Below are 144,179 nucleotides of genomic sequence, written 5' to 3' on the forward strand. Positions count from 1 at the left end.
TTCCTGAAAGTTTTTTTTCCAGCTCTCTCACCTGCCGGAAAGCCATCTCTTAAAATAGCCCCTCCTCTCACACAGCTTTCCTTTATCGCTCCACTTTTCCTGTCGTTTTGTTCCCCTAACTTGAGTCACTCTTTTTTCCATGTCTTTCTTGTTTTTCTTCTTCATGCCCCTGGCACTTCAGATCCTCTCCTGTTCTCTCAAAACTCCCATCGGTGTTTCCAAGTGAGATCTTTTTTTTTTTTTTGACATGAGGTTGCACTCTTAACCGTCTCCAAATAAAATCTTTTCAGTTAGTCAGGAACTTTCAGGAATTTTGAAGCGTTATTTGAATTGAGCTATATAAAGGAGATGACTGTTCATTCACAAGCCTTTCCCCTATTCTCATCCTCTTTTCTTGACAACCTAGTTCCTCCCCCCTATGCTTGTTCTCTGTTTCCCTATAGACTCTATTGTGCACTTTTCCTGCTTTGGACATCTGGAGTTGTTTTCCCAGTCGGAGTAGCTGCTGGGATACCTCATGTTTTTTTAAACCAAGTGCCACATGCAAATATTTATGTTTATGTCATATACAAACATGTATCATATAGAGATTACTTGTTAGATAAAGGACAGAAAGCCGTAATTCACCTGACTCAGTTTACATACTTACTTTTCCTGCTGTTTTCTTGTATATGCAACAGGTTGTGGAATTTGAATTAAAAACCAACTAAAATAAGTTGAAGTTGAGGAAAGTTACTTTTAAAAGTAATGTGTTACTCCCTAAAAAAGTAACTAACTGCACTACTTGGTTACTTTTAATGAAAAGTAATATGTTATGTTATTTTGCGTAACTTTTTTCCAGCTGGGCTGAGCTCGCTTGCTTGTTTTTTAATAACTGTACACTTTGCTTTGAAACAATATGTATTGTATAAAGTGCTATAAAAATAAAGGTGACTTGACTTAACTTGACATAACAAAAAAAAGTTTTTTTTTTTTTTTTTTTAAAGTAAAGGCCCTTTCACACCAAAAGTAAAATGAATAAGCCTAATGCGGAAGGAAATGTAAATTCACGCTTGTACAGTAGAGAGTGCAGCTCAAACAAACCTTTCGGCGGTTCTGCCCATTCTGGATCGCAGAAGAATAAAACGCAGGCAATGAAAGTTCAACACTCTTACTTCAGCAATGAAAACAAAAAAACATGAAACGCAAAAGTGATGTTTATCTAAAGTCATATTTTGCTTCTTTGTATAGCTGAACTGGATCATCGAAGGTCAGCAGCAAAGACATTGGTTAATAAAGTGAGATTAAATACATAAAGTATATTTGTGTTATTTAACATTATGGTTTGTATAATATTCTGAGTTAGCATTCGCTGTTTTCATTCATTATGAGGAACACTCAGCGAACACATTGCCTCTGCACTCACTCCTGATTTCTCTCAACATGAGGACAGCAGAGCTGTCAGTCAATAAATGGGAAAACAAAGTAACTTTTGTTACTTATTTGAAAAAGTAACTTTTTTTTAAACGTAAAAGTTATGTTATTTTACTAGTTACTTGAAAAAGCAATCTGATTATGTAACTCATGTTACTTGTAATATGTTACCCCACCCCACCCCAACCCAACACTGCTAATTACAAAAAAAGAGAAAGCTACAAATAATTACAAAAAACTAATACAAATGACAAAAGCACATAAAAATTACTAAAACTTAAACTAAAATTAAAAGTAAAACTGAAAATATAAAACTAAATTATAATTCAAAATATTGATAAATACTATAATACTTTAGTATATAGGCTATAAATAATACAAAAATAACACTGGCATCCAATGAGACACAAATGTCCTTCCAAATATGTTTTTTTCCCCTCAAATTTCAGTTCATGAATATTTAAATGATACCTACTCTTCTCTATACAAATTTAGGCCTGATAGAAGAAAAATATGTTTCGGTAAATCATACTTTGCATTTCATTTGACACTTGACTGGTCTAACTGCTGTCTATACATGTTGCCAAAAAAAATGTAAAAATCTGATATTTTGATGTTAACTGTCGATCATTTTTTTTCATTATCTGCCTGTGTCAGTTGTAGTCAGGCCAGACATTAACCAACAACCAGGCATAATTATAGCTGTGATTCCTATGAGACTTATTAAAAAATAAGCAGAATTTACTACTCAAAGGCTCATGGAGATTTTTGTGCGAACAATTCTATGACACAGACATCTTAAACATCACTTAGGAAGCTTACAATCATATTTATTATTTGTAAGTAACATAAGATTATAAATCACTGACTTTAGAATTAATCTCATAAAAATCAAATGAGAAAAACATAAGATGCTTGATATTTTATTTTATAATATTTGAAGTAGGTCACGGTAACAATTAACAGATGTTTGTGACTTTTAATCAGATTCACCTTTATTCATCTTGACTCTCTCTCCAAGACACAATCGCTTTTTGCTAGGAAAGAGCTTGTCAACAGGATGTAAATGGCAGGTGTGGATGCAGGATTTGTGTAACACTTGATTAAGAGTAGAAGAGGAGCTGTTGTTCGAGCGCTTACTGTGATTTATGTCTGTGTACATCAGTTTGTGCAGATAGGGAAAGGTGAAGGGGGTTTATTCTTATATGAATTGCAGTGTATATCATTTCAAACGTTCTCCTATCTTTAACAGGCACATCCTGTTGTTGATTGCCAATCAGTGGCACAAGGTGCAGTGAGTGTGTGTACTGTATGTATGAGTGTTTGTGTGTCATTTTTTTGTCCTGGCCACTAGGCACTGATGTATATCCTGTCAGGAAACACATTGACTAAGTTACATGACAGATTCACACACACTTCACTTACTAAAATGCCCATTCACACACAGACACACACTTACAAACACACACACACACACACACACACACACGTCATAATCCATTTCCATATGGACCGTATGGGCTAAATGTAATACATGCCTGTAGTATGTAGCATACCACATAGACAAAATGTACTTTGATAACCCATTATCATATTGAAATTCAGAATTGCAAAAACAGTTTGGCCTTCTAATCTAGAGGAAGAAAGACAGTAGATGATTCATTATGTTGTATTATGTACTGAAACACGTACTTTATCAAGATAAAGTTGGCATTCATCAAAATTAAATTTAAACTATGGCATGAGAAAAGCTAAATCTATGGTTAAATGTTTTTAAGGGACAAACTTCAATAAATAAATAAAAATAAAAATAAAAAACAGCCCCTCTTACATATTAAATGTTCATTTATTTGTTTTTTATATGATTAAAAAATGATAGAAAATAGCTTTGAACATTGAGAAAAAATATATGTTCTTGACTACCATACATCACTCCCTTAGGTCTGAACATATCTTTTCATCCCTATTGTGACGAATATCCAAGTGAAACGGCTTCTTGAACAAGAAAAAAATGTAAGACAGGACTTAAAATTGTTCATCAGGAATTGGTTGGATTGTTGTGGTTTCCTATTGGTCGATCTCATGTGAGTGACAGGTTGTCCCGCCCTGACGCCAGTAAACACATCATCAGAGAAGAGAAGAGATGTCACTGCAAGAGAGAGAAGTTATTTTGATTAAATATTAAGAGGGAATTTAAAGAAATAATGATGTACACGGACAATAATTTATAATATATACTGCAATATAAAAAAATTTAAGAATTGTCCATTTTGATTTCATGGTCACTTTAAATTAAACATTAACAAAGCAGCTTTGTCTGTTTACAATATATTATCTTACGTTTATTAATCTTTTGAAGTTTAAAGGTAGGGTAGGCAATTGCGGACAGGCTAGCAATAGCAAGTTAGCTTTGAAAGCATGAGCTCCCACCCTCCCTTCAAAGCCACGCCTCCTCCAAAACACATGACTCACCTGACACAGCAGATTCTGCAAAGTGTCACGAGAGACAATGTTAAATTACCCCATGTCTTAAACCACATAACATTACGACAATAGTCTTACATGAGTACACAAGTAAACAACTTACATGACATAACGCATAAATCCGTGTCTGAGGACATGAAGAGCTCTGGGTAGAACGGGTTGCCATCTCGTAATTACGGTTACGACATGGCGTGAATGCAGCATAAGCTCGTTGTTTAGTTCGTTTTGGCAGGCGGCTGCCGTTTGTTTTTGGCTGTCTGTGTACATCTCTGCATAGCCTCATGGTGTACACACCAAAAGCAAATTTAATTATTTCCGCAAGAAGAATACATACAAAGTCAATGCAAATATACGAATAGATGCAAATTTGTGACGTAAATGACGTGAACTGGGAAACGCAATTGCCGCGGGTTAGCACTGCCCTTCCACAACAGGTACAGAGCAGCAATAGTAGTTATCTCCAAAATGGTTGATGATGGAAAAAAATGGCAGAAAGAAATGTTTTTGTTGTTGTTTTTGTTGTTGATGTGCGTGAAAACACTCCTCATCGCGCGATCCAAGTAATCCCGCGCGTAATCTAGAGCGAGTAGTATTCGCTTTGCTTTTGGGTGTGCCCTCACCATTAAGGAAAGCACTGATGACGTGTGATGTCAGGAGGTTTGGAAATAAATGCATGTTGACAGGCAAGTAGGACATTGTTAGCCTGGTCCTACCAGACTCTCGTACATTTCATTTGTACAGAGAGTCTGGCCACTCTTCATTGACAAGCGTTAACTTCCTTGAAGGTGGGTACTCTGTTGAAGTTTAAAACTATTGGATCTGCCCAGAGCCACTCTGGATCTGCCATAACCAATCGCTAACGTTTGGTCGTGACGTATGTCTACAACTCAAACTAGTGCACTACATCAGCGTCATCGTTCTCAGCCACTCCCTCTGTTCACTGATTGGACCACCATAAAATTGGCCTGAGAAAACCCAGGAATATATCGCAAACCCAGGCGAAGTACTGAAGGAAAATGAAAATTGAGCGGAAGTAAGTAGGAGGGCGGAGCCAGGCTAGGACATCGTATCATTGCATTCGGACCTGAGACTTCCACAGTAGATACTAAGTACATGCTTTAATATTTAGACCAATTCTAGTATTGATTGCTATCAGGATGTGAAGAGAGTTTCAACCAGTATAAAAAAAGTGTTTATAAAACAAATTGCCTACTCTACCTGTTCCAAGGCACACATTTAACATCTACATACAGTATATCATTAAAGGCAGCCTTCCTTTAAAGGACAAGTTCGGTATTTTACACTTAAAGCCCTGTTTACAGATCGTATCTGATGAAATAGAACGGTTAAGATTAAAATTTGGACACATGCTCCTGTCCCGAGAATTTTAGGTTTATTTCGCTTTTGTGGACCTATTTTGCCAAACGCGTCACACCCGTGATTCTTCCGTTGAGAGCTTGAATAATAGACACTCCAGCCCAGTTGGTGGCGATAATGCACCTTTGCCAATTGCAAGCAAACCACGGGCATTTCATTGAATACACAGAAGAAGCAGAAGAAGAAGCGGCGGAGTAATACCGTAAAGGTGCTGCGGTCTCACAGCACGTCCTATTAAGTCAATGGAGTTGGACAAAAACTTAGATAAAACCTGTTGGAATGCATCTTTTTCAGCGATTTTTGAGTGCACATATCAGTGAACACCCCTGACCACTCTGTGAGTTTCACGTCTTTGTAAACGAAAGTTTAATGTGTTTTTAGAACGGAATCTTCCAGTGCATATAGACAACCATTGTGGGGGTGGGGGGGGGGGGGGGGGAAGCGAAATAAACCAAAAATTCTCGGGACAGCAGCATGTGTCCAAATTTTAATCTTAACCGTTCTATTTCATCAGATACGATCTGTAAACAGGGCTTTAAGTGTAAAATACCGAACTTGTCCTTTAAGACATATAGATGTTAAATTTGTGCCGTGGAACAGTTGCTGGTCGTCATGTCACTGTCATCAACTGAACTGCCACCTTGTGGTTACTGTATGCCACTGCACCATTGACTGGCTCTTCTGTGAGGTTATTTATAGGGCGAGTGAATCGAGATGAAGTGGAAAGACATTAAAGGATTAGAGCATAACTAATGCAATGCAGGATTACAGAGAAAAGGGGGCAGGGAAAAAGGCAGAGGAAACAGAGAGTGAAAAAGACTGAGAGAGAAGTGGATAAAAGGCCTGGAGCTAAAGAGAACGACTTGTAGTTTAATAGCAAGTGATTCAAATCCAATAGAAATTTAAGATTCAGCACATTGGATCCTTCATGGCGTACTCAGGTGAATACACACTCACAGGTGAGAGGATGAAGAAGACACTTGTTTTAGCTGAAGTGGATAGAAATCTGAAATTGACTTATATGCAGGATTATATTTATGTTTTGGTATGAAAATATCATATTAATGCCTTTTTAGATATTTGAACAGTAGCATTTGTTTCAGTAAGTACAGTTGGCCAAATGTTTAAGTACGAAACTCGTGGAAATGCTTCTACAGTATTTTTTTTCTTCTCATTTTATATTGTATTTAGTATTGTATTATTACGAGTTATATTATCATTGTAACAATTTGAATCAAAAGTTGAATTGAAAACGTTATATGTTTTAGCTTCTGGTTTGTCCCCCTCCGTGCAATAACAGATTGATTAGGCTACATTTATTAATTATGATTATTGAACTAGCAAATATTTCAGTAACACTTTATTTTACAGTCTCTGTTACACATCTTACATGTAAGCAGCTAACTCTAAACCAAACCCTATCCTATATAGTACGTATGTACTTATTACTTATTACTGTACTCAGTACTTATTTGTATAAATACACCGTAACAAGGGCAACTTAAAATAAAAGGTTACATTTTATTTGGTTACACTTCATTTTACAGTATTTTTGTTACACATGTTACATGTACTTAATAACAGTAAATTATGCATAATTACATGCAACTATCCCTAAACCTAATCCTGCCCTACCTTATATTATACCCTATATATCCTATATTAAAAATGTATAATTACACTGTAACAATGACACCTTAAAATAAAGGGTAACACTTTATTTTACAGTGTCCTTGTTACATATGCTACAGTACATGTACTTACCATAGTAATAATAGTAAATTATGCATAATTACATGCAACTAACCCTCAACCAAATCCTAATCCTACCCTAACCCTATAGTAAGTACATGTAGTTGCTTAATATTACTCAGTACTTAAATGTATAATTACACTGTAACAATGACACCTTAAAATAAAGTGTAACCAAATAAAGTGTAACCCTTTATTTTAAGGTGTCTGTGTTACAGTGTAATTATACATTTAAGTATTGAGTAATAGTAATTTACTTCATGTACTATAGGGTCAGGGTTAGGAATAGGGTTTGGTTTAGGGTTAGTTGCATATAATTATGCATAATTTATAGTTATTACTTCAGTAACTACATGTAATGTGGAATAAGGACACTGTAAAATAAAGTGTTACCAAATAACCAATATTTCTTATTCATTTTACATTTTACTTTCAATATTTCTTTGTTTTAGATTTTTCAACCCCCTAAAATTGTGTTTATTTTCATGTTTAAATCACATATTCTTCATGTGGTCTCAGATTTCTGTACCTCGCCTTTTTTGGAGAATGTTTTAATGTTTGTGCATGTGTGTGCATTTGTGTTTATCTTGCAGCGATGAATGTGGAGAGGATTATTGAGTTTATCAGAGAGGGCGATCAGAAAGGACTCAAGGCAGAACTACAGCAATTTAATCGAGAGGTACTAACAATGAACAGTGATTATGTTCAGTCCAGTAGCTCCAAAACCACTGTATTAATAACATTTGCACCGACAATACATGTCATTATAAAACAATCTACTTTCCACAAGTTATGCACTCAAAGCTCACAATTTATGTAATTGCTCTTTTCTAATTGCTCTCTCTCTCTCTCTCTCTCTCTCTCTCTCTCTCTCTCTCGCTCCTAGTATGCACAGTGCTTTTTCTATGATTTGGAGCAGCGGGACAGAAGAAAAGTAAGGGATATTTGAGTCCAATTACACATACACACTCACAGGAAAGAACAATGAGGTCTCTTTATATATTTAAATAAGAAAAAGAAGCCAGTAGCTCCCAAGCAATGTCTTAAAAGGTACACTATGTTAACAACATTTAAACAATGAGTCAATACATCATCAGTCCTTCTTCCTAAACATGTTTTTGTCTAACCCTGATCCACTATGTTAAGCCTATTATAAGTGATGGTTTTTGTTGCGTAGATGGGCATGAGGTTAGTTGTCACAACGAGTGAGAAAGGTTGACATGAGCCGCGTTTCCACCGGAATTACCTGGAACAATTTGTCCCAGGAACTTTTTTTCCCCAGACCTGTTGCTGTCTGCGTTTCGGTCTAAAGTACCGTGAAGATTAGGCAAATAGTCCGGTGATGTAGGACTGCACGCTACTTTACAGTTCCCACTGGATTTCATCCTCTGAATTTAAGCTTAATAAAGCCTGAACCTCATCGTCGGTCCATCGTCGTATTTTTTAAACTCCATTGTTGATTCGAATAGCAAACAACTGTTAATGCAGACACCACGACAGATGATGGTTGCAATAAAATGCTGTGTGGAATCAACCAATCAAAATGCGGCATTAACTCAACCAATCAGCATGTTAAGCGCCCAAGTCCCACCCCTGAAAGCTCCTGAACTTTGAAAAAGTACTACCTCGCAAGCAGGGACTTTCGGAGGGGGAAATATTTACTCGGAACATCATGCGGTCCTGCGGTGGAAACACACCGAGTACCACCCCAAAGTCCCTAGTTCCTGGGAAAAGTTCCTGTGGTGGAAACGCGGATATGGTTGACCGGCTAAATCTTGAACCTCCCGGATCACCCATTTTAAAAACTCACCAAATAGAGGAGAGTCTGCTGGCAAAAAGAGAAAGCAACAGAGCTTGTATTAAAACGAGAATCAACATTGGCTTGGCTTTGTGGATGTGGTGAGAACTGAAGGATTGAAATGTTGTAAAAGCGACATTAAGGTGACATTTTTATTCCTCAACAGGTGAATATGGTATTTTATTTTAAAGACAAATTGCCATATGTAGCTCTCTAAGAGACAGAGACATCAATGTAAAGCATTATCTTTTGTGCAGGGTCATATTCATCCACACAGTCAAGCAGAGCCGAAGCACAACCAAAACTGTGTTCTTCCAAAAAATGCATGCAGTTTTGTTTTTAAACACTAGAGGGATGTTAAGTTACATAGTGTACCTTTAAAATGTTCTCAAATTCAGGGATTTCTATGTATGAATTCCAGACCAAATGTTCTTCCCCAAGCAAATGGTCTATATGTTATGATATCCACATTTATTTTATACCTGATGTATTTTATACTTTGATTTCACCAAATAATTGATTTGAGAAACATCTGAGATAAAGTTTATATTCAATTTACTAAGATATAAGAACTATAAGCTATATGAAATTGTAAACTTTGAGTCATACAAATTTCCTCTGGGCAGGAAATCTTTCCCGCATGTCCTCAGTTGTTTGCTGATACTGCAGTAGTTGACTTGATCCCAGGCCGTCAGCTCATTAATATTTAGACCATAAGCTCCCTACTAATTCCATTCCAGGTAGCAAGTCAGTGTTGATGTGTCTACGTTAATTGCATTGAATTAACATTACAATATGATGTTGGTTCAACATCATTTTTACATCCTCAGTGATTGATGATACAATGTTGAAATTTCACAAAAGAAAATATATTGAAGAATATTGGTACAAACGTTAAATTACGAATGTTACAAATGTTCTATTACTGGAAATACTAAAACATTGTAAAAAAAACAAATAAATAAGTAAATAAATAAATGAATAAAATCAGGGATGTTCCGGAAAAACTTCCAGTCACTGATTGGATGTGGTTTGCTATTGGTCAGTCTCATGTGAGTGACAGGTTGTCCCGCCCTCGCGCCAGTAAACACTTCATCAGAGAAGAGATGTCGCTGCATGAGGGAAGGGAAATTATTTTGATTAAAGATTATGAGGGCAAATATAATAAACACCGCACTATTCCATAAAAAATAGGAATTGCCAAATTTGATTTCAGGAAAACTTTTGTATGAAAACTCAACATTGTATCAGTATCACCTTGCTATCTGGGATATATTTCTCCTTTCCTGGTCCTTCAGCTTCGTTACTGCTTGTTAAAACATGCAAACACAAAACGCACACTTAGGATAGAAAAACATCTTGTCTTATCTTTTGGGTTGGTTTAATGATTTTCATATTGTTCTGTCGTCTGGCTGCTTGTTTAATCTGAAAAGAGGCAGGAGCTGGAAGAGGTATTATTTTCTAAATTATTTAATTCCCTAAGGCTACCGGCATCCTGATTTGACCATTATTAACCCTCTGGTGGTCATTTTAGACTAAAAACATTTACTTTTTTATTTTTTTACTTTATCAAAATGGGGGGAAAAAACTAGGTGAATTTTGTGGTACTTCCTATGAACACACACACACACACATATAAATTGTGGCGTTGATTTGAAGGCAAAATAGTCACACTTGTGATCTTCACAGTCCAAACTGACCACATAGGAAATTAATGGGGCATATGAAAAACAGAGCTTTTTACAGAGCAATGATTAGGTGTGACCCTGGACCACAAAACCAGTCACGAGTCGCACGGGTATATTTGTGGCAATAGCCAACAATACATTGTATGGGTCAAAATTATAGATTTTTCTTTTATGCCAAAAATCATTAGGATATTAAGTAAAGATCATGTTCCATGAAGATATTTTGTAAATTTCCTACCGTAAATATATAACACATTTATTTTTGTGAGTGAATAAGCGCGAACATAAATGGACAACTTTAAAGATTATTTTCTCAATGTTTAGATTTTTTTGCACCCTCAGATTCCAGATTTTCAAATGGTTGTATCTCGGCCAAATATTGTCCTATCTTAACAGACCATACATCAATGAAAATCTTATTTATTCAGCTTTCAGAGTCTACATCTCAATTTCATAAAATTTACCCATATGACTGGTTTTGTGGTCCAGGGTCACAAATAGTTTTTGATAATGCCTAAATATACTGTATATCCAAATGCAAAACCTAATCAAATTTTGTCTGTAATTATGCCTGAAAATACTGATAAGGAACTAAGTAATACACAGCCCCATATGAGTGAACGTGATTTCACATGTTCCTGGATCAATATCTGATTTGTGGGGCAAGTTTAAAGTTTATTAAGTTTAGGCTTACAACCAGGGTTATTTGCTTCTACATTCCCCTCTGATTTTAGGGATAAGTTATGGGAAGGGTTAGGTTTAGGGATAGGGTTTCGGACAGGAATGTTGTTCCATGATCAACAAAATATGTTGATCAAGAAACATGTCTTACTTGGCAAAATCATGGTGGTTATACAGTTGCTATAAATAGAGCTAAACAGGTTACACTATGGTATTACATATATATATATTTTTTTTTTTCACCAAATGCAATCATGCCTTACATTTGGATTTGATATACCTTTACTGTATTTTTTACTTAAACACTCACTGTATTAAAAATCTGAAATTTTTTCTAATATTTATTATTTATTTATTATTATTACCATGAAATACAAAATATTAAAGAATACATTTTATTGAAACAAAATACTGAACATTCATTAAATTAGAAAAAAAAATTACACTTATTGTCTTCAGTCTGTTTTGACCACCAAGGGTCACAAGTGTGACCCCTTAATAAGGAATAGAGTGCTGCAGGGATTGACATATTTTTGTAGGCCAAACCTGGAAATGAGTTAGCATTTTAGCATTTCCAGTTCTATCGTCCTGACATCAATTAATTTTTGGTAAATGTTTGAAATAAGGTCCGTGGTGAACACAAGCTCAAGATATTTTCACATTTTGTTCTACGATATAAAATACATTTATAATATCCTCTTGCCATGTAAAATGAGGTTGCTAACAAGTGGCTAAATGGCACTACAGAGGTTGTCGGACATTAAACGTTATCACATCGACAGGTAAAATCATCTACTCACTAGTTGCTTTCAAGTCTCGTTGTGTTAATAATCGCACTCATATTCTTGCTAACTATTCTAACTCAAACGTTCAGGGAAATACTTTTTAAACAAAGTCCGAATGAGTTGTCGGATATGGAAGCTTTCTTCCGCTACTGAAAAAAAAGAAAATAATTTAATTGTGACTTTTTATCTCAGAATTTTGACTTTTTCTTGCAACTGCGAGTTTACATCCCGCAATTCGGACTTTTTTTCTCAGAACTTTGTGATATAAAGTCGCAATTGTGAGTTATAAATTGTAATTGTGAGAAAAAAAGTCAAAATTCAGAAAAGTTGTTCATTTGTGTAGATTATCAAGATGAACAAAATGTGTAAAAATCTTAAGCTTTTGTTAGTCACAGACCTTATATTCTTCAATAATTCAAAAGCCAATCCTATTGGATATTTGTCGAGGGAACCAGGGTGATGCTAACTTCCAAGTTGGCCTACAAAATACGTTATCCCTGCAGCACTCTATACCAGAGGGTTAAAGTTGCCATGTACAACTAGCACCACCATTAGCAACACTAATCACTGTTTTATCTTAATCTCTATTGGCCTGTCATGTTAAAAAAAAATTTTTTGAAAAACTCCCACAAATGGAATGCATGATTCACAGTATACTCAAAATGGTTAATAATTAACATTTTTTTGGGTCCCCGCAGTTCAGAAAGAATAAAGTGCGGGAGTATTTGTCAGACTCGGATTCAGACTACGATGAGTCCAGTGACCCAGACGTCATGTTGAGACAGGTAACCTGTAATAAATAAATACACACATTCTTAAAAATAACTTACGCCTTAGTTCGTTTGCATTTGTTTCTCTCTCTTGCCCTCAGGCTCTGGCTACAGTTATGATCCGGTTCCTCCAGACTGAACCGCAAGGGCGTTTGCTGAAAGAATGTCTGAGATCCTTACGAATCCTCTCGAGGGACAAAAAGGTTTTGGGACCTCTTATCACTGACAGAGCACTGCTCACTCTAGCCCACCTGGGCGGCATCAAAAATGCACCTATTCCAAAAGAAGACACTGACAATGATGTTGACTCCTATGATGACGTCATTTTGGCCATTTCTGAGAGCAAATTTGACCGAGCAGATGAGGATGATAACGGAGGTGAGGAAGACGATGGTTCTGGGGCTGTAACCAGTGATGCGGTCTGGGGACCGAGCAATTGGTGTGGTGATCGCAAGCCTAGCACGTTTTCAAACATCAGCCTCGTACCTTCTCGCAGGAGGAGCAGCGTTTATAAAGCTCTCACACCTGGTAAAAGAGACAGCAGAGGAAGCGTTGGAGGAGCGGAGGAAGAGGAAGAAAAAGATGATGATGAAGAAGCTACCAGGAAGGAAGTCATGAAAATATTATGTAATATTGTTTACAATAGTACTTGGGCACAAGAGAGAGCCAGTGAACTCAGGTATGAGCCATTTCAACATACGATGCAAACTCTTTTTTTCAAACTCAAACTCATTTTAACACATGAATTGGCACCTTAAATTCATCGAAAGTCTTTGGGATGCACTGGAGTAGACTGTACAGAGATAAATGTTATTTCCATGAAGAGGTGCATACATTTTTGGTCAAGATCTTCTATTGACAAGGCAAGAGTCCAGCACTCTGTAAAGTCTCCTCCAGCACATCCCAAAGACTTTCAGTGAGTTTAAGATCTGGACTTCATGCTCCCTCCTAACCATTCTTTCACAATTTGAGACTGATGAATCTTGACATTGTCATCTTGGAAAATAGCCATGACGTGTCTTCCTACATGGTTGTTTAAGAAACGAAAAGCGACACACTCCATCAAATAGGGTTAGAAGAATGAACTTCATAAACTTCATCTCCAGAGCTGCTCTGAGACTCACTTCACCAGCATTTCACAATTTCATTTTAGAAAAACTATCATCAGATACACAGTACCTCAAATGGCCCTACTTGTGCTAACCAGAGAAAGCTTGACCCCTGAGTTACAAGTCATTGCAAATATGGCTAAGTGAAGTTAGTTTTGGGGGGGGATTCGATTGCAATGAAATTGATACATTTCTGTTTCTAAAGTGTTTTGGGGGCACTGTATTCACTGAAATTAAATATATTTGCATGTCATATGCTTTTTTCTTTTCTCTCCCACTACTTGCTGTACTTCAGTCTCCTCCGTGGTCTGACAGAAAAGCTAAATAAGGAGTTTCAGTCTGCATCTTCACCTTGTGGCCAATTTTACACACTCCGGTTCATGTTTTTACTGACAGCGCTGAGACCTGAACTCAGAACACAGCTGAAACAAGTATCTACTTTTCTCCTTCTATTATTTGAATTTTGAGGATTTTTTTTGGGGGGGGGGGGTTTAAAGAAGTAATACAAATAATATTTTCTGTTATCATATTATGTATGCTAACATTCAAAAGTTTGGGGTCAGTGAGATTTTTATTTAATTTTTTAAGCATTATATTGATCAAAAATTGTGTTGCAGAAACTGTCTATTTCAAATAAATGCTGTTCTTTTGAACTTTCTATTCATCAAAGAATCCTGAAAAAAATCATGGTTTCCACAAAAATATGAAGCAGAATGAATCTCTAGATGGCGCCTTAACTCAAACGCTTGCAATAATATAATTCTCTATAGGGCACAGGGCACAGCTGACTCCTGCTTTATTAGGAGCCAATCAGCTCGCTGCTCAACTTTCAAATACTTGGTTAGCATTTGCCTTAACAGTGCTGCACGCTTTCATAAAACCCTCCAGCTTCCCCAGCTCCACCTGTATAGATCTGTTACGGGTAATTCATATACGACATATTGTGCAGCAGCATGTCTTACTCCAAGACCAAATATATCAACATTGTCATACCCATTACTATGCTCTCTCAAGTTGTCATGACAGAACTGTTTTCAACATTGATAATAATAAGAAATGGACATGGTGAATAAAAAAATAAAAAAATGAAATGGAGGAAAAATATTTGTCAATGCTTTTGCGTTCTCTTGCAGATGTTTTGCGTTCTGCCAAGAAATTGCATTTACTTGCAAAGAGCTCAAAACGTTTTGCAAGAGCATGCAAAAAAGCATTGACTTATTATTTTTAGGGGCTCCATAGAAACGTTTCTTGGGCAGCAAATCAGCAAATTAAAATGATTTCTGAAAGATCAAGTGACACTGAAGACTGGAATAATGATGCTGAAAATCCAGCTTTGATAATATTAAGAGAAAACAGTTATTTTAAATCATAATAATATTTCACAATATTACTGTTTTTAATTAATTTTTGATCAAATAAATGTTCCCTAGTTGAGCACAAGAGATGTCTTTCAAAAAAATAAAAAAATCACACTGAGCTCAAACTTTTGAATGGTAGTGTAAATTGTTGTATATCGACCAACGGCCACATTGCTATCTACATACTGTATTGGCGTCTTTGGTCATTTTTAGGAGGGAGGAGTGTCGCTGTTGACCACAGTGCTGGAGATGTGTTTAGCAGTACAGTGGAAGGAACAGTATGAGGTCATGCTGGATCCTGCAGCGCCTCCTGTAAGTGTGGAGGACTCACAGCAGGCTCAGGAGGCTCTGAAGATCCTTTTTAATATCACACACAGCACACACACTCAAGAACCTGAAGAGGTGGGTGTATGCAGACATAATCACACATGCTCACTCACCTCCCTTACAAACAATGGTACTATGTGATGTATCAGATGGTAGTACTGTAGTAATACTGTAGTAAACCCACATTGCACTGAATAAATTGATATAAATTGTTAACATCAAGGTTCACATTGTCTCTACCACCAGGAAGCTGCATCTCTCTATCGCCACCTGGCTGCAGTTTTGCGTTACTGTCTGATGGTGTCCGGTGAGGAGGAAGAAGCCACAGATGAATTAAAGGGGTTAGTGTTGATCAATATTTGTATTGCTCTATAATAACTATTATGGGTTGAAAATTTCAGTAATTATGACTCGTTCCTCAAGCACAAAAGTGTGCACTAGTGACTGACACTAGAGGCTGCGGTTCAAATCCCGCTCGGAGCAGTGTGAGTTATATTGGTGCCGTGACCCGTATGGGAGTGAGATTTGGGGGGTGAGTGTAACAGAGGCAAGCTAGTAAGAGCTGGGCAAATAAACCTCACTCCCCCGGCCTCAAGAGGCGCACTGGCGACTGACGCCTGGAGGCTGCAGACTTTAACGTCCTTGTTAGCGCACCCGCCTCCCATGGGTCATGCCGGAGACAGGGGTTCGAATCCCGCTCGGAGCGATGCGAGTAGAACCAGGTCCAGAGAAAGTACAGTAATGTACTTACAGTGGAAGTCAAATATTATTTACATGGATTTACAAGATCAAGACAAGCACACAAATAATTAAAGATAATAGAAGTTAGTATTAAAATAAAAGTAAAGAATAAAATAAAATAGTATACACTGTTGTGTTAGGTAATAAATAGACAAGTAAATATAAGAATCAAATGCACATATTAAGAGTCTAGTGCACATATAAAATGTATATACTGTATGTATATGTATATGTATTTATTTATATATATATATATATATTGGTAGGATTGCAATAAATAACAAAATATTTATTTTAAATTGTAAATTGTAAAGGTAAATTGACCTTTTGAACGGTAGTGTATGTTACTAATAATTTTATTAAATTTTATTTATTGTAATATTTTTTTGTATTTCTAATAATATTTAATTGTTCTAAATATTTTTTGTGTTTTTATTTAGTAAAACTTGGAGCATTTAATTCTAAGGGTCATGATATAAAAAAAAAGGCATTAAGCCTACACACGGTGTGCAGGCAATAATTATAATAATAATAATGTAGAGCACATATTAATCTGACTGACAGAGATGCGTGACTGCCTTCCTTCAGTAACACCTGCATCTGATCTGTTCGTGAAAGCTTTAGAAAATGTGGGGGTTTTTTCAAAGTATTTCTCTCTCATATCTCTAAATTGACCACAGTTCATTCATTCATTCATGTTCATCCGTGTCTGCTTTTCTCCTCATCTTCACTCATATGAATTATATAATGCATAACCTTCTCCACCTCAAAAGGACAATTTTTTTTCTGTATTTTAAATATCCAACATTTATAGCCAAATTTATGTAAAATACAAGTTGTACAATTCTGCTTTTTACAGACTGATGTTCTGTTTTAATCAACAGTGTTCAACATTTGATTAAAACAGAAGAGATTTTAGCACACGCATGACCTCAGATCTCTCTGTTTCTCTCAGGCATGCGGCAAACATGCTGTCTGCTCTCCCGTTGAGTTGTCTAGACGTTCTGGTGTCTGTGCCTCTGGCTCCAGACTCACACCAGATGAATGGAGTCAACATGGACTGTGTGCAAAACCTACTCATATACATGGAGAGAAAACTGGAACAGGTAAAAAGAGGGTGAAAGAAAGAAATAAGGGAAGGGAGAAACAAAAAGATGGAGACAGAGAAACGGATAGATTATCATATCTTGAATCATATTTTGAGATTTAGGGCCAGATTTACTAACAGCGTGCGCCAGCGCAAACCCTCATTTGTCATTAAAGAACTACTGTCAGGATTTACTAAAGACACGCAGTGAAATATTAGCACTGACAAGGCATGAACAGGGTTATTTTTACGGCTGACCTTATTGCATGTGATTTGTAGGAGTTTCCCTTTCGGACACAAAATTTATAGGAGGAGTATTTATTGAATCATGCGAGGTGATTTACTAAGGTTTGCGTTCGTCAGTTTACTGGTATTTTGCGCCATTAAATACCACCCAAAAAAGGGCATTGGTCATTATGGAAATGATGTTGTGTTGTGGTAAATGTTGTGAAAGGCAGCAGTTAGGTAGAAATAAGTCTATTTCATGCCTTTAAGAGCCTTCCAAAAATCAGTCAATACTAATATTTACTATAGCCTAGGCTACTATTATAAAATATTAGCAACGTTTTTTAAAAGAAGTCTCTTCTGCTCACCAAGGCTGCATTTATTTGATCAAAAAAATGGTGAAATATTATTACGATTTAAAATATTAAAATAGTTTTTATTTGAATAGTTAATAAAATTTAATTTATTCCTGTGATGCAAGGCTGAATTTTCAGCATCATTACTCCAGTCTTCAGTGTCACATGATCCTTCAGAAATCATTCTAATGTGATGATTTGCTTCTCAATAAATATTTTTACTTATTATTAATGTTGAAAAGAGTTGTGCTGCTTTATATTTTTGTGAAAACCATGCAAAAAAATTTTTGGGATTATTCTATGAATAATAAGTTTAAAAGAACAGTGTTTATTTGAAATAGCAAATGACCTCACTGTCACTTTTGATCTATTCTATGTATCCTTGCTGAATAAAATGTGACAGATTTTTGGTAGGCTCTGAAAGGTGTGAAATACATTTACATTTTCCCTGTCCTCTGCCTTTCATGACACAATCTGAGCATTTTTATTTATTGTGTAAAATTTTGAAAAATTTGGCGTGTGTTTGAAGAGGGTGGAAGAAGGGAGAGGGAATAAATTATCTTTAATAGTGGACCTCAGGGGGAAAAGAAAAACAAAATATATGATATGACTCGCATATATGTTTGCATGACATTGCTTGTCATGTGCAACAGTGGCTTTTCTAACGCAGTGGTGTTTTACATGCAGGGTGAAAAGGTCAAAGAGAGACTGACCCCTGTGCTGAACCTGCTGACCGAGTGCTCCAGAGGTCACAGAGAGACGAGACGCTACCTTAGACAACAGGCACGACTGCTATTTTAGATTATCATGAGGCAACATTGTCTAATAAAACACTTGCATTGTTTTGTATCTAATTGCATATGTTTTCTCACCGAGTACAGATTCTGCCTCCATTAAGAGATGCTAGCACTAAACCTGAAAAGGGCAACACCTTGAGGAATCGTCTGGTTAGACTGATGACCAACCTGGATACTGAGCTCAAACACTGCGCTGCCGACCTGCTCTTCGTGCTGTGCAAAGAGAACGGTACGGCATAGAAACACACAAGCATAGAGTATGAAAACTGCACGGCAAATTACCACAAAAACAGATTTAAAAAATACAATGCAACACAGTTTCAAAACCGAAAATAACAAAACAACCAATAAACGACAAACACTATAAAATGGCTCTTCCTGTTTTCTATCAAGTATAATGACAGAATAAACATATCAATTACTATTATGATTTTTTTTTAAACTATAAACATTGAGAAAATTATTGTACTTAACTTGACATGTCCTCCTACAGTATTAGTCTGAGACGATGAGGGCTTCTGATGAAATCTCATCATAATCAAGTGTCTGTTAGTTCGCATTAAAAGGAATCTCCCAGATTCATTACTTGGTTTCTTGCAGCAGTACAGTTGGGATATCCAATTTAGGATTTTTAAAGAGGACCTATTATTCCCTTTTACAAAGACTTAATTCTGTTTTTGGGGTCTAATAGAATAGGCTTGAATGCTTGAATGTTCAAAACCACTTTATTTTCCCCATATTCTCCATTGTTGCAGCTAATCTCTTCCCAGTCTGTCAGTAACGCTCTGATTAGTTTCTGTCTCTATGAAGCCCCTCCTTCTGAAATCCGCAATGTGCTCTGATTGGTCGGCCGGATCAGTGTGCTGTGATTGGTCAACCGCTTCAAGCGTGTTTGGGAATGTCATACCATAACTGCGAGTATAAACATACTAGTAACTAACTCAACCAGGCCCCACCCCTTTAATTAATGGTTACCTTGGGTTGGTATTATTTAAATGAGGAATATTGTGACATGTTCGTTCCCAGAGGAAAACTCAAGACTACAATGGAGGCGTTTCAGGGAGTTCAGAAATAGTGACACTGATATAGAGAATAACTCCCGCTGGAGAGACCTTGTGAAACTTTGCAGACCTTTTTCATGCTCAAACTGCAACATTACACACTAAAGAGAGACGAATATGTAAAATAGCATTATAGGACCCCTTTAAAGTATCAGCTGATTTATATTTGCTTTGCCATTTTCAACTTCAACTCCACAAAAGCATGAATCTACTATTACGTCCTTAAGTCCTAAAGATAATGTAGTGGGCGGGACTAACAGAAACTGGCGAATCTTATTTGACTTTTCATTTTGACAAGCGTAATGTATGCCCTAAAAGGAGAGGGAACACTAGGAAACTGTCTGCAACTGACCATGGAAACTCGCATTTAATTATTCCTTAACTAAATGTATACATTTATAGTGTGATAAGACGTTTATTATTTTTTTTATTTTGTTTTTTTATTATTACACTTTTCCATTCATCTATTTGGAAAAGAACCAACTTTTGATTGGGTGGGCCACATTTCAACCACTGTATTAAACACCCATGAGTTTTACCCCCAAAACCTAATATGCAGTTTTTTTCTTGGATATTCCAGTGAGACGTTTCGTCAAGTACACTGGATATGGGAATGCTGCTGGGCTCCTGGCCACTAGAGGCTTGCTAGGAGGTCAAAGGTCACAGGCCACCTCATCAGACACACGCTACTCTAGCGACTCCGACTCTGACACCGAGGAGTACCGGCAGATTAAAGACCGCGTGAACCCAGTGACGGGACAGGTGGAAGAGGAGCAGCCTGATCCCATGGAGGGAATGACAGAGGACGAGAAAGAAGAGGAAGCTCACCGGCTCGTCAGTCTTTTTAACAAACTCTCAAAGTAAGGAACTTAAACCACTTATCAAAACACCAGTAAAGCTTTGTACACACTGCTCTCACACTCTCGCACCTTTTCCTAAACAGGGAGGATGTGATTCAGCCAATGGGATTGAACCAAGCGGGTCAGCTGGTGCCACTGTCAGAGCTCAGGGACTTCTCAATGGAGGAGAGGGAATCGGAGGAAGAACACGATGACCTGGAGAATGTGGAGTAGAATCGGCATAGATGTGGTGACCAAAACTATATACTTATAACTTAAAATAACTAGTCTTAACATTTTAACAGCTTAAACATAAAAACATTCCCTTATATTACCTGAATATATCTAATTAAGACACATTAATTAATTCATACTCTACGGTTCAGAAGTTTGGGATCAATAAGATACTTCACCAATAGACCATATAAAATATAAGATTTAAAAAAATATATATCACTAATTAAAATGCTTCAACACGCACGTTTAAACAACAATAAAATCAGAAATGGATTTTCACTGTCAGCGCATCACTCGTGTGATGCCCACTGTTCGTTTTTCAAGACTAGGCTACTTTATTTTTTTTCATTCAACAGTGCGCTTGATGAATGGATTACACTGAAGTTCTGGCGAAGAGAAACGCACAGACTGCAAAAACATTACCAACTAAATAAAAGCGCATTCTATTCTTGAGTGTTGTCGCGAGTCGTGCTCTTGCTGATATGGCATATATACTACCTGATGATCAGTAGTGGTTCACCGTAGTTTTTCCTCTTTGTCGCCATCTCTGTTCGAAATTTGCAATTGCAGTTATTCGCGGAATTATACAATTATGTGGGTTGTGCCTCGGCATGGCCAATGAATCCAATGTTTTGAGGAGAATGTGCGGCTGTCAGTCACTGCGCCGGTGTGGAGACTGGCATTCGGAATCACAGATTCCACTCTTTGGAAGTATGTCCAACATAAGAATTTTCACTGGAAAATGTCGTCTGAACAAGTAACATCCACTTTTGTTCTGACCAACTAAGGGGAAAAAAGCATTGCAGTAAATCGCGCTGATTAAATCTAACGATTGCTTATCATATCACGCCAAACCGTGCAAATTATACTTTGTTCTCAAATTGTTCATGTTAACAACATCAGCATTGCGTGACTACATTTAATGCCCTTCAGATATTTATCCTTGTTTTCGCATGGGCCGGTTGCAGTCTCTTTTTTTCTGTAGCCACTCCGAAGTCCGAAGTCTTTTGCGTTTTACACAGGGTGAATCTCCAGTTGTCTCTGGTCATTGTCGTTTGAACCTTTCTGGAACCGCCATCAAATTGATAAGTTTAATTATATCAAGTGCTGTGAGAAAAGGCTATAAATCTTCACCTCCAACATCCTCACACTCATAGTCTACTATCCGAGACTCTTCTTTATGTGTACAGATGTGACGTAATGACGCAAAGACATGCTAGAATTTCCAGCTGAAATCCACCAGTACCAGTGGAATTAAAAACATTATTATAAGCTTACCGTTTTGAATCGAGCTAAGGCAAGCAGAGAGTTTTGATCACTGACTGGTTATGTACTTGCTCAAAAATTAATTTTGGATAATTTTTAACCCAAAAAAGTTACGGACTACAGCTTTAACTCAAAAATAACTATTAAATAATAAAATAACTAGAGAACTTGTTGAGTAAAATCAACTTGAAAATGCTGTCTCATGAAACAAAGGCGAATCCGTAAGTTCTTAACAATTTAAAGGTACACTGTGTTATTTCATCAATCAATCGTGAAAGTGGTGGTTGAAAGCTTCTGGCAACATTAAATCCAGGAAAAAAAGACAATTCAAGAGAAAGAGCAAGTAGAGATTCACGAGTGCAGACATGCAAAGTTTGAACAGACAAGACAAGAAAGTCTTGAAAGCTGCAATCTTTTTTTTTTTTTTTATGAATAAAAAAATATATTTCAAAACATCACCCCTCTGCTTTTTTCACAAATCACACCCTGTGTGTGACGCTGAAGAAGACCGGAGTAATGATGCTAAAAACTCAGCTTTGCATCACAGGAATACATTTTAAAATATATTCACATAGAAAATATTTATGTTAATTTGTAATAATATTTCACAATAATACTGTTTTACTGTATTTTTGATTCAAAATGCAGCCTTGGTGAGCAGAAGAGACTTCTTTCAAAAATCTTAAAGATCCCAAACTTTTATAATGCATTGGACATCTAAATAATAAAATATAAATCTTAATTTTTCAATTAGTCAATGCATTTAAAATGTGTTGTGATGTGAAGGACACTATATTCTTTAAATGTTGCTTTGGATGCTCGTTAAATGTTTTATTTTCTGAGATTGTAGAATCAGTGGTACAAACAGTGTGTCGGTTTAATGTAAGTTAGATGAATCCCTCTAGGACATGTTGTGGTCTTCCCTCCCACATGGCTGAATATTAAATGTTAAACCTATGTGTGAACCGGTTTCATCAGTTCATTGAATACTACTGATTCAAATGATTCACTCACAAATCTGATACCATGGCTTATCGATCAAATATTTTAGAACAGAGTATAACTAGAAAAATGTATATTCATTATAGAAATGTATTGTAATCATGATCACAACTTGTAATAATTGCTTTAATGAAATCATTGTTACATGATATTAGCTAACTGCACTATTTATATTATCTTAGAAATGTACATTTTTGACATATGGACATTACTTTAATACAGTCAACACTAGTAAAGATCACTCTAAATTGAAATGTAGAAGCATGCATCTTTCTGTAAAGCTACTTTGAAACTATATGTATTGTGAAAAGTGCTACAAATAAATGTGAATTGAATTTAAATTAAATGTTTTAAACTTTTCCATGACTTTTTGAGATTTTTTTAATTTGCATGCTTTTTCCATGCCTGGAAAACACGTAAAATTCCCTGATATTTCCAGGTTTTACATGACTGGAAAGTGAAACCATGAGACTGAGTGCAAACTAGTTCATATTAGTTGAAAAAGCAAAAGAAACAGGGCACATCAGTGGAACAATGAAGTACTGGAGCCCACAAAATGAACACAGTTCAGATTCAGTTCAGATTCAGTTCAGTCAGAGATATAACAAAAATCTAAATCAGACCATAAAAAGATTTGAGGACACAATGTGAAAAGACATGATTATTCAATCTGACACTATTGTATTATGAGAAATGTAGTCGGGTAAAACCAGACTGAAAGGCACATTAGACTTTTAATGATAGTACAAAACTTGTTATTTGAAATCCCTCCATTTAAAATATGACTCCCTTTGTAAACTTCTTTATGTATTTTTATCTACTGAATCAATGATTATTGTCTTGTACCATTACTGAAAATTTGTTCGGCAAAATTAGTCCACACACCTTTAATAAATACAATTAACCATGGAGTCGCCACTAAGTAAACAGTTTAAAGTGCCCTATTATGCTTTTTCTAATATAAGCTTTCATGCAGTGTGTAATATAGCTGTTTGTGAATGTAAAATTTCTGCAACGTTTCAAAGATCAAAGTGCACCACAAATAAAGTTATTGGGCCCTATCTTGCACCCAGCGCAAGTGACTTTGTACACCGACGCATGTATCATTCCTATTTTGCACCCGCGCACAGCGGGCTTTTCCCTCCACAGAAGCACGTCTGTAAGTTAGGAAATACACTTGCGCTCCCGGGGGCGGTTCAGCGCAAAGAGGAGGCGTGTTTCCGGCGCAAACGTTCCTTCATGCTATTTTGCAGGTTTAGAAAACAATTGCGCCACTAACCAGGAAAAAATAGTTTAAAGTCAGTGGCGCGTTGCGCATGTTATTCATATGCTATTTTAAGGGCGCATGCTTGGCCATAATCAATGTAGCGTGTGCACAACGCGCACTTTGATTCTCTCATCTACACAGAAGCAGCAGTTTTCATTTTTGCAAATCATACATTATTACGATAGATAGATAGATAGATAGATAGATAGATAGATAGATAGATAGATAGATAGATAGATAGATAGATAGATAGATAGATAGATAGATAGATAGATAGACAATTTATTATAAAAGCATACATCTAGCTTACACATTTACCCAAATTATCATACGCCTGTTTAACCGAAGTTAACTTGGGTGGTTTCTCTCTTTTACGGCCGTGACGAGAGCGTTGCTCTCCTCGGCTGTGAACCGCTCCTGGCGTGCGTCTGGCAAATCCGCCGTTACAATAGCAATCCGCTATGGAAAAAGCGCGTCTGCTCTTAAAGGGAATGTGAGATGACGCTCTGATTGGTTTATTTCACGTTACGCCCAAACCACACCTATGAATAATGAAGCTACTTCAGACCAACCCATTTTAGATTTGCGCCTGGCGCAAGAGTCATTTATCCCGCCGGTATAATAGCAACAGCGCCCGAGACCCGCCCACAAAGTTACTTGCGCATTGCGCTTGACACTTGCGTTTCAGATCGTTAAAATAGGGCCCATTGTCTCCTAAAAGAAAGAACTGCAGAAATGTGTTTCAGTCTCACTTCCTGTTACAAACCTTTGTAACAATGAGAATCTATGGTCTTCATTGGCTGAACAAGTTGTACTTTGCCCCGCCCTCAAACACTGTAGTTGTAGGTGAGACTGGAAGAGTTTGGTTCATGTTGTCGACATGTCGAGAAGACGCTGAGAATCCACGTTGCATGCATTTCAAAAGGACGAAGACTCGCGCTGGAATTGACCCGGAAAAAAACAACGCCAACAACTGGGACGTCTGACCAATCAGAGCAGAGTAGGCTCTCGGAAAGGAGGGGTTTAGAGAGACTGAATCTTCGAACTAACCGTTTCAGACTCTCTGAGAAATGAGGTGATGTGAAAAGTATATTATTAGAAAACGAAAGTGTTTTTTGACCTTGGATTGTACCTTTGACCTTATAATTTGACTTTATTGTAGGAGACTCCAAAACCACATTAGAAGCCTTTAAAATAGCATAATGGGGCACTTTAAGAAGTCATTTCAATTCATGCCAAATAAGTATAGAGTCAAGCCTTTTCACTTGGTCAGAGGCGATCTTTCTAACACAACTCCATCATTTGTTCCAGAGAGAGTTGTAGCTCCACTGACTGCAGTGAAGACGCCCCATGTGCAACAGCCAACGTCTTCAAATCCTCCAGTGAAGTCAGAATAACCTAACCAAACCAGAGAATGGGAAAGAATCTGGGAAATTAGTCATGATACAAATTTTTTTTAATGTTTTTTTTTTATATACTCTGACAAAAATCACTACTGGTGCCTCTAAGAAATTGTGAATACAAATGAAGCAGTAAGCCACAAGAGGCATTACATTACAGTCAGTGACTCAACAGGTATAGAAGCAGAATGCTTCACTGCAACATATGGCTTTGAGTGGATAGTCACATGTGACTGTGGCCATAACTGCAATATGATGAAAGATACCAATGTTCAATAAACAGTTGAATTTCTCAACCCTGTAAAGCCTGACTTATGGAATAATAGTTTATTATAGTTATTACAAGCCGTTTATTGAACCTTTAGACAATTTTTTTTTTTTAAAGCATACATGTTTTTTGTTGAGTATCATATTTGATATATCAAGGCTTTTGTTTCTCATTTAGTATGATAGTATGAAAAGAACTGATATGAATGTAAATGTGTGCCTTGAAATGTAAGTCACTTTGGATAAAAGCATCTGCCAAATGCATTAATGTAAATGTAAAAATGTAAATGATATAGTGAGAATATGGAGCTCAGACTATATCAGATGTCACTCTGTATCTCTCAATAATATGTTTTAGTTAGATGATTTTTAAATGCTTAGGTTTTATGATCTAATCTAGGTTTTAATTGTGGAAGAAACATAATGTTAATGTAATATAATATGTTAATAATGTAACAATTACATAATGATACAATGAGGATTGACGGATGTACAAATAAACGTTCCTCAAAAGCCTGATGCATCATATTTGATACATTTTAACATGATTTTTCAACAACAAAAAAAGAAAAGATGTATGGATAATCAAGTAAACCTAAGTTACTTCAGTCCAGTAAGTGTCCATCTTGAAATATTACTAACAATATAAAAGTTATTCTTACATTTATGTGATAAAAATCATAAATAGACACAATAGTAAAAAGACACATGAACCACGACCTGAAGGTGAAAATTTTTTAAATGATACTAAAAGGACTTTTACTTGCTAAAAAAAAATATATAAACTAAAAAAACAAGTATAAACTATCAATCAGACGGCAGAAGGCATGTGTGCAACAGATTTTTTTTTTTTTTTTATCATGTTGATAGTTTGCGTACCAAATATGGTACAGTATGTTTTATAGGGTTAATATTAAAAATTGAAATATTACAAATATTTTATATATATATATATAATTTGCCCAATCCTGACCTCTATCATGATGAGTTTCTTCTCCCACGGTCTCATTTTGGGGTCCGGCCACTTCTCTCCCAGAAAGAAGTAAAGAGTATAAGAGGGAGATTCACCGCTTTTCCCCATAAACTCCATCAAACCTAATGAAATGGCATTAACAGACATCCAGCACATTATCCAAGGGATATAGAAGAATCACCAAAATATCTGCAACCACCAAAGATCAACCATACCTGAACAAATACATAAAATAAACATTAATATAATTCACCTGAAATATAATTTCTGAAGAGGAAGATGCCTTGAGGACTGTTTTTGGAGAGCTCTCTGGCTGTTGGGCTTTTTTCATGTTTGCACAAACCCCAGTAGATCCTGCTGTTTCCCCAGCGGTGGCCATAAACCACAGCATCCGATCTCCTGATCTCCAGACCGCCCAGATTCTCCAGAATATCATTCGTAAGCTTGGCCTGGTTCTGATCCAGGATATCATCTGGAGGAGGAAGCCTCACCACTGGTAGATCAGCACTGGACTCATCCCTATGGGAGGAAAGGGTGGACTGTTAAGTATTCATCTATTATATTCAAACATTCAGTGGTGCTAAAACTGAAAGTTGATCAGTAAATTAAGTACAAAAAAACCAACATGTTTCCCTGATACATCAGTCTGAATCCAGCATCATTCTCCACCAGCTGTTCTAACACCATCTTCCCTTTGTAATACACCTTAATCCGAAAAAATGTCTCTGTGAAGGAAATTAATGAATGGAAGAAAAGCTGTGTGAGTAATTAAACACCAGTAATTGATGTGAAGAATATGTCATGGTCTTAGGTTCTACCTACCCAGTTTTGGTTCAGGAATGGCACCCTGATCCCCTTCAGCATGTGGTGGACACGCCGCCGGCTGCTGATATTCTGGAGAATGAGGATTCACAGCCGTTGGTGAAATCTGCCCCAAACCACCAACAGCACCCCCAGCTGAAGAGAAGGCTCCAGGAGTGTCCACTGTTTGATGATGGGCCATCCCAGTAAACTGGGTTTCTGAACAATGATTCACTTGGAAGAGTTGTTGTTCCCTGTATGACTGATCTGGATTCCAAATTTCATGGACTGAAACAAAAACGATAAGTGAAATTCACAATGCACTGTCCTTTACATCATTATTTAACTAAAAGCAATAATCCATGTACATTGTAAATCAAGTGGCCAAAAGTGGTGTCCGGAGGGGATTAAACCATCTAAATATGAAGAAAATATTCTATTTTATTATTATTATTATTATTTTTAAATATGAGTGAAGAACCACACACTAATAATGGTTAGGGTCTTTATCTGACAAAATTATTTGGCATAAAAGCCAAACTACAGCTACAGGTTTTATTTCACTATGCAAATATGAAAATGCATAGAACACAGAAAGTGCGCAGGAAAAAGCAGACACTGTCTACTCGACAACACAATCAGTTATTAATATTTTGTTGGTTCTCTCTTGTTTTTACATGTTTCTTTGTATGACAGCCAGGCCAAAAATTATGCCTGGATAATTTGACGTGTCATTGCGTTATCACGATAAAACAACATGCTTACAAATTCTTCAATTAATTTTTGGTAGCACTTTATTTTACAGTCCTGTTCCCCATGTACATACTATGTACTTATTATAGTTATTACAATAGCTGGGTAATAACTAGGTACTAACCCTGAACCTATCAGTAAACCTAACCTTAGTTACCTCATATTACACAGTATTTTATACACGTAAGTGGACATACTGTAAAATAAAGAAGTGCAACTGAATTTGTAATAATATTTGAATAAAGCATGTCAATTTCTCTTGAAATTGGACATCACTTTTGGCCACTACTGTGTGTGTGTGTGTGTGTGTGTGTGTGTGTGTGTGTGTGTGTGTGTGTGTGTGTGTGTGTGTGTGTGTGTGTGTGTGTGTGTGTGTGTGTGTGTGTGTGTGTGTGTAATAAAACACTTTTTTTTATATCATAATATAACAATAGCATACATTATGCATATAAAGATTCAAATAATGGTAAAATCATAGAGTTAATCCATATCATATTTTGCTTTGTACTACAGCCTCCTATAATACACTTTTCAATCTACCTTGGGGGGGACTTTCTTGAAGGTTTAGTCCAGTTAAACGTCTGTCTAAACCTTGGTTTGCTAAGAAAGAAAAGATCAGAGTAGACAAAGGAGATAAAAGTAAAACATAATGTCATCACGATTAAAGGCCTACCTCAGCATTATATAACAAATGCATGACTGGGTATAATAAAAAAAAACTGCTTACTAGAGAACACGTTTTCCTCCTCCAAATATAGTTCTGGAGAAAACTAAAAAACAGAAAACAAATTTTCCAAGTCAGTGTGTGTACTGTATGTCTTATCCGATGCCACAGGGTTGTCTATTTGAATGTGCTTTTTCTAAAACCCAACCTGACAAGCACAGAATAACTGATTAAACAGAAACTCACATCAGTCTCTTGAGACCCTTCCGATCCTGAAGGCGGGAAGGATAGAAAACAGAAAAGGTTCATAACAATTCAGTGAACAATCTTCTTAATGACATCAACCACACATGTATTGTTTCTTACCTGCAGAAAGACTATCAGATGGAAACTGATACACTTTATGCGGATCAGCAGTGTCATTCTTGTTGTCCAGTACCATCTTGAAGCCTTTGGCACGAAGAGCGCTTCGGAAGTTTCTCTTCCAAACGGAGGGATCTCCATTCATCCTGCCGTCTCCAGAAGCGCTGGTCTGAGCCCATGCCTGACGGGACCAAAATACAGATATTAGAGGAAAAGTACTCCTACATTATTATAGTGTCCTCTTGTGAAAAAGAAATGTGCTTAACTGTATTAAATGTGCACTTGTAGTGTACTTCAAATCTAAGTGTGCTTAAAGAGAGTATGCATTAGAGCTGCACGATTCTGGATAAATTGACAATCACGATTTCTTTTAAATAAGGATCAAGATTCGCCCATGATTCTGAATAGATAATTAAACAAAATAACATCAAATTTACTAGAGGCTCTGCAGCAGACTATATTTAAAAAATTCATTTTGAATTATTTTATTTTTTTATCGGTTTGAATGAAGGATTCATTGACTCACTCATGAAGACTTTACTTGTTTCGTTACTGGATGAATCAGTGATTTTGAACAAATCTCTTGAATGAATAATTCAGTGACAAATACATTTTTTAACAGTCACTGCAAGTTGGTTTCAAAAGGTGATTTGCTCTATTTTGATCGCTACCGTAGACATCAGTGTTTATATCCGAACTATAAATGTTTATCCCAGTACTTCTGGGATCACATGAATTATTGTAACACAGAAATAATGATACTGTCTGGTTAAAAAGTTTGTTAAGCTGTTTCATATAGCATGAGAACTGCTCTCTACATGACATAAATAGATGTTTCAGTGGATATGACATTAAAGTATATTTTAGTTTACCATAAATGCTTGTCAGTACAATGAACGTTAGACATATTTCAAAGACAACATAAGTAATTATGAAATTAGCCTACATATAAAGATCTACTTAGATCTAATGCACTATATATACACTAATATATCAATAATATACCAAAAGTGCCATTGCATTGCTATGGTATTATCAAATTAAATTATTTTAAAAGGATGGTTCACCCAAAAATGAAAAGTTTGTCATCATTTAAAACCAGTTGATGGGGGTGGGAAATACTCTGGAAGTGGAAGTCAATGGGGCCCATCAACTGTTTGGTTACTTCTGTGTTTAACAGAAGAAAGAAACTCATACAGGTTTGGAACAACTTGAAGGTGAGTAAATGATGACAGAATTTTCCTTTTAAGTACCTTGGAGTATCATGTTAAAAACATGGCACATTAATATGGTAATCAAAAACTAGTATGAATGATAATGGATCTTTAATAATGACAAATAATGCTTATTTTCACCTTGAATATGAGGACATCATCACTGTTTTTGTCCTGTCTCAAAGCATGCTTCCATGGGATGCTAAACTGCTGAAGTTCTTGATTGGTCCAACACACTCCAGGATAACTTCCACTCTGGATTTTTTTGTACAACCAGGGAACGAAGAGTGGTTTTGTTTGGGTCATGATGATGCAATCAGACTAAACTATACACCACACCAAACCAAACCATCAATGTACCTGCACAAACAGAAGAACATGCTGAAATATCCTTACATTCGTTTACAGACTCTCACAACTCCAGGTCACACTGTTTTATTTCAAAATATATCATAATATGATAAAGCAATACACCCCTAAAATACAGTAAAACCTAAAACACCTTTCTTCTAATGTCAATGTTTGACTGAACTTTACAGTGTAAACATTTTCTTACATATCGGATACCGCCGAGGACATTTTAATTTTAAACATGACATATCTTGGGAAGACATTGTGTATAAGGAAAAATGTGATCTCGGGAGTCAAATAACAAACCATAAGTATAATAACAAAAACACCATGGCTTTTAATCGTCACTTACCGTGTAAGGTTACATCGACAGTGTGTTCTGTGGCCTGTTGTGTTTGTCAGCGAACTATGAGACAGGCTCGCTTGTCAGTTCTGCATTAATACCGGGCTTTATTCAACAGATTGTCCCTTGAGGTCAGGTGTTAAACATTACTCGGGAAATCCATGTCAGTTTCGATTTATCATTTTGACGTCATTGTACACGTCACCCCCTGAGTGTTTTACCCTAGATGGCCACTAGATGGGGAACATTTTATCATTTATTTTGGAGTTGTCCTCATTCAGTTTGTTTTTAGTCAGATTTCTGTTCCTTTATTAAGGCTCATATCATGCCCAGCTTTCAACTGTGCTCTTTTTCTCTTATGAAAAGTCTTATCATAAGGAATACCACTTAATCGGCTAGCTAAATTTAGTATTCATAAATGTAAATTTGGAGGAAACAAGCCTTTGTTTTAAATTTTAAGAGCAGAAATTCAACAATACCTAAACAATATTGGGTTTGAAAAATAAGAAAGCTGCAAAGTGCGTTTCAATCTGTAAACATTTTCACATTTTTGTTTATCTTTTAAGTTTGTCACTGTTTTTGTATAGGCCTATGTCTTTTATGTTTGTTTATTTGGTTTACTCATTGTACCCCACTGACTGTAGTTGTAATTCTTAAAAATCAATAAAAAAATAAAAATAAAAATAAAAATGACCACTAGATGGCGTAGACGACCAATATCTGCAATTTGGTCAGCACAATAGGTTTGAACAACGTGAAAATCAACGACATTTTCAAATATAGTCTATCCTCATGAGACCCATAGACTTTTGTCCTCTGTAGAAAAAATTATTTCAGGAAAAAACCTCTCAGGAAAAATCTGAATATGACTTTCTGTCGATTTCATACATGTCCTCTGTAGATGTAACCAGGACTTTTGGGGAGACACAAGTGAATAGGGAAAGAAAATAATGTTCTTCCTACGAAATATGATATTCTTATGAAACTGTTGCCAAGTTATTACTCCCATTATTACACTTCTTTTTGCATTACATGTTGCCCCAAGAACACATTAATATGCCAATTAGATGCAATGTATAAATCCATTGTATAGAATGGGGATACCCATTTATTGCCATGTTTACATGCATATTGTAAAATAGTATATCAAATCATTGTAATATCTTTCATAACATAGTTGAGAATCATCTTTATACAAAGTTTGCTTTAAAAAATTTTAATTGATTGGTGAACTTTTTTTCTAGTTCTCTTGATGATATTATTCTATTGACTTTAAAAATGTCTGATTAGTACACCTATCAGACATATTTATATTTATTTTACAGGGCATTTTGTTCAGAGCAGCGCTTTCATTCTGTAATCAGCGAGTAATCCTGCCATCTGTCTGATCAAATGCACAAAGATTTGGACACACCCACTCCTATTCCTCATTATTATTAAGAATTATCATCAGAATTGTGAGCAAAAACGTCAACCAATCAAAACTTTTAAATCTGTGATAAAACACCAGCTTTTAATTTATAATTGTATACAAAATCAAGAATGCAAGCACGTCTTTAGATTTTTAGGGTCACGAGAAATATAAATTCAGTGCCAATGTACTTTTCGACTGCATATTTCCCAAGTAATTGTATAAATTGTAGGTCACAACCGTACTTTCTGGTCATACTTTGAAAATATTCCAAAACAATTTGGACCGTTTTTCATAAAAAGCTAGACATTTGAACTTTTCTAGAAAGTTCCAGGCTGGAAATACCCTGCTGTTTTGCGGCCTAAACCGAAGATGAATAGATCATAAAATATAAAGCAACAGAAATAATACACAATAACAGCAAAAAGGGGAAGTGTAATGAAGTCATGGTCAAAAGTTCAAGGAAAAGAACAAACCTTTGCATAAAGTCATTTAGGGAAGAAAGTTCTGTTGAAGCCAAAGAGAGAGAGAGACAAAGATCTGACTTGATTAATTCTCCCGTCACAAAGTGAAATCTGACTTTGAGCAAAGTGCAAACCCAGAGGAAAAAAGCATATCTTATTTGAGACAAAGTAGTTGTTGACGGTTTTATTTGTTTGTCAAATACAGGGATAGTCCATGTACAGAAGAACCGGAGGATTTTTGTCAAGAGCTGTACAATATTTACACAAAGGCTTTACTTTTGAAAGAAGCACAGTATTAGATTGTTCCAAAATAATACTCAGAATACAGACAAAAGACAAACAAATAAAAACAAATTTCCATTTTAAATAGTACTAATACATAATCCCTCCCTAATGGGAATCAGATGCTTCACTCTCACTTTCAACGCCATTTGATTTTTTTTCTGTAGAATGCACTGCAATAATACCGTTTGCGTAGCTTGAAATAGTTTGTTCTTTCTTTTCTCTTCCGTAACAGATAAAAACGGTAAGACATTTTCCATTGTATCTACCCACCTTCGATGAGCAAAAAGGAAGACAGCTCAGAATGTGGCAATAAGATCCATTTATAACATCTGAACAAACATTATTTGAACCGTTATGAAGCATTACTTGTTTGTATAGTATGTGCGAAGTCCTGTTAAAAATGTCTTTATAAATAATAAAAATGCATTACTTTAGCTCACTTGTTTCACGCGTGTAGACTAAAGCGTTGAATGTCATCACATGTCGTTGCACGCATCTTCCCATGTCCGCTTTCCAATCTGCACTCGTTTATAAAACAGAACCTTCACTCTCTCTCGCTCTCGTTTCAGAAAAAAAAGCCAGAATAAAACTGCTATAGTCTTAAAAAATTATCTGTGTAAAATTCAGTAACAGACTTGCTCCTAGTGTCGACACGAAGCGAACTCCTCCTGTCAGTTATTTCCCACGGTGAATCAGTCAATTCAAAAAGTATAAAGACTCCACACAGTATATTCCTTGGTTCTGTGTACCATTTCCTTGGGATTCAGTGAATTCAGTAAGGTCAGCCCATTTCAGGTGCTCTCAGTTCGTCTGAGCTCTCAGGAGGGTATCCTGCACCGGGTCTGCGGCCTCGGTGACGTTTGTGAAGAGTTAATCGAGTTATTGGTTATTGTCGTCGCCCGGTCCTCTTCTGTCGCCGCTGCGTAAGAGCCGTTTAAAAGAGAATTTCTGTAAATCCGAAGAGGAGGGAAGGGGAGCTAGGCAACAGTAAATCCAGCTTCTTTGTACATTGAGGCCTCCTCGATTTGCCCCTCCCTCTCAAGCTTTGGTGCTGAGGGCCATCAGCTCTAAGAAGGAGTTGAAGAGCGTCTCCAGCCAGCTCTGATTGGCCATGCACTGCTGAACAACCTCCTCTTGTCCAGGATCTTCTGAAGCCTGCTCTATAGTGTTCGTCTACAAGAAAAGACGAGAGAGTTTTAATAGTGCGTTCATGTATGCGTTTGTTTACTCCAGCTGCTTTTGGGAAATGTAGTTCTTACCTCTTTCTTGCAGTGTAAGAAGGTATGATATTTATAATGATGCAGTGAATGGTAGAGACTGTAGATTCGACATGTGTCTGTTGACAACTTGAGGTCCTGGAAGAGACAGGGATGGTGACATGTTAGAATCTGAATTCTATTACAGTTTCTACATTGTTCCTATTGGTTATGAAGGCTGCCAATTAGTGCTGCACGATTAATCATATCGCAATCGCGATGTCAAGTCAAGTCAAGTTTATTTATATAGCGCTTTTCACAATGCAGATTGTATCAAAGCAGCTTCACAGTATTTAAATTAAAATAATACATCAATGTTTGTTTCTAGTGGAAAACGTCCATGTTTGGTAATGCTGATCAATAGTATTGTTGATTGATTAATTAAATGAAATATCCCCAAATATCCCCAACTGAGCAAGCCAAAGGCAACAGTGGCAAGGAACCGAAAAACTCCATCAGGTGTCCTAATGGAGAAAAAAAAAAAACCTGTGATGTCAAGCCTATGCAATTATATGAAATAAATAAATGCATGTGTGGACATGACAACCCATTCTCTCTGAGAGTTGTTTGCCCATTTTCTACACCGCTAATAAAAAGACCAGTCAGTTTCAGTTTAGGCAGTGGCGCGTATGGTCACGTCGTGAGTCTTCCCAGTGTGCAGCGCAGAGAACAGGTGGAGATGGACGCTGAGCAGACGGACACTGAACTGGAGACCAGAAAACTATAATATAAACATAAATATTTTGGCTATAATATAACCAACACTGAGCAGAGAGACTCACGCGATTGACACTTTTCACACGCTCTCACGCCACACATCCATTTTCTCAAAGAGCAGCAAAGAGGACACTGACACCGGAAGACTAGACATGCAGGTTACTTTTGATATGAAACTAATTCTCAGCTCTCAGATTCTGTCAATTTTATTACGAAATTCAAACAATAGCGTGTTGGCGCTTGTAAATGTGACGTGACAGATCGTGGTCGTGAACCGAACATCTCTTAGCCTACTCTTTACTACTAGTTAATAGTAAATAAGCACGAATGAACAATAGGTGTGTTGAAAGATACAGTACAACTTGCCAAAATGTTTATGCCTCGTTCATAATATCAATAAATCAGGGTTTTTTTCAACCGCGGAAAGAGGTCAATAAAACAGCTGGAGAACGTTAACGTTACATTTACCTCAGGAAAGCCATTTGATGATAGCACGTTAGTTGGCTAGACAAATTATATAAAGAGAGGAGTATTTTGCTAAATATGTGCACTATATTAAATAATTATTATATTTTTACTTATTAAAATATTGTAACATTGTTATTATAGCGTAGTAAAAACCACAATATATTTAAACATTAAAAATGCAAATGCAAAAATGAACAGGCTACCTAATATTTATCCAAATGAATCAATATTGAATCAAGATCGGAATCAAATCGAAATCATGAAATTTGTGTCAAGCAATAATAAAAACAGTAGCCAACAAGTCATTGTACCATGTAAACATTGTAACATGTTGTCACTAAACTTGACAAAGTTCTGTTTAGTTACCAAATGCTTTGACAATCACAATACACTTACACCAAAAATGATCCACAGACTGAGTTTAGACATATGCATATGTTACATCATTCTTAAATGTCCCTGCTTGTCTGGATAGAATGTTCAAAATATCTTATTTTCTTGAGCATACAAATGTTCTTATTTATTGTTCTATTTATTTTATACCATTGTACTATTGAGACAATAACAAGTTTGCAGTAATGCAGAGATGTCATTATTTAATTTTGAAAAAATATAATTTTAATTTGAAAACACTGTTTTTTTAGTTGTTGTTGCAAGTTTGAGTTGAGAAATACACATTTCAGCATTATCGCTACTCTGTGTTTGCATTTTCCTTGAGAACCAAGCAAGTTGACTCATGAAACCATTTGTTTATTATATTGCAATCGCATATCGCAATCGCAATCGCAATATTGACCTCAATAATCGCAATGTGACATTTTCCCCAAATCGTGCAGCCCTACTGCCAATGGATTTAAAGTGTTAAAGAGGCCATATAACACCCTTTTACAAAGTCTTGATTTTGTTTTTGGGTTCTACTAGAATAGGCTTTCATGCTTGAATGTTCAAAAACACAATTTTTCCTCATATTCTCCATTGTTGCTGCTCCTCTCTTCCCAGTCTGTCAGTAACGCTCTGTTTAGTTCTCTATAAAGCCCCTTCTTCCGAAAAGCACACTGTGCTCTAATTAGTCGAATGGATCAGTGTGTTGTGATTGGTCAAGCGCTTCGAGTGTGTTTGGGAATGTCACGCCCCCTTTACCATAGCCGCAAGTTTAAACACACTACTAACTAACTCAACCAGGCCCCGCACCTTTGTTTTGGAGAATAAAGACATCTCCTTGGGAATTATGTAAATGAAGAATATTGTGACATGTTCGTTTCTAGAAGAAAACTCAAGACTACAATGGAGGCGTTTCAGGGAGTTCAGAAGATTCCCTTTGGAATGGAATATTGTGAAATATTATTACTGTTAAAATAACTTGTTTTCTTTTTCAATATGTTTAAAATTTTAATTTATTCCTGTGATGCAAAGCTGAATTTTCAGCATCATTATCTTCAGTGTCACATGATCCTTCAGAAATCATTCTAATATGCTGATTTGATGCTCAAGAGACATTTCTTATTATAATTAGTGTTGAAAACAGTTGTGCTGCTTCATATTTTTGTTGAAACTGATGCATTTTTTTCAGGATTCTTTGTTAAAAAGATCTAAGATTAAAAAATGACAACTGTACAATAAAAACTTAATCCCTCCTTGCTAAAAAAAGAAGCATTAATTAGTTAATTTCAAAAAATCTTTAACCCCAAATTTTGAATGGTATATTATTCTATCTATCTATCTATCTATCTATCTATCTATCTATCTATCTATCTATCTATCTACACACACACACACAAATTGACAGCTCTATTAATTCAATTTAAAAGGGGGGAGTGTTCACAGTGAAAGAATCACCTGTGGTTTGGAAACACTCTTTTTGATTCGGTTCAGAGTTTTGCGGTTGTAGCATTCCCCACTCAGTCTGACCCTCACCGCCCCCGAGTCCAGGGGCTCCGCCATAATCTGAGGGAACGTGTGAAGAGCTTCCTGTGGAGCAGGAACAGAGGGACATTCAGAGAAGAACGGGTTTTACAGGGTTCACACAAGATACTTAAAGTGCTTGAATTTAGCTTTCAGAAATGTCAGTTCTGGAATACCTGGAAAATGGGCTTGTTTTGTAGAAGAGTGCTTACTGTAAGAGAGCTTGAAGTTTCAAAAGAATGTGTAGGTGTTTTAAACGCACAAGAAACAAATATATGTTTTGGAAAAAGTATTTAAAGTCTCATATTCCCCTGCACCTGGTGTTTAAGCGGGTTAACCTCAAAGAACTCAGAATTACAGTAACACAACGTGGATGATTGAAATCCAATCACAGTACGTCACAGATTGCCCAACGTAAAATAGTATTTTATGCTGTAGATGCTTCAGGGCTCAAGCTCTGTTCACAGTCAGGTGAGTTTAATGCTTTACAGTGCAGTTTTTGCACATTTAAGATTTTATTTAAAAAATTCATATATGCGAGTCTCTTTCCGCTTTCAAAATACAGCAGCAACGTGCTATACATAATGCAAACAGTGACTAAAACAAAGGAATAAAGTCTCTAAACAGTCATTTCTGAAAGGCAAGTTATTCAGCATAATGAATTAGCAGTAGAATCCTATTATTTTAGGAGTTTTCCAGTTTCTCATCATGTCATTACAAGACTGCCACCTACAGGCTGTATTTGTTTCATTTGTATTATAGGAATTAATATACAAGCACATTAAACTTTTAACTTTTATATTTATTTTCTACCCTAACCTTTTCCATTTCTAACATTTATATTCTACCCTTAGTCCGAATTATTTTTGTATATTATATCCTGTTTATATTCTATAAAGGATGAAAAGAATGTGAGAAATAAAAAGTCATTTAAGAAAAACCTATTGTATGAAGTCCTTGAAGAAAATTGGTGTTGGAAGCATTGTGTGAAAGTCCTTGATGATGCCTGTTTCTAAGGGACATGAAAGACTACTGAAGCGATCAAATAAAAGAATCAAGCAAGCACAAATACAAAGGTGAATTACCTGGTGCTGGGAGTTCATATTGACTCTTTTCAAAAGCTTCCTCTTCTGCTCACTGAGAAGGCTGTCGATCTTGCGCATTGGAGGAAGATACAGCTCATCTGAAACGGCCAATAACATAAGGAGAAGGGTAAATTTCATCTCACGTTTTGAAAACGACAGCGCAGCAGTTTTTCAGGGAGGTAATCATATTAGTTTACCTTCTGTGTCCTCTAGAGCCTGAATCATGTCCGGGTCGAGTGCCGTACTGACCAGCATCTCCACGTAGCTCCGGTACATCTCACGCATTCCACGCGTGTTCAGGCCAGCTTTTACTGACACTGCTGGACAGAGACATGTCAGCATATATTCACTATCATAACTGTACATTGCCTCCTAATTTATGTCACATGTCCTCATTTGTTACGTCTAAAAATGGTTATTTTGCATTTGAATAATGTCACAATGCAAAAAAAATCGTAATGTTACAAAATATAATTTCCTATTTTTTTCCCTTTTGATTTTAGAATTAAACATGATGTATGATATAGCTTTAATAATAGGGGTGTAATGATACATTGTTATACCGCTATATGAAAACGTAACGATGTGTATCATTGATGTAGACAATTGTATTTATATTTTTGATTTTATCATTTTTATTCCAAATTTTGTGTGCAAATAAATAAAATCTTGATAACATTTTTTTTTTAAAGATTAAAGAAAATGATTGTGATTGTTAATGTGTCACATTAGAAAAATACGCTGCACATTTCTGCTAATGCAGGCCATACACATGTTAAAAGTATACTCACTTTCATCCTCGCTTGCTGAGGAGTCTGATTCTGATGATGAGGGCACTTCCTTCAGCCACTTCCTGCGCTTCTTGGGCGGAGGCTTTGCTGGCTGCGGCTTAGCAGAGCGTTCAGTCTTCCTCTCCTGTCCAGCGCTCCTCTTCTCCTCCTTCACCTTCCCTCGTTCTGTCAACGCTGCCCGTTTCTCAGGTTTCGAAGGCGGCGGAGGTGAAGCTTTTTTCTCTTTTTCCCTCTCTTTCTTTTCTTCCCTGGTTTTAAGCAATTTTTCTCTGTCCCGCAGTTCTTTTGGCCGAATGTTGTTTTTCTCTCTGCTTTCACGTGGTTCCTTTATCTTCTCTCTGTCTTTCTCAACCCTCTCTAAGGGAGTCTGGTTATTGGGGGGCGGGGCTAACTTCGGGACTGGTTGAGACTGCCTCCTAAATAGCAAAAAACAAACAGGATGGTTGCAAAAACATGTCACACTGAAATGACCTGCTGTGATCTAGAATATATCATTATGACACCATTATTAAGCAGGTCAACAGTGCACCACAAAACATGTAAAATACCCTACCCTAGTACATAATGTAACTGTTAAGGGCTGTTAACTATTACAACTATATTAGCATCCATACCAACATACAATAATGTTTTGTTTATTAAGCATCCACTGCAGTGATGGCGACTGTAGCTTTAAATGCTCAAGTCGGGTGGATTTTGATTGGCAAGCAATGATTTTATCGTTCATCAGCTAGATTAAAAATCCTTCTAAAGGTGATGCCAATGATATTGTACCACTGTGTCACTGTTATAGTAGTGTGGACTTTCCTCTTCTCATAGAATTAAAACTTTATAGTTATTGTCCTTTTGTAAACAGCCCTTTACACTGCGACTTTTATAATGACATATAGGACGTGTCCGAAACCTGAAAAATGCAACAAGGCACATGCAAATGTAATGTTTGCGTAATATCCTGTCAACTAACATGCCTTCATCTTATGAGATATATGTGTCTAGTATGCGTCTATGATATCTCACAATCCTGTCGGTGCAGTTAAAGAACTGGTGGAAAAAATGTAAATACTAGTGTTGAAGGATTAGCTGAAAGGAGTTAAGTCACTCAATATGAATAAAGCTTATTTGAATCTCTTCTAGATCACTAAACATGACGCTATTGTGCCTAGGTTCTCTGTCTGAAACAAGTTTCCTTAGGAGATGCCTTCACACTTGTCTGTGAAGTCACTGACTTGACTGGGCAGCAAGACAGATAAAGGGGTCAAAATACCTCAGGTTGACAGAAGGTCTGTGCCAGGGCTTACAGGAACAGACTCTCACGTAGTCTTTTTTGTTTATGTTTTCCAGAAACTTCACATACAGCCGCTGGTAGCGCTTTTTAGCATCCCCAAAGAAACCAAGATACTAGGAGAAAGTAGAGAAATTAGGGAGAAGGGGACAAAAAAAACAGACAAAATTTAGAAACATAGTGACACAACTTAAAATGCAGCTTATACAAATGTCAAAAACAAAACAGAATCACCCATAACTTAATGTGCTGATAAATATTGTACTATTCAATATGCAATTATGCATACTTTCCCTTAAATTGATTTTTACAGTTTCTGATGAAAATCTTGAGTGATGCTTACAGCCACAATTCAAAGTTGTTCTGAATGGTTGCCATGATGGTGCTTTGCAGTTACTAAATTAGTTTGAGTAGTAGTTTAATAGGATGTTATGCAGGTGAATGGGATTATTTAGCCTGTTTTATCAGATAAAAACAGAAAGTGATATTTCTAAAAACCCTGGTTTAATACAGGTAATAATAACAGTGCCATGGTAAACAGCACTAATATATAAGAATCATAATCAGATGTAGTAAACAAAGTAGAAATGGCTGAAAATTGGTGTGCTGCTTTCTACAAATGATGTGATGGGTCATGACTCACATTACTAGTGGCACAAAACTGTCTCTGTCCATCCTTAATCTCAGGGGAAAACTTCTGCAGCAAAGCTTTCTGTACACGCCAAATTGGAGGGGGCTCTCGTCCGGTCTGCAGGGCCAACTAGTGAGAGATGAGATTATCACAAAATTAAACCTACCTATTTGTCACATTATATTTCTGCACATTTGCATTATATATAATAAAAAATACAGAAACAGATTGCCGTACCTTCAGACACTTGATGTCCTCAATCCGCACCACAAACTCATCCCTCTCTCTGAAAATGCCTTCGCCTCCACTCTCACTCTCATCCTCATCAGTCTCTCCAACAATGGCAGCACCGCTCTGTTTCTGTGCCAAGTGCAACGGTAGAATCTGAGGCACAGCTGGCTCTTCAGGGGAGTCGGGCTCTGCAATGGACTCCTGTACTGGAGGAGGACTGGGAGAAGGTGGGCTAGATGATAGAGTGGGCTCTACAGGAGGAGGAGGAGGAGGAGAGAGGACAGGAACAGTGGAAGCCAGAGGACTGGGTGGAGGTGAGGACTCTTGTGGTGGAGATTTCTGAGAGGCGGAAGGATTGTCCTCCTGTGGAGGAGGGGGAGATGGGAGGGGGAGGGGAGGAAGAGGTGATGGCGAGGAGGCGGAGGAGGGAGCAGGGGATGATGGGGATACTGGTGGGAGAGAAGGGGGAGCTTGGGCTTCAATGGCTTCTTGAGGCGAGTCTGCAAGAGAGAAAGGTACTCTTACATTTTCAACCACCTATAGTTTCAACAATACAACAGCAAACAAGTGTTCAACTGTGTCTTAATAATGCCCTATTTTAACTAAGCAAAGGTGTGTGGAGGTGTTTTCTAAGCTGCTTAATTCATACCACTTTCCAAAAAATGACCCTCTCACCTCCAAATTTTGGGACACTTGGCAGCTCCATGTCTGGGACTTTCTCTTTCTCTTCCAGGTCTTGCTCCAATACCTCATCTACATCCTTCTCTTTTTCTTCCATTTCTTCCTCCTGCTCTTCTTTTTGCAATCTTGCAGGCTCAATAGAGTGGGTATGGGCGTGTGAGGGAAGGTGTGTATGCATTGGTGGTTGAGGGCTGAGGGCTGGTGGCTGCTGTGTTGGTGTCAGTTGTTCAGGAGGAGGTGGAGGAGGGGGTGGAGGAAGTGAAGAAGGCTGCATTGAGGTGATTTGAGGAGTGTCATACAAAGCAGAGATTGCGGAGGAGATGCTCTTTTGCAGGTCCTGGTTCTTTCCAACAGAGTCCTCCTCATCGGATGAGAAGGAGGGCAAAGTCTCAAGGTTCCTTTTCAGCTCTTCATCCAAGCGCTTGCATGGGCTAGGACAGCCACCCAAAGACAGTCCCCCATCACTTTCCCCATCTCCATATCCAGATACAGCCGCAGCGGCTGGCGGGGGTGGAGGTTGAGGGGATAATGGGCGAATGCCTCCACTTTTCCCAGGAGATGAATCTTCATTTCCACCGCTGTCAGCTGAGCCCGTTGACATTCCAGATGGCCTTTTTCCAGACTTGAGAAAATCTAAAAATGAGGCAACAAAGCCAGTCTTCTGCGACTCTTTATCTTCCAACTAAACATGAAAGGACAAAATTTGTGATTAGATTAAAATGTAAAAATATGCTCACAAACACTACTGTGGAATCTACACTACATTCTAGGGCTGCACGATTAATCAAAATAAAACCGAAATTGTGATTTGCCTTAGTGCAATAATGAAATCACAAAGACTATGATTTTTGATTAAATAAATATTATTATATTTATTTTTTAATATTGTGGTTTTAATTTTTTTTATAAACTAAATAGTGTATTACAATAGTAATATTTTTTATTTTGTTTAATATTTCTATTTAGTAATAATAAATAGTAAAAAATATTTAATAATAATCATAATTAGGGGTGGGCAATATGACCAAAATCATATAGTAAGTCATCTTAATTATTTAATCTTATAAAAAACATATTTTATTTCACGATAACGATGTATATCACAACATTGTTATATACATTCTTATTACAGTTATTGTTATTACAGTTACAAAAGTTATTCAGTCAAGAGCAGTGAGAAATGCTCTCTTTTTTTGACAGTAGGACAATTTGGATGCTGATACTTTTAAGACCGACTGCACGGATGCATTGTACTTTTGTGTTTTCTCTCTCTACATGTTCACTTTGACACATAGGTATGTGTATTTAACCGTTCAAGCCAATTTAAGTGGTAAAAAACTTCTCACATGCTTCATGTCTCTCAACATACTGAAATGAGTTGTCTTCAGCTATTTATTCCGCTTCAACGGTTTAAAATCAATTTTTAAACCGGTTTAAAGTTTTCAAACGGCATTGTTAAAAAAATGCATGCAAACCATAAGCTTTCATGACCGCACAGTACAGCAACGTCACGTGACGTGAGTATAATCGCAATAGAGATGATAGTCCAAAATCTCTACCGGTTTATCATGTCTACCAGTATATCAGTCACCCCTAATCATAATCATATTTATTATTATTAGTCATATTGATGTAAAAGCACAACATTTTGGGGCAAATTGTGCAGCCCTAAGTAGGCAAAACAAACGTTCTTTATCTTTTTTTTTTTCATTTGTTTAAAAAAATTAAATACAAAATTGCATTTTAAAAATTGCAATTTTAACTAGAAAAATCACAATTCGATTTTTCAGGCCTACTATATTTGCATACCTCTTGGGATTTGGACTTCTTGTCTTGAGGTCTGTTCATGTCAGGCACTCCAGGTGTCCCAGGGCTTAATCCCAAAGAAGGAGCGGAACCAAGAGAACCATCTGAGAGAGCCGGATCAGTGCCTGATAAGGAGTCTGTCCGCAACAAGGCATCAGAAGATGACATGCTTCCAATAGGAAGTTTAATCTAAAAGAGGAAGATAAGACGTTATAGAAAATCTCCTGGAAAGTGATGAAATGAACATACAAAATTAAATATCCAATGTTATTCAATGCTATACAAACATTATTTCTGATAACTGATATATTTATTCATCTGTAATGACTACCAAAGTTGTAAGTTTCATTTTAGATAGTATATTATAAATTGAAACAGTGCTTTTTCAATTTTAACAGCTCACCTTGATGGGTTTGATTGGCTCCTGATGCTGTGTCTGCTGTTGTGATTGGTGATGCATTTGCTGTTGCATGTGCTGCTGATACATCTGATTTGGATCTTTATTGGCTATCTCCATGTCCATCATGGATTCATCCCGTCTACCTCTACCTCTGCCTCTTCCTCTGCCTCTGCCTCTTTCAGGAACATATGCTGTTCCGTACTCTCCCATCATACCCCTAGAGTGGTGAGGTTCTGGCAATGGGCGTATACGTGGTCGTCCACGTGGCCTTGGAGGTCCATCTCGTTTAGGTTTTGTGGGCTTCCTGCCTCTTTTTTTCGGTCCATCCTGTGGCAACAACTGAGGAGGGGGACCAAGGGATGAGTATCCAAAATCTAGATCACCCATTAAAGGGCTTAAAGTTCCCCCTCCCACTCCACTTGATTTGCGACAACTGGACACAAGGTCTGGTATCAGATCAGGAAGTCGGCTTCGGCTGTTGAGGCGAATGTCAGCTGGGACGTCAGCCTTATCCTCATCATCCTCAAATTCATACTCCTGCGCATAGCTCTTCTTGGGCAAGGAGTTTGGATCAGGTCTCTCCTTCAACAGATGGAAGGAACTGGATTTCAGAAGCTTCTTTGGGCGAGAGGAACAGAAAATTGGAGAGGTAAGACCCCCGGATCCAGACCCAGATCCCCCAGTACTTCCTATTTTGGCACCAGATCCTTCCCCGACAGTTCCAGTTGTCCCCATTCCAAGGCTGGCTGGCTGAGATTGGATTAGTCCAAGCTGCTCTGTGTTGACAGTAGATGGAAGCTCATGAGTCTTCAAGGAGTCAAGATCTAAATGCATGGTTCCATTATCAGTTTCTGAAAGATCATGGCAATACTGCCCATACCCCTGGTCACTGTGATGGCCAAGCATATCATAACTTGGACCTGTATTGTCTCCTCCTCCAGGGTTAGTTTTAATGCCTTCCATTCCTTCCTGCACTGTTTGGCCAGGTGCAACCCCATCTTGACCCTGCCCAGTTCCTCCAGAGCAACTGGATTTGTATTCCTCTGGGCAGAACATATCCTCCATTCCAGGAAAGAACGAGCGGTCCTCATCTGGGAGAAGAGAATCGGGAAAGCAGATGGATGTTAAAGGAACAAACCTCTGGCTCTGTTGGCTTTGATTTTGGTTTTGATTCGATTTTGCGGCTGGATTTCTGGTGTCAAAGTGAGGCTCTCCTTGATGGTCAAGTTGGGATTGAGGAATCTGGGAGGCATGAGAGGGGTGAGACTGTTCTTGTTGCTGAGAAGCTGCAGAGGAGGCCTGTGGAGGAAGATGATGATGGCTCTGCTGATTAGTATGGGAGGGGTGAGGGTGTTGATGGTGGGAGTTAGGATGTTGAGGACCTTGTGATGCTTGTTGCTGTTGGTGGTGATGGTGGGATAGGTGGTGTCCATGTGAGGTTGTTGATAAACTCATGTCTGGCTCAGGGAGATATAACTCCGAGGCATGGTGCTGCGTTGGGTGGTGAGATGAAAGTCTTTGCTGATCCTGTGACTGGCGTCTTTCTACACTTCCTGCTGTTGCTGCTCCAGAATTCCCCCTGCTTCCTTCACCCCCTGTCCTCTCATCCACCATTGCCCCCTCTTGGCTAGATGTCCGAGAGAGGGAATGCTCTAGCATGTCTAGTGAAGACACTGTGTTAGACTTAGGGCGGCTCTGGTCTTGCTGAGAACCATGACCATAGTGACCAGCTGCTTCCAAAGCTTGGGATTGAAGCTGGAGTTGGAGCTGGGATGTCTGAGACTGGGAATGGGTCTCTGATGACACAACTCCCCCAGTGGCTTCCATTAGGGCCTGCTGGCTTACAGAATGCTGCTGTTGCTGAGGGTCTATTTTGCTGCGAGTATGGGACAGCACAGACTGCAGCAAATGAGAAGGTTGGCGAGACTGGTCAGTGGGAGAGTCCATAAGTGACTGTGACTGAGAATGATGCTGTTGCTGCTGTGGTTGTTGTTGATGTTGTGAATGCGACTGATGATGTTGAGTTTGCTGTTGATGTGTCTGTTGATGCTGATGGTGATGTTGCTGCACATCAGGTGTCTTACGCATGTAAGCCATATCTCCTGAATCTTGAGGCTTTTTCTGAAGATCCATGTGTGGGTGAGAGTGTAGGTGTGGGTGTGTTGGTGTATGTGGAGTGTGTTGATGGTGGGAGGTGGAGTGTTGAGGAATGGAGTGTTGGGAATACGGGTCACCCCGTCCATAGTGTACCACTGATCCCAAAGAATCATGATGATGGTGAGGAAGGGAATGTGTTTGTTCTGAACTCCCTCGTCCTCCATCACTTACAGTTCTGTTGCTCTTCTGCTGTGGTTGTTGTTGATGTTGTTGTTGTTGTTTATGCTGCTGTTGATGTTGTTGCTGTTGCTGTTGATGTTGTTGCTGTTGTTGGTGCTGTTTCTTTAGGGACATCTCCAATTGACTGTCCAGTCCAGCTCCACTCCCGGTGCCAGTGACGGCAGCATTAGAGGTGGCACTATGTGTTCGAATAACACTTTGAAGGTGGTACCGCTCTTCTGAGCTTTTGCTCATCTCATAATCAAGCCCCTTATTTTTATCCTGAGCTGGAAGGACTGGAGGCTGCTGGGTGGGCTGTGAGGAATGATGGCTTTGAGGAGTATGGTGATGTGATGCTTGAGGAGTAGGACTCTGGGCTTGAAGAAGGTGTTGGATGAGGAAATCATCATCAACATCATCGTCCTGTTCTGGCCTAGACTCTGTTACACCAAGTATGCTGTTATCAGACTTTGTTTTAGGAGGAACAGATGAGTGGTAGGGTTGTGATCGAGGTCCTCTTGTGTCTGGGTACCCTTGTGGGGAAGGCAAAAACGAAGGTGAGAGAACAGACGATAAATATTTGTTGGATCCTGCTCCAACAGGCGACTGAGCAGGTCGTGAAGGTGCAGGAGAATGCAGACCTGGGCGGATGATTCCAGAATTGCCAGATGGAGATGGGCTGGAATCAGGGATGTGGTAAGATCCACCACCAGTTCCTCCACCTCCCACGCTACCACTGCCTCCAGTTCCTGTGCTGCTTCCACTACTACTACCACCAGTTGTTCCACCACTTGCTCCTGACCGTAGAAGGGCAGGAGAGTGTCCTGATGCACCATAACCCATTGATGGACTTCCAGCACCCCCTAGGGATGGTGGCAGAGACCCATAACCTGAATCAGTCCCATATACTGAATCTGCTGAAAACGATTGACTTCCCAAATTCCCATATCCTTTAGCAACTCCAGAGGTCCTAGCTGAAGGAAGATCATGAGTCTGTGGAGAACTGAAGCCCCCATATGACTGGGAAAGGTGTGATGGGGGAGGCTGATTTGGAGAGAAAGACTGAGGTTGAGGTGGGGTCTGGCCAGTTAGACCACTCGATGACTTGACTGGAGCCACTGGGGATCCATAACCCGAGAGGCACGACTTGGGAAGGGTTTGCTGGGTGGAGTTAGAGGAGCTCTGGGAAGGTTGGGAATGTGACTGGGGTGGAGGAGGTACAGTCTGAGTTGGTGGCTGTTGCCGAGAGGATGCAGAGGCAGAAGTGGAGGCTGGAATGGAATTAGACTGACGAGCACTAGCAGACGCAGTGGAGGAGGAAGAGGATGAAGATGAGGATGAAGCAGAAGAGGCAGAGGGTGGTGTGTGGGGGGTTCTGGAAGAGGATGCAGATCCAGAAGAGGAGTAGCCACTGCTGGAGCTGCTCTTTGTCCCCTTTCCAGCCCCACCAGAGGATGTGGATGATGAGGACCCATAAGAAGGTTGGATTATTGGTCTGTACTGTTCAGTCCTGGGGGAGGGTTTATGGTCTGAGGAAGGACTGTGTTCACCAAGAGGACTGCACGAGAGGCCAGCATGGCGAGTATGAGTTGCTTGCTGATATCCTGATACCCCACAGCTGAGGTAGTGCTGCAGGGGGTGAGGGGTGGATGGGGGGGCTTGTGCCGGAGAGGGACGTTGGTAGTGTTTAATTACACTGTCTTGTCTTGATACTGTCCGCTCTTGGGATGATGGCTGAGGTGGAGCAGGGGTAGAGGAAAACACAGAGGCACTGTACAATTGGGAGGACTGGTCTTGAAGTTGAGAGGACAACAAGTTAAACTGATGGGACGGTATATGGCGGGCAGAAACTGAGGCTGCAGAGGAGGCTTGAGCAGATGTGACCCCACTCACAGAAGGATCATGACTTCCACGGTAAGCCGCAGCTGCACCCTGTGATGACAACAGGCGGTCAAAGCCCAGGCTTGACTGAGAAGGCGTCTTGATGTGGAGTAAAGGATCATGGGGTGACAGGAGGCCATTGGAGGTAGGACTGAAAGTGGGCGTGTCCTGTAAGGACACACCAGGGAAGGAGCGCCCTGAGAATGACGCTGGGTGTTGATAGGCAGACAAAGCAGAAGAGGATGGAAAGGATCCAGATCCAGGAAGAGCACCAGAGATGAAGAGCTCTGCAGGGGCAGGTGTGTGCATGGCTAGAATGGGGAGAAAAAACACAAAGAAAAGATAAAAGCTAAGGCTAAGAAAATGGCTGTGAAGACTGAGTTATTACAAGAGAGCAAATTAATATTATTTAATCATTGTTATAGCAACAGTGATGACAGTGCTGGATGACTGCACTTACAGTTTACCAGAATTTCCACCATATACTCAGTACATCGAGGAAGTGACTGTGCATTCTTGATGTAATTTTTATCAAATATGTTATTTCAGTTTTTTGTACATTATTCAAACAGAAGAGCCACCCATGCAAACCCCATTCAACTCAGTAAGCTCAGCTTACCAGTCTGCCATGATGGAGTGCGAAACTGAGATAGGAGGGATGAGGCAGAGGGAGGTGGCTGTGGACCCCGGGACTCTAGTGCAGATATAAGGTTCATAACCGATGGATCTGGGCCTGATGGACTTGCGTGGTGGAGCCCAGCATCAAAAAGTCCAGAAAGGCCTATGAGAAACATGGAAAAACAATGATGTAATGAGATCATTTTGGTAAATATATCACTTCCAGACACACACAAAAAACATATACTTTTTATTGGTGATATCAAAAGTACTGGTGCTTTGATACCCAGCAAATTCTATAATAAAAATGAAAATCTAACAATACCAGTCTCTCTAAATTTGGTACCCATGTCTTTTCACATGATCAAATTCACTTCTTGGTCAAAATACTTCGGCAGGGCATTGATGTAAACACAGTCAATTAGGTCTTTAAGGGGACATGAATCAAGAAATAATTTTTTTCTTGATCTTTTGACATGTAAGAACTCATTGTACTCAACCTCGTTAGTCCAAAAACAGCTTTTACTGAAACCAAGCTCCGAAAACTTCTCGTTTCAGATTTTGTCACATTATGACATGATAGTGTGACGAAAGACCACCTCTGCAGAATCAAATCAATGCCTACTTCGACATAATTTTCTACATCTTTGGCCCCGCCCACTGGCACATTAGTGAGATGAGAAAGAGAGAAGAGAGATACAGGACCACTGAACTAAAAATAACATTACCTTCCAATGGATCCTAATGCTAGTAAAGTGGTTAATTATTTTCAACTATGTGGATGTCTCAGTAGAGCGTTATTTGTTTGTTCAGTATATTTCACTGTGGATTCTTTGGTAAATCAGTCGCAATTTCGGTGCAGGCTTTACAAACAGACTTTTACTGTAGATATGAACACGACAGTAATGCCACAACATGTAAGTATCCATGTTAATTCTAATGCCTTATCTGTGATCAGTGATTTCTGAATGATTCATGTACAATCAGATGTTCTTTGTCCCAAAATAGTTTTTGCTGTTTAAGCATCAGTAAATCAAGCCAGTGACTAAACGGTCAACTTCACATGGTTTTCGTAACATGAAAACAATCTGTCATTTTAATCGTGATTAAAATAGTTCTGGACTCTCACCAAAACTCCCGTTATATATCAATGGCACCGGTTACACTGCATAATGAATCTCTTATTTACATTGTGTTTGCACTGCCTGGTAATAACCCTCTGTTGATCCGGCTGTCTGTGGACAGGGATACAAAATTGCGGAAGTATAATCTGTAGTTTCCACAAAAGTTCAGGAGCTGTCAAAAGTACATTGCAGGTGATAACTTTTTTAATTGAAAACTTGATCCTGCTGTTAGAATCCTTAGAAATGCAACAACAAAAAAACCTACAACTTTGTTTCCATTTATTATTATTACATCGGTTTACTTGTTTTCAATAACTACTTGATTACAGGAATATTTCACTTTTTTAATTATTTTGCTGGTATTTTTGGCTGATATTAGAATTGACTACTGAAATTTGGTATTGTGTATGTGACAAGCCTTGTATTGACTAATGCATTCCTTGCTGCAAACCAATCATGGTAGTCAAGGAAGAGAAAATGTGATAAGCTCTATAAAAAAGACTACTATTGGGCACATTGCACTTCAAAACCTCAGGAATGCAGTGCACCCTCTTATGCAAGAGTGTTCACATCACAGCCATCAAAAAAATAACTACTTAAATACACATGTAAAAAAAAATGTCTGGCCTTGATGCGATCAACAATTGTGATCAGTTGATAAAAGTGTTTCCCATACATTGATTTAGCCACAATATCAACACTGACCGCCACAAATAGATTTCAGTGCTTCCCATTCATTGACTAGACTGTGGCGGCCCGAAAATATATTTAAACATCTCATAATAACATAAAAGGACTTTAATGTCGTGTTTTGCACCATTGCTGTAACAAACTAAAATCGAATGCGCGGTAAGGCTTTGTGTCCTTATCAAAATACTGTTTGAGCTGCGCAAAGAGAAGTGCGCACTTCACTCACGCATTTAGCTCCGCGTCTCAGTTCACAGTGAATGAATGCAGTGAACTCTTTCTGTGCATGTGCTGAGTTTAGCGTGCATTTGGGAATGCACTTACACAATAATTTCACATTTGCAAAGTTGCCGATTACAGCATTTCACTAGATTTGTAATGAGATGCGTTTGTAAACTTGGTTTCCGCCAAAATAAAACCTTGACAGCACCAAAAGCTCTTGCATGAGGTTTATCTCTTGCATGTACAGAAAGGACCAAAACTAATTATGAAAGTTTAATTTATTTTTCAGTGCATTTGTTTTACAATATAAGGCTATATTAGGGCTGGGCGATATGGCCAAAAAAATCATATCTCTGTATTTTTTGGTTAAATGGCGATATATAGCATATTGTTTCTAAAAAAGTAGACTGAGACACTATCAAAACTAAAAAGAGGTTTGAGTCCATACACTGACTTTTTCTTTGTTCAATTTCCACACTAAATATGGGTTGGAGCTCTAAATTTCGAACTCTCAAAGTGCACCAGATTTATGAATTTAACTTTAAAACTGTACAAAATGTTCTTCCGGATCCCCCCTAGAGGGTCCGAGGTCCGCCCACCACAGTTTCACAAAATCCCGTGGGAAACACTGTGAAATTATCATATATCAATTACTGTATCATTAAATGATCAGCATACATCATAAATTAAATGAAGCTATTCCATTTTCCACATGTGCTGTAGAGCTATACATGTCAACATGATACAATGAACCCAAACGAGATATGGAGTCAAAGTAGTGTCACTCACCTAGGCTTCTTCCAGCTGCACCCCAAGCCCCACCCTGGCCAGATCCACCAGGATGGTGATTGGTAGCATAACCCTGCAGGGGATGGGGAGTGGCATAGGCTTGGCGATGAAGAAGTTCAGACTCCGGGTGTGATGATCTAGAGCTGCCGTACACCAAGCTGACAAGACCAGAAATCACCAGTGACTTTAGCATTAATAAACAATGATACTTAAACAAGGTTAAAACCATAGTAATTAAATAGCAAATAATCTCTCTTTGTACACTAATCCTAAACAAGTATATCTAGCAATAACTAGGAAGCAATTTTGTAAAGGGTAGGGTACTTTCCTGTTATATAACTTTTAATTCAACTCCATTAAGTTTGTTTAAATTGCTAATATGGTTGTGCGATTAATTGTAATTTGATTTTGGCTTCCCAACAATAAAAACAAGAGAATCAAGGTCAAGCGACTATTGTGCCGCTGCTGCATTCCGTCCCACGCACCTTCCTTTCCTTCAAAGCGGCGCGCCAAATAAATGCAGTCTGTTGCTAAACTGCGGGACGTGTTTGATATTAAACAGTGTTAAAAGCGTTTTAAGCCGCAAAAGAGACACTGGTCCCCAGGCGGCTTTCTGTGCGCGTGCCCCAAGTCGGAGCCGGATGCAGATAGGCAAATGGGCTTCGGATACGAGCCATAAAGCATACACACAAAAATCTCAAAATGCCTTTTTGGAGAGTATTCACTTGTAAACACAGTCGGTTGTCTTAAAAGGATAGTTCACCCAAAAAGTCATAATTTACACACCCTCATGTTCCAAACCTGTATGAGTTTCTTTCTTCTGTTGAACACAATAGAAGATATTTTGAAGAATGCTGGTAATCAAACAGTTGACATCGGCCACTGACTTCCATAGTAGGAAAAAAAAATGGCTATCGTCAACTGTCTGGTTACCATCATTCTTTAAAATATCTTCTTTTGTGTTCAACAGAAGAAAGAAACTCATACAGGAACATTTTGAGGGTGAGTAAATGATGACAACAATTTTGGGTTAAGTAAACGTACACATTAGAGAAAAAAACACTTGTGTAACACTATACTGAATCCGTGCATTACGCAATCTCTTAAAATGACATTATAAGTTATTACTTATAATCAAACAAGAAATGACAAAGGAAAATCCCTCACTGATCTTAACTGAATAACTTAAGCTTTAATAAGGATTAATCTGTATTTAATGTGTACAGTAAGCCAATGCAGTGTTATTTTACACTTGATTATTCACTTTCTTTGTTGTGGATTAGCCTATTACTTATCTGAATGCCACTATTATTACATCTTCCTGAAAAACTTAAAACACTGTTTACTTAATTTGTATTTCATTCTGTTGTATTTATTTGTCTGTTGTTTGTAATTAGATTATTTGTTCTTATAGTATAACAAACGTTTTACTTGTCTTATGTAATTACTTTTGAGGTCCTTTTTCTTACATTAGTTAACCAAGTATTAGTTTTTGCTGAAGAATCGATAATTGTGAAATTTCAATGATATTTTAAAATTACTCATATCGTGAATTAAGACTTGATCATATCGCCCACCAACAATCGTGTTAAATAGTGATTTCACTAACCAAAAATAATCACGATTATGATTTTTTGCCATAAATCGAGCAGGCCTAATTGCTAATTAGAACAAAATTCATACATTTGAATGAATAATCATTTAAAACTAATAATCTGTTAATCATGCATCAGAGAAAAACACAATTGTATATATGCCTTAATTAGACAACAGGTTACTTTTGAAAGACCTGAACATCTATGTCAAAAGCAAATCATACCATAAAATGTGTCAAGTGCATTACTAAATAAGTGGCCTTTATTTCTGTTGTTTTTCATTGCTTGCTTTTTTTCAGGTAAAAAAATAATAATAGTTAACCTGCTTTTTTAATACTATTAAAATGTTTTGATGCCTAAATTCAATTGTAACATTTAAATTTTATTTTTTAGAAAACAAATTTTTTCCCCCACATCTGCCATTACATATGATTTTTTTTAATATTGGTGCACCCCTAATATTTATATGTTTGGGGCTGTAGAAACACACTTATCTTATCCATATATATATCCTTATCTAGCAGAAACCACAGCAATTTCACTTAGAATCTCAGTCAGAATTTGTATATTAAGATAATAAGTTTCTGTAAGGCACCTGGACAGACCTAAAAAACAATCATATCTTATCTTCATAAATATCATATCTTAATTTGAGCTATACCCTCAGAAACCAGCCACTGCCCTCCTCTAGTACAATAATATTTTTTGTTTTAACCATGTTCTATTGTGAATTATTTAATTTTCATTAAAATTATTGGCTTGTATCTTTTCTGTCTCTGTAATCTGTGTAGTGATGCTTTGGCATTATCGATGTAAAACAATCATGCAAATTAACTACTTTGAAATAAAAATTAAAATACGCCTTATAGTGATTATACCATTTTTATTTTATTTTTTTCAAAATAACCCTTTTTATTTATGCAATGGTTTGTTTACTGGAATTAATGCCCTAATCTGTGACAGTAAGCATAGCATTGGATGCTAACTCGTTAGCACCGCAGGTCGCTCCCATCTTCCGAAGAACGAGCGCGAGAGCTAGCGTATGCATATCTTTACAAACGATATAGATTGCTTTATTTTCACTGCCCTAACGTAAAGATCAATTTTTATATAACATTTTCTAGCTCGAATCAATAGTAGGCCCACATGCGACAACAGCATGAAGAGGTTAGCTAACGTCAGCTGAATGGGAGGTTTGACTGTAGCTCCTCATCATCAGAGGCCGCGTAGTATTGTTTCCACGATTTATAAAACAATGAGGCATTATTGAACACGCGGTTAGAGCAATATGATATGAATATACACATGCATTTCCATTGCAACTGTAACGTTTGATTTTGAGACGGTGTATTTTTAATCAATGTTGCAAATTAAAGAGCGCAGGTAAACTGCAGCATCTCCGATCGCTGTACTTCGCCTTCTTTTTAGCGACCCCGCTCTCAATAGACTTGACCCGAGCCCCTCATTGATTGGGGATGCTGCTAAATGAATCTACGATGGGATCTGTAATAAAATCGTTCGGGCAGACTTCACCCCGCCCCCCACCTTTTTTCTTCCCTCTCCTCCCCAAACCGCACATTAGTCCATCAATCACACTTGAATTTCCAAAGACGCAATCCCTCGCTTATTTGAATAACAATAGCTACACTAATACCTTATGACATCCTACGCAAATGCATCGTCAGAGTCAGATGCAAATGCATAGGTTTTCACAGTCAGTTTAGTGCCAAACAGCGTACACCATTCTGTGTTTTCAGCATGGCTGCATGCTTACCTTGCTTTGGCTGATCTCTCGTAGCTCCATCCGGCTCCGGCGCCCAAATCACCGAACCCAGCGCCCGGGTAATTTCTATCCATTGCTTCGCAATACGCGCGGCTGGATGCGAGCGAACGATTTCGGTGCAAAACTATTTTTTGCACGGCAAGATCGCGGTCCTGTTGTCAGTTTTTAATCATTCTTCCTGGTGAGAGACGACTAAGTCCACAAGAGTGAAAAATAGCATATTGAAAAGGGAGAGGGAAATGGAGGGGAGGAGATGAGTGCGTGCGTGATAGAGGGGGTGTTCACCGACCACCTCCAACGAAATAACTCACCTCTTTTTCAGTCTTTTCTCATTTAAAATCAGACCAAGTAATGCCATGCTCCTGACGGGATGCGAATCATTCGGTTTGACCTGGTTACCGATAAATTACCGATGGACGCATATGACCGTATACGTCCTTTCCCTTGTTTCTCCTCCCCTTTCTCCACTTACTTTAGTTGTATTAAATATGCATTAACCAAGCAAGGGGCATATCGGCCTTTAAACAACTCCTACATTGCATGCAACTATATTGCGAGCGAATTTGGAGGAATATCAAATGCACCCTTTAAATTCCACCCACAGTGTTGTTGTGAGCTAGCTGTTAGCCCTGTCGACGCATCAAAATAAGATGGTGTTGCTGCTATTATTTTCAGTAAATCCCGTTCCCTTCACGAGTTTTGTGTTGCATTCGACTTCGACGATATAGAAAAAACTGACGCTGCGTGGTAATTCCGCACAGTTCACTTGAAAGCCGAGCTCGAGGCCTGCGTTTTCATAATATTAGTCATTTTCCCTCGAAGACGCCATTTTTGAAGGCGGCTGTTTCTCTCCCTTCTCCCTCCCCTCTCTGTCTCTCTCTCTCTCTCATACTCGAGCTCACGCGTAGTCTCTAGTTCACCTCCACAGCAGCCACTAACAGAAGCTATTCCCGGAACACACTGCTCCCTCGTATTCAACCAAAATGGTCAGAGCCCAAAGAAGGGGGAGACTCCTTTGACATTCGCAGATGCACGTTCAGGGATGTCTGGCCTTGACGTGAAAAATGCATTGAGGATTCATTGTGGGCTTCGTGTTTCTATGCGCCCCTCACGACTCCCACACACCTTTGACAATGACCATGAACTGGGACAGAAAATTTAGCATATGTTTACAATATCAACCCGTACTTTGTAGGCTACTCTGTATTAAGTAGGCTAACTGTAATAATAATAATAATGCATTTTATTTAAGGCTCCTTTCAAACCACTCAAGGTCACCATACAAGAAGTAGCAGCAATAACAATATTAAAACAAAAAATAACAGGTAATAACAATGGCAATAAAGAAAGTACTAGCTGTAGGCCTTGTAATAACAGAGCTATTCACCACACAGTGAAAATGTGCAGTTCAGCTGTTCTGACCTTTAAAGATGAATTTATTAAATTAAATTTCAAAATAAAATTTGTATTAAAATAGATTGATGTGCACGGGTAGGCCTAAATCGTTTATAATAAATGTGCCAATATTCCATAAAAAATAGGAATTGTCCATTGATTTTTAAAACTGACAATTCTTGTTTTTTATGGAATATTGATGTATTTATTATTGATAAGTAACTTATCTGTGCACATCATCATAATCTGCCCTCTACGGAGCTCCTAAATGGACATGGTGGTGGAAAAAAATATGGGAGGGAAAATAATAAGTCAGTGCTTTTGCATTCTCTCGCAAATGTTTTGTGTTCCCCCGAGAAACTTTGCGTTTGCTTGCAAAACCTTTAGCGTTCCCCCGAGAAACTTTACGTTCATTCGCAAAACCGTTCCGCTGAAAAACATTATGTTCGTACGCAAAACAATTGTGAGAGAACGCAAAAGCCTTGTCAAATAATTTTTCCTCCATCTCATATTTTTTTAGCCCTTAAATTCTTTAATCAAAACAACTTCCCATCCCTGTGATTTGCTATTGGTGGATCTCATGTGAGTGACAGGTTGCCCCGCCCTCACGCCAATAAACACATCATCAGAGAAGAGATGTCTCTGCAAAAGAGGGGGGAAGTTATTTTCTTCAAAGATTATGAGACACATGTCTCCATGGATTAAGGAAATAAATATGCGCACAGAGAAATCCCTTATTAAAAAAACGGCAATATTCTATTTAAAAAAAGATTTGTCAATTTCGATTTCATGGTGACTTTAAGCTGTTTATCAGCCTAATTCTGATTATATGTCCTTCATAACTAATACATTGAACAGGGAAAACAGCATTAAACTTGAATAATTTGCACAACTAATAATTCTAAAGAGAGATAGATGCGGTATGTAGTATAGTATGCAATGTGCACAGCTATAAACTAATTTTACATTCTATCTGTATTTGTTTAAAACTATCATACTATCATACGATTACATTCTGGAATTGGATGAAGTCCAACTGACCTTGAAGATTTAGGCTCCAATCTTGTGAGCTGGATACTGAGACACTTTTGGGCATCATAGGTGTTCCTGTGTCAGCATCATTTTGGGGCATCATCCTGTGGTGCCCAAAAATACTGCACACACACCTACAATAAGCAACGCTGCTGTCTAGAGTTAGGCAGCTTATTAGATTCTGACACACAGCCTTGATGTTGAGGGAACAGGCCTCTATATGCTATCAAGCATATCCTGTTTTGCTGGATTGTGTTGGAAAGAACCATAGACAGTATATAAATGGAAAGTACCCATTAATGGATGGATTTTTATCAGTATAGGCCTAGTAATCTCCAACTATGTATTTTAGCTGAGGATATTTTTGAGAATAAAATACAGAACCATTATTGCCAGAAATACAGCTTACTTGTAGCCTATGTAGAGGTACTGGGTTGGAATGATTTTAAATTGTGTCCAAAGTTAATCTATAAGCTTCTGTTTATTTGGAAAACATACAGAGGCACAGCAAATCTATCTGACAAGTTTAGGTTATTGTTGCCTTATAAAGATGAACTTATTCAATTTAAACATGCGAGTAATGCAAATCTCATCGTCGCCGCTGGGAGGCGCTCTAACTCCCACAGGATTGCCTGACACTGACATCCAGTGGCGAGACAGCTGAAAGAAAGCCCTCTAATCCCCTCCTGGGCATTTCATGTGAGTTTATCTGATTAAGATGCATATGAAACACATACCAGTGTAAATGGCTCACTGGTCAAATTTCCATTAGAGCTGTGAGTAATAAAAAAATATATATGCCTTTCTGAAGGAAATAGAATTACAAAGGTTCTGCACTGTAAAAAGGTTTTCAAGCAGTACTTCATCCAATTCATAATTTGTCTTTCAATTCAGTTTACCATTATTTGTTTTATTTTTCAAATAATATTTTTTTCGTTCAAAACATAGTTAAATATAAATATTTTTCATTAAGAGCTCAAATAAGAAATATTTGTTTCGACGAATGTACAATTTCAAGATTACACACAGGATTGCGCATGGGCATTAAACACAAATCTTCTCGACGACAACGATCAGTCAGCTGACCGCTGTAACCGCTCTTCTACGTTCCGTGGATCACTTTGCTGCTCCAGTCAGAGAGAATCAGATTTCATCGCGGATAAACTGAAGTAAGTGAAACAAACAACCATTTAAATGTGCTGCTGTATATTTAGAAGCCTGTACAAGACATGTTGCTCTGCCGAATTTATCTGTTAGATATCGTTATGTAACTTACGTTAGTTTAAAAATGTGTTAGCTAGCTTAGTTTACACTAGGCAAGTTAACGTGTCGACGTTAGCTGCTAATCAATTCCTGACCGATTGCAAAAGGGAACATATACGTTTACCCCTGGCTTATTTTGATTTTACAATGGTAATTAACGTGAACGTTTAATCATTGAACATAACGTTATCTCGATGCAGCGTCATAAGAACGACGTTCTCTGGTTAAAACCGTAGAAACCTGATCAACAACTAAGGAGCTAAAGTTAGCTTACATGTAAAAGGACTGACGTTCACTTGTGATTAATGGTAACGTTATCTAACCATAGACTGTAAAAAATAACACGTATGACTGTCGACACTCACAATGGTCATTTATTTATGGATTGTATGCATAGAAGTATTGCTGCATTGGCGCCAATCGGTTGATGTCGGTTGGTTTTCAAAAAAGTGTAGTAGCAGCTACTAGCCAGAGGACATTTTTTCGTGGCGTTAGTAATAGGATTGACACACTATTGAATCATATATTATAATGATTATTATATCAACTGATAACGTATATTGTGCTAAAGTTTGTTGACCATAATGTACCCTCATGCCAAATTTGTATTATCTTGATGCAGGATACTGACACCGATACAAAGAGCACTGAAATATCTCATCCTTTATATGGGAGAAACAGTGGAGGACCTCATCAAACATTTCCTGGTAAGGCCAGATTACTTTAGAGATGTGAAAATGCTAGATATGGCTGTCCACTTCAAAATTAGCCATCAGACTATGTTCAGATATATGTCTGATAACAGTATGAAGGCTAATTTCAAATATACCGGTAGAAACAATTACTTTCAGCTAAAATCAGAGTCCCATGTGCTGGAAAGTTTGTGCAACTTATATTTATATGTCAACAACAAATTGGAGTACATTTTATAATTAGTTAGAAGTATTAGTATTATGTAAACTAATTTGGGGGGAAACCCAAGCTGTATTGATTCCTTATTCTTTTTTTCTTAAATTCTTTTCCAGGTGTTGGAGAAGGAAGAGGCTGAAAACACTCTTCAGCAGAAACCATGGAAATCTTTGTCATCAGAGATGCACAAGCTGTATACCCACAAACACTGGAATCATACTTGAGGGTCAAGAGGTTCTGAGGGACTTGCTGTCTGTCGCAAATGTTGAAAAAGTTGAAAATCTGACACGAAATTGTGGATGTGTGGAAGTAATGTATATAATAATTTAATAAATATCGATTTAATGAAAATTATGTGTCTTTTTTATTTGATTTTGGACAAGATTAATTAATGTTCCTTATGGGAAATATGTTTTATTGAATCCATATCTTTTTGTTTGTTTAAAATAAATAATTTCTATTAACTTGTATTTTTAAAAATGAGAAATAATTGTATTATTAAATCAATATCTATTTAATTGGAGAAAACAAATAATTTCTAATTCATATTTATTAAATGAGAATTTTTGCTTTGATTAAATCTATATATTTTTGTTTAGATCAAAAATAGAATTTAAATTAATAGATTTTTTTCAACAAGAAAAATATGCTTTGTGCCAAGTTTTATAAAATAGTTTTCATAGACATAGAAAATATTGGTAAGGGCAAGTTATTTATTTTTCATTGGCTCAAGTTATAAAATATAGATGTGAACCATTACCCTAAAATTTTTTAATTGGATGAATGAAAATATTTTTTCAGTGTGTGTGAATGAAATGCCAAATCAGATCCACTACAGCACACACATAAAAACATTTATTTTGCAATTTAGAGCTGACTAAGAATTAAGGCCTATTGAAGGCCAATTTTGTATGCAAATAAATGTAATTTTAGAGGTATAAAGTTTTTTTCTTCTATTTTCTATTTAACTTGGTCCCTCAAGCAACAGTGATGAACATACAGTTCTAAAATCACAAAATTCATTGTATTTGTGTAGGCCTTATTTTATATCAGCACTTCTACTTCCTCCTCAACAACAGATTGTTTCACTTCTTAGTTTACCTGAAAATGAAGGGTATAGCACATGATAAAGGTACCGTTTACAGACACAGTATTTACATTTTTATTATTAATACATCATAATATTGTCAATTAATTGTGAAATCATCCCAGAACAATCTGTGGGCAAGGCTTCTATAATAACTTTCACAAGGAATGACAAATTATATTTATATTCTGTTATTATACTTATATTATCAATATAATTAAGGATGGAAAGAAGCTGATCCATGCCCGTGTTATTCCATTATATTTTTATTCATATTTTGAAATAATATTTATGTTTATATTTTCTGTTTTCATTTTAATTGTAATAATTTCATGCTGTTTTATATGCCACTTGTATGTTTTTTAATGTCTATATAGTTTATATTAATTATTATTTGTTTTAGTTATCTAGTACATCAACCTAAACTAAATTAGAAATGTTGAAATAATATATATATATAGCTGAAATAAAATAAGTTTAAGGATTTATTTTTATTTTTTTTTTTTAAAATGATTTCAGTTAAAATTTCTTGTAATTTGATAGTTTTTTTTATGGTTATAGTTGATTTTCATTGTAAGCAGATGAGATGAGTAACAACACAAAGATGTGGCTATGTTGGTTATTTTTATTGATGCCTATCAAACTGATTACGTAGACCATCCTGTATCCATTATAATTCCCTCTCTCCCACACACACACACGCACGCACACACACATATGCACAATGCATTCCAACTGTACATCCATACACACACATTTACTTTCAAAGCAGATATACAAAGAACAACGTGGTCTGACATGCAGAGCACTCGCTCATATAACCATATGGTTAAACCTGTGTGCATTGTGAACAAACACTGTGCACAACCTTCCAGATGCAACACTATAACTCATTCACTCATAGTCAATGAGATGTCAACATATATGCACTGATATATTGTAAAATTCTGTTGAGGGGTTGGAAAGACATTGCACGCATACATACATAACCACAGAAATTGAAGAGTTAACGAAACCTGGCCAGATTTAACATGTTCCTAACTCATTTTGTCTTGTTGTTATTCCTGTAAAAGCTGGGGCCCCTAAAATCGTCACCACCTTTCGCCCCACTAGCGACGGCCTATATATGTATATTATAAATATACATTTAAATAATATTATAAACTATAGGTATATTATAAATATGATAAGATGGTACATACGTCACATGATATAATGAGCAGTTTAGTTCCAACTGATGTCCATATAATAAATAAATAAAAGTAAAAAATGGAAAAGATTAGTGAACTGACACACAGACAGACACACAAAACTCTGCGGAATCACATTTACAGGATTCATGACAGTTGTTGAGCAGAAAAGCCATTTATACAGAGAGAGTTTCATAGAGGTCCCTCTTTCAGATATATTATGCTGGATCAGTTGCATAACCGCTGCACGGAAGCACGATGACAAAGCAGTGCTGTACAAAGAGATCAATTTGATGTTTTATACTGTTTCATAATCATAATTAGAGACAAATTGATGTGAATGTACATATTTCGTGAGATGGTGCGAGCAAGGTCCGTGGCCTAGACAATGGCTTATTTTGTTTCGGATACCATTCATTATTCATTTTCCTCTTGGTACAGCATATCTTCCACATCAGATAATGTCCAGAGGAAGTCTTCCGTTTGCTGTCATTACGGTAATACTGTGCAAAGGAGATTCAAATTCAGGTCCTTTCAGCAATTCTGTTTTCTTCTTAAAGCTGAAGTGTGAATTTTAGAGGGAAATTAAAAAAATTATTTTGCATGAAAAAACAAAAACAAACTATTGACTATTGAGTCAACCAACAGTGTGAATTTGGGGTGGGGGGTTCCGGAAATCTGTTTGAAAATATTTTTGCAATTCCGTTCGGTGATGATAGTGACACAGAAATTACACTTTTTTTTTTCTTTTTTTTACACAGTATTTTTTCATTTTTACAACCAATAATTTATAGTTTTAAATTCAAAATGTGTATGTTTGCTTTTTTTGTTTTTCTTCACAAAGTGACCTTTGCCATACACTCTTAAAAATAAAGGGTCTTAATCAGCATCTATGGTTCCATAAAGAACCTTTAACATCCAAACCTTTCCATTGCACAAAAGGTTCTTTACAGTGGAAAATATTTTTTCACATCATTAAAATGTTCTTTACACTGAGAAAAAAAAAAGGTTCTTTTAAAGTGCCCCTATAATGCCATTTTAAAAGTTCCTAATTTTGTTTAGGAGGTCTTCTACAATACGTGTACATGCATCCAATGTCAGAAAACACTTTTTCTCATAATATACATTGCACATCACCTCATTTCTCAAAGAGTCTGAAAATGGTTAGTTTGAAGATTCAGTCTCTCTAAACCCCTCCTTTCCGAGAGATACTCTGCTCTGATTGGTCAGACGGCCCAGTCTGTTGCGATTGGTCGACAGCTTACAGCGCGTGTCAGAAACGAAACTCCCATTACCATATCTGAATTTCAGCATCAGATCTGCCTGAGAGCTTGATACACAGTGATACGAATAGTAATGATGGTGTCGGTTTTTCCGGATCAATTATAGCGCGAGTCCTTGTCCTTTTGTAGTATATGCAATGTGGATTCGCCACACTGAAAACAGGAACTTCTCGACATGTCGACAACATGAACAGAACTCTTCCAGTCTCAGCAACGACAGGGTTTGAGAGAGGGTCAAAGTAGACGTTGTTCGAGGGCAGCCAATGAAGACCATAGGCTGGCATTATGCAAATTTGTTATATTGTTACGTTGGTTTGTAATAGGAAGTGAGACTGGAATTACTGGAAACTCATTTCAGCAGTTCAGAATCGAATTTTTAGGGATAGAATAAGAATTAGAATAACTTTATTCTAGCTAAATTTTATTTGTCGTGCGAATAATGGATTCGAGTGTGGCGAATCCACTCAGGACTGTATTACACACTGCATAAAAGATCATATTTGAAAAAGCATTATGGGGCACTTTAAAAACGGTTCATCGAAAGGTTCTTTAGGAAACCAAAAATGTCTTTTGGAATCATTATTATATTCTCCCAAAATATGTATTTTTAATACCCCAAACATTCCAACACAGATATGTACACCTAATGGCCACTCTTTTTCAATCCTCAGAGTAATATACAAACAAATTATTTTCGATAAATCAAAATTCATAAGTAAAATAGTCAACGACATTCACTTGGTTGGCTTCAACCAAAAGTCTTGCAGCAACAGAGAATTGGGATGAAAATCCTTTTTCGTATTTTGGAGAGATTCCCGTTCCCTTTGGCATTTAAAAGGGAAACGTTACATCTGAACTCTTGTTGGAGACAACAGTCATGGGAATCGTCCATTGGTCAGACGCTCTCGCATTTTTGAGCTGACAAAAGGGTGAATCGAGGCCAGATTTCGATGCGTAAACGCACGCAGAATTGCTTTACAATCACATTCAGTCATTAGGGGTGACGCTTGCTGTGAGACGTGATGTTATTTAGCATGCAGCATTTCTGTGGAGAGTGAAAATGAAGTCTATAGATAATGACGAAGGGCTGGTGAGCAACGGTACTATTTACGGTCATAAAATCATCATGAGTCTGTCCGCTCATAGAGGTAATCATGTTTTAAAAGATTCAGCGTGTGCAGCTTTGTTAAACTGAATCTTTTGTAGCTTATTGATTTTTATTGCATATGACTGAGCAGACTCTTGGTGCTGAAAGCTTTTGGATCTGGATCTCTAAATATATTTTTTTTGTTAAAAACATGATTTGGAGGATAAAAATTCAGACTAATTGGACTAAGATCTCTGTTGCTATAATTACTCGATTGCTGAAACAGATAGCAGGACTGTAAGGAACAGATGGTGTGCTACCCACAACCGGAACCTTTCACGAACGTCATTATAAACTCTTAAGACTCAAGTTTTGCACATTACATCCAAATCACATGAGAGAAAATACAGCAGAAATCAAAGCATTGTCCAGGATGACCAATTAAATCATTTTCAGAGGTGTTCCTCGGATCTCAGAAGTTTATGTTGTGTTGTTGTTGTTCAGTGGAGATGATTCTTTGCTTCATTGCATCCCGTGTTCTTGCACAAAGAGGCCGTTTACTGTTTGTGTATCAGTATTTGGTTTCATTAGGCTTTCAAAAAGCTCCTTTAAAAACAATTTTACCATCATGCTGTTCTGAAGTGAGAAGGGGAAAAGGAAAGTTTGAGTAGTTTTGTCTCGTATCATGGCTAATATCTTGATGGGTTGCTGATTATTCACAATATTTCTCGTTTAGGGCTGTGATTGTGTTCCACTGGAGGAAAGTAGGCGGGTTCTTTCTTTTCCCGAACCCCTGCGCTGGAGTAAAACCCCGCTCTCGCCGCGCTCCACCCATTCACACCGATCGCCTCCGCCCTCGGACCGCCGGGAGTTTTGTCTGGTTGGGGTTCTAGGAGGGCGACCGTTCTTCTCATCTGGCATAAGGCAAAAAAAGGCTACGGAGGAGTGGAAACAGGCTGGGATAATTCATGATATGTGTTCGTTCTTACCTGAAAGAGTTTGCGTCATGGACTGATCATGAGCACCGAGCAACTGGGCTTGAATCGTTTCCACAACTCTTCTAAATCTGCGACTTGGACCTACAAATATGAATTCACACACATCATATAATGTCAGTGGTGTGTAGTGGACCTCTGAAATGAGAGGCTCGCCTTTATGGGTTTGAGTGTTGTTTATTCTAATGGAAATGTTATAAATGAATGGAAATAATGAAAACGATTTCCATGTTAAAGGCACCTTTTTTTTTTTTTTACACTTGTAACACTTCTTTATATTATAATTTACATAATCATACTTATTAAAATCAAAGTCTCATGAACATTAATTTTTTTGTTGTTGAAAATATGTAAAATACTGCGTACTATAAAAAATGTAATGCTTTGAAATAGACCAAGTTTAATGATTTCCTTGTTAAAGGCTGATGGAAAATCTTTTTATCTTACCATTGCTATAACATTTATTTCAATCATCACAACTTGCAAAAGATTTTTAGCATGGTAATGGATATGACAATGTTAATATATTTGGTCTTGGTGGAATAGGCTGCTGCTGATATTTCTGTTTTTGTAGGTTATTGCTGCTGTGAGCATGACATGTTGCAGATCTATACAGGTGGAGCTGGGGAAGGTGGAGGGAACTGTGAAAGCGCGCTGTAAACTGCTATAGTGACGCTCACCGGCTGTTTAAATGTTGAGCAGCAAACGCATTGGCTGCAGATGAACCAATCAGCTTGAGTTTCAACCAGTGTTTCATGACAGAACTTGGTATATAATAATTTAGATAATCATACTATTTATTAAAATCCAAGTCTCATGAACATTTTTAAATATTTAAATTAATAAATATATAAATTAATAAAATATATATATATATTTTTTATATATATTTAAAATACTGCTCAGTGCTCACTAAACAAATAAAAATTATTTTAATGGAAATTATATGATTTCCATTCCCATTTCCATAACATTGATACAATGATTTATATAATCATACTTTTTATTAAAATCAAAGCCTTTTTTTTTATTATTATTTAGGATATTGAACACTGCTTAAGAAAACTGCTACAATGATATACTGTAAAAAAAATAATACAAAAAAAAAAAATCAATTAAAATTAAATTTAACAGTAACTAGCATATTAATATTTGCTTAATTTTTTTTATACTGGCTGCAAAACAGATGCAACCTCCTTCAGAAACTTTATCCGCTGGTGTCGCTGCTGGACGTTGTAAAATTGAGTGATTTCAACACTATTTGACCTCATGTTTTGTTTCTGTACTACAAATGAAGTGCTCTGATACTTTACTGGCAGTGAGCAAATAAATCATTACAATTAATAATTTATAAAAAAAGCAGTTCTTACCTGATATGAGGCTAAAAGTTACACTATATATTCCAAAATCCTTCTGTCCATCCCTCTCTCTCTCCCGCTCCTGCTCTCTTTCCCCCTCAGAGAAGGAGATGTCTACCTGGAATTTGACAGGCTTCTGGAAGACAGACGGACCTCCAGAAGTCTTGTATTCTGCTCGGAAACTCGTCTGAGAGATTACGCTGTGACTGAGGGAGGGAATCTGAAGACAAACGCAAGAGAGAAAGAAAAGAACTGATGCGTTTAGGTGTGTACATCATCACTGTTTATCAATCAATCAATCAGCTTATTAGAATGATTTCTGAAGGATCATGTGACACTGAAGACTGGAGTAATGATGCTGAAAAATCAGCTTTTGCATCACAGGAATAAATTACATTTTTAAATATATTACAATAGAAAAGAGTTAGTTTAAATTGTAATAATATTTCAGAATAATTCAGTTTTATTGTATTTTTGATCAAATAAATGCAGCCTTGATGAGCATAAGAGAGTAAAAAAAACAAAAAAACACCAGTCTTTTGAACAGTAGTGTGTATGTGATTAATTTAGATGAATCTGATTCATGTCATGTAATACAATTTATTAAAATGTTTAATCCATCGACAAAAAGCTGCACAAATCAGGTAGACTCACAGAGAGGAAGGCATGGACGATATCAGCTTTAATGGAACTAAGAGGTTTGTCTCTGATGACCACAAAAATCTGCTCTTCTTTCTCCAAACTGATGAAATTCCCAAACCAGGACCTTTTAGCCAGCCTGCCGGAACACAAGCACAGACAGACGGACACATGGAAAAGCTGTAAAACTCGTCAAAATAATGCAGCACACTGAAGAATTATAAACTATAGATTACTATTGTCAATATATTTCTCTCAATAGCACATACAAGTCACCGTGACGTCTATTCAAAATGTGAGTGTTGACATCTGGAACATTTCATGTTTAGAATCTGGAGGATGTCACTAAAATATTTCCTGTCGAATGTTAGACTGTTAGACATTGAGCTTTTGCAATATTTCTTATTTAGAATGTGTGGGAATTGAATTTTATAAAGATGCTCAACAGCTTTAATGAAACTGTTTCTTTTTCATATGCAAAGTGGGTGTTACCTAAAGGAACAGTAGCAAAAACAGTTAATAGCTCAATTATTCCTGTTTTTGGAGGACAAAAAACTTTTCCTAAAATTATTAAGTGGACCTCAGACAATAAATTAATGTTTACATAAAATGTACAATATACAGTAAACCCTTTAAAACAGAATGCAACTCTATCCAGATGATTCTTTGACAGACTTCTTGGCATCACACATGTGCTGGGATGGGAAATGTTTCTTACTCTGGGCTGGATTCTGGTGTTAAACTGGACATGTCCTCTGTGGTTGGCACTATTGGAAAGGTAAGAGTAGGAATAAGAATGAAACATAGACCGAATACAACCTGACATTAACTAAATTTGATTATTTGACAGTTTTATATTTCAAGGGTTTTCAAACTGAGATCCAGGCACCACCAGAGGGACGCAAGCAGTGTTATTTTAGTATCATTGATATACTATTATATTATAGTTTTTGTTAATATTTTGAATCAGATTTTATTTTTATATTTACTTTTTTTCACTTTAATTGTTTTTGTTAAAGTTTCAGTCATTTTGTTTTTTACATTTGTGTTTTTGTCATTTTTATTAGTATTATTATTGTTAATTTAATTTATTTAATTTTAGTAGTTAAACTTAAAGTAAAAGAAAATAAGAAATGTTGAAAAATAATTAGCTAAAAAATAAAAAAAAAGTTTTTCTTAGTGCTCTCAAATCAATTAATCGTGATTAATCGCATCTAACATTAAACATTTGTAAAAATATATATGTGTGTGTGTGTATACTTTGCATATATTATATATTTACAAACTTGTATGTTTTGCGATCAATCGCGACAATTTTCTTTTTACATTTAATTGTTATTGCACTTAATGTTTATTTGATTTAAAGTAATGAAAATTATGTTAGTTAATGATATTAACTCTGGCTGCAAGGGAGTCTGCAGAAAAGTTCAGAGAAAATGAAATACATTTGGGTAAGTAAGTAAGTAAGTAAATAAATAAAAAAATATTATTTAACTTTCAGAAATAATTATTTTTTTATTTAAGGTCAGAAATAATGAGATTAATCAATTATTTTATTATTTATTTTATTATTAACTTAATTTTTCTTTAAGTTTATACATCTAAAAGTACTCTAATAATAGGAAGAAAAAAGATACAGTGTCAGCTTAACAAAAGGTAAATATATTCCAGATATAATATTTTTTTATTTATCACCAGAAATGGGTCTTTAGGGGTCCATGGCACCAAAAAGTTTGAAAACCCCAACTCTACTTGATTAAATACTTCAAAACGTAAAGATAGCGGCCTGCACCCACCCTGCAGCTTGCGCCGGTGGAACCGCGGCGACCCCAACAGGTTGTTCTTCAGTGAGTTGAGGCGTGTCCTCCAGTGGGCGGAGCTACTGGCTGCCATGCCACCGCCTCCCCCTGGACTAGAGGGTGGGGTCAAGGAGAGTGAGCCCACGCCCACATTTCCTCCCTCGGCTCGGGAGGAAGAAGAGGAAGAGGAGGAGGAGGGTGGGGTAGCGGTGGGGGGGTGGGGGTGATGCACGGGGGTACCCAGGGGGGTTGGCAGGGGAGAGCCCTGAGGGGTGACCTGAGACATGGGATACAAGCTTTTAGTCACCGACTTCAGCACCGCAGATGGAGAAGGAAAGAAGAGGAAACGGGGAATGGGTGACAAGAGGGGAGAAGGGGAGGGAGAGCGGGAAGTGGAGGCGGGAAGGGGGAGGGACTTCATGGACTGAAGTTGGGGGCGTTCAGGTGCATTTTTAGATGGAAGCGTCTGCGTTTTGGGTTCATGCGATCGATTGGGACGAGTGACGGTGCTGCCGCTTCCCGCTTTGGTGGCGGCAACTACCTCTGGCTCGCTGAAGGTAAAGACAGGGCTCTGATGGGATGAGGAGGAGAAGAATCGGGTGGAGGAGTGAAGGCCGTGGCAGATGGAGAGAGAAACAGGAGTGAAAATGAGCAATGGCAGGTGATACGGATTAGTGCACAGTGATGGTGTATGGGGACGTGTGTGTGTGTGTGTGTGTGTGTGTGTGTGTGTCTAAGACTGATGTGCATGTTCATATTAACTCGGTTCAGAAAATGTGAATGATAAATATTCAACTTGTGTCATAAAGATATAAGAAGCCCTTTTGGAAAAATGACAAACAAAATACTAACTCAAGGCATAGTTCATCCAAAAATTAAAGAAAGTGAATGTATAAATCTAAACTTTAAAATAAAGTCCCATTAGTTGTTTAATGCATTGACTAACAACGAGCAACACTTTTTATTAATCTTTGTTAACATTAGTTAATAAGAATACAACTGTTCATTGTTAAAGGGATATTTCACCGCTGGAAAGATGAATGTGTATTTAAATTGGGTCATTTATGTAACAGAAATGTGAAATTATTTTAGAAGTTGGTGCCTTCTAGACTGAGAAAAGCCAGAAAATGTATTTTTGGCTCATGTGGATGAAAGACAACTCCCAGAATGCACTTCCTTCGTTGCCGTACGAGGCCTTGCGGCCTACCGGTTACAGAGGGCAGTATCCGAAGAAATGATACACCTAGGCTACTAGTCGACTCGAAACTGAAAAGACGGTGTTTTATGGTGAGATCCCCCTATGGGTGGGTTGAAGACATGCGGGACGAGCTCCTTCTACTGGCTGGAGTCTCTCGCCTCTGGACAGAAAAGCCTCAGGTTTTTTTCCAGACACACAATACAGAAATCTCTGGTCTCAGGGGGACATGAGGGAGGGAAGCACGGCCATGCGAAAATACTACCGGGTTTCTACTGATACAAAGCTTAATGCTAATCGGTGAAGTATCCCTTTAATGTTAGCTCAGATCCATTAAATAATATTAATAGATAGCTCTTTTGATTGTAATGAGATTACTGAGTGGGATTGTAATAAATATATGTAATACATATTACTATTGCAATACAACTGCACTGTAAAATAACAAAATAATATTTCATAAAAAGTACCTTAATTATTTTACTTTACACTGCAGAGGTAAAATTACAATACTTATGTCTTGATATCTTCACTTGCAAGTGTTGAACACTCAGGCTTTTATTTTGGCAAAAAATCTGTCCAAAAAAATATCAGAGATTATGCGATTGAGAAAAAGCATAACCGGCACATGTTGCATTCCCAAATGCATGTAGAGTTTGCTGCATTTATTGAGAATCGAGCCGCTCTGAGATGCTTAAAACACTGTATCATAACCTGCTAGAATGTAAGAATACAGTGCTGTGCTTTGCTCTTAAACACACAGCGCAACAAACTGTATAATTATACTAGAAGTGAGAGTGTCTGCAGAAAATGAGTATCGAAACCATTGCAAATATTTCAGTATCAGTATGTATCGGGAAAATAATATTTTTGTCAACACTGCTGCTGAGTAACTCTGTTTGTATTCATAATAACAATATAAGGGTGACTAAATTATGATAGAATTGTCATGTTTGGTGAGCAATCCCTTTAATAGAAAAAGGTTGGCAAACAGGCACTTACCCTGGGACTACTCAGAGGACTAGAAGAAAGGCCAGTTGATGCTCCACTAACAGATCGAGATCTGTGGTCAAGAGTCAATAGAGTTAAATCAATATTTACAAAGTTCCATATGTGCATTAAAGCATGTATATGAGTGTAGTGTGTGTGTACCTTTGGCTGTGCGTGGAGGTGTCCAGCGCTCTGCGTGGGGGTGTTGGAGAGCCCTGCTCCGTCACACTCAGCACCTCCAGACTCTTCCGTTCGGGCCGGCAGCGGCCGTGACGGGTTAGCATGGGTGAGTCTACACGCTTCCGCGGAGGGTCTATATAGAAAGACAAAACGTTCGCAGTTTGTCTGTAGCTCAAACAGCAGAGTATGGCGCTAGCAACGCCAAGGCTGTGCTTTCGATTACCAGGAAAACTGATAAAATGTATACCATGAATGCAATGCACTGTAATTTCCGGAAAAGGCGCACCGGATCCAATTGCATTGTTGAAAGCAAAAAAAAAAAACATAAGTCACATTTTATCATTACATTCAGAAATATTGTAAAATACTTGTAAATGAAACGAAACGTTTACAAACATTATAAACACTGTAAACGTTTTTCGTTCCACTCACTCCACAAAAAAATCCTTCAAATGTATACAGAACAAGAATGAAAAATTTACATATTAAATAAAGATAAATTGAGCTCTTTAACTTTTTATGTTTGGCTGACTGCATTTTAGTTTGATGATGTATAGGCTGCTCTTTCCGTTCTTGATGTTAATTGCATTATTTAAAGCGCCCCTCTTATGCTTTTTCGAATATTAGCTTTCATGCAGTGTGTAATGTAGTTGTTTGTGAATGTAAAATGTCTGTAAAGTTTTAAAGATAAAAGTGCATGAAAAAGAAAGTTATTGGGCCCTATCATACACCCGGTGCAATGCAGCGCCGAGCATGACGCAAGTGTTTTTTGCTAGTAACAGCCTGACGCAGTTATCATTTTCAGGTCCTGTGCCACGTTGTTTAAATAGCAAATGCATTTGCGCCCATTTATGCACCCATGGGCTGCTGGTCTGAAAACGAGGTGTGTTCAGGCGCATTGTTGGCGCGTTGCTAGTTTGAGGCAACTGAAATATACTGCGCCATTGACCAACAAAAGCCTGGTCTAAAGTCAATGGCGCAGTATATGTTTTTAATTTAAAGAGCACGTTAGTAATGTGCGCCTAGACGGGTCCACAACACTCTGCTTATTACACACACAGGGACGCGCAGCAACACACAAACATGCCAAATATTAAAAATAAAAGGATTACAACGTAAAAGATTAATATTGTGTACATATATGGTGGAATCCGGCTTGTCCCATAGAAGGTCTGCTCACACGCTTTAACCTCACGTACGAGCAGATCCGTTTGCTCTCTGGAGACACGTCCAGTTTTTCCGTTTGCAAATTCGCCATGGCACGAGGGCAACTGGCTTTTAAAGGGAATGGGAGATGAGAATCTGGTTGGTTTATTTCACGTTACGTCGAAAACACACCCATTACTCATTAAGAGAATAGGGACAACCCTTTTAGACCATGTGCCGCGCGCGCCGACCATTTTTCCATCGTTAAACTAGCAAAAGTGGATTCCGACACGCCCAAACTGCACTTGCGCTGTGTGCTTTAGACTGTGCGCTTAGATCGTTAAAATAGGGCCCTCTGTCTCTTAAAGGAAAGAATAGATTCTGAACTCCACTCTTACTTCCTGTTACAAACCTATGTGACAAAGTAAAAAAATCCAGCCTATGGTCTTCATTGGCTGTCCGTGAACAACGTCTACTTTGACCCTCAAACACTGTAGTTGTAGCTGAGACTGGAAGGTTTGGTTTGTGTTGTCTACATGTCGAGAAGACGCTGTTTTCAGCGCTGCGAATCCACTTTTTTCCCCCTGCTTTTTGAGAAATAAGGTGATGTGGAATGTATATTATGAGTTTTGTTTTTTACCTTTGATGCATGTAAATCCCATGTAGGAGACCTCCAAAACAAAATTAGGAACCTTTAAAGTAGCATAATAGGGGCACCTTAAGTCGCTTCGGAAAATAAGTCGCAGCAGATTTCAGATGTATTCCGGAAAATACAGTAATTTGCTTTGGATAAAGCATCAGCCAAATGTATAAATGTAAATGGCCACATGGTTTCACATGAGTACCTGTAACTTGATGCTGACCATTAGTTAAACTGTCATAAATATATGATTCTATAAACTGCACTTTATTTAACCCTTCGTTTAACTGTGTAAATGAACAATCCAGGGGAAAAGACACAAACCGATTTCATTTCTTGGAGGAAGATCCTCATCCTCATAGCTGGGATAGCGCTCTTTACGGTCTAACAGGAGATAATAGATCATCTTCTCTTGGTTATCTCTGAGGAAAGGATAAATAATAAAAATGTTAAACATTTAGCAGTTTTCTGGTGAAAATGTGCATGGTACTTGCACTCACTCTTCACACTGCAGGTCTTGGGCCAGTTTAACCCGGTCCCTGAAACAGCCCAGAGAATACATGCTGTCCAGCACATCCGGGTCCAGCTCTGTCAGAGACATGATCCGGCCCATACACACACGCCTCGGGGGCGGCTGCTCCGGACACGGCTCATTGCGTCCAGCTCTTGATCACACACACACAAACAAACACACAGACCAACGTGAGCTGCCTGCACAAATCATCTGCGATTTTGCCAGTTGTGAAAGACACAGGCTGAAATCATTTTAATAGAAATAGAGATCTATTCATAAAATACAGCCATAAACACACAAATAATATGCTTTCGCTACATCTAACCTACAGTGATAGTAAGAATATAAATAATCAATAATATAAATAATCAATACTTACTGATACCAGGCATGAGTCTGGATGGCTTCTAGCTGCAGGGGGAGGACAACAGATGGTGTAAATAGTGTAATCTGCTGACAGGCAGATGGCGCTATAACTCGAGTAGTGTTGTCTTAAACCGAGACCAAGTCAAGACCAGTGTGTGTTGACACCAAAACAACAAAGCTCATCTTTGCACTGCAGAGGTGTCTAAATTGGTACAATTACAACTGCATAAATAACTGGATTGAACATTTGTATAAAATAAATATCACATTTGCAATCTTACTCATATTTGTGAAAACAGCTATCTTGCTAATAATATTTATTGCTTAATATTATTAAATGTTATATATTGTTGTCTTGATCGGCCTTGAGATAAAATCCACAGTCCTCTTATGCCAGACTGTTTCGATTTCGGCAATCCTATAAAATCATTGTACGACATGGATCTAATAAATATGGTTACGACATGTACGTAGACTGTACGATGATGACACTTATTAAATCGTAGGCTATGACGCAAGTTAGCATAGAAGAATAAAACGTCATCAGCATGTGCCAGTGGTAAACAAATAGAGCAAGAATCATCGCACTTTGCAATTGTGGTTTTTATGTGCGCTGAAAAAAATGGAGGAAGTGAAAGAGGAGAATATAGACACGGTCATGGCTAGGGAAAAGCAAATGGAGCTTGAGGTAAGTAGAGTGCCATGTCGCGTTGATCAATATGCCATTTCATGGTGCACTTTTATTGGCTAGTCAGTAGATGTAGGTCGTAGCAGCAAACACACTATGAGATGATCATGATTCATGATGTCTGGCTATCTTTGGCCGCAAGACAGTGACAACGACGATGTAGGAGCAACAACCACAGAAATCGCCACGATTGGTCATCATCGTACAATGTGTACCGGGTTAGTCTGAGACAGAGACAAGACTGAGTACAGTACAAACAGGTAAAGACTCGAGACCGAGACAAAACCAGGACCTTCTTAAGTCTCGAGTACTACAACACTACATGATGTTTTATTAACAATTATAATAGTCTGTCAATGGTACACCTTCAGACAGAATGATGATTTAAAACATCCATGTTACTTTTTTGGATCTATGGACCTACCCTGATAACAATTATAATATTGTTAATAAGTTCGGGAGGAGCACGTTCAGATAATTGAACCTATTTAAACACCTCTGTGGAGCACATTCAGATAATCAAAGCTAATTAAACACTAGGGAAGCACATTCAGATAATCAACCCAATCAACGAGTTAAGAGATATATATACAGCAGACTTACCTCCGTTTGTTGACAGTTTAACAGCATCCCTCCACCACCCTATCTCCTCACTTCTAGTCCTAACTACTCTTACAACAACCAGAGGGAGTACTCTGGGTTCGGACAAAAAATGTTTTGCCCGGAGCCCTCCCCCTCCCCGGACAGCACGCCAAATATGCATAATCTTTACTCTGTTTAATTTGATGAAAGTGTGAACTCGTGAAATTGAAGTAAACAGCCAAGTGTATCAACAAGTATGCTTATTCAGAGTCCACAGTACGCCCTCACCGTGAATCTTTTTTCAGGGTCGACCTCTATCATGCCCCGCAGCAGAGCCTGGCAGTCGGGGGGGATGAAATGGGGCATGTGGAACACTCCACTCTTCACCTTCTCCAGCAGCTGCCGCAGGTTATCGTGGTCGAAGGGCAGAGCGCCCTGTGGACGGCAGACAGGAACACCCACATACATAAACACAGATGGTAGTGACATGCAAGGAGTGTTGCATTTATTTGCTTAACAACCTTTGAGCTAAAAATGAGTAATAGGTGATAAGTGAGGAAAATGCCCTCTGAGAAGCTCTCCTTAAAACTGAAGCGATTTCCTCCTCACCACTAGCAGAGCGAAGAGAATGACTCCACAGCTCCATACATCAGCCCGTCGACCATCATATTTCTCACCCTACAGTTGAAGCCAAAGAGGGTAGTAAGGTCAATGGTACACCTTCAGACAGAATGATGATTTAAAACATCTATGTTACTTTTTTGGATCTATGGACCTACCCTGATAACTTCTGGACATGCATAATGAGGAGATCTGCAAATAGTTTGGGAAAACAGAGTATGGAAGGGTGTGAGAAGGTATAGTTTTAAAAAAATATATTTTCATTTACAAAAAAACAAAAACTCTGCAGCATTTATTTATGGAATTGAAATATAGTTAAGGAGTAAGGCATAGGAATGGTGACTTGATAAAATGCTGCTTCTTCTTCTTCTGAGTCCAAGGACCAGATTTAATAAATAGGGAAAATTAGCGTGAGAGCGCAATTCCAAAAACAGGAGTGGAAAGTTCTGCACGTGATCTACTGATGATGTGCAAATTGAAGAACATATACGCAGCCGAATCATTTCCATAATGACCAACGCAATCTACGAAGAGCAGCGCAAATTAGCATCCGGCGGTTTTTGGGTGGTAAATAATGGTGCAAATACCAGTAAATTGACAAGCACAAACCTTAGTAAATCACTGTGCATGATTCATTTAAATACTCTACTCCCATAAATTTTGTGTCTGATAAGGAAACTCCTACAAATGCATATGCAATAAGGTCAGCCGTAAAAATAACCCTATTCATGCCTTGTCAGCGCTAATACTTCACTGCGTGTCTTTAGTAAATCCTGACAGTAGTTCTTTAATGACAAATTAGGGTTTGCGCTGACGCACGCTGTTAGTAAATCTGGCCCAAAATTTCTAAAATTAATGCAGCCTAGATCCAGGGTTGCCAAGTTCACGGTTTTCACAGGTTGATTTCCCCCCTCCCCCGCGGTTTAAAGGTTTGACATATTGCATAAATTGTATTTGACTGAAATGCTTGTATTGGATTATATTCAGCCAATGTTAAAACTGTACTAAGTGTTAAGTTTTGTTAAGGAGGGCCTCTGGTAGGGAGACTTTTTGAGCTGTGTTTATGATCACGAAGTATAACAATGGCAACATTTTGAGTTTTGATTTGTGATATAGTCTATCGCAACCCTGCCTTTCAAGCTACGACCGCCAAACTCTGCACAGACTTTCAGGCTGTTCTGACTTAGTGTGATTAAACATGCTAGAAACACGCAAGCAATGTGTTAAATCTACTAATTTAACACAACAGGCTAATCTAAGCAACAGGCTAGCGAGGTGTTAAAAATGTTAGCAACATGTTAAAACACTGTAGCATCATGCTATTTATGAGCTAAAACATTCTAGCAACATGCTACAAAAGTGCTAGCTTCATGTTAAAGCATGAACACATTATTTTAGTAGATTCTAAAAACCAGCTAAAACATACTAGAAACATGCTAACAACTTCTAGAAACACGATAAAGATGCCAGCAACATGCTAAATTACGTTAGCCAAATGTGCTTAAACATGTTAATAATAACTAGTAGCATGCTATGTTAATGCTTTACATATTAGAAATCATGCTATCAATGCCTAGCTAGCTAACTGGCTGTTTTTCTTACAGTATCTATTTAAACATCAAACTTTAAAAAATATTTACAACTTTTAAACAAGCCTTTGTCAAGCCAACTTCAGAGTTTGTCCTGAAGAAATCTAACCTACTTCTTTAGTTGCTAGATTGGGCTATATAAAATTACTTTATATTAGATTATTGAACAAATTCATTTATCAAGTTCTATCCTACTGCAAAAAAATGCCTAAGCTAAATGAACAAGTGTTTTTACAGTAACCCTATTCAAGGTGCATTCAGTAGCCTAGTTCTTTGGCAATCATTATAATGTTTTACGTGTACTTTAAGTACCGCTACCACAATGTGTTAGACAATGTACTGCCATCTTTCGATGTGGATCAACATGATCATATTTTGTCTTTTTGTAGTATATTTTGATATACACGTGAGTTTTAGAGGGTGGTTTTACTGCACTTTTAAAAAATGTAAATGTATGACTGTCATTGCATTAGATAACAAAACATTAAACCAAATGGCATTTGCTAACAATTATTGTTTGAATTTTGATTGTGTACTTTAACAAAGCTGGAAAGCTCCATGCAATTTTCACAGAAATATCCATGTCATAAACCATATACTATTGCAATGTGCAATAAAGCAAGCAATAGTATTACAAACCACACGCACATACAAAATACTCACCCACAGCTTGTCTCTAGCAGACTGTCTCCCACCTGTAGTGAGGCCATGCCAAAGTCTGCGATCCTGATATTGTTCCTCTCATCCAGCAGAAGGTTTTCTGGCTTTAGGTCTCTATGACTACAAGAGCACAGAGGACAAGCGGTTCTGAACACGTCACACACCAACAACCCTCCACAGAAAAAATACTTTGAAATAAATACAGCTCAGGGTACAAAATATTCCAAAACATTAATACTTCACTCATCCTTGTCTTTATAGAGGCATACACCTGTATCTGCTCAACTTCGAGACTAGAGCTACAACCACCACATATGGAAATGAGTGACTATAAACTCCTCACTTATTGCTCATGTTGAAAACAAATTGTCGATATACAATACATTATCAAACCACTCCACTATTTGAATGAGATTATATTTCTTATATGTTCTTTATATTTTTATATGTTTCACTTTATAGTGCCCCAATTATGCTATTTTAAAGGTTCCTAATGTTGTTTTGGAGTATCCTACAATAGGTTTACATGCATCCAATGTCAGAAAACACTTTGTCTCATATTATATATTGCACATCACCTCATTTCTCAAAGAGTCTGAAAACGGTTTGTTCAAAGATTCAGTCTCTCTAAACCCCTTCTTTCCGAGAGCCTACTCTGCTCTGATTGGTCAGACAACCCAGTCTGTTGTAATTGGTCGACAGCTTACAGCGCGTCAGAAATGAAACAGCCATTACCATATCTGAATTTCAGTTCTGGAGGCTTCCTCTGCACTTGATACACAGTGATACGAAAAGTAATGATGGTGTCGGTTTTTCCACATCGATTATAGCGCGAGTCTTTGTCCTTTTGAAATGTATGCAAAGCGGATTCGCCGCATTGAAAACCGGAACTTCTCGACATGTCGACAACATGAACCGAACTCTTTTGAGGGTCAAAATAAGAGGGTGTTTGAGGGTCAAAATAAAGGCTGTTCGCAGGCAGCCAATGAAGGCATAGGCTGGCATTATACAAATTTGTTAAATTGTTACGTAGGTTTGTAACAGGAAGTGAGACTGGAATTACTGACGACTCGTTACGGCATTTGAGAATCGATTCTTTCTTTTCGGAGACAATAGCTTTATTTGTCATGCAATTTGATCTTTAAAACGTTGCAGACATTTTACATTCACAAACAGCTACACTGCATGAAAGGTATATTCGAAAAAGCATAATGGGGCACTTTCATTTTAGTTTTTATTAATTTGCATTTAGCATTATAATAACCTAAAAGTATATTTATTTTATTAAATATTGAAGGAGCAGCATAATTTATGACAAAGGAAATGAAAAAGAAGGTTTTGGTTCAAAACAGCTTGGGGCAAAAGGCCATATGCAAATACTTTTGTCACCATATTCAAATACAATTGAAAACCTATTCAAAATAACCACCAGTAAATGGTGTATATTCCTGTATTATTTTTGCTTTTAATACAGCATGATTTTGGAAATGTGAGTAAACAAACAAATCTCATTTGTGATGCAGTCAATGTGGGACCATTTTGCACATATCTTCAACAAAACGGAAAAATATGCTCATGATTTTCATGAGCTAACAAAATATTAGGAGAAAAAAAAATGAAATGGCTTCACCCCAGGGCACTGTTGTATTTTATTTATCGTTATTATTTATATTATTTGTGTATGTGTGAGTATGCACATTTGTGTCTTACCATATGGAGTGACTATGACAGAAGTCCAAAGCAGATATGATTTGTCTGAAGAACTTTCGTGCCTCTTTAGGGGTCAGTCTGCCCTTCTTCACCAAATAGTCAAACAGCTCTCCACCAGAAACATGCTCCAATACCAAATACCTGCATGAATATGGAGGAAATGTTTTAAGAAGGGACAAATGACAAGCAGAAAGAACAATGTGTTCTGAGTGAAGCCTATAAGAATTCATGTGAAAGGGTTCTAACTCACAGGTATTTGTTATTCTCATAAACATCATGGAGTTTCAACACGTGTGGATGTTCGATCAGTTTTAATATAGCAATTTCTCTCTCCACCTGGTTGAATGAAAAAAAAAAACTTTATAAATAGCAAATTCTGAAGCACAATAAAGTAGCTTTTCATTAGCAAGAACATACCAAAAAGTGCCAGGGTGTTCTTGTGTTTTGATACATGTTCCATGGTAATACTATGTTTTTTTGGCCTTGGAAAGGCATGTTAATACCATAGTACGTGACGTACATGCATAATTATAATTAACCAAAACTAAAACCATAAAAAAAACTTTTTTACTTGAAATGTAACTTGAAATAAAATCATCATTAATTGAAATAACTTTACATTTTAAAACAGATAATAAAATGGCAAAAACAACTAAAACTTGAACTAAAATAAAAATAAATTCGCCAAATGTTAAAATGAAAAACTAATTCTAATTATTAATAAAAACTATAATAGTATCTCAATGATACTAAAATACCACTGGAATATGATAAACATGCAGTATACCATAGTATCTGATACTATCACTGCACCATGGTAAAACATAATACTTTTAACAGGTAGAATATTATTATTTAAATTGAATATGAATTTAAATTGAAATGAATTATATTAGTGACGTGTGACACTACGAAAACTACAGCAATAAAAAGTACAATATTACTGTTTCCTTACCTTCATCAACACAGATTCTGAGAGCTTTTCTCGGTTGACTATTTTGATGGCTACTTTTTGACTAGTGATGCAGTGAATCCCAAGCTTCACCAGACCTATTGACATTCACCAGACAATTCATCAGCGATGACTGCTTTGAAAACAGTAGAAATTACAGATGAAAACGACGTCTCCTTACCTGTCTGGCCCTTCCCGAGAGTCTTTTCGAGTCGATACGGCCCCACATACTGAGCTGTCTGGGTCACTGACAGTTCCTTAGACATAGTGGCGGCCTGGCTCCTGTTAAACTTGCTACTGCATGCAATATTATCACAGCGTACTGTTTCTGAGCTGAGTTTTTCTACAATAGTCTTGCAGGGGTCTGCAACAACCCGGAAATATATCCATGCTGAGCTTGGGATTCCCTAAAATCTGTCTCGGCAACAGTCACACGGGCCTGTTAATTATTCTGAAATCTTTCAGGCTTGTACTGTGAGTCATGTATGTAGCAGAGTGGAAAGATACAGATGGCAATGTAAAGATAGAGTTAGGTCCATAAAAGCAGCCTAATTCATAGCTTTGCCAATCAAAGTCACCCTTCTCAGACTTTTAATTCATAGCGCATGCCATGACAGAGAGCCAGGTGCAGTATTGATGAGCTGCTGTTAGTATAGACTTATGATCAGTGTTTCTAGATGTATCTACCAGCTGGCCATCACCTCACAACAAACACCATTTAGAAAGTCCTCCTTACCAGTGTATACTGTATATAGGCTACAATATAAGTGGACTCAAGCCTTCAGGACACTTATGCTAGGCCTGAATCACAGGTAAAGGAACCAGAATCTTACCATTTACTGTTAGACAAACAGGTAAATATAATCCCGATTCATATCTAGCAACATATCCCAAAACTCAAGTCCGATCGTGTGTCACTGTAAGGAGATCCAGGTTGCGCTGCTTGCTCTCGCATCACTGTAGCGGATCTACCCGATCTGTTTCATCTGTGCTGCTGATGTTGAGCTCAGACCGCAGCATCCTCATCCTCATCCTTCTCTTCTCCGCCGGTCCCGCGCACGCTCGCGCCCGCTGGCCACTTTTGGGGAAGGGGTTTGATGTATTTGATGCAAATGTATACGTTGCGCACTGATCGCGAATATCTTGTGGGTCTTGACGGTATTTGCGTTGTAAAGCGTTATTTTCTCCGTTCTGGTTCCTCGCATCAGCATCCGGGTCCCACACCCTCCTCCTCCTCCTCATCATCATCAACCCTCCCTCTCAACACACTCACCCCACTGCACCTCTCGCTACAGATCTGGATATTACAGAAAAAAATGTACCACAGCGGTACAGTCATGGTATCAAATACTCTTTTAAAGTAAAAGGTTATTTGGATTTTGAAAATAGCCTATTCTATAAAAAAATTTAAACAAATATTTTAAGAACTGTTAACAGATAGGCGTTGGGGAACCAAAAATGGCATCACTGCGAAAATCCGCTCTTGGAACCTTTATTCTTTATTTTTAAGAGTGTAGGCTTCAATGATAGGCTATTTTATACGTTGGTGCACTCAATGATTTACATAGGCCTATTCTTTTTCTCTATTGTTTTTAGCATACGCTTTTATCCAAAGCGCGCGACTTACAAAAGAGGAGATAAGCAATCAAGTCAACAAAAGGGCAACACTATGTAAGTGCTGTGACAAGGTTAGTTTAACAACAAACAAACAAAAGTTATCAAATAGCCAATATAGAGCTCCAAAGAACGCGGGTGGTATCGCAGCTAACAGGGAATGTTCTCGGGACTTTGGCTCACGTTCTGTCAAGGTTCTCTCTCAAATGTTATTAAAAAAACATTCTTTAAGTGACGTTAATAGAATGTTAGTTCAAAGTTGTCTGGTCTGTAAAGGTTCGCCCAAAAGTGAAAATTCTGTCATTAATTAGCCTACTCACCCTCATGTCGTTCCAAACCCGTAAAACCTTCGTTCATTTCCGGAACACAAATTAAGATATTGTAGCTGAAATCCGAGAGCTTTCTGACTGTAACGTTAACCACTTTCAAGGTCCAGAAAGGTAGTAAAGACATCGTTAAAATAGTCCATGTGACTTCAGTGGTTTAATCTTAATATTATGAAGTAACGATAATTCTTTTTTGCGCAAAAAAAACCTTAACAACTTTATTCAAAAATTTCTACTCTTCCATGTGAGTCTCTGACGCTGTTCACGTGAGCACCACGGTGATGCTGACAGGAAGGGTTAGTGCCAATACTCTGAAGATGAACAAAGGTCTTACAGGTTTTAAAGGGTGTGAGGGTGAATAATTAATGACAGAATTTAAATTTTTGGATGAATAATCCCTTTAACATTCTCAAAATGTTAGCACAAAAACGTTAGCTATTTACACCTAATTATTTTCTGAAACGTTTTAGTTGAACGTTTGACAAATACTTTACTAGCCTACTTGTATCAGAACGTTTAGAAAACTTTTTAAAAGTAATGTTCCCATAGCGTTTGCAAAATGATAATGAAAATAGAACAAAATAGAAAACAAAACGGAAAAAGAACGTTCCCTAAAGCATACCCCTCCCAAAAAAAAAAGCTTTTTTAAAATATTTAAAAAACGTGAAGTTTGGAACGTTCAGAGAACATTCAGAAATAATGCTTTCATAACTTAATGAGGACGTTACCAAAACGTTCTTAGAACAAGTTTTTGTTCTTAGAACATGTCCAAAAATATGGTATAGGTCATAGAAATATATATATATATATTTTTTTTTTTAAATGAATACTTTTTTTGTTTTTAAAAAGGTTTTGAAATGTACCGTTTCTATAAGTGTATACATCTTCTGGTCAATATTCAAGATAAAAATAACAAATCAGGCAATATCAAAGCAATATTTAATATACTTCACCTGTTAAGAGTTAAACAAGGTCACACAGGCTCTGTTGAGTTTATTATTTTTATTTTACGTCATTGTGCTCATATATTCTGTCACAACCATGATGCGTCAATCCAGTTATACAAATTGCATTTTTTTTTTTTTTTACGTAGGTCCTAGCCAGCAGTATACCATAAAAACTACATGGCAACAGCATGATTATTATGTGATGAGAAATATGAAATTTGTTTTGTCAGCACCTTTAGAATTTCTTCAATAGATGGTGCTGACAGTCAGTTGCACTTATGCCGAATGAGCAGCACTGCAGTGAACTTGGCATGAGTTATCAAGTAAGCAGACCACTGCAGTTCAAGGTAAATCAATCACTGGATACAGTTAATTATTATGAAGACATTTAGTGTCAGTTATTTGATCACTGCTATATACCTCTGAGTGTGTGAGAGTAATGGCAAAATAAATAAACAATTATAGTAATTTATTCAAAATCAGATGAAATGCATTGTGCTTTTTCACAGTGTACATTTGAACAAAAAAAAAAAAAAAAAAACTGGGTACTTCTTTCTTTCACAGTTACAAATAACATGGACGACATGAGGGACACCGAGAGGACTTCTCAGGATCAAAATATACAGTTCCATTGCTTTCCAGGACTTGCACCCCTTTCACTGCCCTTAAAATGGTTCAGTCCAGTACAATGTGAGGGAATGCAAGGACACTGGAGGACCCAGAAAGGAAGGACCTTAGTTAAAAATAGCAGAAGAAAATCAGAATGGACAAATCAATGCATTCATCCAGACTGAAGACATTATCATTTCACGATACTATTGTAATGAAATACTCTATGTGATACGAATAAAATGATCAGGTACTGCAAATAAATTTCAAAGAGTATAAAAGTTAAACTAAAACATAATAAAATACTTGCATGTAAAATCATGTCCCCCTCACGAGGCGGCCGTGGCCCCCTTCACACAGGCCTCAAAGGCTTCCAGCAGCTCTTTACAGCCCTCTGCTCCTTTCCCCTGAACACTGCAAATGTATATAGTGTGGTTAATATGGTCATGCACCGCTCCTTCATCACATAAGAGTCTTCAGAGTTCTGCTTTTTTAAGATATGGATTGTTGGTTTAAACTTTAAAGCACCCCTAATATGCTTTTTTCGCATATTAGCTTTCATGCAGTGTGTAATATAGCTGTTTGTGAATGTAAAATGACTGCAATGTTTTAAAGATCAAAGTGCATGACAAATAAAGTTATTTTCTCCTAAAAGAAACAATCGATTCTCAACGAGTCGTCAGCAATTCCAGTCTCACTTCCTGTTACAAACCTACGTAACAATGTTACAAATTTGCATAATGCCAGCCTATGGTCTTCATTGGCTGCCTGTGAACAACGTCTATTTTGACCCGCTCTCAAACACTGTAGTTGTAGCTGAGACTGGAAGAGTTTGTTTTGTGTTGTCAAGAAGACGCTATTTTAAGCACTCCCAATCCACTTTGCTTGCACTTCAAAAGGACTTGCGCTGAAATTGATAAGGAAAAAACCGACACCATCATTCCTGTTCATATCACTGTGTATCCAGAGCTGAGGAGCTGACATTCAGATGGCTGTTAGCTGTCGACCAATCACAACAGACTGGGCCGTCTGACCAATCAGAGCAGAGTAGACTCGTGGAAAGGAGGGGTTTAAAAAGATTGAATCTTTGAACAAACTGTTTTCAGACTCTCTGACAAACTAGGTGATGTGCATGAGAACATTAATGTTTTTTGACATTGGATGCATGTAAACCTATTGTAGGAGACTCCAAAACAACATTAGGAACCTTTAAAATAGCATATGGGGCACTACATTTTTTTGGAAAACTGACAAGTCCTGCAGTGTGACATGCTGAAAGCCAACTAAAAGTTAACACTTAACACTTAACTTATGTTGAATTACATCTTTCACATTTATTCAGAATTAATTATAAAGCCAACATGACTTCATCAGAGAAGAGATTTTGCTGCAAGAGGGAGGGAGGTTATTTTGATTAAAGATTACAAGACACATGAATAAAAAAAAAATATGATGTGCACGGATGAACCATTCATAATAAATGCAATATTTCATAAAAAACAAGAATTGTCTATTTTGATTCCATGGTGACTTTATAAACACATTTTTAGTGGCACATAAAATCTAAAATGTATACTTTCATAGATTCATATCATGATGTCATTTGAAAAGTCTAATGGACATGTTATGCATCAGCTACCCTAGATTTATATGTGCTAAAATCGAATAAATAAAAAAAGATGAGAAATCATTCTTACACACTAGCCGGGTTCTGCACGTGACAGCACCCTTTACCCTCATAAATAACGCAGACATTGCAATACAGGAGATGTAAGGCGAGCTGTGAGCACTCCCTCGCCGCTCCATGAGTGAGTCTATTTAAAACCACATCAGAGATATACATTACTTAAAGTTCATGCTAAATTTGGCATCAAACGGAGACAGCATTTCGCTCTGAAAGTTTTTGCATTCAAATATAAGACATATTTATATTTTGGCCTGCATGTGTTTATGCATATAGCCAGGCCTATCTGACTTAACTTTCATCCTGCAGAAACCCTTGAACGGTGCCGTGTGGCCATTTTTACAGGACAATTTTACATTTTGGTTTTTTAGATTATAATTTTTTTTATCGGAATGGTACGAAACTTGGTAAAGTTTTTTCCACTTGCTATGTGAACACACACACACACACACACAAAATATCCTGGACATGATTCAAAAAGGTTAATGGTACTGAAAAAAAATACCTCAAGGCTACTATTTGCGGCTAAAAATGGCCCCATTGGAAACGACTGGGAAGCAAATTTCATCTAATGGAAACGTTTGGTACTGCGCCCAAACAAAATCTTACTGAAAGCTCATTTTTTGAGATACCAACCTCAAATTTGGAACACAGCTTGTTTAGATGTATGGCTTTTATTTAGTAAAACATGTTTTGAAAAATATATATTTCATTTAGAAATTTAAAATCGTACTTTTATGTATTTTTCACAATAATAAACTTAAACGTGTATAACTTTTTAAAACTTTAAAAAGTGACCAAACTTAAGTCTGTGCTCCAAAGCAATCAAGATTTACCAGAGTTCATTTTCAGTTCTATGCTCAAAAAGTGATTAAAAGGTAATAAATGGATCATAACTTTTCTACAAATATCATTTAGTACCACAAAAGCCTCTAAAAATACAAAATATGAAATAAAAAAACATTAACTTCATTTAAATAAAATCTGTAATTTTGACCGCCATCTGAGCAGGACCAGATGGTTAATTGTATTCTTTTTGTATCTCTAATACTGGATTTGCACTGAATGATTATTTAATGATTTTGATACATAATGCAATACTCTGTTTCTTACAAATGCTATATTTTATGTGTAAGTGGCCAAAACAGAAGTGATGCACTACAAATGATGAGTGCTCTTGACTAAATCAGTTAAGAGATAGTCATGAAGTAGATTGTGAATGGAACAACTTGTGCAACTCACCGTAAAGTTCACAATATTGTGCCATTGTGTGAGTGCATTGACCTCTGACCTTTTGACCTAGAAATAGAGCACTTTGCTTTGTTAACAATTACAGATGGAGGTTAATCATTTGTGCGTGAATGCGTACGATGCGGGCAAAATGACATGAGCTTTATTCAGAACCTACTGTAAAATGCATTTCCTAAACTCTGTTGACATCAAATGTACTAAGTGTTGCAGCCACATGCTTTAACTTAGCAACATGATGGCTAACATGGGTAATTTTCCACCTCCATCATCACTTCCAAACCCTGCTCCCCCCAGCGCATGTGCTCAATCTTCTCTCCTGTCATTCTGTATCCAACACGTCTCATTCACAAACCACTACAGATAACCTATATACACAAAGAGGTTTTGTGATGCATGATAAAAACTTATGTTACAAACAAACACACTCATGCTGAGCTATAAAGCATGTAGCAGGCTCATCAAAAGAGCACCAGATACAGATTCCCAATTCAATTTTGCTCTAATGTATTTGGTTTTGATATATCCTTACTGAAATATACTCACCATTTGTCCAGCTCATCTTTGGTAACCTTGCACTGAGCAGGAACTTCTTCTGGCATTTTTCTTTGTTTGTGTGACAAAAGTCAGAGAGCTGAGGAAAACCTTTAAGAACGTACAGGGTGAACAACCCATATATATAGGATTACTTCCCAGACTGTGGGTGGGAAGGAAGAAGAGAGGGAGGAGAAACAGGCTGCAAAAAGTGTCAGAGAGGGCTGAGATATGGTAAAGGTGACCTAGGCAAAATTAACCTCAAAGGAATGAGCTTACTGGGTTAGAGAGCAAGTTTGAAAAAACTATTTAAACTATTTAAAAGAGTCATATTATTTTTTATGTGTAAGTGTAACCTTTTTTTCATATAAACTGGCTAGTCTTACATTTTGTGTATTGTTAACAGGAGGGTGAGTATATGATGTCTGAATTAAATTGCAGTTTTTCTTGTTAGAAGTTACTGCATAGTGCGCGGGGAGATTCTCAAATATGATTATAATATTACCAAATATATTAAGAAGACGTATAAAAGTGAAATAGCTACTGTATAGCAGGATAGAGCCGAATAGAACCGCACACTCAGCACTGCAGCGCGCTATCCCTCAGTCAAACACTAGATGGCGCAGCGCTCTACAATGGCCACTGCAGGGACAGTCTGTCCCTGTCATAGACAGTATATAAGGGTCCCTGTCACAAGCTCAAATAGGCTAAGGAAAATGAGCGACAAGACCTCAGATAAAACCAACAAATGCTCCAACTTTTGAGAGAAAATACATTAATGATAACAAATTAATTATAACAAATTAATTAATATGTTCAAAAACAGCAGTTTAATGTTGATCAATGGCCATTTCATGCCGTTATTTTGTAGTTCTGGAGACACGTTTATCTGACGTCATTTCCTACCTGCTGACGTAATGAGCGCCGTTTTTTGTTGTTTTTTGTTGTTGTTGTTTTTACTGACCTTATAAACCTAATTTAATGGATTTTACCATTTAGTAGCCCTATAAACTGTGTTCAGTGCCTATATGAACAAAAAAGACATCAAAATTATTATCCGACTGGACATTGGAATATAATATAATATAGCCTATAATATAATATAATATAATATAATATAATATAATATAATATAATATAATATAATATAATATAATATAATATAATATAATAGTTACGTGTTAAGTTACTCGAAATAAGTAGCTAGGCCTACTAATTACATCATCATCAACCGTGTAATTAGATTAGGCTACTGTAGTTCTCTCTAAAAAGTATTGCATTAGCCTACTTATTAATTACTTTCTAAAGCCCATATTAACCTTGACCAGTTCAACAATACAAGGAGAGACATGAAACTTCTCTTTTAATTCTTTCAAATAAATGATATAAAATTATTCTTGAACTGACCAAAGTATTTAGGTTACATTAAAAACATACATTTTAACAATATAGAGGATACATTTCAAAGTTAAATCCACTATTGTTTTATACAGAATTGTTCTATAGTCTATACAGTATTTCATGCAAGTACATTAATTAAATTACAGAAAAATTAAGAGTAATCCCTTAACTTTTTTTCCCCAAGGGAAAAGTAATTAAATAACAGTAACTAAATTACTTAGTAATGCATCACATCCAACATTAGGCCTACATAACCACTGTCTAATAATGCTGCATGTGAACATATCCTGAATGTGGGTTAGAAGTCTTTTCAATATATAAATCACCAACATTTACCATGGATTTACTGCAAAAACTGTAACCATTGTTTTGTGTCAGAAATGTGGGATAATCATATCGTATTATCTTATATTGTATTATATTATTAATGTAGACATGTATTAAATAGGCTACATTTGTTATTAAGCTATAGCTAACCATCTACAGCACAAGTCAAAAGTTTGGAAACATTACTTTTAATGTTTTTGAAAGAAGTCTCTTATGCTCATCACGCCTGAATTTATTTGATAAAAAAACAAACAAACAAAAAAACAGTAATATTGTGAAATATTTTTACAATTTAAAATAAGGGTTTTCTATTTGATTATAGGCTATTTTAAAATATAATTTATTTCTGTAATGCAAAGCTGAATTGAGTCTTCAGTGTCACATGATCCCTCAGAAATCATTCTAATAAGCTGATTTATTATTAATCTAGGAAACAGTTACTTTTTTTTAATAACCTGTGATACTTTTTGGTTCCCCAAAAATATTAAGCAGCACAACTGTTTCCAACATTGATAATAACCGAGTATCAAATCATCATATTAGAATGATTTCTGAGGGATCATGTGACACTGAAGACTGGAGTAATGGCTGATGAAAATTCAGCTTTGCATTACAGAAATAAATTATATTTTAAAGTATATTCAAACAGAAAACCATCATTTTAAATTGTAATAATATTTCACAATATTGCTGTTTTTTCCAGAATTTTTTATCAAATAAATATAGGCTGGATGAGCATAAGAGACTTCTTTCAAAAACATTAACAATAATACTGTTTACAAACTTTTAACCGGTACTGTGATTTTTTTTTTTTTTTTTTTTTTTTTGTGAGTATTGTATTTATACTCAATGTCTTTGCGCAACAAATATATTCCACATACCAAAAACAACAACATTGAAATACCACATGTTTTTCCTAAACACAACCTCCTCAGTCCACTCGCAGTCCCCCTCTAGTGGCCAGTCGCGGCGCTGCGGCTCTGCGGTCACTCTAGCGGCGGGCGTGAGAATGTCTCCCGCCTACAGGCTCTCTCGCTACACGCTCTGCATCTGTATTTGTCAGGCTCAAATCCAAGGGAGACGAACGAGGCGCCATCTTTCGTGCGTTTCTCCCTCCAACGATGAGAAAATGATCTCGAAACCGGTGGTCTATGACACCTCAAATCTGTAAATAAAGGCGTATATGAAAAGAATTCGTATCTGAGCAAACAATCGATTCATAATATACAACAAAATATATATATTTGCTATCCATAATCCACTGAAGGGGACAGCAGCAGCAAGGTGTTGTCTAGTATCGCCCATTTCGTGATTCCGGAGCCGATAACGAAAAGGGGTCCTGAAACCGGGTTGTTTTTCACGAAGCGGACACGGATATGGCACAGGCGGCGGGGTTGCCTGACCAAACGGCTTATTTTGTGCTTTGGTGACATTATTGTGCTATTAAAGCCAAAGGTCGGTGGAATAGTTGCCGAAATTCCCTCGGATCGCGCGCCCGTCACGTGGTAGGTTCCTCCTTTTTCTTTGTTAGTGGACGATCTCGAGCAGCAACACTTATGTTACATAAACCTAATCCTGCACACATATCTTAGCTTCCTGTTTAACTCCTTTTATACCATTAACTGTTGTATTTGCAAGAATAATATGCACAGTTTTATTTATGCGGCGTTGAAAGCTTGTATGGTCGCTTCTTGTTCCTTTAAAACGGATTACTCTCTAGTACTTTGTCATGCAATAAACTCACACGTGTTCTTTTGTATTATTTATTTCCCATTTTAAGTGTAAGGGACGCATATATCCTCCCCTTTTTTGCTGCTACTACAACACGCGGCCTCATTTTTCTACTAAACTTATCAGTTTAAAGCCGGCTCTGTTTCAAATTGGTGGTTAAAATGACTTGCATAACGTAATCAAGGCCGTTTGAGAGCATATTAATGCTCCTGCTTTCTGTACGGTGCTTGAGAGATATTCAGGCATGCATTAAAATCAACTTTAGCCCTTTTGCAGTGTATTTTATGAGCATCTACGTCGAGTCTAAGCTGAAATGCTATTTAATTTATGCACGGAAGTGGTGTGAATGTTCATGTGGTGTGTTCAGCGGAAAATTAGACTTGTGCGTTTTGGTTGTAATAAGCAAGACATGCATTCGTGTGTGAGCTTTCATCAACGAATTTAACTTTAATTTAATACACATTCCTCATTTATGGCGATCTCAAGTGTTTATTATTCTTATATTCCCTGTATAATTTTTTTCTGGAGGAGCTCGCTTGTTATCGCAGTCATGCTAAAATCCCGCATTTATTAGATTTTATTTGAAATTACTCGCGCGAACACAGACTCGTGGGCTCTGTAAGGTACGCTCGCTTCGCCCCTTCCTTTGTTAAACCTTAACCGGATTTGTCATGTTTACTACATTGACATATTAACCTAGTTAGGATCTTCAAACGCGATAACTGCCGGATAATACACACGGAATGGCGTTTTGTTTGAAGGTTTATAGATGAAAGGTGCTCTCGGTAATTTGCTGCTAATAATAAAAAAAAAAATGACTTGTTCACTTTTGAGAAATATTATTAAAACATCAGTGTTCTAGAAAAAGCTGTTTAATTCTACATAGCGCGGGGTCGCCCCCTCATGGGCACCACCATGTTGACATCACATGACCACCAGCCCATTTCATGCCATGTCATGGAATTGAACGAGTTACTAAAAATATTAGCTTTAGTAATAATATTACGTTTTTTTTTGTTTGTTTTTTTATCTGAGAGAGACACATGAAAATAAACAGCTTTTGTGTAAATCTGCAGCAGTTGGTAATTTGTTTAAACAAATATCATTTATCACCACTGGTAGATCGAATAAAAGCTAGCTTAACTTCACAAAAAACTTATTTTGAGTGTACTTCTCATCTGAGACTGCTGCAAAGTAAGATCATGACATATTAGTAAAATCCTTCAGCCTCTTCTGTCATGTCAGTATACTTCCTTTGATAATGTACAGGCTATTAATTTAATTATGAAGCAACACTGACATGCTTTATTAGCAGTGAAATGTTATAATGCTAATGTTGAGTTATGGTATTTGTAAGGCAGTAATTCATGAGCAGAACCTTCTACATGTACTCATGGAGAGATAGTCTCTTATCTGTTGAGGCCTAAAGGCATATCCCTAATTCCGTTGACACAGATGGTCTGCTGAGGAGGAGGGGACAATGAGGAGGCTTGCTCTTACATAAGCCTGAATAGAGTAGGTCTTTCCATACTAATGACTATGATAATGGTCCCCTCTCTGTTGAGGTCCGTGAGTTTATTAAGGTGAAGAGCATCAGGGCAAATAAATTAAATTTGAAGAAGTGCTGTTAAAACAGAGTCCTGTTTGTGTTCATTCACTCTGTTATCTCTAGTTATCTTCTGGCCTGTATTTATTTTAATTTATCCGGTGTATTGAGACTAACATTTTTGTTCAAAGCCAAAATGGCATCACAATTGACCCAATTAATGTACTTTCCTGTTTTTTTTTTATTGTTTGTTTGTTAATGGTTCAACAGTGCATGTTGTTCCAAGGTGTTTCCCTCAAAAACTATTTCCCTATTTCAAAAGCTAATCTTGTTGGGACTAGGCCTATTGGACAGAGGCCTCAGTTATGTTTCGGGTATTTTCCTCATGAATGCCTCCGAAATCTGAGGCTTAAAAATAAGTCCGGTTGTAAGAAAACCTTTAGATAGGAAAACCCCTTATACAATTCATTTCTGGGGGGAGGTCATATCCATTAATGTACTATTTCAAACATAACGAGGCAGATAAAAAGAACTGCATTGGGTTGGAAACTATTTTCTATGTGATTCTTTTAAGTATTACACATTAAGTGGACTAAATAGCTTGTCTCTCCAGCAGGTTATTATTAAATTTTAATGAATTTTGAAGAAAGAATATCGTCCAGAGATTGCAATTGGGTTTCAGGTACATTACTCACGAAAGCCTCCACAATTTCAGGCACAAAATGAGGTCTCGAAACTCTGCGCCTTATAAGAAAACCGCCTGGATGAGAATTTGTATTAATAATGTCACACAATTCATGTGGATAAATGGAGATTCAAGCCCCACTCATTGAATATCCATTTTTAGTCATAAATATGCAGATTACAGAAGTGCAATGAGTTTGTCAAACCGCTCGAGTATTTTCTGGAGAAGTTTTAGAAATGAAATGGACTTATTTAAATAGCTTGTGTCTCCAGCAGGTTATTATTAAGGATTAATGACTTGATGTTAAATGCATCCATTATAGAGGTATTCATGATGTACATTAAAATGTATTATATATTTTCATATATAACTAATGTAAAATGCATTATGATATTTGCCGATTCTTGTTACATCTGAAATTGTTTGTTTTTAACTCATACTTTCTAAAGGTGTGTTCAGTGAATAGTATTATAATTATAATTTATACAGTTATTCATGAGACCATACAATGCATCATAAGGTTCATTACAAGGCACAATTAAGGCATCATATATAAAGGCTTTAAGTAAAGTGTTATCAACAACTCTTGTGATTTATGTCTCAAAATATTCTGCATATTAGCGGTCTCCTAAATGTGTTGTTCTTCCTTTGCAGCCAGGCTGTGCAGGTGGGCTGGAGTGAAGGTTTGGAGGTGCAGGCTGCATGGCTGCGATGGCGCCCGCTCTGACTGACGCCCCAGCCGAAGCCCGCCACATCCGCTTCAAACTCGCCTCTCCCTCGTCCACCCTGTCCCCCGGCAGCACAGAGAATAACAGCAACGCCAGCAACATCCTCATCTCCGACTCCGTCTCGGACTCTGCCGGCGCCCACAGCAACGGCAAGTGTCACGTCAACGCCGACGACGGACAGAACTTCACCCATTACCACAACGTCAAGGGTCAGGAGCAGGATCCCCTGTCGAAAGCCCCATCTCTGGGCAAACTGGCACCGTACTTGTGCTCTGATGTCACATCATTGCCCTCGTCCATCAAAGTCAAGGAGTCACTGAAGCTGCAAGGTGTCCTCAAGCAGTCGGTGCTAAAGAGCCACGGCCTGCTGAGCGGCTCCATATTCCCTAGCGCTGCTGCTGGCAGCGACTTCTTGCTGAGAAAGCGTCACGCCCTCGAGCTGACTGGAGGACAACTGAAGAGCCTTGTCAACGGTGGCGGAGCTGGGAGTACCATGGTGCCTGTGAACGGACTCTCTAAGAAAGTGGCCGTACCCAGTGCTGCCGTGGCTGAGAAAGGCAGTGTGGCCACAGTGAACGGAGACAGCAACCAGCCTTCCACCAACGGGGAAGCGCTGTTATCCGTGTCCTCAAAGTCCGTCGGTACCTTCACAGCCAGCGGACAGAACGGTGATGTGAAGCCACAACAGAATTTGACACCAAGCATTCAAGGTGTGTCATCACATAGGGAGCTCACTGCTTTGTCTGAGGTTAAAGCAGAACTGGAGAGTCCCGTTGGTGGAATGGTTGTCGAAGCAAACAGTAGCAATATTGTTGGCTTTGACAACTGTCCCTCGTCCCTTAGCTCTTCCCCTGTCCATGACGACTCAACCCTACCAACACCCAACCTGGAGGCTCTGCTCAGGGATCGGGTTCAACAGAGCCAACACAGGCAAACGGACATCGAAAGCCGCCTGCTGCGTCTGCGCAAGCGTCTGCAGGTGGTGCAAGCCAAACAGGTGGAGCGGCATTTCAAACAGCAACTCTCTGGTTTTCTGGAGCGCACTCTGACCCCGACAGCTAGCCGTAGGGCGGAGCCAGGGGCATGGAGAGGGCCTCGTGCTTCCGTGGACACACACGCACATAATTTGAGTCGGTTTTTGAAGGGTGGCAGGGTGGCCTCGGAACTGGAGCGACTGCATCTCAGCGGCACCACACATTTGCTCGCGACGGAGACTCAGTTTGACTCGGACGCCACAGAGAGCAGTTCAGGAGGAGACAGCGACGTCGAGGAGGAGGAGCTTGTCAGGGTGGATGTGGACCAGTGTCATATTAAACTGTAAGTCAAATGTTTGTTTTCAGAAAGAGCCTACTTTTAAAGTCAGCATGAAATGGAAATTTCACCCTATGCGTGTTGTAGATCTTATTGTGAACTATTCATTTTTACTTTAGAGTCTCGCCCACACATCTCAAAATACAATCAACAACAAGTCCATGCCCTACATTGTGTCTTTTTCGATAATACGTTGCACTCAGATGTATGTCACAACACTGAAGAAAAAATCCTAGTAAAAGGCTCTGTTCTAAAACCAAGTGAGCCCCCTTGTTTCGTTCTGCGTACATATGCGGTTTTGAAACTGATTTTGTTTAGATCATTGCACTATTTTATCCGTTTTTTAGGTATTTAATGATTTTGATTTGTAACATTCCTTTGCATTCCTGGATTTTTCACTGATTCATGTCACTAGTCTTTCTTGAATTTCCTTTGGAACAAGGCTGTTAGTTGTGTCCCAAATGACGTACTGTGCACTATGTACTTATACTATGCACTGTGTTCTCGAGTGTATTAATTTGATAAAAACGCTGCATAAGAACAGCTGCGATTGTTAAGTGCATAAAGTGTCCAACATTCCACATGTTATTTTTTCAGTTTCATGTGCATTTTTTCTTTTGGGAATTTTCAGTCTGAACACATTAGTCACTCTATATATTCTACTAAATGGTATAAAACAGTGCACAATTCACCTTTTGAATTAGTCTCATCAAACCATTGTAACTTCATTGCTATCACAAAGCAGGCACATTACATGTGGGCTTTTCACGGGAGTCCCAAGGGAGCGTAGGGGCATGTTTGTGACTGTAGGCTTGTGTGTTCATGTCCTGAACCTTGTAGAGAGTCACTGTTAATTTCCCCTCCGACCTTGTTTGTACAGTGAGATCATAGATCTTGTTGTCATAATGCAGTCTAGTCTGAAGTCATTTGGGCTGTCCTCCTCGGCTGTGGACTTGTTTAAAAACTTAAGCAAGGTTAAATTTCCTGCTCGGCCCCCGAGGGAGAGTCTGGTTCATCGTAGGTGAAAATAGAGGGGGTGAAACGGAGAACCCTGATGTTTGGGTTAGTGTTGAAATCAAAGTAAACCACAGGTGATGAATAAAAAATAAAAAAATACGTTTCACTTTCATGTGTAATTTTTGTTCATACTTCCTGTTTGCTTATGCATATATACAGACAAGTGCACAGAATAACAGTTTAGGTATTGTGAGCTCTGCCTAACAGAAGCACACACATTTCAGACCAGTTGTGTTGGAAAATTGGGAAATATATATATATTCAAATATTTGTGCTCAAATCCTGTTGCTTTGCAGATCAGCCCAACGAGCATTTAGATTAATTTTGATCATATTTGATCTGATTAAATATTTAGGGAAATAAATAACGTAGGAAGCGGATTGAAACCGATGTTAGATTTTTTTAGTTTGATTTATTAATGGAAGCTGTTTTAAAAGGAGCCGTTTAGTAGCTTGCTAACGAGTTGGCTTTACACCTTTGACCTAAATAATCAGGCATCCGTGAATGCAGATTTTGGATGTTAAATTTGAACTCACTGAAACATGCCCCAGTTTCACTGAACAGCATGATCACATGTGCCTGAATCTGTTCCTGGTGTGTGTTTGCTGGCTGAACGCATGATGATCCTGCTCTAAATAAGTGTTTGTGTTCATGGTTGTTGATTTTCAGTGCCGTTTCATCATTTGCAAGCAACGTTCTCTTACTAATCTGTCTGGGCACATGCTTTTGACATCACAGTGTGACGGTTGGGAAATTGGAGTATGAGGAACTGCTGCTTGTTGACCTCTGACTGCAGTTAAATCAAGATGAATTTAAACTTTGTACATCCAAGGACATTGATCCCAAACACCCACACTTATAATTGGAAACTTTTAATGGAACACAGCTGCTATGCAAATAGTAGATTTACTATCACTGCAATTAAAGACCACTTTAATCCACCAAGAGCTGAAGTGAATGCTGTTTAGTGCTCTACAGAGATGATCTTCCATTTACTGAAAAATTGCTCACAAAAAAAAAGTTGTCTATTTTCCTTTGAGTATGTTGACAGATGGTGGAATGTTTATTGGCTTATGATGATAATAGTGTGGGTGAATCTCACAAAGGCATGCCCAGGTCATGTTTCACTTCAAAATCAAAAAGAAAGAAATAGGCTAGCCTAACTTTTTTGCATATTTTACATAAAGTTTGTGGTCATTATGATTTAAAGGGATAGTTCACCCAAAAATGTAAATTGCCATCATTTACTCACCCTCATGTCGTTCCAAACCAGTATGACTTTTTTTGTTTCTTATGTGGAACAAAATTATTTTGAAAAATGTCTCTTTTTTTTTTTTGGTCCATACAATGGAAGTTATTGGTCACCAAAACTGTTTGTCAGCACTCTTATGCAGAAGAAAGAACATCATACAGGTTTGGAACAACATTTTCATACAGAAATATAGTAGGCTACTGTACGATTAATCATATCGCAATCACGATGTCAAGCCTATACGATTAAATGACGCAAAATGCTGCGATTTTATAGAATAAATAAATTTGGGCTGTCAACGTTATATTTGATCAAATATTTAACGCAATCAACGCAGCATCCGTTAATTGTTGTCGATGACGCGCTGCCTGTGAATGTCTGACTGCAGTGTATCGTGCGCACAGACAACACGCCAGAATACAGTTCTCTTTCGCGCTTGAACGAACAATAACACACACAATCATACCAAAATGTCCGTTTTGTTGAGTATCTTCATAACATAAGAGCAGTCTTATGATGAACGTGAAGAGTTGTTAGAGAATGAGTCGCGTGTGAGACCCGCGGCTGCTCTTAAAGGGACAGCAGCCAATAAAGCTTTCTGTCAGTAAAGTTCATCAAAGAACAAAGGGAACAGAGAAAATGACTCACTGCTCTTGACTAAAGAACTTTTGTAGATTTAATAAGGATTATTATATATTTAATTTATAATTTTTGCAGTTTGATAACTTTTTTTCAATTTCTGTATACGCCCTACCTGTTAGACAGCAAGGGCACAGGTAAATATTATTTTATACTGTTTTGCTATTGAAACAATAACAAGTTTGCAGTAATGCAAAGATGTCACTATTTCATTTTTAATTTTTTTTTTTAATTTTTTTAATTTGAAAACACTGCATTTAGTTCTTGTTGCTAGTTTGAGTTGAGAAATACACATTTCAGCATTATCAGTAATCTGTGTGTGCATTTCACTTGAGAACCAAGCAAGTTGACTCTTGAAACCATTTGTTTATTATATCGCAATCGCAATATTGACCTCATTAATCGCAATATGACATTTTCCCCAAATCATGCAGGCCTACAGAAATACTGTATTGCATGATTTCATTTATGGTGTATAAAGAAATTGAGTGGTTGTGAAATATAACCCCACACATACTCTTATCATGAGATTCACACATAAATGTGAGAAAAAGACAAGACAAGAAGTGCCTTTTTTTGTTCTGATAAAGACGAGTATCAGTGTATTTGTTTGTGTTACGATCCAGATAAACTTTGTGGTTGTCATGTTTATTGGTATTGTGTTTACATTTATGAAAATATTTCCGTCTTACATCCACAAATCTGCTGTTGGCCTTTGACAGGAGCTGATATATCTTTTGGGGATATGATGTTTGGAAATGTAACCCATCATAAACACCCGTCATTTTGTCAGGGCTTTTATGATTTTCCTTTTTTCCTGTTCTTTCTGTCATGTCTTTATCTCTCTCATTGTAGAATCCTCCTTCACTATTGTCTGTTATGTTCTCCTCCCATTCCCGCTGTCTGAGCCGAGCCCACTCGTGTTACGTAACTTTTTCCTCTCTCACTTTTTCAGGCGCTCTCTTTTTCCACTTGCATTCCTCCACCCCTTTTCACCATTTCCCCCCCCATAATTCCTCTGCGTTTCTCTGCCAAGCCTAACCACCTCACATTCTTTTCTTTTTATCCCCTCTTTCTTTCTCTCCATCCATCTGTTCCATTCTTGCTTTCGTCCTTGTGCATGTTTTTGCGTCATTACTCAAATATTACAGCTGTGCTTTCGACCCCGATGCTTACATTTTGTCAGATTTGTTATATATAGCCCTCGTTCTACAAACCTATGCTCACAGCTTGGACTGCACAATTTGAAGGGAAAAAAATCTAATTTATCTAAATCGTTTTTACCCTGAAAAAAAAGTTGATTTGCAATTTAAAATGCAATCAAAAATATTCCTGGTTTGCTGTGCTTTTTAGTTGGGTAAGGTTGCTCTATTTGTATATAGCCATTTTCAAAATCAATTTTCAATATTATTGTTATAATTTTGACTATACTAAATAATAATATAGCTAAACATTTCTAAATAAAATTACAAAATAATAATTATTACTTTTTTAATATTTTACTGGAAAATAATTTTAATAATAATAATTAGAATTTACATTACAACTGTAAAATTACAATAATAATATTTATTTCTGTCTTAATTCCTTCATTTTCAAATGTTAAACCATCTATTTTGACAGAAAACTGCAAGGAGCTCTTAAAAAGATAGTCTTGCAAGTCTTGTTTAAACTAGTACAAATAGATTGTTATAACTTTATAATAAATATATTTTAGACAGTGTTTAGTGTGTGTGTGTGTGTGTGTGTCGAGGGCCTGTAAATGTTCAGCTCATGTACACATGTACACTAGTACTTTGTTTAAAATAGAGATAACGATTCTCTCTTGATGCGGAATAGACTACTAAACAAAACAGTCTATTAAAAAAAAAATTTAATTAATTATTTTTTAAAAATCAGTTTTGAATGAATGATTCGATGACTCTCTCCTGAAGACTTCACTTTTTCATTACTGGATGAATCAGCGAACGAATCTCTTGAATAATTCAATGACAAATAACTTTTTACAATCACTTGTCGCCAGCTAATGGTGTAATTGATACAATCCAAATTTAAAGTGTTGAGTTGGTTTCAAAAGGTGATTTATTCTAATTTTGATCACTACCATAGATATCAGTGCTTATATCTGAACTATAAACGTTTATCCCAGTAACCCTGTGATGATATGAATTATTGTAAGACAGAAATGATACGGTTGGTTGAAAAGACTGAAGCTTATAAGTTACCTATGATAACTGCTTCCTCTCTGGGTCAGCGCAGCGACAGCGTGAACACAGATTTTAATGTTCCGCTGTGATTTTTAAAGACTTAATCGAAATATCTGAATCATTGATATTTAGGAATAAAATTGTGTGGGTGTTTGAATCGAGATTGTGATCTTTTAATTATTAATCGTGCAGCTCTATCGCGTACGCTAAGCATTCATGTCAAAACTGATTCTGTATTCTTCAAGGTTTAGATTTCTTTATAAAATCACGTTCCAGAATGCACTGCGCAGAGCTCAATAAAAATGCAGACAAAGCAAAAATATACTTGATAATCAATGAAAATGTATTAGTTAATATAGTTCTGTGCAATTTTAAAATGGACTATTTTAGCCCAGGTTTTGTGTTAGCTTTGCAAGATGCAATTTTAAAACTATTTTATTCAGGTTTTATTTCAGTTAGCAAACTCCTTAAAAGGCAACTGCCTATAGCAGTAGAAAGCAGAAAAGCTCACTAAACTCACTAGTTACAGAGCAGAAATTCATCCCTCCCTGTTATAACTGCTTTCATTCTCGCTTTAACCTAAAATACTGTGTAACCCTGGATCTGTATGAGTGAAAAATAACAGACAGGCCTCCATATAAAACAGTTTGATGAGCCAGCTGGTATTTATCTGTGTTTTGGTTCATCCAGTCTCTTTGTCTCACAGTCTGAAATCCAAGAACAAAGGCAGGAGAACATTCATGCTAAATGACTCTGTCTTTGTACTCCCTCCATCAGCCCAATGTGATTTATGAAACACAATTACGAGATGATTCACTTCACAGCAGGCACAGCGAGGGAGGACGACTCCTTTGTTGTTGCCCTCCCCGTCGTCCAAACGCACACGTCCACGTGAGGAAGAGTAGATCGACCAATGACAACAATCAAGTAATTGTTATATAGTGAATAATCATGGTTAAAGGGGCAATCACACTACACTTTTCGTTCCTTTGACTTCCATTCATTTGCATGTAAATGCGGGTGATAGGAAAGCGAGTTTCGCTGCGTTCCAAAGTTCAAGTTTTGTGAACATTGACAGCAAATTTGTACATGGGAAGATGTATGACCAATAGAAGACTGATCCGTCTCGGCTTGACCTCTTATGCCGGGTTGTGTAGCCTCAATGTTTTTGTCTGTTAAAATAGTCGCTGTCAGATCATGCAATCTTGACTCGCGTCGTGGACAAGAAACGTCAGACTACACATTGCTTCCCGACCAATCATAACTTTCTGTCTTTAATGGCGCGCGTGATGTCGTCGAAGCTACAAACACTGGCTACTGAAGCTGCGTGTTAGCTTAATGCTAATTCCGCTGCTCACTGGGTTGCTGTAGTGCCTCCGCTATTGTTTGTCATCATTTATCTTTTTTCACTCTGTCGTGGTCGTCCCTCGAGAGAACCTAAATCATAAATGCAGGAGTGTTGTTGCCATAGCTAACAATATTAACAATTCCACCTAGCAGCACCACTACCATCGGCTTTCTTTTCTTATACCACCATGTTTGAAAGCTTCTGTGCCCCTATTTGTCAAAACAGATTTGAAGGAACCCCTTATGGAAGACCAAAAAAAATGTCCACTATGACATACTATAATTAAACAATTGATTATTGTATCCGAATGCCCATTGTTATTTACGAATCACCTCGACACCCTACGTCAAACGCATCGTGCCAAAATCAGGCTCATATCGTGTAGTCTGAACCCGGCATTAGTTGAAACAAAAGAAATTTGTAGGGTTGCCGTAAAGTGGAGTAGAGTGTATTTTTACCTTCTGGACGTATTATAGGTTGAATCATGTTTTCCTTCGAAATTTTGAATGCTCAAAGTTTAGTGTGGCACCTTTTAAATGGGCTACAGTCAATAAGCATGAATAATTCAGTCACTTTATTCAGAGCAGGACTCAATGTAGGCCTGGCTTTTGAAATTATGCTACATGGAAGTGATAATGTACAGTCAGTTGATAATTAACATAAAATAAATGTTATGTGATCATCTGACTGTACATCATCCCATTTTTTTTTTACATGTTAATTTATGAAATAAATAGATGTTAATGATGTTTAAATTGGTGGATTTTGTGTGGAGAAAAAATCTACAGTCATTATAAAGTCATTCTACAAAAACATTCGACCTCAGGTCAGAACAGAGTCATATTTTTGATTATCCCGTGTGTGCCGGTGGTTCACAGGGCTCAACGGTGCACATGTAAATTTCCACTCCATTTATCTTTCTTACAGCGAGTTGCCGGATTCCACGTGGGCAAATACGACCGTATGAGGCGGCGCTCATACTGAGGCATTAAGCAGTGGGAATGTGCTGAGAGGGACATTTACCATGAGATGCTGGTGTTCTTTTGTGTAGGAGTGTACTGATCACACTACAGGAGTGTCATGAAACCCTGATAGACCAGAATGCACAGCCAGTGTCATGTTTGTAGTCACAATACTAGCCATACACCTTCTCGAGAACGTTCTCTTTCAAATGTTGACTATCTCGCACTACACAGATTTTTGCCCAATGACTTGACCTCCCCCTAAGCTATTAAACCTTCCAACTAGCAATGGCAAATCATGGGTTGTAATAATGTAATGTTATATAAACGGGTAGATGCACACAATGGTTAAAAGAATGAAATTTTGGATTGTTGTCTAGTGCGGTCACGCTCACATGACTCTGCAGTGTTGCGTCGCCATGAGAGTTGATCATTTTCTATGCATTTTTTAAAGCCTTGCCAGTTTAGACCATTCAAGCACAATAAGATAAATTCAAACAGAATTCAATTTGGCACTTGCAAGCCGATCTGACAGACGTTTAAAGGTATAGCGGAGGATTTTTTTACGTCCGGGTGGATCACCTATACTATTGGTCCTCCTAATTGTCAATCATTCTGGTGAATCAATCAAACTTATTCAAAAAGTGGAGAGGGCGGGTCTTACCTAAAATTCGGAAAGATCCTCCACTATACCTTTAAGTTATGAATTTTTCTTTTTTGCTGTTTATTGTGCTTATCTTTGTGAGTATTGCACTGTTTATGAAAATGGCTGTTTTGGCGAGTATTCGTGTGAACAGTCATAAACAATTGGGATGTGTACCAGTATATTGGATCTGTGTATGATAGGGTCTCAAAGTGACAGAAGCCTCATACCTGTTGCTGTCTCTTTAACGTTAACCAAACAACAAAAGAAAAATATAAAATCACTCTGCTCTTGACTTTAGTAAGAATCATTGTGTATTCAATTCACACCATGGAGACTATTTAACATTTGATTATTCAATTTCTGTAGTATTTATTCCGGCACTATGACTAGATTACTAATGTTAGATAGACCACTCTATTTAATTTTTATCTTTATTTTGTTGTATTTATTTGTCTTATTGCTTGTAATTAGGTTCTTTATTTTGATTATATTTCTGACTGTTGGTAAGCTTGAACTTACATTTGTTAGGCTAGGTTTTGGCATCATAACCTTATTTACAATAAAAATAACTATATCATGATATATATGGTTATTGTGAAAAAATATATATTTATATTTATACTAGTACAAATAGATTTTTATTTGATGATATATTTTGGTCTTGTTGTCTACCCCTGGTCTTGCGTTATTTCCATTTTCTGCCATCTCTTGGTTGCAAAGGAAGTGGTTGAAATTCAAGGTAGCGAGTGTTGTTTTGCAGGGCTGTGCCTGTGACATAAAGACTAAGACTGTTTAAAAAAGGGATGAACAGTATTGTGGTGTCTGTGCTGAATGTGTTTAACAGTGCCCTCTATGTGTTATGCATCATTATTACAGTCAAAATGATTGATTAATGTCTGTAATCTGGACCAACAGGGCTGGAAACTTTACAGAGAGTAATTTAAAGGGTTTCCTGTTTGTTTTATCTGAGTCGTCACAGGCTGTTTCTACTCAGTGAAGTAAACAGACCATGAGAACTAACCCTCTAACGACTCTCCCAGTTAGCTAAACAACTAAATGTCTAACTTAAAACGTGTTTAACCGGATTGTTCACTTTTCTCTCTCAGATGGAGAAGAGCAGAAGGCCGGTTTGCCAGGGAAAGAGCCACCATCATCAGTCACTGGACATGGCTGCAGGCTCAGATATCAGACCTGGAGTACCGCATCCGACAGCAGGTCGACATCTACCGCCAACTGCGCGCCAGCAAGGTTAGCAGACGCTTGATATCTGCTGTGTGTGTGTGTGTGAGAGAGATAGAAAGTGTTTGTGTTATAGAAAATGTATCCAGTGTCACGAATGTTGGGAATTAGTTTAATGGAAATATCTGTTTATTTAGCTGTATAAAGTAGTAGTTTTATTTTATTTTTCACATGCTCTCTGCAGGGTCCTGTGGAGCTGGGAGACTCCGCCCCTTCCTGCCAGAGAACCATAAATATAATGGAGGCTAATAAGAATGTCCTGACCTCACCAACATCACAGAATTTCACAGAATCCCAGTCTCGTTTGACCGACACATCTGAAAACGACATCTCTTTTAGGTTTGGACAAAATGCTAATATTTCATATTGTGTTGGAGTAAATATTTGAATTTACTTTTTAGTTGTTACCATATGCTAACACATTATTATAACTGGACCCAGTTTATATTGTCTTTAACTACTATGTACTAACATTTAAATTAATCGTTGTATACAATGCACTTAATGTGTAGATTAGATTAAACGCATTATAGCAGCACATACATACATATATATATATATATATATATATATATATATATATACACACACACACACATTTTATACTTTAAGTACATGCCTAACAGCTCCTTTTTAGATGGCATCTTATATAAATAGGCCCTAAAAACTTTTAACATTATTATATAACTTTAAATTAACATTATTAACCAGCCATTATTGCAGAATAAACCCAGACAGGGTAAATGCAGTGGTGTCTTGTATCACAATGGCATATTATCCATTAGCTTGGCACATACTGCATTTTACATTTTCTGATTTCAGTAGCATGGCAGAAATGTCCGACACATGTCCTTCGAGTCTGGACAGCAGCTCTACATCCGCACGAACACGCCCGATGGTGACCTGCAGAAGACGACGTCTAATCCACCCAAACACTTTCCACAATCTCAATGGCAAGGTGTGTGTGAAGCGTGTTGGTATAAATAAATGTATTAATATTCCAGGAGAACCTTTTTTGCTTATTTTAAAGTGTATCTGAAGCGAGTTTCCTCCTCTTATCAGGTTCAGAGAGCCTCGTTTTCACCTCCACTAGGATGTGAGGTCAATGGTTTGTGTGTCATGTGTGGGATTGCTCGTCCCCTCTCCAAACCAGACTTACCTTATGGTTGCCCTCTGCTGGAGAGAGTTGCACATCAAGACCACAGCATCCACCCCGTTCTGTCCATGCAATCGGGTGAGATGTAGACACACACACCCACACACACACATACCGGTACATACTTATATTAATAAAACCATTTTAAATGATTTAATATCACTATATATGGATTACATGTGTGTGTAGTGAAATAAAATAATTTAAAAACATTTTACTATATAAAATGTGACCCTGGATCACAAAACCAGTCACATGTCGCACGGGTATATTTGTGGCAATAGGCAACAATACAATGTATGGGCAAAATGATCGATTTTTCTTTTATGGCAAAAATCATTAGGCTATTAAGTAAAGATCCTGTTCCATGAAGATATTTTTTTATTTTCCTACTGTAAATATATAAAAAATATATTTTTGTGAGTGAATGCAGCACAATCGCGAACATAAATGGACAACTTTAAAGGCGATTTTTCTCAATGTTTCGATTTTTTTTGCACCCTCAGTTTCCAGATTTTCAAATAGTTGTAGGCTATCTCGGACAAATATTGTCCTATCCTTACAAACCATACATCAATGGAAAGCTTATTCAGCTTTCAGATGATGTATAAATCTCAATTAAAAAAAATTGACCCTTGTGACTGGAGTCACAAATTATAAAAAAAATACTTTAATGTGTTCTCTTTGTCAGAAATTCACGATCCACAGATTATCAATTTTATTAATTAGTTGGTGCAGTCCTAGGCCCTGTTTACTCCTGGTATTAAGATGTGTTTTGGTCTATCGGATCACAAGTAGACGAGGGAGACACATACCTGTTTACACCTGGTGTTTTAATCCGTCTCTTTTGTCTACTTTCAACCACTTCTATCCTGATTTCTTTTGTGATCTGATCGACCAAAACTCATTAATTTCTTCTTCTTCCTCTGGTTGGTCTCTCAGATGTGGCTCTCAGCTTACAGTTGCAGAAGGTGTTGAGGTCTCATTGGCAGACTCGTCCCTTTGACAGGATCAAACCGCCGAAGAAGATCTCTCTCAAACACAAGCTCTCCATCACACCACCACCACCACCATCATCATCATCATCCTTCCTCTCTAAACACAAATTCAGACTGTCAAATTCGCATGCGGCCGCAGTCCGTAAGTACACAAACATGTTGATTCTCACAGTCTCCGACAAAGCGGCCAAAGTAATTCACTTTTAATTCTCTCTCTCTGTCAGGATTGGCCCGTCACAAGAGCAGGTTGGAGAAGCTGCACAGGCAGCAGGTGGACATCTCATGTGTCCCAAAGCCGGACACACTCACACCCTGCAGGGCGGATCGTGTGCTGGTCCGGAGTCACAGCAGGAAGAGAGTCAGAGAGCTCTCTCTGGACAGAGCAGACTGTGAGTGCACTGCCCTCCATACAAAAATGACTCCAAATATGTCCTAAAGTGGTGTTATTATGCCCTTTTTTAAAGTTTTGTTTTTGGGCTCTACTAGAATAGGCTTTCATGCTTGAATGTTCAAAAAACACTTTTTTCCCCCACATATTTGACATTGTTGTCAGTCTGTCAGTAACGCTCTGTTTAGTTCCTTTCTCTGTGAAGCCCCTTCCGAACAATTCAATGTGCTCTGATTGGTTGGCTAGACTAGTGTTGTGATTGGTCAACCGCTGCGAGTGTGTGAAATGTCACTCCACTTACCAATATCACAACACACTACTAACGCAAATCAGCCAGCCATTCCCCTTGTTTTTGTGTATGCCTTGGCCGGGAATTATTTAAATGAGGAATATTGTGACATGTTTGTTCCCGGAAAACTGAAGGCTACAATAGAGGCGTTTCAGGAAGTTCAGAAATAGTCCTTACTGATATTACTGATATACTGACTCCCTTTGAAGTGACTTTGTGCTTTGTAACTTTGCAGACCTTTTTCATGCTCAAACAGCATCATTACACACTAAAGAACGTTGAAAAAACATAAACATAATAGGACCCCTTTAAATAGTCCATTCTAATTAATACTTTTAGCCATACACAACCACTGGCAGAAGCATAAAATGAGGCATGCATAAAATCTCATTTCAGTTGGATAGGGTGTACACATTAATGGAAATGAATAATAAATTAAAGATACAGGGCCAAAAAATGCACCTGTACAATTAAACTAAAACGATTACAGTTTTGATATGAAATGTTCAATAAGCACATATCAGTGTCTTACATGTGTGTATATATTTCCTTCTCTCATATAGCACCAAAAGTGATGATGGATGCAGGCAGTCCATGTCCGTCTCTGTCCAGCCTTCACTCCTCCAACACCAGTCCCTTGACCAGACAGCTCTCCCTCCCCGTTGAGAGCAGCACTCCTCTGGGAAACAGTGTGGTACGTTCATTATTTACACCCGATAGCACTCTGGAGCGTGGCACAATTCAAACTTTGGGCGACTTCGGAATGCGAAACCCAGCTTGTGGTCCTTTCCGATCCCGTCCCCCTTTCTTGCCACTATACTATCGGGGGGGGAAAGCGAGAGAGAAAAATGCAAAAAATAAATTTAAGTCTAAAAAAAGTCTTAAATTCAGTTTTATCAAAAGTTTTAATTAGGATTTAAGAGGGCTTAAATTTAGGGGCAGAAAATGCTATAGCGATCGTTTAAATGTGAACCTTCAAAACACATTCAAAGTCAAAATGTGCCACTTTCGCACGTTCTGATGATTATAATGTATTACGTTGTAGGAGATTGTAAGAGCGCAAATTTGATCTCGCTAATCTTTTTGAATGAGCAGCTGGAAGTATTAAAGCATAGATATTTCAAAATAAGATTCCCAGTGTATTTCAGGCTTGCCCTGAATTTTACATAACTTTTTTTTCTGGATATTATTGATATTTTGGTTACACAATATACAGCATCTGGCATTTCATTCAACACAAACTCTTGTGGATTCTTTCTGGGCCGCAATGTCACTGGAAGAAATGACTAAGGACATAGATTTGACTATTATCAGCAATATAATCTTTCTATTGCCTTTAGTTAAACAGATTATTATCATATCAGTAAAATACAGTATTGGTTGACCTCTAATTGGTATATAATGTATCATTTCAGTGCATATGTATGTATTGAATAAAACATGCCTTGAGAATTTTAACTATTAATTGAATGTATGGGTTTGTACTGGATGCACATAGAATAATCATTTTATTTGTGCAGGCCTTAAAAATGGTCTTTGAAAGCCTCAAATTTAATTCTGCGGAAACATTGTTAGTGAGCAGTATTGTTGTACACTTCAGTTTTGATGTGAATGTTTAGCGTATACTTGCGTCTCTAGTAAATCGTTGTTTTTCTGTCTCATCCGTTTCCTTTTCAACTGTGAAACAACAGTCCGAGCCAGTGTTGCCACCAATTTCCAGTGTGGATTTAAGGTACAGAGTAGCTGTGATCATTTTTCATTTATTACTTGCATTTTTGTTCTTTTCTACAGCCCATACGCAGGAGAAGAGGCGAGAGTCCGTTTGACATCAACAACATCGTCATTCCCATGTCAGTGGCCGCCACCACCAGAGTGGAGAAGCTTCAGTACAAGGAAATCCTCACACCCAGGTGTGTCTCCAAGTCGCTCACAATGTAATCCACTTCATAATATCTGTTATACATTATATAATGTATAAAAAAAATGTCTACTCTGTTTTTCAGATGGAGAGAAGTGGACACCTTAGCCCAACCACTGGCAGAGGAAGACGATAACATTCCGGTAAAACATCCATCTTTTTTTCTCTTCGAGCATTTCCAAATCAAGCTATTGTCGATTCTTATTAGCGATGTCACCTAATGATTCCTCTGTGTAGGTGGAGGACCTTTCAGATGCCATGTTCTCGAAACACCACCAGCCGTGTGAGGACCAGGAACGTTCTCGCTGGCGATGGACGGCTCTCGCACCCGCCAAGAGGAGATGCAGCAGGTGCTTGTCCAACTTGATTTAACCAAAGAACGGTTTTCCTGATTTTGAGTCAATAGTTAACCATATCGTTCCTCAGGTCCTATAAATCCCTGGACGGGCGAACGACACCATCAATAGTCGGAACGAACCCTTCCCAGCCCTCTTCCCCAGACGCAAGTCACTTCCACCTGCTGCAGGACTACGGGCCCGTGTCGTCCCCCCTGAGCCCACCCAGCCCCGACACGCCTTGCTCGCGGGACGCACACACACCGTACACCAGAGACACACACAGACTGCTGTACAGCGAAGACACGTGCGGCTCCACTTCAGACTGCACCTTTGAAGAGAAGGTAACATACACACGTCCTCAGGCTGTTCACTTCAACTGTGCTCAGCAGTTCAGAAATCATATTCATTTCCTCCATAGACAAATGCTTATAAAGTGAGAGATACTCTTTTGGTGTACATTCTGCCTAAAGAACAGCCTGAAATTAATCTGGATTATTCTATTGCAACAGTAAAAAAAAAAAAATCCAAAACTTTCTGGAGTTTGTCTCAACAAAACATTATTACAATTTTTCTTTGAAAATAAATGTAATTTAGTCCTGTGATCAAAGCATCATTACTCCAGTCTTCATTGTCACGTGATCCTTCAGAAATCATTCTAATATGATGATTTGCTGCTCAAGAATCGTTTCTGATTATTTTCAATGTTGAAAACATTGTGCTTCTCATATTTTAGCAGGAAACCGTGATCCTTTCAGGATTCTTAAAGTTTAAAAGAACAGCATTTATTTCAAATAGAAAACTTTTGTAACATTGATAACAGTGACAGTAAAGACATTTGTAATGTGTCCTTGCTGCTTAAAAGTATTAATTTCTTAAAAAAAAAAAAAAAAGTGTTACTGACCTCAAACTTTTGAACCGTAGTGTATGTAGTGCCGTTTATATTTTAGCTATTAGTTTTGATTCAAGACTTATAACTCTGACTTAAAAAAAAAAAATGCCTATGGAGAAAATGCATGGGAAAAGCATAGGGGTGGTGGTGGCGCAATGCATAAGACACATGCCTTTGGTGTGAGAGACCCACTGTGAGACACCAATGTGTCCCTGAGCAAGACACTTAACCCCTAGTTGCTCCAGAGGCGTGCGACCTCTGACATATATAGCAATTAATTGTAAGTCGCTTTGGATAAAAGCGTCAGCTAAATGTAAATGTAAAAAACACTCGCAGAACCAAGGGTGCTGAAAAACCGTGTGGCCCTTGTTGAGAAGCGCTGAAAATAGATTTGTCCATTGATTCGATTTCATATGCTGTTCTTAACACTCTGCGTGTTTTCCTGGCAGACGGTCCAGCCCTGGGAACTCAGGAGTTTTCCTTTGCCTGAGGACCCAGTTGTGGAGCCTGAGATGGACAAGGATGAACTGAGCTTTCCCACTGTCATCAGAGCCGACGCCCACTGCAGGGCGGAGTCAGAGAGTGACGCCTCCTCGCCGTGACGACGAACTCATTAAACCTTAAAACCACACCTCCTATGGCATTAATTGAGATAAAACTCATACTAATCAGAAAAAAAAAGAAAAAAAAGATTCTGTCGGGACTTCTGTTGTTTGATATTCAAACATCAGCCAATTATTTTCACAGTTTTTAGTGAATATTACCGAACATAGTAAAGCTAAACCTGAAAAATGAAAGAAAAATGTAAATGAGATGTATGAAAGTTGTTTCCATAAATGTTTTCATAGTCAGCTAAATATATCATTGGGACTTAGTGTGGTATTCTAACCTGTCAGGTGAACACTATGTAGTGCACTGTGTAGCAGACTTAAAGAGGGCTTGACCAAAGGGTGCCTCTCTGCTGACTTGTTATAAATGTATTCTTGTTTTGTGAAGTGAAAAACCAAAACCTGACAAAAATACTTGCCGCATTATTCTCAGTTGATGGTCGTGCACCAAGCAGAGATATTCTCCTCAGTTAAAAAGCACTTCACAGGGCGTCAATATCTTGTTCTCTTCCTCGACCCTCCCCCCTTTTCTCTTTCTTTTGAACAATTTCCCACCAGCATTTGGAGCATGCTAATGTTCATGACATCATGTATCACAATGTAATGGAAAAATTGCAAGCTCTGCAAAACAAAGCCTTTAGTTTAGATCTGACACTTCGGTCCTTAAATGTTCCTGGATCTTCTACATCATCTGTTGAGATTGTACTTTGTATTCCTTCGTAAAGGAGCCAGATGTTTCACACAGACCTGCCCTTCTCAGGTTATGGAGTTTTACGGAATCTTGTGTTAGCAAGGTGTCTGTTTTTCCTTCACTTAGTCAATGTTTCTGTGACCCCATATTAGTGTTCTTACTCAGCACTGTCGCCCCTTCGAGAATCTACTTGCTATGCAACTGGACATTATTGTTGTGGCCCTGTCTCTTTCTTTTTCATACAATCACAATGTCTTTTTTTATTTCTTTGATGTGTCTTTCTCTTCATAGCTATTTGAGACAGGTTTCATTGTAATTTGGACTGTTTCAGAAGTTAAATCATTTGCAGAAAAAAGAAAAAGAAAAACACCCTTTTGTAAATAGTACCATTAAATCAAATCAAACTCCATTCAGATTGTACGTCTCATTTGTTTGGTGTCACGCTGTCAACATGAATCAGTATTTACCCTGAAATGATTCTGACACTGTCTGCACTGGAGCGATCAGTCCGACACGACAAAAGCCAGTAGAATCCATTATTGTCTCAGCCTCAGGCCTACCCTGGTAATCCAGAGTTCTCGCGAGAGCACAAGTTGAATTTGCGTGCAGTGAGATTTTCAAATCCATGCTTGGTGCCGCCCCTCGAACTGGCAGATTTTCATTAGTCGACGCCAGACCATGAATCTCTATGATTTAGGTCTGAATTTCCAGGCTACCTCAGGCCTACTGTCCCTAAACACTCGAGGTCTTCCTACAAGTCCGCACTTTCGTGATGCAACACTGCTTTTGATCGCACTAGATCCGCATCGAGGGCGCATATCGACCGCAAAGTGGGCGCTTGCAAGCACCCTTCTAAAACCTAAAATAACAAATGGGACAGCCAACGGACTTAACACATGCACACGCGACGGCCATTGTAAGTCAACAAGACCAAAAGCGCATATGAAGTGTGCCATTTGGGACAGGGCCTCAGACGTCATGCCCACAGACCACTGGCTGAACATCACTTCAGGAGTTTCGAAGTCGTCATCTAATTGGGTGAATTCTACAGGATTTCCGGGAGATGTGTCACATTCTTTAACGTTCCGCCTGGAAACAAAGATGCTGTGATGCCAAACCCCCTAATGGAAGAAGAAAGCTGTTGTGTTTAGAACTGTGACGATGAGTGCTAATCGGGATCAACTAAATCTAAATGCTGGATTTCATTCGGTTCACACTGGATGTGGCCAAAGACTTTATATCTAGAAAGACGGTGCACTCATATATTATTATGATTGGGAGAAAGTGCAACAAGCAATATGGCGGAATAAGCCATAAATAAAAAATATACAATCATCACGTCACTGCAGCTTCCATTGCTTCCTGATGGACTGTTCTGTTTATGCTGTAATTAAAGGGATAGTTCACCCAAAATTTTTAATTCTGTCATTAATTACTCACCCTCATGTCGTTCCAAACCTGTAAGACTTTCGTTCATCTTCGGAACACAAATTATCTTTTTGATGAAATCTGAGAACTTGACAGTCTACGCAACTACCACATGACACTTCAAAACATTCATAAAGAGATTGTAAAACTAATCCATATGAATTGAGCACATAGTCCAAATTTTCTAAAAAGAGACAACCTTTTTATCTGTATGAATCTATATGATGAACAGATTGAATTTAGTCTTTTATTCACATATATGTTTATATATAAACATTGATCAGCGAACAGACCCAGACAGCAGCATAGTGTCTGGCCAGATCCGGGCCACATCTGGTACATGTGGAATCCACGCTTACTGTACTAGATGTGGGCCGGATATAGGCCGACACTTTTGTGTTACAGATTTGGAACGAGATGTCTGTGTAAAAGAAATGTCATATTATTCAGTTATGAGGAAATGAGGCAGGACTTGATTTTATCCCTCAGGAGTTGATTTGATCATGAAAGTATTGCAAAGGAGTATGGAGGCAGACCTGAATGTTTGCAAACAATTATGGAGGACTACTGTCCTGAAACCCTTTTGAGAAGACTTTCCGACAGTGACATGGCCAAGTTCACTGCAATGTATTCCAGTGAAAACCATTCTTTTTTTTTTCTTCTTGAGTTATCAATCTGCTTCATTTACTGAAAATTGATAACTGACAAGATTTTAAGCTTTTAAGGCAAAAGTAGCCAAAAACTAGTTTTCAAGCCCCAAATATGTTTCTAATGCTTTTCGTGTTAACAGATACATTCATACTCTAAGAGAAAGTCTAATATGAACTGACACCTTTGCAAAATTAAATAAGCTATATATATAAAGTTTTACAAGAATCCCCGGCCCACCCCAAAAAACAGTCTATTTGACTTTTTCTTTTTGGCCTACTTTTTTGGAGCAATGTGCTCTGATGAACACAGTGACACAACGAGTATGTATTAGTATAAGTATTTTGAGTAATAATAAAAAGCATAATAAAAAAAGTAGACATTTGCTTAATATCCTTTATTTCCAAATTCACATGTACATCAACAAGAATATTTGTAAACCAGTTATTAATAAAACACACAAACAATATTGACAACCACAATTCCCAAGCTAAAATTTACAACCGCAAAAAATGGTGTATGGAAGTCAATGACAACAGGATGGCAAAACTGCGCCTAAAACCACGTCGCAGATGTTCTGCTATAGAGTGAGACATTTAAACCAAAGGACAGACTTTCTTTCCCTCTTCTGTCTGCTACACACTCACTTCCCCCCTCAACACAACATCACAAGCGGAACAAAACACTCTTATCCCATATCCAATCTCAGCCGACCTTTCCAAAAAACACCCAAGTTAGAAAACGTTCAGAAACGTGTCGCCAATCCATGTAAAAACTCAGCATGCAGGTTAAAGTGTTGCAGGCATGGTCTCTGAACTTCTCTGCTTATTTTTTATTTTTTTATTTTTTTTATTTCTTCAAGTCCTCATAAACATACAGTCATAAACATACAATAAACATACATTAAATATCTAATGGTAGTTACACAGCTCCTTCTCCAACACAAAGAAACAGGGGTCGCCGTCTGAGTAGTGCTCTTTTTCCACTACTATCTACATAGATTCCTAATAAGCACATCAGCGATTACGGGATATATGCAAAAGTAGGCGTGTAAGAGGCAACGCCGTATCTCAGGCTGCTTACATGAAATGCATGCAAGGAGCAAAGATAGTGTGGAGTGGTTCAAAGCTCATTAAAACATTCTGCGATAGTGAGAGCAGAGGAGAGAATTTAAGCCATATGACTGGTTAAGGTCATTACATCATCATTCAGTAGAATAGAATACCTTGACTTAACATTTTACAGCTCTAAAGTGGAAGTGGAGGATGTGTTCACGAGGAGGTGAGACAGACCATTGTTTAACGGCATGCTTGTGCTCAGGTGGTGCTTTTTCGTGAAGATGTTATCAATGTAGTGGGCAAATTTACAATACAGTTTGGCAATTCATCTAAAAAATGATAACTCCGCTAGAGCTGGATGTCATGGCAGGAAAAGAGAGGAACTGTTGGCAGTATTATGGGAAAAAATTACAGATGCATAGGTTGTGTTTTTCGTCCAGATTTCTCACCTGCAACCTGCCATTAATTAACACTTTGCAATAACATCAGTTAATGCATTATGACTCAAACAACAAAGAACAAATTTTTACAGCAATTTATAATCTAGGTTAATTTATTATTGTTTATTTTTAGTAGATAAATGAAATGTTAAAAATGTATTAGTATATGTAGAAATGAATATTTACCCATATTAATAAATGCTGTAGAAGTATTGTTAATTTTTATTTCATGATGACTACTGCATTAATAAATGCTGAAAATCTTACTGTAAAGCGTTACCAATAAAAGTGTCCAAAACAGCTGTAAACAAGTAGCTACAACTTGAAGATATTTTGTTTTATGCATATGTTAAAAATATAAATGCAAGTTAAATGTTCTGTTAGTTCCAAAAACAAAACAAAAAACAGAAGGAGAGGCATCTTCAAAGAAGCACTGACATAATTCAGATCAATAATTTAAGACTGCCAGTAGGCACACAAAAAAAAAGTGTTTTCATATCATAAACATCTCATATCCGCAGAATAATACTGTAAGAAAGTTTCTTTATGAATCACTCTGAATCTCATGGTTCACTGCAGGACGTGTAATCTCTGACCAACAGAGATCCCTTTCAGCTTCTGGTATGCACCTGCTTTTCTTCACGTAAGCCTTGCAAATCATTTCAGAAATGGACTGAGGGGCTTTAAGCTTCTTTCAATCTCAAAAGTCAAGATTCAATGCTCTAATTTTTATTTTAAGCACTGCTAAGCGACTTATTCATAATCTCTATCTAATTTTATCCTGATTCGAAAATGAGAACAATCCTCTCTGAAAGTGAAAAATGGGTTCTGTCTGAAATGTCCTAAATCCAGTCACAACTAAAAACCAGGCATGCCTAGAGAAAATATAAAATGGTCAACAAAAGGCATTCAAATACATGAACGTCATTTTGTGCTGCTAAATATAGTCAAGGGAGGGCTACTGGAAGAAATTCCCAATTGTTAAATTCCCTGCCTTAAAGTAAATGATGAGTGAACAGGCAAATTCATACACAATTCACAGTTAAAACAGCTTCATTGGCCTATAACAAATCGGAAGTATTACAAAATCTAACAGTGATTGCCAAACGTTACTTGGCGTTGTTTTCTGGGCCACAAAATGACTTTCAGAGAGAGGTTAGAATACCATCAGGCAGGTGAAAGTGTGTTCTGTTTTTCTGGGGTGGGGTTTGGGGGGCGTGGCTTGGTGGTGGTATGGTCCAATCACAAGCCCTGCTTGGCCAGCGATGCAGACACCTGGTCGGCGAGGGTGGAAAGCTGCGGCGGGTCGGCCATGTTGAGGCTGCCAGAAGAGGAGACGGTGCTCAGGCCGTGTGGAGACTCGTCTAGAGACACGATTTCTGCGCCATGGTCGGTCCGCGCTTTGGCCTGCTCGCGGAACAACAGTTTGTGCGACTCAATCTGGGGAAAGGAAATATGTGAAAACTAACGAGAGCAAATGAAATGCCTGAGCTGAACTGGATTTTGGTTCAGAGGGGACCTGGGATTCTTGGATGGAGATTAACAGAGAATTCTCGAGTGAAAACACCCATAAAAGCACCATGCATAGGCATCCAGGATCATTCTGTACTGGAAACTCCCAGAAAGCAAATACTAATCTAAGTCCTGTGTTCTGAGGGCCAACATCACTGTTGCTCTCTAGTGGCCATTAAGCTGCAGGTCAGGACTTGGATGTTATAAAATCTGAAATATTTTTGTACCCTCAAAATGCTAAATAATAACATGCTCGAATGATCAATGTATAAATAATAAATTTGTCAAACAATAAAAAATGTGTAAGGTGGTGTTAAAAGGGATAAAGCAGCATAAAAAAGCTTAAAATAAAGTTATCATTTGTTGGTCAGTTGCTCATTTGTACAGTTGATTTCCCATCACTCCGAGCCAGGAGATGGCACCCAAGATGCATTTCACAAGGTACTTGTGCAAGCTTATTATAAGCAATAGGCAAATAATTTTTTATTCATTTGTATGAAATATTTTATCTTTGTTGATTATTGATCCATCTACAAATTTGCACATTAATTCACTAAGTGGTTTCTTATTTGCAAATGGATTTATCAAGTGATTATTTGATTGTTTTAAGACACTACAGACAAAACTTTCCAGTTTTACTCCTATATATTCTGAAGGTTTTTACAGATGGGTCTGTTAATAACAATTTATTCATAAAACATAGTGAAAATTTATTTTATTCTGACTGTTGACAGTATTTTCAGTGTTAAAAAAAGAGACATCCAAAGTCCCCTTTGTAAAAACCTTTAACTCTAATATATCAACAAAATGAAAAGAATTTTAAACCTGGCTTTATCCAATGTTCAGATTTCAATTCTGGACATGTATGAAAATTAGATAATGAAATTATTTGCATATTTAAACGGTACATTAGGGGAAAAAAAAGTTTTCTGAAATGTTTTGTGATTCATCATCTGAGCTTCTCTAACATATTCACCTGTAGTGTCTGTAGTGTCTTAGAACAGTTGAAAAGTAAGTCCATTTACTCACCCTGGTGTTGTTCCAATGTAGTATGTCCTTCTGTCTTTTTTAGACCACAAAGGACAATAATAAAAAAAAAAAAAAAAAAAAGTATTTGTAAAAAGTATTGTACCGTGTAATGGCAGTGATTAGCGACCAGCATCAAGCTTTTCTTAAAAAGATGCAAAAATATCACAGAATGATCCTATGCGACATGTGCCATATATTCCAAGTGTTCTGGGGGTATACGATAGGGTTTGGTGAAAAACAAATCGAAATTTAATGTATAATTTAAAGCAAATCCTGACCTTGGCCGTTCTGTGCTCGACTCTATTAGTGCCTCAGTTCACTCAGACTCACCCAGAAAAACACAAAAAAAACAACATTAAATACAATCCATGTACTTTCTTCTCTGAAGTGAATATATCCATTGTGTTCGTCGCAACAAACAGTTCACATCTGTCAACTGTCATTCGGACAGTCATGAGACAAATGGAGTTCCGGTCCGGAGATATTTAACTCAGTGAAGAAAGAACACGCATACTTTGGGATTTCTAGGCATTGTTATTAATCTTGATTTCTCCCAACTTGTGTCGTTCAGAGTCTCATGAACACAAGACCAACAGCCACACTCTTAAAAATAAAGCTTCCAATTTTTTTTTCATTTTTTTTTTTCAGTGATACCATAGAAGAACCATTTTTTGTTCCCCAAAGACAGTTCCTAAAAGAACCTTTTTTTGTGTGTGTGAATTTTATTAATCTGAAGAACCATCACTAAAATAACTTTTTGTGCATTTAAAAGTCTCCATGGATGTTAGCACCTAAACTCCTATTTAGCACCAAAACTTTGGAACAATCTTCCTAACATTGTCCGGGAAGCAGACACACTCTGTCAGTTCAAAGCTAGACTAAAAACACATCTCTTTGACCTAGCTTACACATAACACATTATCAATTTCTATAATTCAATGTTAGGCTGCATAAACTAGGTCAGCCGGAACCGGGAACACTTCCCATAAATCCTGATGTACTCGTTAAGAATGGCGTCTACGCTAATATTAGTCTCTCTATTTATCCCGAGGTTTACCGCAGTCCGCCGGCTCCAGGCCGTATCCAGATCTGATGAAGGACCTGCCTGGACATGACGACAACGCAGTCCTGAAGTGTCAACTAGTCTCTCCAGTTTCAAAAAAACTGTGAAGGCCTCCCTCCCTCGCTTTACCTCTCTACAGATAATACGTTGTCAAAATGATTCCAGTTCACATGGATACGTGGAAGCGACAAAAAATTCTTGCAAACGGAAGTGAATCAATCAAAACTAACTTTAGCTGGACAATAACTTTATTCTAGAGCTGCTGTAAAGCCAAAACAATCTCTGTTACTTTAATTTCCCATTATCACTGTAAAGCTGCTTTGAATGAATCTATATTGTTAAAAGCGCTATATAAATGAAGGTGACTTGACTTGACTTGACATGTTAAAGGTTCTTCACGGATTCCAATAAAGAACCGTTTACTCTCAGAACACCTTGAATATATCACATGTGTCACATTGGATAGCCTACTTTTGCATATTTTTAAAAAAACCTTGATGCTGGTCACCATTCACTGCCATTAAGAGGAGTGTGAGCAGGACAATTTAAAAAAAAATCAATTTTTGTGGTCTGAAAAAGAAAGAACGGCATTAGAACAACGCCAGGGTGAGTAAATTTAATTTTAGGGTGAACTATCCATATTAATAGTAATGTGTCCCCATATTTGAGCACTCTCCAAATATTATATTATAAAATATATGAGAGTACAGTGATGGTTAATTTAATGTGGATATCTCTGTCTATTTCGGGCACGTTGCCTCTCTTTGAATACTTACTGGAGTCCTCAATCTTTATCTGGGGGTTGCTGAGGAGGATGGGCTCTGGGGACATACTGGCAGATGAGAGGGTGGGGGTATCAGAGGGGTCTGGGGTGAGGAAGCCCTCATCTTGGGGCGTATCTGCCCCTCTCCCCTTCTCTCTCTAGAGACGGACCCCAGGGTGGCCAATGAGAGGTGAAATGAACACCATGGTCAACCAAAACAGAAAGAAACACAAAATGATATGGGTTCAACAAAAAGGAAAACGATGGCAACACAAATGTAAATAAATTAAGGATGAAGTATGTCATGTTTTCTCTTCAAATACATTTTTAATCACAGTTTAATATGCAGAGACAAATAAAAGCTGAACATTATCTCCTCTTTAAATTCTGAAGCTCATGGAATCAAAACAAAGGGCAATGAGATGAGAATTTAAAGGAGTTAAATTAGTTCAGGGGATTTTGTTAAGCCTAGCCATCTAAAGAATTAAACGATTCAAACCCAGTGAGCACCTGAGACAGATTTACACAGACATGGTTGTAAAATGATAAGGATTTATAAACTTTCATATTTAACTTTAGGGTGTGTAGGTTCTACAGTAGAGGTGGAGAATGAATAGTTTGAGTATCGTTTCCCATCAGTGGAGGACATGTCGTCTTACCCTCCTGCTGCCTCCTCCAGCCACGTGTTTAATGTTGTCCAGAGATCCAATCTTTGACCGAGCCTTGAAATCAAGCTTCTCAGACCTGATCTCAATGTTTCCTCCACCTTGAAAAGGCAGGTGAAATTCCTCATGACTTATATTAACTACATCTTATGTACATGCATTCAAAATGCTGAGAAAACCGAGTCCAAAGCTTGAGCTTCGATTGTCGGTGGCATTTAAAATCCAAAGTGGATGTCTACGGTTACCTGGTTTGTGACGTAGGTTGTCTTTCGATCCGCACTTTGACTGCACGTTGCTCAGGTCAATCTTTTTGTGGAGGATTTGGACCTTTTCAAAACAAAAAACAAGAATTTTAATGTTTTTCCAGGCAATTATAAAAAATTCTAAATTCGTTAAAAACAATCCAAATTTACATTCCAAAGTATGTTTTCTTATGTAAACACTCCCATTTACATAAGAAAGAGAAAAAGCGGTTACACTTTATTTTAATGTGTCAGTATTACAGTGTAATTATGCATTTAAGTACCGAGTAATAATAATTAACTACATGTACTTACTCTAGGGTTAGGATTAGGGTGAGGGTTTGGTTTAGGGTTAGTTGCATGTAATTATGCATTATTTATAGTTATTACTACAGTAATTACATGTAACATATGTAACAATGACACTGTAAAATAAAGTGTTACCGAAAAAGCTTGAGAAAATGCCAGACAGGTGCGAAAGTGCAGTTGGTCAGTCACTTCAATGCAACACCCTCTTAGTGGTTTAGTCATCTCTGAGAATTTTTAAAACCAATTTGTATTTATAGCGATGCAATCTAACCTCAAAGTATGATGAACCACAACATTAATTATATAGTTGGTCACCGGTTCTAAAAAGATATGTTCTTCAATGCGCTTCATTTTAGACTATGGATTGAAAACACAACATGAGAACGGTACAATTGTGTACCATTCCTGCTCCAAAAATAGAAGCAATGACCTCATAGCCACAGCTGTTGGGGCTTTTTTCTGTATAAAAAGGCCTCAGTGTCTTCAGAGTGAGGTCAACTTTTAGCTCGAGCCAACTGCTCACCACAAAGACAAGCTCTGCTGACCAGAGCGCTACAACAAGACCCCTCTGTGCCTTCAACATCTCTAGGGATCCCTCGCTGGTACTTTAATAAGTGTAATGACTGTCCGTAATGACAAGGGTTAGGATTTCAGTGGTGGTCATCTGTTTTTGTAAGGAAAGAGGTTTTCCTAAAAGTCAAAAATCAAAGTCTTCTAATTATATGGAGAATTGTTTTATTACATGCTTAACTTTACTGAAGTAAGGGAGGTTTCTGTTTTTAACATGTCTTGCAGGAAATGTAATTCCTCGGAATGTCAATGCCACAAAACAGCCTGTATGTTCTTCTGAGTTACGCTTAAATGTATCGAGGGTCACAATTAATAGATGTTCTTGTTCTTGGAGGTTTGGGAAAGAAAGTGTGAAAAAGATAAGCAATTAAAAAACCACCACAAAAACAGTACATCCACCCAAATACTCCATTTATAATCAGATTGATGGACTGAAAAGCCTTCATGCAAACACCCCAAACGATTCAATTGAGCTTGATCTGAATTAAATTTCAGTCAGATTGGAAGGGATGGTGTAGATCTGAAATAATCCGATCAACAGGAAAGAAGAAAGCATGTAAACTATTAAATCCGACTATTTTCTCAATCGGATGAAAAAAATACCTTGCGCACGTTTAAATATGTTTTAGGTCACACGAATGTGCGTTTATGTCTCACGATCATGAGTACGTTTACCTACGTCTCATGTCCTACAAACTGTTCAGTGGAATGAGACTGAATATTTACTAAATATTTAACAGCTTTTTTAGATATGTCATCAAGGCATAAACGACAACGGACTCCACTGACATTGCAGTGGCTTTCTCTGGTTCTGAACGCTTTGTTTGGAATAAATGTAATGCACATGTAGTCAAATATATGAATCGGATTGCAACATTTAGGGTTTATATAAAATAAAGATTACAGACTCTGAAATCATATTGGGTTCAATAATGGATAATCATATAATCATAATGGATATTGGATTTTTGATTTACAAAAATTAGTGCATGCAAACATTCCTGTTTATGAGTTTTAGAGGGTGAGTGGTCATACAGTCGTAGCTAGGAAACCAAGCAATATTTACCATGCATTCATTTAAAATAGGGAAACACATTAGATCGGTACTACTCATTTCCCATATTTATACATTTAGATTATCCCAAAAATAGTTTAGTTTATTTCACCCAAAAATGAAAATTCTGTCATTAATTACTCACCCTCATGTCCAAACCTGTAAGACTTTCGTTCATCTTTGGAACACAAATGAATATATTTGAATGAAATCTGAGAGCTTTCTGTTCCTCCATTGACAAGTCTACACAACCACCACTTTCAAGCCCCAGAGACTTCATTAAAGTGATCCATGTGACTCCAGTGGTTTAACCTCAATTTTATGAAGTGACGCGAGTGCTTTGTTTGCGCAAAAAAACATAATTTACTACTTTATTTACCAAATATGAACACATGTTCACACAACGACGTCTGCTTTCTGGGGCTTGAAAGTGTCATTTGCGTCGCTGTCAGTGGAGGGACAGAAATGTCTCAGATTTCATCAAAAAGATCTTTATTTGTGTTCTGAAGATGAACGAAAGTCTTACGGGTTTGGAATGACATAAGGGTGAGTAATTAAAGACAGATTTACATTTTTTGGGTTAACTAACCCTTTAATTAATGCTCACTACAAGTTAAACTCTCTCAAAATTAATATCCATCTTTTATATTGTACATTATGATGTTGAGATTCACATTTTTTTAACAAACCGTTTTAACATTTTAACATTTACCGGTTATCGGATATTATAATCAGGTTATTAGCATTGGCCAGAATTGTAATATCAGTGCATCCCTAGTATTAGTCTCTTTAGTATGATTTTTGGTTAAGACAACGAAAACGGTCCTCTGTTTACTCACTTTTCCACCTCCGGGTACATGTTTGATATTATCTTTGGAACCACACCTAGGCTGCACAAAACTTAAGTCCAACTTCTGATCGAGAATTTGCACCTGAAAGAGTGAACAGTTTGGGGAAGACAAGGAGTTATCTGTCTTTTTAGCTCAGGACCAGAGAGGAACCCAGAGAGCAACCAGAGGAAACTAACATAGTTCATCATTAGGAAAGGCTTTTTAGAGCAGGACTTTGTGACGGGGTGTCCAAATTGTTAATCTCAAAGTTTCCACAAATGAAAATAACTTCAGGAAGAACCAAGACTGAAGGTGTTGAGTTCAACCCATAGTTACTCACATAGCCACCTCCTGGTACATGTTTCATATTGTCTTTGGAGCCACACTTTGACTGGACATTACTAAAGTCCAACTTCTGATCCAGTATTTTTACCTGGAAAATGAGAAATTTGGGGAAGAGCAGGAATTATGTTGCTAATTATCTTAGAGGTAGAAAGAACTGCTAGAGAGGAAGAGCCATGAGTTTGTGAATGGTAAAGATAAAACATGACTTCACTATAATGGCTTTGTCTCCCTCTCACTTTTGACTGTCTTGTAGTTTTTAACAATCAACTCAAAAGTAGTAAAGACCCTCTTTTTCAGTTCATTATCAATCTAAAAGTGACTGTGTAACAGACAGACCTACTAAATTTAATGAGATTGTTTTTACAAGGTTTTTACAAATGGTCATAACTTCAGGAAGAACCAAGACAGGGCGTTGAGTTCATCCTATAGTTACTCACATTGCCACCTCCAGGTACATGTTTCACATTGTCTTTGGAGCCACACTTTGACTGGACATTACTGAAGTCCACCTTCTGATCAAGAATTTTTACCTGAAAGAGTGCAGAGATCTGAAGTCATACAGTGTTTCCAACTTCATGAGGAACATTTGAGGAACATCTTGAGTCAGTAAGGGATGGTTGGGAGTTTGATTAGTCTTGACTTCTTTCCATCAGTTGGAAAAGGAGCAGGTTGTTATACTTTTTTTGGTTAGGAATAAAAGGCTGATGGTAAATTTAGGTGTGAACCGGGTCTGGATAATGGATTATCTCATAGTAACTCACATTGCCACCTCCAGGTGTGTGTTTGATATTGTCTTTGGAGCCACACTTAGAAGGGACATTACAAAAGTCCAACTTCTGATCAAGAATTTGTACCTGTTTAAAGCAAACGTTTGGAAGTTTTCACGAACGAGAACATCAAATGCTTAAGGTTCCCCGATTCTCATGAAGCATAAAGACATATTATTTGGAACGGCATGCATTTTAGTTTGTTCGGACAACTGGATAGTTACCATTCTTGGAGAGATAATAATGATAATATATTAGTCAATTCTTACCATGGTTATTATAGTTAACTGAAAACTAAAACTATAACCATTAAAACATTTTCGGAACTTAAAATAAAATAAACATTAACTGAAATGAAATATATAAAGCTTAAACTAAATGAAAATGAGAAATGTTGTCTTGGCTACTAGCTGTAATGCAATGTTTAAATTGATGTACTAAAATAACTAAAACTGAAATAAAAATTGATGAAACACTATAGACACTTTAAAAAAAAATCTTATAAAACACAACAACATTACTAAAACTTTAAGCAAAATGAATATGGAAAATTAAAAAAATTGAAAAACAATTTCAAAATGATTGCTTCTGCCATGGAATAAAAAATTAAGATAACTGTGACTGACTTTTTTTTACTTTGACTGACTTTTTTCTCAGAATTGCAAGATATAATATCTAAAAAAATCTGAATTGCGAGTTTATATCCTGCATTTCTGACATTATAACTGGCAATTCAGATTTTTTTTCTCACAATTCGGATTTTTACTTGTGAGATATAAACTCGCAATTTGCAAAAAGTCCGAATTGTGAGATAAAAAAAAAAGGTTTTTATTCAGTGGCGGAAAAAAGCTTCCATATTTTACTGATAATGTTGGGATAGCCACTGATAAATACTGTCTGGTGATCATAAATGAAGGAATAAAACTTGTGTGTTCGAATCATTCCGTAGTTACTCACATTGCCACCTCCTGGCGTATGCTTGAGGTTGGCTTTGGATCCGCACTTTGCCTGCACATTACTGAAATCCACCTTCTGATCAAGAATTTGAACCTGTGAAAGACAGAACATTGGGAGAGTTGACTTAAAAACTATTGTTGTAGGGAAGAGAGAGATGTTTGAGTAATAAACAGGTGAATTTTCATTAGCTGATGAGATTGAAACAATATGCAAAGACGTAACATTGTGTAATATATCAGCGATTTTGCAACTACTGATAAAACAATTTCATGACAAATCCTGGAAAAGTTTTAGCATGTTATTGAATATGGCGATGTTGATGCATTTGGTCTTGACGAACTAGATCTGCTACACTGTACATTGGCGGTGGTTGAGGAGATTCCCCCCTTCTATGTAAAGCGCTTTGAGTGCCTAGAAAAGCGCTATATAAATGTAATGAATTATTATTATTATTATTATTATTATTACACTGCTGCTGCTGAGCAAGTATGGACTTGCTACTGCTAACAGATACACAGAGACGCTGCTGTGAGCATGTAAGATTTGCTGCTGCTGCTACTGCATAAATAGACATACATAAGTCCCGTAGCACAGGGGTTTTCAAACTGTGGGTCGCGACCCATTTGTGGGTCGCAGATTGGGAAGAGGTGGGTCGCGCAGTCACTATTGGCTGCAGCTAAATTTACCTTTCATGAATGACACACACACAAACATTTTGCACGATGTACCAACGTTAAATAGAAATCGCTATGAGATCGCATTACACAGGAAAATTCAAATGTCACGAAAGGTGCTGCGTTTCCCAAAAGCATGAATCAGCCTTTCGTGACATTTTAATTATCCGGTGTAATGCGATCTCATACAGAATGCAGAGCAGTGATTGGAGTAAATGAGTTTCTTCTTGTTAATAATGCGCACAAAACCGCTTAATGAACCGCGCCGCTCTGAGACGCTGAAATTGTTAACATAACATGTCGCAAGCGCGCGCTTCATGAAACGCACTTATTTCTCTGTCGTCTGTTCAACACAGCACTGTTGTCTTTCAGATATATGGTCGTCGTAAGAGTGCGTTGTTTGCGTTCCCTTGCATGCATTTTGCTAAAACGCAAAAAATATAGCCTAGGCCTATATATAAAAAGTATTTCACATGTACACACACGAGCACTAAAGCGTTTTCTGCGCTGAAAAACGCAATGAGTTTAACAACACTCGCAGCATAAATATTAGTATTGAAATTCTAGGTCCTGGGTCTACTGTCAAATAAAATTAGGCCTATTAGTCTATTATATTTTTTTTATATTCTGATTTTTGTCATATCAAACCTTTGGTTATGATTAAGCTTACATAATCTTTTTTCATTTCTTTAAATTTGTTCTGCCATGTCTGGTAAATCAGTTGAGGCAGCAGACAAAAACTACTCAGTATTCTTCAAATTATTTCAACAGTCATTAGGCTGTTAGGCTCTCAATTTTTGATAATGTGCCAAAAGTTTGTATTGCAATTAAACTTGTCATTCATACTATAACAAGGAAAAAAAACTGCTCCAAAGAGAACTAACACCTCCCACCCCACATTCATGCTTTAAAATTATTTTATATTTTGGTGGGTCTTGAGATAGATTATTCTTGTCTAGGTGGGTCCTGGAATGGAAAAGTTTGGGAACCCCTGCCGTAGCAGATCAAGGCAGGTGGAGCTGGGGGAGGTGGAGGGTTTCAGAGGGACTCTGATAGGGCGATGCAGGACTAGTTACAACAAACACTGAACCAGACTATTTAAACATTGAGCAAGCAATCTTACTGGCTGCAGGATCAGCAGAGGCCAATCAGCTTGCATGCCAATGTGGTAATTATGTGATATGTGATTGCTAGTAGATTGCATGTTAAAGGTGCTCTAATTGATGTCACGCGTTTTTTAGGCCAAAACATTTTTTGTCACATACAGCAAACATCTCCTCACTATCCGCTAGCTGCCTGTCCCCTGAACACACTGTAAAAAAACGCGGTCTCTCTAGACACCACAGGCTCCACAAACGGCAACAAAAACAAACTGGGCTCACCCGCACCACGAAACACAACAAACAGTGCTCCAGCCAATCACCGACAAGAAGTATTTGAGGGGTGTGGTTTGGGGGTTAGTGCGCGTGCACATGAAGGGGGTGTGGAGGAGAGAGAAGCATGAAGAGGGAAGTTTGAATTATGGCCGACACACGAATAAAGAGACGACGTTCCGATGAACAAATTGCAAAGAAGAGCAATAACAAGGATAAGGGACAAGGATAAGGAACGCGCGAAGTCCCGAATTTACATCGGAAAAACCCTCGAAAGGTGGCGAGAACTCCGCCGGCAGAAGGGCTTCCAATCCGACATTCAGTTGCTCTGTTTTTGCAGAACAGGTAAATACATTTTTCTTTCTAAATTGACGTTCATGTTCGCCAAACCAACAAAAGGATGTAATTAGCTAGAACTATGCAGTCAGCGTTAGCTTTGGTGAATACAACATATATGTTTCAGGTAGCGATCAATCTCTATTGTAAATGGTCAAGCAAATTCACAGTAGGGCGACAATTTGTGTGAATGATTGTTTTCACCCACTGTTTGTTATGGATTTGAATGTTCATTTATAGGCTATCGACAACTTTGACTAAATTTGTTTACGGCGCCGCCGTTGTTTATGCTCACTGGGAAACGCGAAGCTAACGTTATCTTGCTATTATTGCGTCCTTGTATGGGAGCTATAGTTATAACCTCAGGTGGCGAAACGATTTTAGGACAATGTTTCTGCATTCTGTTCTGCAATATATAAAAGCATTTATCTAACTTGGTGACACTACACATTGAATGAAAGTAAAATATCAGTAAAACTTTACTTTGTTTTTAGTGACTACTTTGACTTTCCTTTATGCCGGAAGGGAGGGGAGGAGGGAGGAGACGGGATGAGGAGGAGGGAGGGTCTAGCTAGCCTCCGTTTTGTTTGACAACAATTCGAATGTCAACACTCCCGGCATCACTTAGAGCACCTTTAAGGACCTATCAGCCTGCGTCGAGTTTCATTACTGAACTAAATATATATACATAACTGTGAGATTATTTAACAATAAATACTAACAACAAATTGTCATTCCCATACACACTCATTCTTTGACCACACTGTAGAAAAACTATATGATCAATAAGTCATGGCAATATGTGTTTCCATTACTTTAACTCATCATAATCAACATTATTATAAAAATTCAACATAATTCTACAGTTTAATATAATGCAAGTAGAAATTACTTGTACAGCCAATTTGATGGTGAAATGTTCAGTTGCTGCCTTAACTTTTTAAGTTGAAGTTGGCGGAAATTTTTCCACTGTGCAAAAATATATAATATATATATATAAAAACTGATCTCAAACCCAACTGCAAACCGAACATTGAAGTGAATCAAATCAAGATGAATTACCCGGCCGCCTCCAGGCTGGTGCTTCAGGTTGTCGGTGGAACCGACTTTTGGCCGCACGTTCTTCAGATCAGGGAGGGGGGCAGCGGCGGACAGCGATGTAGGAGAACGGTTCTTCGGAGATTTAGGGGTCGAGCGAATCACTGCGACCTTCTTGATTTCATTTCCTGTGCTTGGAGGCTTGCCACCCGCAGCTTTACTGGCAGGGGATTTGGAAGTGCCAGGGCTGTTGTGCCCACTGGTCTCCGGGGTCTTTGGAGAGTCTGGGAAACAGTATAGTGTTATGATAATGATGACATCTATTTCATAATGAAGAACAATATACAGTAGTGGCCAAAAGTGAAATCCGACCTATGGAAAAAGGCTTCTTTGCACTTTATTCAACTAAATATTTATTAAATATTTTGTATGCATGTTGTGAAGTTGAGCCTGTAGTAGTGTAAAACTAATGTATGCATTCCACGTTTCAATTGTATCTTTTGTCATGACGCAAAGAAACACACCGAATTGTGCGGAAGTCATTTTTGGCAAAGCAGTCTCATAATTCCCAGCCTACAATTCAATAAATCACCGTGCGGCAAGTATTAGATATATTATTAGATGTTGTTTTGTCGGTTTTAGTGTAAACGGCCAAATGGAAGAAGCTGTCCTCTGCAACCAAGGAGAATATTGTTGAATATTCAATCGCTCGGTCAGTCGCTTTTGGATATTGCTGATGTTTAGGATGTGAATTGTCACAATGTCCACAGAATTATTTCAAAGCACATTGAGGCCATTGCCATGCAGAATGTAACATGCTGTGGCTGGTCAAGGAAGACTAGTGAGCATTTTTGCAGGAGGATGAAAATCTGGATGAGACCTGCAACCTAGCTATAAGAGCTGGATTGAGAGGTTGTGTAGCGGTAAAGAAAATATTTAACAGTTTTATATACTGCAAAAAAAACACCTTGCATTTGCCAAAGAACTTAAGGAAGATTGGAGCATGTTCTTCAGTCCGACAAGTCGAAACTTGACAACCTAGCATTGGATGGTGTCAGGTATGTTCTTAGGAGAAGACTGGAGTGTTTTAAAACCAAATGCATGCGTGATGCCATTAAGCATGTAGTCAATGTATGCTTTATTTCCTGAGCTTTTGTTTTTCTATACCGTTTTTACATAATACAATAAAAAACATATTTATGCTGAAGTTTGCCTTTCTTGCCAAATAATTTTGTCATTTTGATACCTTAATCAAGTTTAGGGTATTCTTCTTCCCAATATAACATAGCTCCTACTCCTCATATTTTGAAAGTGTCATTAAAAGCTAATATTGTGCAAATATCTCCTCTGGACATCACGTTTGGCCACTACTGTATATGACACATTTATATCTAAAAACTCCTTTGTAAAATAAATCTTACTTACCTTTTCCATTTTTGGCAACTGCAGTCATGGCAGGAATCTTTGTACCAGCAGCATGAGGTCTACTGCTACTAGGAGCCTAGAGATATACAGAAAAAAAAGAAATGTCTCTATTATGACCCTTTTATGTCCCGCTTTTATATAAATAAAAATAACAGATACTTTTTTTTCTTCATTTTGTTTTATTGTTTTATGACTAATTTTTAATCACACTTTGGTAATATTATTTTGTTCTCAAATTATCCAAAAAGTGTGAAAATATTTTTTTAATTGTGGATACAAATGCTGTATAACATTAGCATTAATAAGACATTTTTAAGAGTTTGCCATTTATATTCCAAAAATGTTTAAATTATGTGTTGAAAATGACATTAAATGATGGTTCAGAAAATGACAAAAATAACAAACTTCTCCAGTGATACATGCATGCCCATTGTTAGACATTGTTAGTAGACAACTAAAAGGAACTACTCAGAGTCCAGAGAGCCAAACCCACTCAAAGTTGAAGAGGCACTCATAAATAGGCATTATGACATTTTTGCCTACTCAAACAAAGAGATTGAAAGCACTTTCAATAATTATGAACCCATCCACAGGAAACACAAAAACTTTGCTGCAGCTGAGTCTAAAGTCTAAAACCATGCTGACCATTTTCAGTTGCCTTTCCAGATGTCAGTGCTAATGAAAATGAACACCAACAATAGAATATTTGTATGAGAATGAGATGCTTGTCAGTTAGCAAGAGGAAAGATGCAGATACTGTTAATCACACAAGACAGTGGGCAGACTGCCAGTAAAACAGAGGCGTAGACCATTCTCCACAGAAGCGGCAGGACATCGGCAGCTGTACTCACTCTTGGCCTGGATTCTCTTGGCCCAGCACTGGTGGCAGGTACTGAGGGAGATCTACTAGAGGAGGCCAAGGACTTTTTGGGGAGGGAGGAAGGTGTTTTATAGGAGGAGGGTCTGACTTTGGTCTTTATATAGAGAGTAAAACAGTAGTGGATGAAAACCCCATGGTGTACAAATAAGCAAAATAAAAGGCAAGAAAATGAAAGTGGAGGAGAACAAAAGAGAAATGCAAAATAGCTATTAGCACTCACCCTCTTCTCAGCATCACCATTGGTCTTGGACTGAGCTGTAAAGAACCAAAAAAATGCACCAATGTGAATACAATCAATATATCAATTTGAATGAACTTGAAAAGTGAAAAAACTGGACTCTCTACATGTGTTGTAAACCTAGTGACCTGTCTCTGTGTCTAACCATTATTAAACCTCACAAGAGACTAATTTGGAACACTGGAGACTTGACACACAATGGATTTTGACGCTAGAGTTTGACGATTCAAATGACGCTAAATATTTTTATGAATTATTTTAAGTACTGCTGAATAGTTTCGGTTGATAGTCAACATTTCTCTCATCTGGCCTGCCGTCTTGGATTTATCACTGAGTTCAACGTAATGTATTCTGAGATTGCCTTTTTCGTAAAGGTTATATGTGATGCTACTTTACAATCTGAAGGCATAAATAAGATAAGAATGCACTATGCACATATGCTTTCTTAAAACGCTGCCCCAGTACACTCTTAAAAAAAGGGTTCTTAATTGGCATTTATGGTTCATTGCAGAACCTTTATTGCCCAAAAGTTTCTTGACAGTGGAAAAGGGTTCTTTAAATTATTAAAATGTTCTTTACTACTTTTTTTTCTTTTCTTTTTTTCTTTTCTATAGGATTTGCTGTGAAAACCTCTTTATTTTCAAGAGTTAGGCAGCTAAGTAGGTTGCAACTATACTAACAGTGTGGAAATGCCTTCGTTAAACTGACAGTTTGCTAAATGTATTGCTAGTGTTTTTCAATTGAGAATTTCAACGAGACTTTGTATAATTTATGCTCTAAAGAAACATTTGAGAAAGGTAAGGCTGTAAATAAAAGTGAGGGGATCTGTTAAAGCAGTGCTGCACCAGATGATGGTGTTGTGAACACATGCAAACACACTCATGCACACAGACATGCCAGACTGAAACACGGCCAGCAAACATGGATTTCATCAATCAGCGCAAAACAGGCTGCAAGAGGAAACAAAAGAATGACAGAGTGAGGCTGAGTGCCCAAAAAAGGACGACTTGTAGCAAACAATTGCAGGACAACAGACCGTTCTCCTCAGCGCGCCGCTTATTTTGTAGGATGTTCGTTATAGACAGAAAGTGGTGCATAGCTAAGCCGCTCTGTAAAACATAGGTGGAGGCAAACCAAGGAAGAGACACTGCACTGGGATTCTGTGAGCTTAACAGCACGGACCTTTAAACTGAGCCACCGGCACCAGGGATTTTCTTGCCGGGGAGCCGTGGACACCTTTTGGAGAGCCACTTGTGCTAGTAGGAGGATGAGTCTCTGCATCTTCAGCAGCAGCTCTAACCCCTGATAACGTAGCATCGACTTTCTCCTCCACTGCGCCCATGGTGTCCATGTGTTCATGAGGTAAAGTGCTCGTAAAACTATGTTCTTTGGTTTCAGAAGGTGCATATACAGATTCAGCGAGGGTTGTCTGAGCCCTGCTGGCCCATGCTGGAAGCTTTTTTTCTTCAGCATGGCTCTCATTGTCGTAAAAGGACAGTTCTTCCTCTTCCTGAAGGGTCTCACTGTAAGCAGCCCTGGCTTCTACGATCCTCTCCCCGACGGATGTCAGGTCCTCCAGGGCGGCACTGCGAACCAGGAAAGTCACAGGTTGCTCGTTCTCCAGAGAAAGGCTCCTGGTGCGGTCAGGACTGACAGATGTCCGCCGATGATGGGAATGGACTGGTTGTCCAGCCCAGCTGCTTCTGAGGAGGTCTTCGTCCTGCTCTTGTATTCTCTGGTGGTCAACACAGCTCCAGTCCGAGTGTTGATCATAACCATCAGATGAAAACCCGGCTGCTAAAGCTGGAAACAAAGCCGCTTTTGCCTTATACTTGCACTTATAATAATGCATGTCCCATTCACCATGGACACAGACTGGTCAGATGTTTTATAGAAAGCAATGACAACTTCTCCATTTTTTAAAAACACAAGGTGTTCCAAGAAAACTGTCACATGTTAAGGAGGGAATAAAAACCCGTAGAGGAAAGATAACGAGCAAACATATCAAACTGGTTTGCTGGCCTTTACTAACATACAAAACAAACAGTAGTGATGAAACCAGACTTCACACTGAACACAGAAATATGAGCCGATAGGTACAACTGAAGAGCATGATTGCTTGTAAAACATTTTTTAAAATAAAACTGGACAGAGATGACGCATGTCATTTCTGGGCCACTACCCTTGTGAAACTTTGGAAAAAAAAAAGACTTCAATTTCAATTTCCTTTTTTATTGTCATTGCATATATTATAATTCCTCGGTTTCACAGACAAGGCTTAAGCCTAGTCCCAGACTTAAATCCATGTTTGAGCTGTTTTAATTGAAAGCAACTTGCACTGACATATCTGAATGAATTTGTCAATGCCATTGTTTTGTCTCAAGAAGCACACTAATAATGGTTTTTCTAAGGCACGTTTAAAAAATGTACTTAAATGTCCTAATTGAACTAAGGCCTAATCCTGCCGTAATCTAAGCCCTGTCTGTGAAACCAGAACTAAGTGTGTATAAATGTACACATTTATTTGTAATTAAATAAAAATGTATTATAGTTTAAATTTAAAATAAAAGCAATTAGCTTAAGAGTGCTTTTTTGACTTAAGTGAGACTTAAGTAAATCTTTATATGTAATTTCATAATTATTTCTGTTATCTTTTAAATATGGTTAAAGTGTACTGCCGAATGTACTGACAAGCATTTATGGTAAACTAAAATATACTTTCAAGTTATTTCAAGTTATTTAACTTTTTTGACTTAAATGAGACTTAAGTAAATCTTTATGTGTGATTTCATAATTACTTCTGTTATCTTTTAAATATGGTTAAAGTGTACTGCCGAATGTACTGACAAGCATTATGGTAAACTAAAATATACTTTCAAGTTATTTCTATTGAAACTTGTGTGTCATGCATTTAAATATATGTGTAATTACACATCTGTAATGATTCAGTTGCAATTTAGAACATTTAAAATACAATAACTTTAAACATAATATCAAACATCAAATACAGTTAAATTTATAATAAAGTACTTTACATATGTTTTAGCATGTGAATCAAGACAGTCAAATGTTTAAAGCACAACAAAAGATAATTAAAACATAAATGTACTTTAAAGTAACACTTTTAAATTGACATTATTACAAAATGCACATTTTATTCCTTTTTATAATATCTGCAAGTTGATTTTTTTAAATTATACTAATAAGATTTAGGTACACTACAGTGTACATTCAAGTAGGGTAGCACAAAAAAATCTATATAAACGAATTAGGCTTCCTGAACACGTTACTTGATAAACATTTGTGTGTCTGCTCTTTAGAGGTACCTAGTTGCTCCTGATCATTCAAATAAAATTAAAATGGACAAATCTGTGTATTCACGAAAAACAAATAACCAATACAAGATAATGATCAGTGAGGTGGAGTACTACCAAAACATGACAGAAAAAACAAACTGTAATATTTAAAAATATATTTTTTATTAAAAAAAATAAAAAAATCTACTAGATCATATTTAATGTAGCATAATGGCTATTCTACAAAGCATGACACCTATGTGGTACAATCTGAGAATAAGTTGTGTAAGAGTAAAAATAGTGTTTTACCTGTGGGCGCCGTTCCTCCAGCTTAATAATGGTCAGGATATGCAGCAAACAGAGAGAGAAACATAAAAGACAAAAATTAGAGAATTGTACAGCATAATATCTGGCAATTTCATCTGCAGGGAGGAATGAATGAATGAGGTATTTATATAGCACATTTCCTATGTACTACTTTACACCCAAAGCGCTTTACAATCATATCAGGGGTTTCTCCTCAACCACCACCAGTGTGAGCATCCACCTGGACCATGCTCACCACACACCAGCTATAGGTAGAGAGGAGAGAGAGTGATCGAGCCAGTTCAGTGGATGGCGACTGATAAGGGCCAATGGAGGGAATGTGGCCAGGACACCAGAGATACACCCCTACTCGTTTACGAGAAGTGCCAAGGGATTTTTAGGCCCTGTTTTCACCTGGTATTATGATGCATTTTGGTCGATCAGATCACAAGTAGACAAGGCAGACACATACCCGTTTACACTTGGTGTTTTAATCAGTCTCTTTTGTCTGCTTTCAACCACTTCTATCCTGATGTCTTCGAGGGAAAGGTCTTTGGGCGGGTAAATGTATGGATTTTTTCAGATCTTTTGATCTAATGGTCAAATAAGCTCTGCAATTTACATATGAACGCGCCCGAGGACGACGGAAAAACGTACGAAGAGCAGTAACTTTTGTTTCTGCACTGACAGCTGCAAGACCAGCCGAACGCTGCGAGTGTGTGTTAGAAATCAGGAATGGTGAGAGAACATTGTGCTTTGGACGTTTTTCATCTTCAAACCAAACTTGGGTCTTCAGTTGACAAAGTTTAAATACCGTCTGGCTAGAGCGCTTCCCATAATGTTAACGCATTAGGTCAGTAGACGGTCTTTTGTGGCTGCTCGAACACATTTGATCACATGAGCGTCTACACTACAAAAGCGATCTGGTCGAATGAGTTTTTAACTACCTCTGGAAGTGGTCGAAAGTGGACAAGCTCAAAACTTTTTATATCCCGTTTACACCTGTATTTAGCCTCGTCCACTTGTGATCCGATCCAAAAACGCATCTTAATACCAGGTGTAAACAGGGCCTTAATGACCACAGAGTCAGGAACTCAGTTTAACGTCTCATCCGAAGGACGGCAAGGCAAACACTATTACCTAGCATGAAATCACACCATCAAATTATAAAAATTATACACAAAAGCAACAAATACTTGCAATTTAAAGCACTGTGACCTGTGAAAAAAAGAGCTTTGGCTAAAAGCGTATTTGGCTCAAGGCATTAATTCCAGACTTGGCAAAACATCACACCTAGCGTGTCAAAGACAGCTGAGCGGAGGTCTCTGTGACTAATCACATGGGAAATAAACTGAAAACAGGGCTGGAGTCTCCCTTGAGTTTATTTTGATTTAAAAGCCTGAAACCTCTCAGCATGCCCTTGCAGTGGTATCAAAATTAATATGTGTGTCCTCACTGACATACATATTATCTTACACTTTTAAAATCACCCCATTGTAAATGCAACATGAAAAGGATTTTCAAAGCAAGAAAAGGCGAGAGGTCCTGTTACCAGTATGCCCAATTCAAACAGAAGCCAAATGCAAACCAGCAGGCTTAAAATATGACAAAACACTAGAAAATTAGAAACATTAGGTTGCAAAGCATAAAAACATCCACAAAAATGAAGGCAGAAAAAGGCATTCGGGCAAAGCATTTCAATCAAAACAGGCAGCAGCGTTTGAGCAGAAGATCCATACCGCTCGCCACTTCCACAACAGGCAGGGGCTGATCTTCATTCTCTTCTGCTCTTGAATCCTGCGGGCCCTCTATAAAACATCATTTCAACAGCTTTACACACTAAGCTACCAAAGGAAGTCCAGGTTTTCATGTGAAAGTGAAGCAGCTGTTAACATCACAAAAGCAAGCCAGAAATGAAAGGTTTATCTCCACAGCTCAGCTACAGTGAGACTTTAAATTGAGTTCTGAAGCGCTCAGCTGAAAGCAAATAACTGGTTGATTAACTGGATGATTAACATGAACACCATGACACAACATAAATTCTAAAGGAAAAAAGAAGGTTTTGACATTTTTACTGTGTTCCAAATCAGAGGCTGCATCCTTCAAAGGCCGAATGCATCACAGCGGCGCAATAAAGGCTGTCCCAATTCAAAGGCTCCTTCAAATACGGCCTACAAGCGCACTCTTCTTTCCCTGAGCCGCAAAGGAGAGAACGAGTGGATCCTTCACAGCCTAGCCAATCCCAAGATGCATTGCACGCTGGGGACGACTGGAGTTTTATATTGAAATAAAAGATCTGGTTTTTAGCTTACTGGAATATCTAAAGATACAAGTGTTTAAAAAACATATTAAGGCGGTTCAAATGTTGAAATATCTTACCAAGATGTGATTTTATAGATCATTTATACTCTTTATTATGTACATAAATTGACCAAAGTAAACATTTTGAGACAGGTTGTGAACCCTGTTTTGTTTTCAGACAGACATTTTCAAAAAACTCCAGTACAAACATTGCTGCCAATCATCAATGTCAGCTGTCACAGCTGCTACTAACTAGGTGACAAGAGCAATCCCCCATAGGCTACAGCATCCCCTTTAACAACGCTCGTCCTGACCTTCGTGAACTTCGAAGAATGCAGCTTCTGTATATTTAACAAGGCAAAGTTAGTAAGAGGCATTTCATTACATCAATAAAAGTAAATAAATAAAAAAGGGCAAACTGAAAGAGAAAGGGGAAAGCATCTTTATTAGAAGTGCCGCAATGCATACCACATTGCTTCTCCTCAGAAGAGGAGGTTCCTTCAGCCTTACTGAGCTCAACATCCAGCTGTTCTTCTGAAAACTCCTCTGTGAGAGAATTCCGGTTAAAAAACACAAATAACATTAGAGTTGTTTGGGACAATCTATATTTATAAAGACATGTTTAACATATATATACTATATATAGCAAAGAATAATTCAGTTCTTCAAAGGTAAGAAATTAAAGTCAAACATCACACATCCTGGAGCAATCAGTCACACTGTACTGTGACCTCAGTGCAACCTTAACATAGTTTCCCTAGCTGCAACTGGATCCCTGAACTTAGCTAAGAGAATTCATTCAACAATGTTTGTTGTAAGGACACGTGTAAAGTTAAAAAGACACACTAATTTTACTGTCAAATAAAATATAAGGACAGAAACAGATGGCAGCTGAATGTACTGGCAAACCATAAAAGCAACAACCTGCAGTGCTGGAAAGTAACTGCTTTATTGAACTAACAAGAAACGAACTTTGTGCAAAAGATCTGAAGGGAATTTAGTCAATATTTTACATCGCTTTTAAAAACTTTGGCACTCAAACAGTATATATGCTAAATCTTGGAAGAGAGATGTGGAGTGCATTAGACACTGAGGTCAACACTCAGCTTTACTGAACTTTACTGTTTGAATCCATTGTGTTTTTGTTCTTGTAATCATACTAGTATTGCTATTTTTTCCAGTATATAATATGCATATACCATATGGGACAAGACTGGTGAAAACATTGGTTTGACCATTCAATTTCCTATTATTAACCATGCATTTATTTTAAATAAATGTGTAACACTATGAATTTTACAGTTTGTGTACTTACAGTGTACTTACCTAAGAAATTACTTAGTAACTATTATATTACTATAATAAGTACATAGTATGTGCATGCGCAACAGGACTTTAAAATAAGTGCCACCGAAGTTATGTTATTTGTAAATAACCATTTTCATGCTATGTGAGAACAAAACATTAGAGCACGTATGTGGTCGGTACATTGATGAAAAAAGATTGGTTTGGGCCAATCATCAGTTCTGACAGAGATGACGTGGTTAATCCACCTTGTTTAGTTTAAGGTTAAGGTTCAAATGAGTTTTTGTGCAGTTTTTTGTCATGTAAACATGCACTAGATGGATGTTTTTAGCAGCATCTCGCACTTGAGCAGCTTGTTTATGCGTCTCGAGACTCTCTCTTTTTTTCCATTCATAAGTGCTGTGGCTCTACAGAGGATACTATTGTGTGGCACCTTGCGCTTTCAAATGCAAAAATGTGTTAGGGTTGTTTTACGGGGTCAGTTTGTGTGATTAACAACCACATTTACTTACAGGTGCGAGTCTCGAAATGTCCCGTTCACACAGTAACTTACAGTAGCGTCTCAAATACTGTCTGTATGAACATGCAACGAGAGTCAAGCCCATATTTTCTTACCAGTAAGCATAACAACAAAAATGGCGTGTGATAATCAAACTGAGTGTGAACGTGAACGTATTAAGGACTCAAATACAGGACTGACAACCGTATTGTGCTGCTGTGTGGCCACATTTTACATGTGTGAAAGTGGCTAATGTTTAATACTGTACTTCTACAGTCACTAATGTACTAGTTTTACTATCTATAACATACTCACTCTCTGCTGTGCCATTGCAGTATGTGCCATTTATTTGTGGAAGATTCTCTGAGTAATGTTTCCTCCTTGAGTGGGCCATTACAGGAAGAGCAAACGGGGAGAAAGTGTGCACTAGTGAAGGCTGTAAACTAGGGAAATATAAGCTACGCACTAAAGAATGCAAGGGGGTCGCAGAGGAAAAAAAGAGAGAGTGTTATGGTCCCATTTAGGGAATGTGAATACATACAATACAACAGAAGACTCTGCTGCAAGCTGGCACCTTTACAAAACACTGTCAGTCAATACAACGACTGTGTTTGTCCTTCCCCTCCTTACACAAGCTTGGAGTTCAATGATTGGCAGTGGCTTTAAACAAGCCACTACATTTAGAAAAAAAGAGAGAAAAGCCGGATTTTCCCAGGGCTTTCAGACAGCATCATTTATTTAAAGTGTTGGTTCACCCAAAAATGACAATTCTGTCATAATTTACTCATCCTCATGTCATTCCAAACCCATAAGACTTTCATTCATCTTCGGGAACACAAATGAAGATATTGAATAAAATCTGAGCGATTTCTGTCCCCCCAATAAAAAGTCTATTCTACGCTTCAAAATGTTCATAACGAGATTGTAAAAGAAATCCATGTGGATTGAATGGACTTTAACATGATTGATTTATAAGATAAACACATATAATGTAGGCTTTTATTCACATATCAACACTGATTAGCGAATGTACATAGAGCACTCAAATTTGGTCACGGATTCTCAAGCAAGCTCACTTGACGCGTGACAAGGTTCATTCTCGCATGTTTCGCCAGCACATTTGAGCACGAGAACCAATGAGGTTTGTTCTTGCACATCAAACAAGTTTCAGTGATCTATATATGTTTGCTGATCAATCTTTATATGGGAATAAAAGCCTCAATAAATCTGTTATTATTATTTTGTGATCTCTTCATGAACCGTCAGAGTTTTGGGTGAATAGACTTTCAATGGAGGGACAGAAATTCTCAGATTTCATTAAAATAAAATGAAAGTCTTATGGGTTTGGAACGACATGAGAGCGAGTACCTCATGACACTATAGCTTTATGAATCTAGAATCTACTTGACTAGTTCAGATTACACTATACACTAGAACGACTGTGGCAATCACATTGGAGTCCGCCAACTGTGCAAAGTTTCATTGGTTTAATTCAGTTACTGACAACTGTTTATACTTTTGGTAGAACAGTGAATGAGGGGGTTTCAAACTTGCTCAACATCCATCGATTGTGTCTTTATACACTGTCTCCTTATATTTTCTGTAACCCAACTGAGAACCAATTTCATTACTGTGTGCTTTTCAAAAAGCCTCAATGGTCTGTAAACAAAAACCACAAAACCACACACACATGCAGAAGACAGCAGGTTGTGTGAAGGCGTTGAATTAGTACCAGCGAGCGTCCTGAGAAGAGTGTGACCCACATGCATGGATTACAGCACGACGCAGCTGCAAAGCCTGGATTGAGGGCCCAGTCAAGCACAGCCTTTGGTTTATGTAAAGGAATTAATACACAAGGCTGTATCAAACAGTTGCAGCCAATGCGGCCACATTCATAATCTGAAACAACACTAAAATATGTGTTAAGATCATACGCCCTTCAATGCCTTTGATCATTTAATCTCCCTCATTTGATACGTTTATTTGCTCATGAAAGGAGAAAACGCATGTAAGCGGTCATGCTATTCAGTGGGATAACACATCGACATGCATGCAGTATCACGGGGAATTCATGTGCTAATGAAATCATTAATATAATCTCATTATTTAGTAGGAACGTGCAAATCTTTCTCTGGTGTATTATCCAGAACCATACAGCCTAATAATATCTTTCCCTGGCAGCCATGAAATATTTGATTATGTCTGTCATAACATTTGCCCTTGTAATATTTAATAGTGTGCACTACATATTCAAATATATTATTTATGAAAGACAGTAATTATATCTACATCCTTATTGGCTGTGGAGGAAAGAAAGTGTCTTTTATATAGTCTAAAAACCAATATATAAGCTCAACAAAACAACAACAACAGTGTGCATCAATCTTTTATGATTATGAGTTATGATAATGTCTAATAAAATTATGTTCAAATGACAAACTACAGTAGTCAACATTTGAAGTGGATTAAAAAAGTTAATCAAAGTTAATCAAAGTTGTCCTAATACCCGTTGTATTGTTCAAAATTCATGTATAACTTTGATGAAAGGTTTTGATCAACTTCAAATGTTGACTACTGTACATTGAGTTAGAGAAATTTGCAGCATAAACAATTTTTTGAAGCTGATTACTGATTAATTTCAGCACAATTGAGTGGTGGTCCTCAAACCAATTATTATTCAAATCAGAATAACAGCAAATGTATATGCTAAATATTACTTGCACACAGGCATTAGTGCAGTCATTGCTCATAAGGCCAGAGTAGTTTCAATATAACATTAACTCTTTTAAATGTCAAACATAACAGCAATAAACACTAACAGGTCTTTCTTTTTACAAAAAAAACAAACAAACAAAAAAAAACATAAAATAAAATAAATAACACTCAACTTCAACATTAATTCTCCTTCTCAATTCCTATGCAAAGCATGCTGGGAACTAGAATTCTAGTTCTGCCGCTTCTGGGAATTAATTCTGGGAATTAGATTAATTCTGGGAATTAGAACTAGCCCAATTCTCAACGTTATCAAGACAATTTCATTATGTTAATATTTCCTTTAAAAAAAAGAACACAGAAATTTCAGTTTAAAGCTGTAACTTTTGGCGCTCTAGCGGTTAATAAACAGAACTGCGTGCGTCTTGAGGAAGAACATTGTATCCGGAGCTCCTTCTCTCTGTTTATGTCTATGACGAGTCACGCAGGTACAGGACTACTCCACAGCGGTGCGACCCGAAACAGTCTAAAATAGTCCCAATATAAACACTTACTATAGGTGTACCATAGTGATAAACACGGTTTAGAAAATGAACTTATGATATACTCACTCATAATATAATTTTTGTACATTTTGATCACAAAAAAGTTACAGACTGCAGCTTTAAATTACACACAATATAACACTGATGTAATGAATAGTTGATTTTTATGTCAACATAACCAGGTCCCCTGAATTTCTTTTTAGACTGTAGATCATATTCCACACCAGTACGTCCTTCAAGAACAATTAAACTTGTCCTTTAACTATATTTGAATGTGTCATGATAACACACACACCCTGTTCACACTGCAGAGCTTGTTTAATAGTTCTGACTAATCAGGTAATCGGTATGTATTTATTTTGAATGGCTGTGACACAATGAACCTGTTTTCCCACAGAAGCAAGCTCACCTTTCATTGGACAATCCCCTGGTCTCACAAGCCCCACCGCAA

General features: G+C 37.6%; 7 protein-coding genes and 2 long non-coding RNA genes across 23 annotated transcripts in view; 2 read left to right on the plus strand and 7 right to left on the minus strand.

Annotated features, from left to right (window-relative positions):
* Window positions 1-5,935: 5,935 nt before the first annotated feature.
* On the plus strand, window positions 5,936-23,122 carry LOC309484960 (chaperone Ric-8A). Its single transcript, XM_082151510.1, has 13 exons — window positions 5,936-6,233; window positions 7,620-7,705; window positions 7,913-7,960; window positions 12,677-12,763; window positions 12,850-13,427; window positions 14,153-14,288; window positions 15,429-15,617; window positions 15,789-15,883; window positions 17,239-17,389; window positions 18,639-18,734; window positions 18,833-18,977; window positions 20,390-20,669; window positions 20,753-23,122. The coding sequence occupies exons 1-13, from the start codon at window positions 6,203-6,205 to the stop codon at window positions 20,880-20,882; spliced, it is 2,052 nt and encodes a 683-aa protein (XP_082007636.1). The 5' UTR covers window positions 5,936-6,202; the 3' UTR covers window positions 20,883-23,122.
* A 138-nt stretch (window positions 23,123-23,260) lies between these two features.
* irf3 (interferon regulatory factor 3) lies at window positions 23,261-31,735 on the minus strand. Of its 2 annotated transcripts, none has more exons than XM_082151539.1 (11): window positions 31,559-31,735; window positions 30,997-31,215; window positions 29,645-29,822; window positions 29,525-29,550; window positions 29,342-29,384; window positions 29,155-29,214; window positions 27,883-28,128; window positions 27,686-27,785; window positions 27,314-27,579; window positions 27,061-27,182; window positions 23,261-25,818 (listed from the first exon to the last, which is right to left on the minus strand). In XM_082151539.1, exons 2-11 carry the CDS (start codon window positions 31,159-31,161, stop codon window positions 25,705-25,707), a joined length of 1,320 nt encoding a protein of 439 aa, XP_082007665.1. In that variant the 5' UTR covers window positions 31,162-31,215; window positions 31,559-31,735; the 3' UTR covers window positions 23,261-25,704. The 2 variants fall into 2 exon arrangements, with proteins under 2 accessions (XP_082007665.1, XP_082007664.1); XM_082151538.1 differs by having other exon boundaries at window positions 27,883-28,149.
* A 1,858-nt stretch (window positions 31,736-33,593) lies between these two features.
* On the minus strand, window positions 33,594-56,959 carry prr12a (proline rich 12a). Of its 2 annotated transcripts, none has more exons than XM_082151472.1 (15): window positions 55,966-56,959; window positions 52,597-52,754; window positions 49,776-49,937; window positions 44,963-49,467; window positions 44,563-44,748; window positions 42,748-43,435; window positions 42,079-42,572; window positions 41,854-41,970; window positions 41,193-41,326; window positions 39,929-40,344; window positions 39,335-39,457; window positions 39,138-39,235; window positions 37,987-38,118; window positions 34,969-35,064; window positions 33,594-34,882 (listed from the first exon to the last, which is right to left on the minus strand). In XM_082151472.1, the coding sequence occupies exons 1-15, from the start codon at window positions 56,046-56,048 to the stop codon at window positions 34,748-34,750; spliced, it is 7,527 nt and encodes a 2,508-aa protein (XP_082007598.1). In that variant the 5' UTR covers window positions 56,049-56,959; the 3' UTR covers window positions 33,594-34,747. The 2 variants fall into 2 exon arrangements, with proteins under 2 accessions (XP_082007598.1, XP_082007599.1); XM_082151473.1 differs by having other exon boundaries at window positions 39,335-39,454; window positions 55,966-56,957.
* LOC309485014 lies at window positions 36,400-37,987 on the minus strand. The gene is made up of 2 exons (XR_014201026.1): window positions 37,915-37,987; window positions 36,400-37,882 (listed from the first exon to the last, which is right to left on the minus strand). It is a non-coding gene; the product is annotated as an uncharacterized lncRNA (long non-coding RNA).
* A 5,312-nt stretch (window positions 56,960-62,271) lies between the features above and the next one.
* brsk1a (BR serine/threonine kinase 1a) lies at window positions 62,272-84,367 on the minus strand. The gene is made up of 19 exons (XM_082151582.1): window positions 82,026-84,367; window positions 81,848-81,942; window positions 81,143-81,228; window positions 80,893-81,033; window positions 79,186-79,302; window positions 77,092-77,125; window positions 76,922-76,990; window positions 76,601-76,747; window positions 75,056-75,087; window positions 74,663-74,827; window positions 74,487-74,584; window positions 72,359-72,509; window positions 72,209-72,269; window positions 70,009-70,288; window positions 68,931-68,979; window positions 68,228-68,351; window positions 67,586-67,793; window positions 66,210-66,299; window positions 62,272-66,134 (listed from the first exon to the last, which is right to left on the minus strand). The coding sequence occupies exons 1-19, from the start codon at window positions 82,108-82,110 to the stop codon at window positions 65,953-65,955; spliced, it is 2,214 nt and encodes a 737-aa protein (XP_082007708.1). The 5' UTR covers window positions 82,111-84,367; the 3' UTR covers window positions 62,272-65,952.
* A 485-nt stretch (window positions 84,368-84,852) lies between these two features.
* On the minus strand, window positions 84,853-88,977 carry LOC309484997. Its single transcript, XR_014201009.1, has 3 exons — window positions 88,819-88,977; window positions 85,651-85,754; window positions 84,853-85,464 (listed from the first exon to the last, which is right to left on the minus strand). It is a non-coding gene; the product is annotated as an uncharacterized lncRNA (long non-coding RNA).
* A 2,006-nt stretch (window positions 88,978-90,983) lies between these two features.
* kansl1a (KAT8 regulatory NSL complex subunit 1a) lies at window positions 90,984-113,529 on the plus strand. 2 transcript variants are annotated; one of them, XM_082151488.1, is made up of 14 exons: window positions 90,984-92,039; window positions 95,151-96,541; window positions 105,713-105,854; window positions 106,030-106,184; window positions 106,671-106,803; window positions 106,908-107,079; window positions 107,944-108,141; window positions 108,224-108,388; window positions 109,240-109,370; window positions 110,468-110,586; window positions 110,680-110,737; window positions 110,832-110,944; window positions 111,021-111,273; window positions 112,271-113,529. In XM_082151488.1, the coding sequence occupies exons 2-14, from the start codon at window positions 95,199-95,201 to the stop codon at window positions 112,421-112,423; spliced, it is 3,135 nt and encodes a 1,044-aa protein (XP_082007614.1). In that variant the 5' UTR covers window positions 90,984-92,039; window positions 95,151-95,198; the 3' UTR covers window positions 112,424-113,529. The 2 variants fall into 2 exon arrangements, with proteins under 2 accessions (XP_082007614.1, XP_082007613.1); XM_082151487.1 differs by having other exon boundaries at window positions 90,986-92,039; window positions 106,668-106,803.
* A 2,049-nt stretch (window positions 113,530-115,578) lies between these two features.
* Window positions 115,579-144,179, minus strand: part of mapta (microtubule-associated protein tau a) — a 38,502-nt gene continuing 9,901 nt past the window's right edge. Inside the window, exons 2-17 of one of the 12 annotated variants that reach the window (XM_082151526.1) lie at window positions 144,138-144,179; window positions 139,136-139,213; window positions 138,106-138,174; window positions 136,370-136,390; window positions 132,747-132,781; window positions 132,498-132,620; window positions 131,647-131,722; window positions 130,246-130,505; window positions 126,801-126,893; window positions 125,838-125,930; window positions 125,514-125,606; window positions 124,741-124,833; window positions 121,972-122,053; window positions 121,721-121,827; window positions 121,075-121,219; window positions 117,994-118,134 (exon numbers count right to left, since the gene is read on the minus strand). The exon at window positions 144,138-144,179 is cut by the window's right edge and continues 165 nt beyond it. In XM_082151526.1, the coding sequence (XP_082007652.1) occupies window positions 118,130-118,134; window positions 121,075-121,219; window positions 121,721-121,827; window positions 121,972-122,053; window positions 124,741-124,833; window positions 125,514-125,606; window positions 125,838-125,930; window positions 126,801-126,893; window positions 130,246-130,505; window positions 131,647-131,722; window positions 132,498-132,620; window positions 132,747-132,781; window positions 136,370-136,390; window positions 138,106-138,174; window positions 139,136-139,213; window positions 144,138-144,179 (1,415 nt within the window). In that variant the 3' untranslated portion in view covers window positions 117,994-118,129. Of the gene's footprint in view, window positions 118,135-121,074; window positions 121,220-121,720; window positions 121,828-121,971; window positions 122,054-124,740; window positions 124,834-125,071; window positions 125,165-125,513; window positions 125,607-125,837; window positions 125,931-126,800; window positions 126,894-130,245; window positions 130,506-131,646; window positions 131,723-132,497; window positions 132,621-132,746; window positions 132,782-136,369; window positions 136,391-138,105; window positions 138,175-139,135; window positions 139,214-144,137 lie in introns of all 12 variants that reach the window. The other 11 variants (XM_082151521.1, XM_082151525.1, XM_082151527.1 and 8 more) reach the window with 11 other exon arrangements.
* Window positions 132,789-135,584, minus strand: LOC309484991 (uncharacterized protein). Its single transcript, XM_082151570.1, has one exon. The coding sequence runs from the start codon at window positions 134,614-134,616 to the stop codon at window positions 133,933-133,935; it is 684 nt and encodes a 227-aa protein (XP_082007696.1). The 5' UTR covers window positions 134,617-135,584; the 3' UTR covers window positions 132,789-133,932.

The sequence above is a fragment of the Leuciscus leuciscus genome (assembly GCF_965113295.1).
Source record: "Leuciscus leuciscus genome assembly, chromosome: 21".
Taxonomy (NCBI): Eukaryota; Metazoa; Chordata; class Actinopteri; order Cypriniformes; family Leuciscidae; genus Leuciscus; species Leuciscus leuciscus.

Coding starts and splice junctions, on each gene's coding strand:
- LOC309484960 (XM_082151510.1), top strand. CDS start 6,203: ATGGCGTACTCAGGTGAATACACACTCACAG. Junction 12,764..12,849: donor CAGACGTCATGTTGAGACAG/GTAACCTGTAAT, acceptor TCTTGCCCTCAG/GCTCTGGCTACAGTTATGAT. Junction 18,978..20,389: donor CGTGCTGTGCAAAGAGAACG/GTACGGCATAGA, acceptor TGGATATTCCAG/TGAGACGTTTCGTCAAGTAC.
- irf3 (XM_082151538.1), bottom strand. CDS start 31,161: ATGACCCAAACAAAACCACTCTTCGTTCCCTGGTTGTACAAAAAAATC. Junction 29,823..30,996: donor ATGATGTCCTCATATTCAAG/GTGAAAATAAGC, acceptor TGGTCCCGTCAG/GCATGGGCTCAGACCAGCGC. Junction 27,183..27,313: donor CTTCAGAAATTATATTTCAG/GTGAATTATATT, acceptor CCATTTCATTAG/GTTTGATGGAGTTTATGGGG.
- kansl1a (XM_082151487.1), top strand. CDS start 95,199: ATGGCTGCGATGGCGCCCGCTCTGACTGACGCCCCAGCCGAAGCCCGC. Junction 107,080..107,943: donor CGTTCTGTCCATGCAATCGG/GTGAGATGTAGA, acceptor TTGGTCTCTCAG/ATGTGGCTCTCAGCTTACAG. Junction 108,389..109,239: donor CTCTCTGGACAGAGCAGACT/GTGAGTGCACTG, acceptor TCTCTCATATAG/CACCAAAAGTGATGATGGAT.
- brsk1a (XM_082151582.1), bottom strand. CDS start 82,110: ATGTCTAAGGAACTGTCAGTGACCCAGACAGCTCAGTATGTGGGGCCG. Junction 75,088..76,600: donor ACCCTGAAAAAAGATTCACG/GTGAGGGCGTAC, acceptor CTCCCCCTGCAG/CTAGAAGCCATCCAGACTCA. Junction 72,510..74,486: donor TCCTCCAAGAAATGAAATCG/GTTTGTGTCTTT, acceptor CTTTCTATATAG/ACCCTCCGCGGAAGCGTGTA.
- LOC309484991 (XM_082151570.1), bottom strand. CDS start 134,616: ATGCATTATTATAAGTGCAAGTATAAGGCAAAAGCGGCTTTGTTTCCA.
- prr12a (XM_082151472.1), bottom strand. CDS start 56,048: ATGGATAGAAATTACCCGGGCGCTGGGTTCGGTGATTTGGGCGCCGGA. Junction 52,755..55,965: donor GAGAGATCAGCCAAAGCAAG/GTAAGCATGCAG, acceptor TGGTCTTGTCAG/CTTGGTGTACGGCAGCTCTA. Junction 49,938..52,596: donor TGCAGCTGGAAGAAGCCTAG/GTGAGTGACACT, acceptor TGTTTCTCATAG/GCCTTTCTGGACTTTTTGAT.